The sequence below is a fragment of the Electrona antarctica genome (assembly GCF_951216825.1).
Source record: "Electrona antarctica genome assembly, chromosome: 16".
In the NCBI taxonomy this organism is placed as follows: Eukaryota; Metazoa; Chordata; class Actinopteri; order Myctophiformes; family Myctophidae; genus Electrona; species Electrona antarctica.
Window position 1 is genome coordinate 38,294,782 of NC_136797.1, and position 143,447 is coordinate 38,438,228.

At 41.5% G+C, this 143,447-nt stretch overlaps 6 protein-coding genes and 1 long non-coding RNA gene across 9 annotated transcripts; 1 reads left to right on the forward strand and 6 right to left on the reverse strand.

The window, feature by feature from the left end:
• Positions 1-15,429: 15,429 nt before the first annotated feature.
• bcl7a (BAF chromatin remodeling complex subunit BCL7A) lies at positions 15,430-32,499 on the reverse strand. Its single transcript, XM_079524754.1, has 6 exons — positions 32,285-32,499; positions 30,497-30,578; positions 27,730-27,826; positions 26,031-26,180; positions 24,700-24,809; positions 15,430-17,736 (listed from the first exon to the last, which is right to left on the reverse strand). The coding sequence occupies exons 1-6, from the start codon at positions 32,374-32,376 to the stop codon at positions 17,662-17,664; spliced, it is 606 nt and encodes a 201-aa protein (XP_079380880.1). The 5' UTR covers positions 32,377-32,499; the 3' UTR covers positions 15,430-17,661.
• A 4,508-nt stretch (positions 32,500-37,007) lies between these two features.
• eif2b1 (eukaryotic translation initiation factor 2B, subunit 1 alpha) lies at positions 37,008-44,543 on the forward strand. The gene is made up of 9 exons (XM_079523742.1): positions 37,008-37,379; positions 37,480-37,581; positions 38,000-38,136; positions 41,231-41,347; positions 41,615-41,727; positions 42,335-42,403; positions 42,485-42,560; positions 43,774-43,899; positions 44,346-44,543. The coding sequence occupies exons 1-9, from the start codon at positions 37,367-37,369 to the stop codon at positions 44,499-44,501; spliced, it is 909 nt and encodes a 302-aa protein (XP_079379868.1). The 5' UTR covers positions 37,008-37,366; the 3' UTR covers positions 44,502-44,543.
• Positions 44,544-45,069: 526 nt separating this feature from the next.
• On the reverse strand, positions 45,070-56,401 carry ddx55 (DEAD (Asp-Glu-Ala-Asp) box polypeptide 55; the record flags this gene model as incomplete). Its single annotated transcript, XM_079523741.1, has 14 exons — positions 56,203-56,401; positions 55,996-56,046; positions 54,987-55,073; positions 54,202-54,293; positions 54,048-54,110; positions 53,570-53,719; positions 51,231-51,420; positions 50,657-50,739; positions 50,357-50,488; positions 50,071-50,163; positions 49,765-49,879; positions 48,410-48,578; positions 45,552-45,856; positions 45,070-45,267 (listed from the first exon to the last, which is right to left on the reverse strand). Exons 1-14 carry the CDS (start codon positions 56,305-56,307, stop codon positions 45,070-45,072), a joined length of 1,833 nt encoding a protein of 610 aa, XP_079379867.1. The 5' UTR covers positions 56,308-56,401.
• Positions 56,402-60,838: 4,437 nt separating this feature from the next.
• On the reverse strand, positions 60,839-67,174 carry tmed2 (transmembrane p24 trafficking protein 2). Of its 2 annotated transcripts, XM_079524892.1 has the most exons (5): positions 66,772-67,174; positions 65,508-65,700; positions 65,236-65,253; positions 63,422-63,529; positions 60,839-62,873 (listed from the first exon to the last, which is right to left on the reverse strand). In XM_079524892.1, exons 1-5 carry the CDS (start codon positions 66,949-66,951, stop codon positions 62,749-62,751), a joined length of 624 nt encoding a protein of 207 aa, XP_079381018.1. In that variant the 5' UTR covers positions 66,952-67,174; the 3' UTR covers positions 60,839-62,748. The 2 variants fall into 2 exon arrangements, with proteins under 2 accessions (XP_079381018.1, XP_079381019.1); XM_079524893.1 differs by lacking the exon at positions 65,236-65,253 and having other exon boundaries at positions 66,772-67,166.
• Positions 67,175-71,162: 3,988 nt separating this feature from the next.
• ptpn11a (protein tyrosine phosphatase non-receptor type 11a) lies at positions 71,163-93,945 on the reverse strand. 2 transcript variants are annotated; one of them, XM_079524356.1, is made up of 16 exons: positions 93,542-93,945; positions 90,206-90,328; positions 88,805-88,999; positions 88,009-88,201; positions 87,481-87,600; positions 87,118-87,231; positions 86,429-86,525; positions 85,393-85,490; positions 84,620-84,781; positions 83,811-83,942; positions 82,150-82,304; positions 81,787-81,854; positions 78,062-78,213; positions 76,853-76,971; positions 76,286-76,388; positions 71,163-75,941 (listed from the first exon to the last, which is right to left on the reverse strand). In XM_079524356.1, exons 1-15 carry the CDS (start codon positions 93,553-93,555, stop codon positions 76,319-76,321), a joined length of 1,812 nt encoding a protein of 603 aa, XP_079380482.1. In that variant the 5' UTR covers positions 93,556-93,945; the 3' UTR covers positions 71,163-75,941; positions 76,286-76,318. The 2 variants fall into 2 exon arrangements, with proteins under 2 accessions (XP_079380482.1, XP_079380481.1); XM_079524355.1 differs by having other exon boundaries at positions 84,620-84,784.
• Positions 93,946-102,745: 8,800 nt separating this feature from the next.
• Positions 102,746-111,760, reverse strand: LOC306940105 (uncharacterized protein). Its single transcript, XM_079525088.1, has 5 exons — positions 111,677-111,760; positions 106,917-107,887; positions 105,321-105,537; positions 104,647-104,758; positions 102,746-103,924 (listed from the first exon to the last, which is right to left on the reverse strand). Exons 1-5 carry the CDS (start codon positions 111,685-111,687, stop codon positions 103,730-103,732), a joined length of 1,506 nt encoding a protein of 501 aa, XP_079381214.1. The 5' UTR covers positions 111,688-111,760; the 3' UTR covers positions 102,746-103,729.
• A 4,521-nt stretch (positions 111,761-116,281) lies between these two features.
• On the reverse strand, positions 116,282-123,009 carry LOC306939708. Its single transcript, XR_013791911.1, has 3 exons — positions 122,798-123,009; positions 120,237-120,345; positions 116,282-118,459 (listed from the first exon to the last, which is right to left on the reverse strand). It is a non-coding gene; the product is annotated as an uncharacterized lncRNA (long non-coding RNA).
• Positions 123,010-143,447: the final 20,438 nt, after the last annotated feature.

Sequence of the window (143,447 nt, forward strand, 5' to 3'; positions counted from 1 at the left end):
CTATATTTGTAACTAAGCGTTATTTAATCAATACGTTTAATCAACATTGCGATGTGCATCTGTGCAATACAACGTATTAAATTAAATCTGACATAAATGTATTAATTGGCCATTAGCAATACATTAGATGTGTCAAATATTTCCCCATCCTACAAACATATCACACTGCTCCATACAAAACACTATTGTGTGTTTATGTTTGTTTATTTTCTTTTATTTCAATGTTTAATTACAGTTTAGGCATTTAGACACACTCAATCCAGGTCCATGAATTAGAGGATAAAGCTCACATGTTGCCCAAATAGTTGAATACACAAATGAATCAATCAACTTCAAGTCTTTATTTGTAGAGTACATTCCTTCTAAGATTTCACAACAAAAATCTAATCTGATAATATAGGTTTATTTACTAAAGTTTTGCTGTGTCCTGTAGTAAGTGTTTCACTGTCTTCTACTGCCTAAATTAAATGCAGTCTAGCATTTCGCCAGCAGATGTCACTATTCACTGAAGCTTCAAAGCTTAACACATTTTTGAACCAATTGGTTCAACTGGTTCAGAGGTTCATAAAAGCTTCATTGGCCCATCACTACAGTACAGTACAGTACAGGGCCCACCTGGGGACGGTAACTGTCATTTCTCAACCATTTCGGACACGGGGCGGCTCGCCGGAACCGGGCCGCCCCCCTGGGCACGTTCCTGGGGGTCTGGATGTTTCAGAGACCCCCGGGGGACCCCCACACGGTAACTCTGTCATTTCTCAACCATTTCGGACGCAGGGCGGCTCGTCGGAACCGGGCCGGCACCCTGGCCGCGTTCTTGTGGCTCTGGAACTTTGCCCAGAAGTTCAAACCAGTTGATTCCAAACCAGTTGATTGTGAGTAACAGCTTTATAAAGTGGTTCTATTTTTTCACGTCCGTGTGTATATTTAGAAGATAAGAGCGCATCTGTGGTGTTTAAACAACACATAAGAGCTTCCATTCCTTCCTTGAGCTTACAAAGTGAAGCTGTTCAACAGTTAGCCCTGGTTCATTGCGTCAGGCAGTGAGAGACTCGCTGACTGATTGATTGATTGATTGAAATATTTATTAACAGTTTGCAGAATTACAGTACATTTCAAGCACAAACTCAATACAAAGACTGTTAACTGTGAGTGGACGACCCAATTAAGCATTACACTTGTTTACAAGAGGGTCCACCATGTTCAATTCATCAAAACATTTAGAGACGTAGGCTACAAATAGACACTTCTTGTGGGACCTCACTTCACAAGACACAATAGAAACACAAATCAGGAGGAGGAAATGGACATGGATAGGACACACACTGCGTAGACACAACAGATCAATCACAAAACATGCATTAACATGGAACCCGCAAGGCAAGAGGAAGAGAGGAAGGCCTAGACTCCGCCACCTGGAGAAGAACCACAGAACAGGAGATGAAGGCGCAAGGGCTGTCATGGCAACAACTGGAGCGGAGGGCACAAGACCGAAGGGGATGGATGAGTACTACTCTATGATGAGTACTCATCAATGGCCTATGTTCCTCAGGGAATTTAAAGGCCTAAGTAAGTAAGTAAGTAAATAGACACTTCTATATAGACAAAGAACAGAACAGGAATTCATCATAAAGGAGGCAAAAAGGGAAAAGAAACATATACAGTGAGGGAAAGGGGGGGCGGTGGTCAACAGGGAAAACCTCTTAATAAAATAATCATGTTCATGAAAGTCTCACTGACTCTCATACATAACCGTAATTGGTCTCTGACTTTGAGAAAACGACGGTGTTCAAAGCGTTGACAACAACCTTCCTCCCTCTGTTCTGCTCCTAGCCCATTCTGCTCCTAACCAATCTGAGAATCCCATCGTCAAATATTAGCTCCTAACAAACTGTGTTGTTTACCTTGTTGTAGAAACGGAAATTCTTGTAGATTCGACACTGAGCCTCTTTGTTTCTCACATTAAGTCACCAAAAGCTTTGATATTTTAATAATGGATAATACGTTTTAAAATAAGCTTTAGATGATAATATAAAGCTCACAATGGCACCAAAAATGTCAATAAACCCCCTTCTTCTACTTCCCGCAGTTAGAATAGAGCTGCATTAGCGCCACCTACTGTGTGGGAGTGTCCACTTCACCACATCACTCCTTTTGCAACCAGATCTTATTTTAATGAATTTTGGGAGACAAGAAACACTTTCCTGGGGTTTTTATGTGGGTAATTTGTGTTTTTAGATATGTCAAGTGTCCATGGAAGTACCTTTAACCCCCTAGAGTCAGGAGTCAGGACACCCAGGGGTCAGTGTCTCAGTGAAGCAAAAATGTAAGGACTTTTGCGACATTTTTGATTAAAAAAACAAACATTATCTGCATCAAAAGTAATCAACAAACTATACTACTATACAAACTGGTCAAACATTGGCCAAAATAATTGTGAAAATAGCCAATCTACAAGCTCACAACACCTCGTTGATAGCTTGTAGATATGCTATTTTCACAATACGTATCTGTGGAACCGAGTCAAACAAAATGCAACACAATGTAATGCCTCAACTCCCACTGTGCTTGTCAGGGTGGGGGGTCCCCAGATCCCAGTTCAAATATGTAACGTTTGGGAACCCTTTAGTAGCTCTACTTGACAATGCTGTTTATTAAGTGCGGTGTCGAACAGTTCACTAGCTATAGTATTTGTTAATAAATACAATGATAATGTTTTAATGCTGATCTAAAACACATTTTCCCTAACTGGTGAGTCAGTAGTAGGCCTAGGCCTATTGATCTTTGGGAGGAACTGGAAATTCATGTTCATTAAAAAGAAACGGCTGCTGTTTGCATGTTCTCCCCCTGTCCCCTAGGGTAGATACCCTCACAAAAACATGCGGTGATCCTGGTCTCTAAACTACCTCCCCCTGGCCAGCCGGAGCGCCTGATGGAGGGGAAAGGAACTGGTTGGAATAACGTGTTCCTTCCATGCGCTACGTCCAACCGGGGAAACTCTCCCCTGTCAGGTGAAAAGAAGCAGCTTGGAGCATGAGGTCAGTCCGCTGCCCCTGCAGGTTGGCAGAGGAAGTGTAGCGCCCATGATTACATTAGAAAATTGACACTGGGTGAAGAAATGGGTTACAAAATCGTGGGATTAAAAAAAAGAAAAAGAAACGGCTGCTGTTTGCAAAATAACAGATATTTATTCCTGTATAAAACAAAATGAAGATGCAACAATTGAGTTAGGCACTTTTTGAGTATGTTTAGGCCCTCAAGAGTGTGTTTGTGTGTTTGAAACGTGTTTGTGTTTAGTGTGCGTGCATGTGTTTGTGCGCATACAGTACACACACACACACACACACACACACACACACACACACACACACACACACACACACACACACACACACACAGAGAGAGAGACGTAGAGTTCTTATAATTGTCACGGGGGGGGGGATTTACACAAAACATTAAGCAAGGGATACAGTATATAAAAGGACAAGAATTCAGTAAAACAAGGTTGAATAGTCGAATAATTGTTATTCATAGAACTAGAATAATTCGATTTTTGTCAGCGATGGACATCACTAATACAGAGCAAAAAACATGATATAAAACAGCAAATACAAAACATACAAATGAGAGTAAAATTACTGTGCAGAATAATAAAAAACAAGTATAGGCTGTATGGCTGACCCATGTACTTCAACGCATTGAAGCTTTGTTTAATGCCATAGGATTCCAAATAAATCCCTTTTTTTTTTTTTTTTTACCAAATAGCCAATCTACAAGCCCACAACATCTTGCAGTGATAAGTGATGGTTTCTCCATATGGATATGTAATATAACAAATGTTTACTATGAGTAGCCGTGACAACGTCTCATTGATTGATTGAATACCTTATTAGTCAGAAATGTAGACAGCACATGGTACAGTTTAACATGACAGATTGAAGCTGTGTGATCATTTCAATTTGAGTCTCAAAATATTTTGTCTGAAACTAAACTAAATGTAATCATGAATTATGATGCTTCATATATTGCAATCTATTACCCTAGCACACTATCCAAAATTATATTAAGCACAACCGAATAGTTAAGGTTTAAGACAGGATTTACGCCTACTCATGTGTTTTTTCAGTGAACTCGTCTGAGCAAAGCCTTTACCACAAACTGTACAAGTAAAGGGTTTTTCACCTGTATGGGTCCTCATGTGCCTTGTCAAATCAGATATTTGACAAAAGCCTTTGCTACAAATTGTACAACTAAAAGGCTTTTCTCCTGTATGTGCCATCATGTGGACCACCAGATGTCTGCTTTGGCCAAAGCCTTTACCACAAACTGTGCAAATGAAAGGTTTATCTCCAGCAGGGGTACCTAACGTATGACCCATCATGTGGGCCTTTAGTTTTGTACCATGTTGGAAGCTGTTGCCACAGATTGTACAACTAAAGGGTTTTTCCCCTGTATGAATCCTCATGTGGACCTTTAGATACTTACTCTCTGTGAAGGTTTTGGTACACACTTTACAACTAAAGGGTCTTTCACCTGTACGTGTATGAGTCTTCATGTGGTGCCTAAGTATCCAACCCAGTGTGAAGGTTTTGGCACAGACTGTGCAACTAAAGGGTCTTTCACCTGTATGGATCCTCATATGCTTTTTTAGAGTTCCCTTAGTTGTAAGACTTTTGCCACACAATGTACAACTGAAGGGTTTTGCCCCTGAATGTATCCACATGTGTACTTTGAGTTGGTTATTTTCAAAAAATATTTTGCCACAAACTTCACAAAGGAAGGGTTTTTCCCCTGTATGAGTCTTTAAGTGTCTCTTATAAGAAATGTTACGTACAAAGCTTTTCCCACAAAATTCACAACTGAAGGGTTTATCCTCTGTATGAGTCCTCATGTGATATGCCATACTACCACTTTGACTGAATCTTTTGCCACAAATTGTACAACTGAAGGGTTTGTCCTCTGAATGTATTCTCATGTGTATTTTGAGTTGGCGCTTTAATTTTACTTTACTAGAAAAGTATTTCCCACAAAGTTCATAGGTGAAGGGAGTTTCCCATGTGTGAGTCCTCATATGGATTATTTTTGTAGTTTTTGTAGTAAAACTTTTGTCACAAACTGTACAACTAAAGGGTTTTTCACCTGCATGAGTCTTCATGTGGGCCTTAAGTGTAGAATTCAAATTAAAGGTTTTGGCACAAACTGTACAACGAAAGGTCATTTCCCCTGTGTGAGTCCTCATGTGTACTTCCAGACCATGAGCCTTAAGAAAGTTTTTTTCACAAACTGTACAATGAAAAGGTTTCCCTGTATGAATGCCTGTGTGTAGCACAAGATAACTGTTACAATTGAAACTCTTGCCACAAATTGTACAAGGGAAGGGTCTTTCCTCTGTATGAGCCCTCATATGTTTTACTTTTGAAGACCGTTGAGTAAAACCTTTGCCACAAACCGTACAACTAACAGGTTTTTCACCTGTATGAGTCCTCATGTGTTCTTCCAGAATTTGTCTAGTACTGAAGGTTTTTCCACAATATGTACAACAAAAGGGTTTCCCCTCTGTATGAGTCCTCATGTGTACTTTCAGGGTTGTACGGTCAACAAATGTTTTTTCACAATCTGTACAACAAAAGGGGTTTAGCCCAGGATGGGTTCTCATGTGTACTACCAGACCTTGAGCATTAACAATGGCTTTTTCACAAACTGTACAATTAAAAGGTTTTCCTGTATGAATCCTTGTGTGTAGCACAAGAGTTTTCTTACGATTAAAGCTTTTGTCACAAAAACTACAACTAAAGGGTCTTTCCCCTGTATGAGTCCTCATATGCGGTAGTAATGCATTATTCTGAGTGAAAGTTTCGCCACAAACTGTACAGAGAAAGGGCTTTTCCCCGGTATGAGTCCTCATGTGTACTTCCAGAATTTGACTAGTACAGAAGGTTTTTCCACAATCTGTACAACAAAAGGGTTTTGTCCCTGTATGAGTCGTCATGTGTACGTCCAGGGTTTTACTGTCAACAAATGTTTTTTCACAATCTGTAAAAAGAAAGAGGTTTTCCCCAGTATGGGTTCTCATGTGTTCTACAAGATTTGCCTTTTTACTAAAACTTTTACCACAAACCCCACAACGTTTTTTTTCCTTGCCTGTGTGATTCAAGAATGGAGTGTATTTGGATGATTTCAGGTCCTGGGACAGCTTGTTTCTCAAACACAATTTTGGTCCATCAGGATTTTGTGCCTTGTGTGATTTCAGTGTGGTTAAAGCTGACTGACCTTCACTGGTCATCTCCCAATCACCACTGTCCTCTGTGTCAGATTCAGAACAGTGTGAAGAGAGGAGCTGGTCATCACTAATTGGTTTTGATGGTACCCAGTAATTTATATAAGCTTGTGTTTTCATGTGTTCAGTTGAGGTGCTGGCTAGAGGCTCAGTCTCTCTGTTTTCGTCATCATCTTCACTTTTCACTGCTAGTAATGTCAATGTTGTCCCATCAGCCTCCTCTGGTCTTTGAAGTAGCTCCTCCTGCTCCTCTTTAAACTGCAGAGGTTCTGGTTCCTCCAGGACCAGACTGGGGCTCCTCTCCTGCTTTTCAGGAAACTCTCCCTCTGCACCAGGGAGGTGCAGGAAGTCTAGGCAAAAGATGCAATGAGAGAAATGTAAACAATGTTTGGACCATACATTAATCCATTAAATGTTTTCTCAGTTTTGTAGCTGTGGTAGCTATATGAACCTCTGCTGTCCACAATTGTATTTTTTGGGCAAGGTATTGATTATAATGTGAGACATTACACATTAGTTTTTCTACCCTTTTCCAGTCTCATAACCAATTCAATGCGTCATGAGTTGATGAATTTGAAATTGAAAGTACAAAGTTGATTCTTCTTTTGCAGATTTTTGTTTAGTCGAGATTGTCAGACAGTTTGCCCTTGCTTGCTTGCTTGCTTTTATTTGTTGTCACCATTCATTGATTTTTATTCTTCCCATTACTGTGATTCATAATATTGCTTTATCAGACTTTAATTTGCATGTTGATTTCTTTTTTCAATGAGTTAAGAACCAAAAGTTGTTTCTTAACTCAGGTGTTGACACTAAGGCTTGCCCACCTGCCCCTGGTAGGTAAAATAATCTTTCGGGCAGTTGGAGTTCGCATTCAGGTTGCCCAATGTCAACGATGAAGCAAAGCAACGCTAATGCGGATCAGGGATTCCATTTGCCAATGGGGAAAGTGCCATGTGGCTATGATCGATCGTGTCCCAAGATGAACTGATCTACAAGCTATGGTAGGCACTACACTCCGTCTGCCAACCTGGGGAGTGCAAAGGACTGACCTCTTACTTCCTTCACTGCATGAGGAATCCAAGCCGCTTCTTTTCACCTGACAGGAGGGAGTTTCCCCGGTTGGACGTAACCCGTGGAAGGAACACGTTATTCCAACCAGCTCCAGTATCCCCTCCATCAGGTGCCCCGGCTGGCCAGGGGGAGGCAGTATAGAGACCAGGATTACTGCATGTTGTTTTGTGAGGGTACAACTACATAGTACATACTGGAGAACATGCAAACTTCGCACAGAAAGAGAGCAGCTGCAGTAGTGAGTGGTCACTACATACCTGAGTTTATGACTGGTGTCAGCTTTGCATCTTGCAGTCCACGTCCCTGGTCCATCTCTCGCTGTTCCTCTGACAACGTTGGATATGTTCTGGAGGCCGTTTCTCTTGATACTGTAGACCTCTCCCTGTGGTGCTCTGTGAAAATCACCAGTAGATAAACATTATAACAAAACAAGTTAAAAAGTGTAGTTATCATTCTGCAACATTAATGCAATAGTAATGTGATTTTGTTTGTATTGGTCCTAAAATACCGTCCTAATAATATATTAAGGGGGGGGGGGGGGGGGCAACAACACTGTCTACAAAACTGAAAAACGTTAAGAGAATATGCAAGTATAATCAAAGTATTTATTTTTCAAATAAGTGACTCATTTCAACATTGCAATGCGATTGCAACAGCAATATTAACAGCAAAATCGAATAGTGTATGTAACGATGTCTCAAGGTCAAGGCACTTGAAAATATCTATAACTGAATCATAGTTCAGACCTTCAGTTAAATCTCTCTCAAACGCTAGAAGACAGATTATTTAGGCGATAGGTTGTCAGTCTACTATCTGGTTAACATGCGTAAATCATTGTCACAATTTACTCTTTTTCGCTTTCCCAGGGAAGTAATGACAGTATGACACTGTGCTTAAAAGGTTAGTTTAGATTTTTGGACTTAATACTTTCCATTAATATAGTGGCTAGTTACAACATTAATATAGTGGGAATATAGTGGTTAGAACATTAATATATTGTTTGCAATATTATTAATGTATTAATTGATTGCCTGAGTCCCGTGGTGAGAGTCCACAAAACTAGCGTAATTTGTATTATCCATATAGTGCAACTTTTGTTGACACCTCTGTCACATGTTTTTGTGCTGATCATGCTGGCGTAGTGATACTGGGCACAAAAATAATTTGCTGTATTTCCTACAGCTTTAAGTCCAAATATTCTGTACTAACCCTTTCAATCGAGTGGGAACAAAGCGTTGTCGGGCTGTACTAACTTCCCACTTTTCAATTGTATTTTCTGTACATATGGCACACCCCACGAGAGAAAGGCAGAAATTTGCATTCATTCATGGGCGAGGGTCACGGTACGGAATGGACAAGGCCCTGAATGGGAGAACCCGCTGCCCACTATTTTATCTCTTTGCTTGCAGAGCTGATCATAAATGATCAGGCAGCTCATACTTCAACACTTTATTTCAACACTGTGACACTTCCCTCCACACAATTTCCCATAGCCTGGGAGGACAACAAAAGAAGCTGGAATGTTTGGAATGTTAAGCTCTCTCACTGAAAAGACAGAGCCCCTCTCTGTGTGTGTGTGTGTGTGTGTGTGTGTGTGTGTGTGTGTGTGTGTGTGTGTGTGTGTGTGTGTGTGTGTGTGTGTGTGTGTGTGTGTGTGTGTGTGTGTGTGTGTGTGTTTTAAGCTCTCTCTTACAATCTCGCACGCACGCACGCACTCACTCACTCACTCTCTCTCACAGTGGAAAATGTGTCTTTTTGATTGATTGATTGAAATATTTATTAACAGTTTGCAGAATTACAGTACATTTCAAGCACAAACTCAATACAAAGACTGTTAACTGTGAGTGGACGACACAATTAAGCATTACACTTGTTTACAAGAGGGTCCACCATGTTCAATTCATCAAAACATTTAGAGACGTACAGATAGACACTTCTGTATAGTCAAAGAACAGAACAGGAATTCATCATAAAGGAGGTAAAAAGGGAAAAGAAACATATACAGTGAGGGGGGAAAAGGGGGGGGCGGTAGGGGGGGATTCAGATTTTACGGGGGCCAGTTTCGAATTGCAGCCGTCCGTAGGTGCCCTCCGAGTACCACCATAATAACTGATGTTAAAATACCATTTTAATGCCATTTTTGTTCTATTGCTAAGCCAATAATGCTGCTGCTCTGACAAAACTCTGTCTAATCACTAATCAGCACAACTGATGATATTTCTAATGTAATTAATCCGTTCTCAAATCTTAGCCTATTTCAACCGATTGCTTGGTCAGAAGAACTACCTGTAGTAATATAACTATTTCATTCCACTTTTGTCTTTTTGAGCGGTGCCTCCGCTCCATTACGCATATGTGTGTCCATATGTATGTATGTCTATGCGTCCCAACACGGATGAGCACGGAAAGCTGCAACACGATAACTCTGTAATTTCTCGACCGTTTCGGACATGGGAAAGCTCGCCGGTACCGGGCCAGCCCCCTGGGCGCGTTCCTGGGGGTCTTGATGTTGCCCCCGGGGACACCCAAACACTACAGTTGCACCGCTCACTTCACACAGGTGTGATTTCTGAGTGGTGCCTCCGCTCCATTACGCAGCTATGTGTGTCCGTATCTATGCATGTATATGTATGTATGTATGTATGTACAGTATGTCTACGCGTCCCAGCACGGATGAGCACGGAATGAGCACAGAAAGTTGCAACACGATAACTCTGTGTCTCTGTCATTTCTAGACCTTTTCGGATGCGGGAAGGCTCGCCGGAACCGGGCCGGCCACCTGGCCATGTTCCTGGGGTCCCCTGTGTCCCTACGCGTCCTAGCACGGATGAGTACTAGGACAGACATTCACACATACACATTCATACACCGATTGCAGCAGAAGCCATACAAGGCACCAACCAGCTGCAGAAGCACATCGGGAGCAATTTGTGGTTCAGTGGACACTTCGACATGTAGACAGGAGGAGCCGGGATTCGAACCGCCGACCCACGGATCATTGGATTCCGTTCCATCAAAGCGTGTGACACCGTTCAGCTATGGTTCAGTTTGCCCCACAACACGGCGAGGGGGCGGAGATCAGAGAGAGGGGGCTCTCTATGACGAGACGTTGCTGGAAACTATACAGACGTATGGAGTTGTATGTAGGGTTCCCACTTCCAGTGGCGTGCACAGATAGACACTAGCCTTTTGGCAATGTGCCCTTTTGAAGAAAAAACAACAACATTTTGTTCTCTTTTTTTTTTGATTTTTCAAAAATAGCAGATCTACAAGCTCATAGCGCGCCACTCGGTGGCGCGCTATGAGCTTGTAGATCTGCTATTTTTCAATAGCTAAAGCATAACATAATGCTAACACCAAAAGGGGTTCCCGCCCAAAATGGATTAAGGCAACCGGCCGGTTCCACGCGCTGCACAAGGTGCCCTTTTTTTTTATAACTTGAGTACCTGCCCCTCTAAATGTCTGTGCACGCCACTGCCCACTTCCCACACATTTCCAAAACTTTTCCAGAATGTTTAACCCAATTTCCAGGCCAATCATTCGGCACAATGCAATGCCCAAAGACGTTGCAACAATAAAGCATAGAATATAGAATGCTATAATAACTCTATTACAAATGTTGTGCCAACCTTTTTGCTACACAACCTATCCTGCACTGCATTGCAGCACGTTGTGTTATTTATGTGTTATATGTTATATTATGTAGGTAGGCCCTACATTAGAAAACGTTTTTTTTATTTAACAAAATCAATAGCCAAAAACAATGCATAGTAACAACTATTTTCTCAGGACCCTTGATAAATTCAAACCCTTTCTAATTTCAAACTATTTCCAGGAATTAGTGAGCTGACATTTTTCACTACGGTCTCCTCACCTCATTCAACGACCCCAATAAGCATCTCTTCATCAGCCACAGGGAGTCTCTGGTTCATCAAGGACTTCATTCATTCAGTGTTTGTAGTAAAGTCACAATTCATTTCATTCATCACTTAATTCTATTCCAAGTGCACCAAATCCAAAGCTAACTGAAGCTCTGGTTGTCATAGAGTTCTGGCTCGAATTTTGTTGTTGTTGTTCTTCTTCTTCTTGTCTTGGTATATTGGTTTATTGTTAAACCAATGAACTTCCGTTAGCTGATCTTGGCGGTGTAGTGATGGTCACCGCCCCCTGCTGGCAAAGGTGTGTAGTCACTGTGAGCACTGTAGGCCTACACAGATCATGGGTAGGCAACCTGTGAGAGAGTATTTTTTTTTAGTGGTGCAACCACTCCCATACGGAGCTATGTGTGTGGGTGGCTGGGTAGCTGGCTGGGTATGAGCACGAAAACAACATGGTTGTTTTTCACCTGGGGGCTGAGGGAAGTAGGGGTGCTGGGGGGGCTGTAGCACCCCCTCCCCCCAGGCACAGCCCCCCCTCGAACAGGAGGGGAAGAAAAAAAAAAGAGATAGGCCAGGCCTAATAAATATGCTGTATCACAGTATTGGCACCTTATCCTGGTTAATTGCCTGTGTCAGTTCGTTCATATAACTTGCGTGTGGAGAGGGAAAGTGAAGGCCACGTTTGCGCGTGAAAATGCGCAAAAATGCGCGTGCACGATGCGCGTGTACGCGCATTTTTGCGGCGCACGCTACGCGCGCACCCCCTACTAGACGCTCAGCCCCTGCGAGTGTAAAGTACTTCCCGCGGGACCTGTGCGCAACCTAACGCACACACAAACACACACACGCACATATTAACTGTATGCTTTCGGGTGTGCCAGTACAGTACAGTGACAGTACAGTACAGTAGCCTACAGTACAGTAGAGGGTACAGTAGAGGGACTGCCCCACGGTAACTGTCATTTCTCAACCATTTCAGACGCGAGAAGGCATGCCGGAAACTTAGCCCGTGAGTCGGAGGAACCACTGCTGTACAAATGGTTCTCAATCACATTCATTTGTATTTTAAAATTCATATTTTATTATTACATTATTGCACACATTCTCAAATCCTAAAACCATATGAGTTGCAATATTAAAGATCAAAACAGTAACATAATCAGTTATTCATTCACTGCCATTTATTTTCTTTCTTTTTACATGTACATGTATTATTGTGTTAGTTTTATACTGTATGAATTGCAGATTTAGTTTGAACACCAGTCTCCCACTCGGCAAACCGACGCACAACCTAGCATTCCAAATAGAGCTGGGCCAGATTGGCAGAGTTGTTGTGGCCTAGTCTTGTCTAGACTCTAGTCTAGGTGCACTATCTACCCCCTCAGTTTTTGGAAAGCACCTGCTCACGCTTCACAGATTTAGTTGACATTAAAAATGGTATATATACACATACACCTATAGTATGTATGTTGTTTTTCATGGTGTTCAACGATACAAAATAAAATGAAAATCATGCTTTTAAACGACATACTACGGTATTCCTTTAACGATAAAAGACTTGCTTTTCAATGACCCACTATACTGTCATTTTCCATCGTTTGACGATAATAAAAAAAAAGAAAATCATGCTTTGACAACATTCTTTTCTACAAATATCTTCTAAACAGTTTTCTGAAAAACATGTAGTAGAAGTGCTTCTCAAACCTTTTCATGTCAAGGATCCCCAAAATTATATGCATTTGGCCACAGCCCTTCTCAAACTATTTTGTTCCAGGGACCCCCAGAAGCAAAGACTTTCGAAAATCAAACTAATTTTCAAAAATAGCAGATCTACAAGCTGGCGCTATAAGATTGTATATCTGCCATTTTGAATAGCCAAGTATAAAATATAAATATCGTTAGTGGTTTAAATGAAATCACGAGTGCTTTCCCGGTTTTAAAAGGTTCAATCTAGTTCTGATGAGTCCCATATGAAAACACAGTGACCGGATGAACGTTTTGTGAAGTTTTATTAAGAAAACAAACCATTGTACATGATAAAAACCAAGCACTACTGATGGAATAAATAAGTCAAACCAAACCATAAATCTGTACAAGATCAATCTAAAGTGAAACGACATACATGGTCCCAAGGGAAAAACAAAACAAAAAACATCATACACGTATTCATATCTCACAGATGGTTTTACACACAATTATGAGCAAACTATAAGCAATCGGTTCGATCAGGTGAGACTCACAACACAAGTGAGATTTCTTTTAAACTGAGCGTACATAATAATGCTGTTTGTAACGGTTAATGTCAATACATAGCATTTTAAGTACCAGCACTGCTGGACTGGGAATGAGGTATATGCTAATCCATCCTCTAAACTGAGACAATTCTTTTACTTATTTCATTTTCTCTCCATCCATGATGACTGCTTAAACAAAACAAAAGAAAAGAAAACCCTTTTGATCAAGTAATTCCGTGTCAAAAAATAAAATAAAAAATACTCCCATATAGCCCCCACTGTATGAAGTCATTGTTGGTTCACAGGAATTTAATTGATTTCATGCCTTATTTTTTGCAACTATACATATTACAAGGTTTGAGGTTTTACACTGGATGTCATAGCTCTGAATTCTCCCTCTTAAATTCAAGTAAAAATCGCATATTGACTCAATGAAAAGGCTTTACAAAAAAAAAGAGCTAGATGCCACATGTATGGATTCAGCCGATAAACAGCACCTTGAAGGAGGATTCTAACCGATGCTCATGGTAAAAAAAAGACTGGACCCTCTACAGTGAGCTACAGGAAATGTATGCGTCGTTCAAACAGGGATGTAGTGATGCACAGAACATTTTCCAGAAATGACAACACATCATCCTGGACCAAACAGGACACTAGTACCTGCACTAGTCTATCTCAACTTTAGACCTGAACACACAAACCTATACAAAGAATCAAAGTGTCAACTAAAGCGGAAAAAAGATCAGTAACCAAGGTATAGAGTAAACTGCTGAAATTCATAATTTGACTTCTTGTTGATACTTGGTTGCACAACGTGTCTGGTGGCAACAACAACAAAAAAAAATGGCAGATCGACAAGCTCACAACGCGTCGTGGTCTTGTAGATTATCTACTTTCGGTGTGCAACTACATCTAAAATCAGGCTTTAAAAAATCGTACGTTTAATTTGTCGGAGAAAAAAGGTTACATTTGTGGCTAGTGTTTGAACTAAAGTCTCTAATTGTTACAGCCTATATTAAACTGATACGGTCATAGATGGAAATAAATATCGAGTAACTTCAATTAGTGACACTTGTAAGGCAAACAAGACATGGCACCAAACGAGATGTCTATTAGGAACTATTTGACCTAAGCTAAAGTATGTTTAATCATTGCAACACAAGGCACGCCTTGCTTGTTTTCACCAATTATGGAACAGTTGGAACTTAACCAATGCCATTGTCTTCTTTCTCTACCTATGTGAGAACAAACTCATCAAAAACAACCGATGAAGAACTTTAAAATGGATAGAGAAACAAAAACAAAAAAAGACACATCCACTACAGCAGCAAATCTATCTGTGATCGATTGTGATTATACCATAACAGTGCATTGACCCTCCTGAGAAAAAAACCCTAAACATTTCCTAAATTAAATGTATTAACATTAGTCTAACAGGAGGCGAATTGAGAAGTGATGAAGTGATGTTGTCTACGACAGTGGTTCCCAAACGTTTTAGCCTGTGACCCAAAAGAGATTACCAGATGTTTGCCTGGGACCCAAACTAGTGGAAAATAGCTGATCTACAAGCTCACAACATGTCGCTTTGCACCGCGTTGTGAGCTTGTAGATATATTTACACTGCTTCTTCAACATTTGTTTTCTAATATAAGGAATTTCTTATATTTGAATCTGTTGAATCCGTTTTTAATTCATGAAAATGTTTGCTTTTTTTGGGAATGTTTTTTGAAAATGTTTTGAAATAATAAATAAAAACAATGTAGGAAAAAAAGAAAGGGACCTATACAAATGGGTCCCGACCAAATGTTTTGAACCACTGTCTATGACGGGTCGAGGCTTCCTATATTGTACAGTGATTCTCAAACTTTTTTATTTTTTTATTCCAAGGAGCCCCCCCCCCCCCCCCTCTCTAACTCTGTGAGTGTACAAAACGGGTTCCGTTTGTACGCTCTCGGAGTTAACGACACGTAAGTGCTGGGGGTCTATTTGGAACCCCATCAAGGAACCCTGAGGTTCCCAGGAGCCCCCCCCCCCCCCCCTCTTTGAGAACCACCGGTAAAAGTCACTGATCTAGGACCAAGTTAGCCTATTTTGTATCCTGAGCTAATTTAACCATTAGGATAAAAGAAAAAAAAGAAGAAAAAAAAATCCAAACAGGTTCTCAGACCAGAGTCTAGGATCAAACCTTACCCTTTTTTAAACACACCGACGTGGACATCGGCGCAAAAAAATAAAAACCCAGTGTTAATTATTTTTCTTTCTTTTCTTTCTTTCTTTTTTTTTGTCACAGATGCAGGTCAGTGTATCTCGTCTGGGCTGTGGAACTGGGCTGGGTTTAGCAGCACTTATACTAACTCCTGGTCCTGGAGGCTGGATTTTGCAGCCGGGGTTTCAGAGCTTCTCTTGGCATTTTGTGAAGAGTGTTGGGAGCATAGACATAGAAAGGTAGACAAGACGCCTCATTCGCCGCTGCAGTTCATTGGAGTGACATGTAGGCTAGCTTATGGAGGAGGCCGTCCATATTGAGCTAAAGAAATGGCGGAGGCACATCACGCTGCCACTCAAAAGTGATTATACTGGCCAGCGTGTCTTTCTGGGACTTGGAAGTGATGTCACTGAGGAGGACGTGATGTCACTGAGAAGGAAGTGATGAGTCGGACAAGTCCTGGAAAATACATGCTGTGATTGGCCAGTAGTCAAAATAGATGCCTCATTGGCCACTGCAGTTCATTAAATGGAGCGATGCGTCTCCAGCGAAGGCGGAAGTCAAGCGGAAGTGCTGAAGCCACTCTCCATCGCTGTCACACAAGTGACTACTGGCCAATCACTTCATTGTCTTTTTCGGGACTTATGAATTCAATCCAAGGGAGCTTTATTGGCATGAGAAAACAAATGTGCCTCTGATTGGCCTACCGAATGTCCCCTTCTGTGGCGCACGCGGAACCTTGGCAGGCTTCCACTGGTGCTTCCGCTATGCTTCACAAGGAATCTCGGGAAAGCTTGCCTACTCTCGAGAAGCACACGCCCCAGAGCCGAAGTAGGCGTCTGTCTACCTTTGTATGTAGGCAGCGTGCCATGCCTCCGCCATGTTTTAGCTCAATATGGCGGCCACCATACGATAGTTACAACAGGCCCCAGATCCGGAGGAAGCGTCTACCTTTTTATGTCTATGTTTGGGAGAGCTGTGTGAGGGAGTGCCGAGGAGATGGAGGTCAATGAATAGAGGTAATATCCATTCTCCCTCTGTGGGCCGAGGAGGAGTGTTGGGGAACAGGGTTGGGGTAAAGGCCTGTTCATATTCCAGTTTAAGGTGATGAGGTGACCACCTTTTCGGTGGTCACCTAATCACCTACAACTGGAGTATGAATATAGGCCTTAAATTGGGGAGGGTTCGTTCGGAGGTTAGAGAGGAAGAGGAATAGAGACGTCCGGTCTCCCGTCGGTATTAACCACTTGAACCCTACATATACTTAGTTGACCGGGGTTTCACAGGGCTCTATACTAGGTCCGCTAGTATTTCCCTCTACGCCAAATCTTTCTCGTCACAAAATATAGACCCATGTGTAGGGTTGTCACAATTATTACATAATCGTCTAATCGCATTTATTTTAGATAAGGGCAATGATTTGTCATAATTGCCATAATCATGCCCATGTTGAAAAATGTTCGTCAAAAAATAAAAAATAATAAAAAATAGAAATCTACTAAAGAGATCTACTAGTTTAACGTGTCACTTTGTAAACTCGTAGATTAGCAGTCAATTTCTTGGTATATCTCAGTTATCCGTCATATCTGCCATGTGCACCTTTTCATTACGAAGCCTAAAAAAGGCAAACAGAAATGTAATGTCTATTCTGAATGCCATAAAACACAATTCAATCGTTAATTGAGATTATTTGCATGACAATTAATCATCAACTTAAATGCGTAATCGCGACGGCCCTACCAACACTTGAGCTCTGCAACCTCTTCATGAGCTTGATGCGCATCGGCTATTTTCACCAGACGTTTCGCCCTTAAAATATTAGGGACAGTATAGGTTCACGTGGTTAACATGTATCAGACAGTACGGAGCGAGGGAAAGAGAGGAGAGGGAGGAGAGGCGGCACGGTGTCCATCATCCCCAAATGATCTAGGGGTCAACGACGGAGGGAGGTACGGGAGGTCAGAGGAGACAAAATGACCCAAAAGCACGGAGCATTTAATTCTCCTCAAAGTCCTGAGACGAGGAGTCCAGTTTGCTTTTCTTGCTGGGCGGGGTCTCTTCATCCAGATCCTGACGAAGAAAAAACAAAACGCAAAGATCGCGATCATCATCTTTGTTAAAATGTAGAAGAAAGAAAAACGCATGCTAACAAATAACCCTAACCCTAACCCTCAAATCATTAGTAGTAGTTGTTGTAGCATCATCGTAGCTGTTGAGTGCAGTTGTGGAAAAAGTACTCAAATGTTTTACATTTTTACTAAAGTATCAATACAGCAATATAGAAATACAAGTAAAAGTCAGAACAACGCTGTTGTACATGATGAATAGGGCATTCATTTACAAAAAAAATATGGAGTTACAAGGTTTCTGCCAGACACCGCTGATACATGATAATAAAAAAGGACTAACTGCCTGCAATTATGCAAATTGCATGAACTCCATCGTGGCAGTATTTGTTACTACAATTACTACATAATCGTCTAATCGCAATTATTTGAGATAATCTAAATTATTTTGTCATAACAGTTTCCATGTTGAAAAAATGTCATGATTTGTATTTGTATCAATGAGAATACCCATGTAATGTTCCTACATCATTTTGATTCTGAAGAGGAAGGTGAAGAGACTTTGGACTACGCAAAACTATGATACTCCATAAGTCTTGTTCCTAACAAGTACCCACGGATGTCCAGAACCGCCCCAAAAAGGCTCTGGACAGGGCCCCTGCCCTAGTCCTCGTGCAGGTTTTATTAACACATTTTGTGCCCAAAACGTCTGTGGACGTCCTGGGTATTACCGCACGTGCATAGCCCAAGACGTCTGTGGACGTCTTTGGAAAAAAAAAATATATATATATTTTTATTTTTATTTATTAAAAAAAAATCAGAAAAATCAAAACACCTTTTTTTTTTTTTTTAACACGTGGTGCCAAAGTTTGTGTTTTCGCCATTGAGAATGCATTTGGCGTTTAAATTAAATAACTCAGAAACTATAAAACATTTAAAAGTAAAAAGTTCCAGCATGTGTCTCCACAGTCAGCTGAATTATAAAAAATGTGAATGGATTTTCTAGGTGAAAGTGATTTTGGGCAGTTTTGCGTGGGCTCTCAATGTGTTAAGTGTAATTAATAAAGCTTGTGTGTGCACGTCAGCGGGTGCTGTGTGATGAAGGGGGAGCTGTGTGACAGCCCTTTCTTCCGTTTCTTTTTCTCCTGAACATATTAAAGTGGAAATTCTTGAAAAGTCGTTTCAGGGGTTTTCTGGTGACACACAGGAAGTTCCTTTAAAATAAACACCTCTGCGTCAATGTGTGCGTGTGTGTGTGTACGTATGAGTGTGCGCGTGTAGGGGGATATCCGTGGTGAGCACTTCTACCATGCCCATTTCCCGGGTGAAGCTGCCTGTCATTATATCTGGGTACCTTGATTTTTCTACACTGATTTCCTACATTTTGTTTTTTAATTAATATTATTATTTAAAAAAGGAAAAAAATCCAAGTAATTTCATCAATAAAATTTGAAAACACAAGAAGTAGTGAAAATAGCTGACAACGTGGCTGCAAAGCGACACGTTGCGAGCTTGTAGATCTGCCGTTTTCACTAGTTTGGGTCCCGGGAAAAACTAATTTCTCTTTTCACCGGCTAAAAAGTTTGGGAACCACTGTATAAGGCATCAAACCACTGGTACCACAGCGCTTGTCCCAACAAGTGGTCTAACACAGGGGTTCTCAACCTTTCTGGCCGGGGACCCCCGAAAATGCTTTGGCAACGTCTCGGGACCCCCGCCCCGCCCCCTCCCGACCCCCAATATAAATTGACTGCTACAATAACCTTAAACCATTTTGGGCGGGAACCCCTTTTGGTGTTTTAAGCATTGTTATAATTTAGCTATTGAAAAATAGCAGATCTACAAGCTCATAGCGCGCCACCGAGTGGCGCGCTACGAGCTTGTAGGTCTGCTATTTTTGAAAAATCGCGATTTTTTTTATTTTTTTTAAACAATCTTTTTTTAATTTATTTTTTTAATAATTTGGGGACCCCCTGAAATAATTTGGCGACCCCCCGAGGGGTCGCGACCCACGGGTTGAGAACCCCTGGTATAAGGCATCAAACCACTGGTACCACAGCGTTTGTCCCAACAAGTGGTCTAACGTCATTAAAATGTAACTGTAGGTGAATTTTTGGAATACAAATTCAAATAGTGAAACTAGCAATGTTTTGACATATGATATTTTCACTATTTTTGTATGGGTCTCCCATTGACCTAGAGGCAGCCAATCAGGAAATAGTGTCCACTACAGTTGTCTTTACGGTCATCAGTAGTGGTGGGTGCAAATGTAGTCCAGGCACTTTTCAAGCACCAGGCAAAAAGCAAAATAAAATGACATATTAAGTCATTGATAGTTGCAGCCCTAATGACCAGTCTCACTGTCTGTCCATCTAGGATAGAAGTTGACATAGAATTAGAAGCCAGTGCCAGTTTGACTGGTAAATATTGATGGAAGAATCACCTTTGACGTCACGTGCTTTAAAATGACGTGCGAGTGACAGTGTGCATAGACACACAGGTATCTATTCCACCGAACGATAGTCAGAGCGTAGTAAGGAAGCGTGTGTGTGTGTGTGTGCGCGTGCACGCACGCACGCATATGTGTGGCACGGCTCATCAATTCTGTGAATTTCGTTGATTTAAAGGAAATTCTCCACAACCACAGTTTTCACACCTCTCCCTCTCTCACTAGTATAAGTAGTAGTGTGAGACTTTACTAAACTAGTAAACTCAATCAAACTTCCCTTAGGAACAATCAAAGTCACACTACAGACAGACAGACAGACAGACTAACTGGACCTCAAGCAACCACCGGAACCAAGTGGAGTTCATATTAATTGGACCATACAAAGCATCATATTTGAAAACAAACTAAGTTTTAGGAAGAACTATACTTGAATCTGTAGTGTACAGAAGACACTGGACTTGTTTTCTAGGGCATTGCTGGCCAAGTGGTCATTGGTATGGCATCGGTTGTAATGCGTGTATTGTGTCTCACCGCGTGTCTGTCGGTTGGCCTGGGCAGTGTGAATGACGCGCAAAGCGGGATGAACAAAGCTCTGAAACATCTCTTTCTGCACTACGTGAGTACTTCTGCCACTACTATTACTACTACTGCTAGTACTTGCATGCTTAATGAGTCATCATAAGTCATAGTATAGGGTATGTGAATGCAATTAACAAATCAATATTTTCCCCAGTGACCATTTTCGGGATGAACAATGGATTGAAGTTGGATTTATCTAAAGCAATTTCCACTTGAAGTAGTCCTTACATATACTGTACTAATATACTAATGAATGGTACACTACGGCTTACTCATAAACACAACAAGTGTCTAACAAACAAGTTACATGTTTTTGTTGACTTTGCAGAAAGCTGACAAACGGGGAATTACTGGATCTCCTGTGTTCTCCATTGACTTCCTACTAGACAGCAACATAGAGGTACACCCCCTCCTCCCCACCACCCCTCCTCCCCACCCCCTCCCCACACACACAACATCTATTTACTCTATATCTTTCTCTCTCAGGATAATGAAAAAAAGGTGCTAATGGTGGGACTTTTGGAGGTATACGAGAAGATGATTGGTCAGATGTTGGACCAGAGTCTTGGAGGCCAGAATGAGACCAGGGACTCGCCTGACGGCTCTGTCCAGAAAGGAGAGGCTGAGCAGAACCTGCGCTATGTGCTGGGGGAAGTCAGGGGTCTGCTGGAACATAAATACCATGACTCCAGTCTGTTAAAGAAACAGATGCTGGATCTACAGAATATAACGGTAAAACACAGACAGACAGACACAGACACTGACTACGGCTGTCACGTTTATAAAATATTACTTATTTTATAAAATATTGCGATTAATTGTCACTCAAATAATTGCGATTAAGGATTTAACTGTGTTTCTGTTGTTGAAAAATTGGAACATTACGAATTAGAAATGGTCATATCTGCCACTGCACGTAATAGCCAAATAACATTTAATGGCGACGCAATTTGAACTTGTAGATCTGCTATTTTCACACAAATCTAAACAAAACATGTGAACATTTTTAATATGTCTCTCTCACACTCTCTCTCTCCCTCTCTCTCTCAGACTAACAGTACACTGATCCAGAAGAAGGCTTTAGGGGAGTTTCAGTGGCTGTATCAACAAGCCACCAAGCTGGTTGAGCTAGAGTACTGAAACTCTAATAAGATTTATTCACAGATATTTCTTACTTACATGTAGGTATTCGCCATGTAATTATAATATTTGTGTTGGTGTGTGGACTGTGTAAGGCAGGAGTGGGTAACTTTGAATATGGAGAGGGCCACTCCAAACTCACTCCAGAGGGCCACATTGCATAATACTGTTAGATCTGCTATTTTTGCTATATTTGAATTGAAATCCTATCTCTCTTTTTTTTCTCCTTTTTTTCCTGTTTATTTAATTTCAAATGTATTTAGTTATACGTTACTTATGTTAACTTTATGAACTTAAATGAAAATACATTAGACATAAAAAAGAAAAGTCATTCAGCTACTATTACTGAAGTAATTAAAGCGGGTCATGTTTGGAATTGTAACAGCTGAAATACAAACTATATCAATATTTGGATATTAGGCTGCAGGCCACATTAAGTGAAGGTTTGGGCTGCATGTGGCCCTGGGCACCAGTTGCCCATGTATGGTGTATGGTAACGTTTCATTTGTGAAATTATGTTTAATTTGTAATATTTATTAAATATTTCTTAATTCTCACAAAAACCAAAGGTTTTATTTGTGCCAGCCAGCAGGCCAGAGTTATTTGGCCTGCTGGTAGCGTGCGTGCACATGACATACTGTATGAAGTGTAATATCTGTGCAGTTTGTGATATTAAGAGTGGAGACACGCACGCACACGCACACAGTCACACACAGTGAAAGCAATAATCTGCAGCCTGGGCAGAGATAATCAATCACTCTGTGCTAGTCGATGATGTGCAGACAGACGGATAGCTTTGTGAAAAAGGACGTGCAGAACTGCAGATATTATCGGCTCCCTTCGGACTGGAGACTTGCCTACTCATGTGGTCCTGCTTTACCACAGTCCTACCAGGTCCTGTTTTCTGGAGGTGAAACAATGCCCCGGCTCACATAGATCAACATGTGACAGGCAGACAGTCTGACACAGTAGATAATCTCCATTATACCACAGGTAGTTTTGAGGAAGCAATCTGATATGGTTGAAATAGCCCTCTACCCATGCTTCAAACGAACATCACCGCCTACCTAGTCAAAACATACAAAACAGCTGCGCTGGGCAGTCCCCGCAGGCAGTGGCTACTAGCTAAGCTAGGGGTTTACACAGGACAATTTCGTCATTCATTTCTTAATCAAATATCTTAGTTATAATGAAATTGAGTTGACGTGTTTTTTAGGGAAACTTAACACTTCTGCGCTGCCTACGGAACTCGCCTATCGGCTCGTTCCTGCAGTAACGCAGGCGTGCCGTTAATGACAGTAACGCACAGCCTCTCGTGTAATATTGCTTAATTTTACCCTTCTGATGTCAGTCAGGCCCCTTTTCCCACCGGGGTTGAACCAGTTTGCTTCGGAACTGGAACCCAAAAATGTCAGTTCCTCGAAAGTACCACAGTTCCAAGAATCTAGAACGAAACCAGTTCTAGAACAAAGTTCTTTTGGTGGAAAAGGGGCCACGGTTTGACATGCAGTGTTGATTTCGTCGACTGAAACCATGATGAAAATTGTCTGTTGACTAGCTTTTTAGACTAAAATGTTATGGAGAGTGTGAGGGACTAGTGGGCAAGAGATCCAGTAGAACTAAAAGATCAGTCATTTTATGTTTGGTTGCGCTCTGAAAATAACATCTATTTTCACCATGCCAAGTGTAAAATCAGGCATTGCGACATCAAGTCCCGACAAAATAAAAATGTTTTGACAAAATCATCTGTACATTTATTTGACTAAAACCGTAAGGTATTTAGTTGACTATAACTAGACTAAAACTAAAACTTTGTAGATAGCTAAAATATGACTAAAATTAAAGATAAATGAAATCGTCAAAACTGGTGACCTGTAACGCATGTTTAACCCATTACGACCTGAGACCGATTCTACAAATGCCTTCTAAATGATTAGTTCTTCAGATTTTGTAAAAATAGCAGATGTACAAGCTGTGAGCTTGTCCATCTGCTACTTTTAAATAGCCAACGCAAAAACCTAAAACTATGCAGGAACCTTACACCACTTTACACAGAAGGCTGTCACATAATGTTCACTATTTTCCGCTCCTTGAGCCCACTTTATACTTATACAGCAACAATAGCTACATATTAGCTGTATACTTTGTGAATCCAAATCTACTGTGTAGTGTGTTTATTACGGATACAGGGTATATTTTAACAGGCTTTTAGCACCCTCACCTGGCCAACATTGTAAATGTTTCTTGGGAAGCTAGTGCATGAAATGTGGTCACTCTAGACTGCAAAAACGGAACTTGCAGAGGGCTGTGCAGATATTAAAAGCAGCGCAATCAAATACGAATAATGCCTCAGAGATAAATACTAAGGCATTAAAGAGTAATTCCACAATAGTAACAACTAAAAAGGGACTTCCACTACGCTGAATTGACAATAGTACAGTACGTTAGACTTTTTACTGCTACGTCTGAGGATGCAAAGTCTTTCGAGAGGAGCGCACGCCACTTTCCCCAACTGTTGAGAGGGGGGCGGAGAGGGGGGAATTCAATTGCCTGGCCTTAGTCAGTCATACATTGGACACACCTATTGAATGTTCATATTGTGAACATTCACTCGCAGCTGCTGGTGTGAATTCAACTTAAGTAGTTAGCCACTTGAACCCCAACACACATTCTGGCCCTTGGGGGAACAATGACAGATCTACAAGCCAAGACAAGACATTTGGTGTAGCAGTAAAACCCCCCCTTGACACGTCCGGGGGGGTCCCGCAATACTGAGATATTCATGTTTAAATAATATACCTGAGTGGCTTTGCTCTCTGAAGGAGAGTCCTTCTCCCCTGAGGACAAGCTGTCTCTCTTGGCACACGGTGCTCTGTCTGAGGTCTCTGAGGCTGCTGGGAGGCTCTTGCCTGAGGAAGACAACATATGGCACGCACACACACACACACACACACACACACACACATGAATAACTGCAACACACACACACACAATTATTTGTCAATTATTTTAGAGGACTACATGCAGGCTAAATTAATGTAACCGGTAGAAGCAGACCAGTTTAAAGGGTGTTTTTTATCACTTAATATTTTTGAGGGGCGCCAGCCCCTCCTATACACAGGTTTAATGTTTGTCTTTAGTTCAATGTTTGTTTTGTAAACGCCATTGACAATGACAGGAAAATGTACGTCATAATGTGCCTCATTACGTCATATTGTCTCTTTATTGTTAATAGGGTTTAATGTTTGTGTTGGCACCGTTTGTTTTACATCTCCATTACATCACTAAATCAACATGAGTTGACTTTAATATATTAGTGCCCCTCACTTCACACAGGTGTGATTGTTCAATTATGAATATGTGTAATTGATAAGAAAACAAATCACACCCGTGTGAAGTGAGGGGCACTCTTATCATTGTACATCATGACGTAACATGTCGATTTGCTCATATGACGTAAATTCTCCATTCATTGTCAATGGGAATTGTGTAAGACGAAAACTGAATATAGGAGGGGCTAGCGCCCCTCAATAAAGACTATGTTTAAAACAAGTAATACACCGTCTGGATGTCATCTTGAATGAGGTTAAAAACCGGGTAGTTCTGTAATCAAAACCTGCTGTGTTTGGAGGACACGAAGCGATGAAAATCAGCCAGGTGAATGAAATCAAGATTCATTTTTATTCATGCAGGACTCGACACGTCATCACGCAGCACGTTTTCGTTCAAAGGAAGTAATACTATTTAGATTTTTATGGACTTTTGATAAAAAAATACACAAAGATGGAAATTTCTCATTGTTTTGGCATAGATTGTTAGGTATGCACCTATGATGACCACGGATATGCTCTAAAAATGTGAAAACTTATTTTTCTCGTGTAAAGGGTCAATAAAAATTGAGAACGCAACAGTACTTTGTCGTTTTATCTGGAGATGGTCACCATGTAAAAGAGGCCTTAGTTTCAACAATAGCTAAAGGAGCCAAAAAAAATGTTTCTTTTTTTTCCTTTTCTCTTTCTTTTTTTTTGGGGGGGGTGGGGATTATCTTCAAAATATCAACAAGAGATTTTTTGAGAAATGTGTGTGCGTCTGTGCATGCGTCTGTGTGTGTGTGAGAGCGTGTGTCTGACCCCGCTTGCTGTCAGGACTCTGGTCGTTCTTGGCTTCAGTGTTGTCACGGTGAGAGACGGCGGCGGGCTCAGGGGTGGGGCTGGTGCTGCAGCTGTTTTCCTGCTTCACTGGGGACGAGTCGGCGATGGAGCTCTGGTTGCTGCATTCGTCTGGAATGGACACAGGTGGACCATATTAGTCACTGATCAACATGGCTGTCACGATTTACACATTTAAGTTGGCGATGAATTGTCTTAGAAATAATTGAGATTAACGATTTTTAATTGTGTGCATTGAACATTTGACAACATATACAAAATAATTTCAGATAACCTTTTTTAATGAAAAATTGCACAGGGCAGTAAGAAATTACTGACATATTTAATAATTTTATAATAAAAAATTATAAAAATAGTGGAAATAGCTTGTAATTTCAGCTTTTTTAACTTAATCAATTTTGACGATTTTTATGCAAAAGATATTTAGAATATCTCAAATAATTGTGATTAGACGATTATGCAATAATTGCGACAGCCCTAGATTACCAAATAAGAGTATGCCAGTGATTCTCAAACATTTTAATATCAAGGACCCACACAATCAGCACCGGGATTTTTTTCAAAATAGAAGCTCGGGGTGCCGGGCCACTATGGCCGCTTTTACTCTGTAAAGCCCCCCCCTTCGTTACCATAAAGTCGCTATATAATCCCAATTCATATTTTGAACGAGAGGCAGGTCAGAAGTCAGAAATGAAGAGCTTAGTATATACATCTGGTCAAAACCACAGAGAGCTCCCTAGATTAGGAGATACAAGGGATTCTTTCTGCAGCGGTAAACAGGGAAGTGAACGGGACCGCGCAAGTGCAAAGTGCAAGGAGTATGGTGGCCTTGGAGGCCAACAAAAAAAAGAAAAACAAATCAGAATATTTTTCTCTCGTTTGACATCAATGAAAATGCGCTAGGACGCATGTACACGTGTGTACACACGTCCTAGCAACCCGTCGGTTGGATTAGTTATGGCGTTCCCACACATCGTACGGTCTAAATGGGTTAATCCATTGAGACCTGGAAAGCATCCATGTCACGTTAGCGTTTAACCACATTAACCATTAACCCATTTTGGGCGGGAACCCCTTTTGGTGTTTTAAACATTATGTTATAATTTAGCTATTGAAAAATAGCAGATCTACAAGCTCATAGCGCGCCACCGAGTGGCGCGCTATGAACTTGTAGGTCTGCTATTTTTGAAAAATCGTTAAAATGTGCCTCAAATCTTTCCGAAAATTGTCATGATTTAGAAAACTTTTTTTTTTAAATTTCGACGTCAGGCCTGAATGGGTTAAGTAAGACATACAAGGTTTTCTGCATCACATTGGGATACGTCACATGTTTGGATCACATGACCGGAACAAAACCACTGGCGCTCGCTTCTCAGGGCTGTTGGGAAATTGAGTCTCAATGCAATCCTATTGGCAATGGCAGTGCGCTATACGGGTCGCTGTGTTGTTATCGACGGCGCTTGTGGAATATTACCCGACACTAGGAAAATCGACCACGTTATTTTAAGGGGGACGATCGCGAAATGGAGGTACCTTCACGACCGGGTGATTCTTCAAAGGTTAGTGAAGAACTGCGTCAGTGAAGTTATTTTCATGATAGAAAACTTCTGCACAAAACGTGTTTAAGTTTTAGTGGTTAACCTGAAGTGATTCCACTCACCGTGCATGTCCATCATCCCAGGAGAAGAGCTATTCTCTGGAGTGGTCACCTCAGATCCATACTTTTCATCCTTACCCTTCTTCTTAGTCTTGTTCTTCTAAAACAAATAAGGAAGAAGAAGAATATTTAAGTTATAGAAGAATGTGTGGAGTCAGACATAGGCTAGCCTTTGGAGGGGTTATAGGATACAAAAAAGGGACTCCTGCACATCCAAAAACCCTGTGGGAGGTGCAAGTCTAGTTAGCAGGCATAGATGGCATGTTTTTTTATGAATACACAACACAAATTAAATACATATTATGTTCCAAGTCTCGGCCATGTAGATATAGTACACGTTCCTTTTAACGTACATGTGAAAAACATTTGAATCGTATAGTGTAAATCTCGGGATCCACTCAATGTGGATCTCGGACTTCATGTTCATGTTACTTATCTATGACAGGACTCGACGTTTGGGCAAGGTTTCAGCATGATCAAAGCTGTGTTGACTAGTAGTGAATTTTCTTTGGTTAAATTAAGCGTTATAAAGCTCTATATTGTGATAGTACTCATTGCTATAGTGTTTGTTCAGTAGCAAGCGTCTCCATGATGTCTCTCCAGCTTTTTATTAAACAGAAACTGGGATACCACAGCTTTTTATTAAACAGAAACTGGGATACCACAGCTTTTTATTAAACAGAAACTGGGATACCAATTATATCCAATAGGATAGAGAATGCAGTCAGGATACAGATTAAACAAATGGAATTGTAAGTGATGAATGACACAAAGAAATGAGCAGACAAAATTATAACTGGACACTATAAAAAGTAAGCTCATAAATAGCTACTCTCTCCTGATTGGCTAAAATTGTCACCTACCTGAAAATGTATTTTCTGTTTATTAAAGAGCTGGAGAGACAGGGATACCCATGTTATTGAACAAACACTATAGGAATGATTACTAATTATTAATGATTACTAATTACTAAAAAAATAACAGTTTTGACGTGGCCAGTCTTCTGGTCTGTGAAATGTGAAATAAGAGCACTGTTTGCCGTTTTCACTGTTGCTACACTTAACAATATAAAATAACAAGTGTGAACCCATAGTCAGAAAGTAAAGTAAAATAATATGTGTTAAATTGAACAGTAATTCAATTTTTACCTATCATTTTATAATGGACGATTTACAAATGGGCATGGCGTGTGGGCAAGTAGAACATGAACCTGTACTTGCCTCTGAGACCTGAGTGTCAACCATAGACTGAACCGGAGCGTTAGCCCCCCCCCCCCCATATTAATTTCAGTGGAAGTTGCTCAGTGGCGTTTTGAAGCACCCGGAAGACTGCCGGAAATATAATTATAACTCAATGGCTCGAGCGAGCGGAAGTTTAGCCTAGCCTAGGCCCGGACCTCAATTTTGAGGTCCGGGCTTACGCACGTGACGTCATGAACGTCCGTCCACCTCTATTAAAGTGCTGCAATTCCACATTTCGCCAGTAGGTAGTGGCATCTTCAACGTTGGATAGCCTTACTGGGGGCTTGGTGTCAAAGGAAATGCCTAAAACTAAAACTAACTTTATATCTAATCTTACCCATCTCTAGCCTAATGCCCAAACACAACCATATTAAATCGTGAACCAAATGTAACCATTCCCGAAACACAAAATGTATCTAAAAGACAAAAATCACACCCGTGTGAAGTGAGGGGCGCTTTACCAACCCTTATCATCTTACATCATCGCGATATCATAACATAACATCATATGTCGATTTGCTCAGTGACAAAACAAACATTAAACTCTGTCCATTGTCAATGGCGTTTTTACATTAAACCTGTATATAGGAGGGGCTAGCACCCCTCAAAAATATTAAGTGTATACCAGAAAAGCAAATAACCTAATCCAGTATGGCAGATACTGAAAAATGTTGTGACCATAAAAAATATAACCAAGTAAACCAACATAATTAACCATAACCATACAAATAACAGTGCTTCAGTGCCACTCTAATATCAGTGATTCGGGCCTCATGTGCCTTCCAAATTATGACAGCAGTGGGAAGTCTGGGAACTGGGAGAAAATGCTTTTACTTGGAGACATAATACTGTAATTATGAATGCAGCCAGAACAAGAGCACAATGACACATCAATTTCACATATTAAATAAAATCAGTTTGAATAATAATTCCATAGATACATCAGCACAATGCTTCAGCTAAACTTGTGCCTTGCTTCAGCATGCTCAAACTTCACTTCTTCGTGAAACGCGTTGTCCCTTTTCACCATGTAGCCTACTGCAGGGGTTCTCAACGTTTTTGGCCGGGGACCCCCGGAAATGCTTTGGCAATGTCTCTGGACCCCCGCCCCGCCCCCTCCCGACCCCCAATATAAATTGACTGCTGCAATAACCTTAAACCATTTTGGGCGGGAACCCCTTTTGGTGTTTTAAGCATTGTTATAATTTAGCTATTGAAAAAGCAGATCTACAAGCAGATCTAGCAGATCTACAAGCTCGTAGCGCGCCACTGAGTGGCGCACTACGAGCTTGTAGGTCTGCTATTTTTGAACAATCGTGAAAATATATATATATTTTTTTAAATAATTTGGGGACCCCCTAAAATAATTTGGCGACCCCCCCGAGGGGTCGCGACCCACGGGTTGAGAACCCCTGGCCTACTTATGTGGCATTATAGGCAAATAAATATATGTGCACACATCATGATTCATTTATGTGTACATATATATTTGTATATATGCGACAATGGTAAGGAAGGCTTGAACTCACATCGTCTGATTTGGGTTCTGTCACTGGGACCCACTTGTAGATCCGAAGAGATGTATCTCCTACTGTCACCCATTTCTTCTCCCTGTTTAGCAAAGGGCACAAAAGTGACGTGAGACTCTGTATAATATAAAAGACACCTGCCTGCACACGCAACGTCTTTAAATTAAGCTGTTGTCATTAAGTATGAAACAAAACCATGTTGTCCTGGCAACATACACAAAACACACAAATGTGTTAAATCCTTGCTATTAAAAATGAGAAAGTAGCATATTGCATGCACTTTGCACTGCCTTTAACTAACAAACGTGATTAGATGCCAGTTCACTTGTAAGTTAACTTTTATCTATACCAAGATATTACAGTCATAAATACAAACCAAAATATCATGCCACAACATTATTATATGAATTTGGATCTAGGAATGGATTACCGTTTGAATTACCAAATTATAATTAATCCTTAAAACTGCCTTACAAACATGATCAGATGTGTTTACTTTAAATACCTAGTTATTACAGAAATACAACCCCAAATCTAAGTTGTAGAAACGCTCATTTGGCTCTAGGAATGGATTATACTAGTCTGAATGACCGAATTATATAAAAGCATTGATGCTTTGACTGGCTGTAGCCAGCCCTCCATTTAAGAAGACAACACATCCAAAAAGCAAGTATATTTTTCATTAGCCTTATTACAACTCGAGACCAGGCGGGGGCATATTGGGGATAATTTGTATTTGTTCAATCTTTATACTGAGTCACTACAGTGTTTTCACCATCCATGTATCACCAGTTCTCTCCCCCAACCCCCACCGTTCAGGTACAGTCAGGCAGCATTCATCCTCTCTTGGCCGCCCTTCAGAGCGACTCCAAAGCGCTTAATTTAAAACTCCACACACACTAAACCAGTGAGTGTGGTTTCCAAACTTTTCAGGTCGAGACCCAAAAGACATTAAATAGACGTTTGCCCGGAATCCCAAACAAGTGAAAATAGCACATATACAAGCTTGTAGATTAGATCAGCTATTTTAACTACTTCTCAATTATTATTATTATTATGTGTAGGCCTATTTATGGAATTCGTCAATTCGTTTATTTCGAATGTTATAATTATTTATTATTATTTGTATGTAGGACAAGAAAATGGGATTTATTTTTTCACTCGAGTCGTAACTCGTAAACCATAAAAATGGTCGACAGATGGGTCCCGACCCACTGTTTGGGGAACTGCACTAAACTAAATACTCATAAGAGCAGAGCGCCGCCAGTGAGTCGTCGTATTGTCTCTCCCGGTCGGTCGGTCCTGTCTCGGGGCGAGATATCATATGGACGGTTTTTGTGTCGTCGTCGCCTCGCCTGCCTCTCTGGGTGTCGCACACAACAACAAGTACAACGGCAGGATTTCTCCTGTCGGAATGGAATGGCTTCATGTGACTAGCAGCAACGACATGGCTTCTTCTTTCTCTGTTGGTTGGGTTCAACCCTGTTCCCTCCTCCTCCCTTCCCTTGTGGTGGAGGGAGGAGGGAGCGAGAGAGAGAGATAAAATCTACAAAAAAAAAATATCGAATCGTTATCGAATAAGTCAATCGAATAAAGTCGCGCAAGTGCGCCCCGGTCGGTGCACCTGAAGAAGTTGCATCTAAAAAAAACGTTGAAAATGTCTTTTTTGGTTCTTCTCTCGTTCCCTCTCTCGCTCTCTCTCTCTCTCCTCCCCCAACAAGCCTTTCTCGTGTGTTAGGTAACGAAGGCTGGTTTTTTTTATTCCTTTCTTTACCCCCTTTTTCTTACCATTTTCGTACTTTCTCGATGGCGGCCATAACCCGCTTGATGTCATCTTTCGCCCTGCTCCGGGTCTCCGCTCGGACCGACCTGCCCGACATTGCAGCGGTGCTTGGTGGTAGAGATATTTTTTTAAAGGCTCAGCGACGCCGGCAGTTTCAGTTCTCACCAGACAGACACAATGCAAACACACCACGGGGGCCTGCCGATCCCAACGCGCGTGCGCCGACTTTTTGCGCTTCGTTCTTCGCCCGTACGACGGTAACGTAGAAAGCTAGCGCTTCGGTGTTGCCAGGTTTTGTGAGAGAACAAGCAACCAGGTATGGAAGTCCATAGTTCCAAAAATGTAATAAATACCAAAACTTTAATAATAATAAATACTGCAATGAAATAAATAACAATTTCAATTAAATAGATAAATAATACAATTGTATTTTTTATTTATTTAATTGCAGTATTTATTATTAAAGTTTTGGTATTTATTATTTAAAGATGGAGTGCCGTGATTTTTGTTTTGTATACGTGTCTATGGAGTTAATAGACCCCCAGGTGGTGTGGTTAGGATATTTAAATGTCTTCCCTGTGTACTTTTTGGTTTCTTCCTGAAAGCTGGAAGCCTTTGAGCCCAATCGAAAACGGCACTCTGCACTTCCATATCCATAACCAGGTTATACACATTGCCAAAGCAATACGTGTCAAAGTATAACTAAAACTGTTGAAAATTGGGAAAGTATAGTGGGAACTTGGAGGGGGTACAGAATTGTGTAAACAGAGCTATGTCACAGCCGTACGCCTACATTTTATACAGGGTATATCATTTTTTTATACAAATAGCAGCAATCTTTTGCAGTCACTTTGGGACAAATAGCACTTCTCAGCACTATTTAAATTTAAATAATATACAAAAAAAACCTCGGATTTAAGATGTTTCAAAAGAAGCGAGCCCTTAAGTTCGCCCTTTACATTTAAACATGCATTGCACATAGGCTATTTGATTTGAATAGCCGATCTACAAGCTCACAACCAGGCCCTGCACCACGGGGGTGACAGAGGGAGCCTGGTACCCTCAGTTGCAAATTCTGCCCCCTCGGTTTAAATTGTATGTACATTATTGTTTTACTATATAAAATTATGTATATTTGAATTATATTTCTATATATATTTTTTTAAAATGTGGAATATTTTTTCAACATTTTAACAACACAAATCTGAAATCTTGTTTGAAGGTCCCTGGACTAAATTTTTTTCAGATGGGGGTCTGCAGACTTGAAAATGAAACCCTGGTTTATAAACCACAAGCCAATCTCAGCAAGGCAAATGGCTTCTTGGTTAGAGTGGGTGACAATGTTATCACACTTAAAGATGAAATTACCTACCTAGGTTCCATCGTGGAGGCTAATCTTTCCGGTGATAAAATGGCCACCAACGTAATAAAAAAAGTCAACCAAAGAACAAGATTCCTTTACAGGATCTCCTCACTGGTCAACAAAAACACCTTGAAGACCTTAACAGGAGCCCTCGTACAAGGTTTCTTTGACTATGCATGCACCTCCTGGTACCACAGCACCTCAAAGGCCCTTAAAACTAGGCTCCAGACTTCCCAAAACAAACTGGTCAGGCTCCTACTTGGCCTCACCCCCCGAACCCACCTCACCCCTGCCCACTTTGACAGGCTGGAATGGCTTAGGGTCGACGACAGAGTACAGCATCTATGCAATGGGTCTGGTCCACAAGATTCGATACACCACCAAGATACCCATGTACCTGTCTAGATACTTCCTTAATGTTAACGAAGTCCACACCCACAACACCAGAGGGAGTGCAACGAACCATGTACAACTCAGATTCGGCACAAACAAGGGACTAAATTATTTTCGCTCCTATGCCACCAAAATGTGGAACGCCCTACCAACAGTCATTAAGACATGCAAACCCCTTGACTCCTTCAAAACCGCTCTCAAAGGGCACCTGCGGACGGCTGCAATTCGAAACTGGCCCCCGTAAAATCTGAATCCCCCCCGCCCCCCTTTTCCCCTCACTGTATATGTTTCTTTTCCCTTTTTACCTCCGTTATGATGAATTCCTGTTCTGTTCTTTGACTATATAGAAGTGTCTATTTGTACGTCTCTAAATGTTTTGATGAATTGAACATGATGGACCCTCTTGTAAACAAGTGTAATGCTTAATTGGGTCGTGCACTCACAGTTAACAGTCTTTGTATTGAGTTTGTGCTTGAAATGTACTGTAATTCTACAAACTGTTAATAAATATTTCAATCAATTAAAGCCGCAACTGCAAATATATACAAGCAACTTTACAGAAAGAAAAACAAGCCCAAATTCGCTTATAATAAGCGGACATGGCAACACCGTAGGGCTTCTGTGGCAACATTCGCTTTGCGGATCCGGTCTGCCGCTGGGGGCGGATACGGAAACAGCACGTGCCCTTGTCTATGCCTCTGTGTGGGGAATACTCTATACTCTATGGGAATACTCTGGGGAATATATACTCTAAAGAATTGTACCCATATATATGATTGTACCGGGTACGGTAGGCGGGGCTCTGGCTAGACCGGATCAGGATCGGATCAAGCTGCTTAATTTAAAATGGGGAAACATGCAGTCTTTCCACGGGTGCTGCTGAACGCCATGGTGACGCAATGATTATGATTAGCAATGGTCTACAGTACACACTCCTACTTAACAACACATATTAGTTTATCTGTTAGTTTAATGTGGTTATAAATGAGCAATAGATACAACTTTAGCCTGTATATGAATAAGACAATTATAGAACATTAAATGAGGCATTTAAGTGACACATTTAATTTCCCCAAATAGGTATTGTAATTGTATGGTAATGTATGAAGAAAAATAAAAGTATTCTCTCACAAGAAACAAGGGACTAAATTCTTTTCGCTCCTATGCCACCAAAATGTGGAATGCCCTACCAACAGTCATTAAGACATGCAAATCCCTTGACTCCTTCAAAACCGCTCTCAAAGGGCACCTACGGATGGCTGCAATTTGAAACTGGCCCCCGTAAAATCTGATATAATATTGTAGTGGTGTCTCAAATGCCATAAAAATCAATTAAGCTTTCCATCAATCCAATACAAATTATTACAGAGACATGGATTGCAACAGTTACCTTAACAAATGTGTTTTGTGAACAGTTATTAATTCAGTTGGCAGATGTCACAACCACCTTTATTACATTTTAAAAAATGGTCAAAACCCTCACAAAGTTCAAGCCACAGGATATTTTACAGCACCACCTGTTCCTTTATCCATTTACAAATTATATCCATGCATGCATTCTATTGAAGTGATCTCCAATGTATGACTCATTGCCAATTGGTCCAAGAATCTTTGCTTATTTCAATTTGTTGACACATTTTGTGAGCATGCAGCAGCGGTAAAAAGCAAAACTCGTTTTTATGTTGACGAAACGGCAATGCATGAGCCTAGATAGTGTCTCTGTCTATTGAGGCATGCATTTTTTGCATGAGCAGAGGAGTACCCCTTTTCCACCAGGGTTAAAGTTCAGTTATTTTCCCCTGCATAATATTGAACCAGTTCAGAGTGTTTCCACTAAAAATGAATTGGTTCAGAACCATAAAAGTTGGTTTGGACTGGAAAAAAAAGAAGAAAGAAATGGCCACACCAGTTCCATGAAAGGTTCTAAGAATGTAGAATGGAACCAGTTCTAGTTATTTTGGTCAAGAAACACGCACGCACAACGCGTGCACACACGCGCGCGCGCACACACACACACACACACACACACACACACACACACACACACACACACACACACACACACACACACACACACACACACACACACACACACACACACACACACACACACACACACACACACAGATCAAGTAACAATTAAATCAGATTATTCCAGATGTTTTCAGTGAAGTAATCTGTTTGATATCGCATCATAAAACAAGTTAAACTATATTACCACCTCAGATCCTCAGGCTATATCACTTTTTGTTACACATGTCACTGACAGAATGTAAACTAGCCTACTACTTTACAAATAGTGTAATAAATGTGGGGAAAATTCATTTATAAAGCACTTTTCAAAACAAAGTAGCCTACTTTCCAATAGAAATACAGTGCAGCAATATGAAACCACAATACTTAAATTAAAAAATGTAAACAGGTGAAAACAAAATCCAATGGGCTATAGTCAGGCTGGAAATTGCTGTTTTTAGTACATGATTAATACAAGTTAACATTCTGTCAAGTGAATTGAGAACTAATAGCCTATAGTTTTAATTAACCTACAGTATTACTCATTTGACTCTGGACCCCCTTGGGACATCCTCATGAACCTCTGAGGGTCCCCGGACCCCTGGAGCACAGACAGACATATGCCCCCACACTAATTCAACAAGCTACAAACTCAGTGTTTGTTTTTTGCCAACTGTCTGTAGCCTAGATATATTCACAAACCCACAAACCAGAGTCATAAATTCTTGTGAAAAATCTTCATTGTCTCATTACATAAGGTGATGCTTTTGTAAAAACGACATTATAGGCTAAGGCTATTAGACAGAGGGTTGAACATCAGGTCAACAAACAAACAAAAATAACAGATCTACAAGCTCACAACCCGTCGCCTGGCGACGCGTTGTGAGCTTGTAGATCTGCTATTTTCGGCGGATACGCGTGCACCATAGAGTATGGCGTGCACAGGCGAGACGCGTCATCAATCCGCGACACACACACATCGCAGCTCTGATCGCAGCACCCACCTACTGAAGGGAGAAACAGCAGCGGAATAAGTTAGTGGTAACTGTGATCATCATAATATCACTACACACAGGCTAAATATTATATGATATTATAATATACATATTATATAAAATTGATTTGACGTTCATACGACGTTTGTTTTGTTCAGAAAGACTGCTTTCCCCGATTAAAGCCATCTCACGTGTGTGTGTGTGTGTGCAAAACAACTGTCAAATTCAAAGCATCATCTTTTGAGTGCAAGTCTCTGGGGTGTGATTTAACGTTAGATTACAAGTACAAAGTCAACCGCTGTGGGTGTGTTGCTGCCTTCAATATGAACGAAGAAGGTAAGTTGTCTATGCTCATTTTTTTGATAGTCCACCACCATCCATTCTTTGAATGTGAGTTATAACGGTCGACCAATTTCCTCACTCCATATGCAACCAGAACTGGTGGAGTATTTCAGGAACCAGATAAAGAAAGACCCAGACATGGCGTCCGCGGTGGCCGCAATCCGCACCCTGCTGGAATTCCTCAAGAGGGATAAAGGTTTGAGCAGCATCCACTGTAACCACTGATATTATCATGTTATGCCACTGTGATTGCTTCCATGTAGCAGTGACGATATCGAGGGTTGCCAGCCGTCCCTTGAAATAAGGAATCGTCCCTTAATTGGGAAACTGTCCCACTCCCTGATTGAACTGATAAGGGACACATATTGTTCCTTACCTTTGAATCAATGACAGACATCTTGTGAGTTCAAACAGCTCATATAATGATATACGTATATATAAACTGTCTATAATACAAGTTGTTAGATCTGCAAGCTCACAATGCGTGAGCTGCAGCTCTGCTGCGTTTTTGGCTCATGTTCTGGGGTTGAAATGGTTAATACAAAAACTGTGCATTAATTGGCATCCCTAAAATACTGTCAGACCAGATCAGTTGAAATGTTTTTTTTCTTCAGGAGAGACCATCCTGGGACTGAGAGAGAGCCTGACATGGGCCACAGACTGCCTGACAGGAGTGGACTCTTCTGTGGCCGTGTCCTCTGGAGGAGAGCTGTTCCTGCGCTTCATCAGTCTCACCTCACTGGAGCACCAGGTTAGGTCTAAGGTGGCAATGGCACAGAGCAGTGGTTTTCAACCCTTTTCATATCAAGGTCCATTATTTATTCGGCTTTGGAGCCACGGACCATCATTTGATGAGATTTGGCCTATCGGACCCAAAAGTTAGAATATCTTTGTTGTGTAGGATACGATTTTGGCATTTTGCTTATTGATGCTGTATTGATAGGTTACCATAGTAGTAGTAGTAAGCCTTGCCGAGCCATGAGGCCCATAGGGCAGGAGCCTATCTCCTGTTTCTGTAGCGTGAGTCAGCTTGATATACAAGTACACTGTACACCCCCTGGACATGATGCAGGAGAGATAACAGGCAAAACTAGAAAGGTCGCAATTTTAAAAATTGCAAAGTGTGGTTGCCGCGGTGGCTTACATATGCCCCTCCCACTGATATTGCCAGCCAATTGCAATGTCGTGTCACCCCTGCGATCATGCGTAAGTAATTCGGAGGGGATTTATCCCCCCAAAAATCATTTTTCTGCAAGAAACTGTCATCTCAGCCCTGTGAAAATAACTTTTGAGTGGTGCAACCACTCCTATCTAGCTTTGTGTGTCCCTGGGTCTGTCCCTGGCTGGCTGGCTGGCTGGCTGGGTCTGTCCGAGCACGAAAAATAGCGTTTGGTTGGTTTTCACAATTAACTGTAGCCTATATATGATGATTTGAGGTGTTACAGTACAGTGAAGGTACAGTACAGTAGAGGGACCCCCTGGGGGACCCCCACACTGTAACTCTGTCATTTCTCGACCGTTTCGGACGCGGGCTGGCTCGCCGGAACCGGGCTGGCACCCTGGCCGCGTTCCTGTGGGTCTGGGACTTCTGGGGCCCCCCTGGGGACCCCCACACGGAGTTGCGCCACTAACTTCATACGGGTGTGATTTTCTGCAACAAGCGGTTACATTTCTCGCATTTGCGGCGCCCCCTATGGATGAAAATGGAATCGCTTTTGGCTTTTGGTTGATTAAACCACCCGCGACATCTGATTCAAATTTGGGATGGATTGGACATTCCGTTCGGGATTTTAGGCATTTTTTGTAAAATAGGCCCCTCCCACTAACTTCGGACGACGATTAAGGCCGAACGATACGGACAATTTTTTTTAAAAAAATCTGAAAAAAATGTAAACGCGGTCCGATAGGTCCAGAGATCATGTGTACCGATTTCTATGAGATTCGGGCAGAATCTGTAGAATCCGAAAATTAAAGTGTGTTTTGAAGAAAATTCAAAATGGCGGAAAATCTATCATGACGCAAATGGGCGTGGCCTTTATGGGGAGATGCGTCATGGCCCAAGGAATACAGGGAGAAAGAAATTGTGATTTTACGACCTACGGTTCAAGAGTTATAAGCCAAAACGTAAAGTGGGCTGTTATAGCGCCACCATGAGGCCGACCGAAACAATTATTTTAAAATGAAGTAATGCAGATGTTTAACAATAATTTAACTCTTGAGAGCGTAAAATGAAACAACATTTTAGACTCTCAAGAGTTAAAGATCTATAAGGGTCCATTTGGTTACCAACTCTCCATCATTTAGCTGGGGAGCACCTGGAACCCCCTCAAGGACCACTGGTGGTCCCCGGACGACTGGTTGAAAATCACTGGCATAGAACAGTGGTTCCCAAACGGTGTGCCGTGACACAAGTCCAGGTGTGCCTTGGGATTTCGTGACAACCACACATTATTATTAATGCAATATATGGAACTATTCAAAAAGGTCTCCACCAGGGCAGGTCAGATTGTGGCCTCCTGGTGGCGCTATAATAGGCCAATGTGAAAAGGGTGCCATTTCTTCATACGCCTTTGATGGCAATTGGATGATTTGAGGCATTTTGTTCCAAAAATGTGTTTTGCAAAAATCAACCTGTTGGTGGCGCTATAACAGGCCAATGTGAAAAGGGTGGGATATATTCCTCAGCCTAGTAAGAAAATGTGTGAAAGATTTCACGTAAATTGCATGCTGCGTTCATGATTTGAGGCTTTTGTTCAAAACGGGGCAATCTTGCAAACTGTGAAAGCCAATTATAGCCAATTAGGCTGGAATATGAAATATCGGACAGATCCGACTTGAGCACCTGACCATAGAGATACTGTGTAACGATTTGTGAGATTTTTGGACAGAATCCGGAGGAGTAATATCAAAAAATGTGTTTTACAAAAGTCGGCCTCCTGGTGGCGCTATAAAAGGCAGATGCAGAAAATGCAGGTCAAAGGTTTGTCCTTGGCCTCTAGGGAGTGTGCATACAACGTTTCACGCAGATCGGTGCAGTTTTAGGTAAAAAATGTGAAAAGCTGCCTCATGGTGGCGCTATAACAGGCAGTTCTGGAAAATGTGGGGCAGAGGTTCATCGTTGGCATCCAGGGAGTGTGTGCAAAGTTTGGCATCGACCGGGTTAACGGTGCCGGAGATTATCTGGTAACAGACGGACGGAAGGACGGACACACACACACACACACACACGGACGGAGTGCAAAACATACTCTCTCCCCATGCCTTCGGCCTGGTGGAGACAATAAAAAGTACATGAACCCGTGGCCCTCTACTGATATTGACGTCAGACTTCGGTGCTCTATACCAGTAGAGGAAAATTGACCATGACTATTTTTGTATTTGAGAATTTGTTCTTTGGAAGTAATTATTACTAAAAGGTTTGGGAATGGAGTTGGAGGGGGGTATGTTTATAATGTTTAAACTTATAAATACAAATGCATATTTGATGTCAAGTGTTAATCTGGAAGAGAGTAAATAGTTTTAAGCTTTTGAAAAGTGAAGCAGTGGTCAAGTGGTCTTGAAATCCTTTCTGAAGTACTAGATAAATACTGTGGAGATAGGAAGCATATAATATATGTACTGGCCCGACAATATTGATGTATGTTAAATGTGGATACATCTAGCTATAATATAATGTAAGCAGACCATTCTGACTGCTGTGCTATCTCAATATTATTATCAATATCATTATCAAATGCCAGATTTCATTTCGTTTCATATGAGGATAACATGTGAAAAGTCAAACAATATTGATATATCTCAGCCCTAGCTACTAAGCCTTCATATAATCTACTTCATATTCTCAGGATCTGTCACGCTGTAAGAAAGTGATGGAGGAGAGAGGAGAGTTGTTTCTTCAGAAGATCTCACTGTCCCGAACCAAAGTGGCCAAGCTCTGTCACACCTTCATCAAAGACGGAGCGGTGAGTGGTGCCAGTCTTCATGTAATGGTGGATCGATTGAAAACCCATATCCTTGCTCCCAAGCAGAAATCTTGTATCTCCATATTTCTATGATGCCCTATTAAGTAGAGCCATTCAAGAGTGTCACTTGATGTACAAGCTTAAGGACGTGTTTTGGACATATAAGGTTTCCTCCCAACAGCAACAATATACATACTGTATGTGTTAATCCCTCTTTCCAGATAATGCTCTTGACCTGCAGTGCTCTTCCATCATTTCCTTCCACAGAAGATCCTGACTCACTCCTACTCCAGAGTCGTCCTCAGGGTGCTGGAGAAAGCCGTGACGGAGAAGAAACGCTTCTCTGTCTACGTCACCGAATCCCAGCCTGATGCAGCAGGGTGCGTGAACTGTGCCTGTCACAATTACTACATTATTACATAATCGCAATTATTTGAGATAATCGCAATTATTTTTGCATAATCGTCAATCGTTTCCATGTTGAAAAATGTCCATACATTAAAAACAAAAAATTAAAAATAGCAGAAATACAAATGGTAACGTTCCAATGTTCAATGCAAAAAAATAACATTATTAAATCATTAATCACAATTATTTGTGTGGCAATCGTCAGCCTCTTGACAGCCCTACTAATTGCTGTGCTAGTTTTTCCCTGGAAGGGACACACTAGCCGCTAGAGCTGGCTGGGCAATATATCAATATTGATGTCTTGATTGGGATTTTAGATATTGTGATTGTGATCTGTCTTCATTGTTTTTTTTAACTGGTTTTAATCATTTAAATCCTAAAATAGATATACAAGCTCACATTGTGATGCAAGCTTGTAGATCAGAAATTCTTGCTGCTTTGAAAATTAACAGTACATTGTCACAAAATTGCTATCAAGGTATTTGGTCAAAAGATATTTGTCTTATTAAATTGTGTCCATTTGTCCAAATCGCCACGCCCTGCTATAAAACTAGTTTTAGTCTGAATTTTCTTTTTTAGGAGACAGATGGCAGAAGCCGTCAGGAAACTGAATGTCCCTGTGACAGTAGTTTTGGACGCAGCTGTGGGGTAAATATTCAATTTACAACAAGTATCTATGTAAGAAAAGAAACAAGTTGAACGATTTAATGTGTTCATTCACTTCAACAGATATGTCCTTGAGAAGGTAGACCTCGTAATTGTTGGTGCAGAGGGAGTTGTGGAGAGCGGAGGCATCATTAACAAGGTTTGTTATGGGACAGAGCAGTGGTTTTCAACCTCTTTCACGTCAAGGTCCATTATTTATTCAGCATTTGAGCCACATGAGATTTCGCTTCCCAGACCTAAAATATTTTGTTGGATAAGATGTTGTCCACAATTCCATGCTGTATTGATGTGGTACCATTAGGAGAGATTTTGCAAGAACATTTCTCAAAGAGAAAACCAGCACTCACGGAACTCTCGTTTTAAGGCACTTTTAATGGGGTGCATACTTAGTTTAGACTAGTCATTGGTTAGACATGGGTTAGGTTTAGGTGTGCTGCCCCGTGGGAGGTTAGGGTGAGGGTTTGGGGTGAGATAGGTTGTAGTTGTAGGACTAATGACTGGTCTAACCAAGTACTGTCTAAACTAAGGACTGCACCCCTTTTAATTATTCTTTAATCGGTTGACATAGTATGCCGCAGAGCAGCAGTACAACGAACGCGTTTCGGAGTTCAAGCCTTCATCAGCGTTGTAGATAGACAACGCTGATGAAGGCTTGAACTCCGAAACACGTTCGTTGTACTGCTGCTCTGCGGCATACTATGTCAACCGATTAAAGAATAATTAAAAGTGCCTTAAAACGAGAGTTCCGTGAGTGCTGGTTTTCTCTTGTTCTTGCAAAGACTTACCCGACCGCTCACCCGGTAAAGATGCTCTGAGTGTTTAAAAGCAACTGGAGTCGTGCGAGCTATTACCCTCATACAACCATTAGGAGAGATAACGGGCAACCGATCAGAATAACAATTATTCTACATTCTCCAATTGTGTAGACTTTCTTGTAAATTAACCTATTTAGGCCTGATGTCGAAATTAAAAAAATGTCTTCTAAATCATGACAGTTTTCTGAAATACCTATGTTTCTATATCAGTGGTGCTCAATATTTCATGTGAAGGACCCCAAATATCATATGTAATTGGCCTCGGACCCCCATCTGAAAATATATTCCAGGAACCCCTCGGAAGCAAAGATTTGAGTTGAAAACATTCGCGCTGAAATAATATATATTCAAAGATTTGCGCCACGAGATTTTTGAAAAATAGCAGATCTACAAGCTCGTAGTGCGGCACTCGGTGCCGCGCTATGGGCTTGTAGATAGAGTATATAGAAACCAGCAAACATCTAATAACCCATTCTGCTTCTCTTTACTGCAACATGGAAAAGCTGAACATAAATATGCGTCTCTTTGCCCATACAGATTGGTACCTACCAGATGGCACTGTGTTCCAAAGCTCACAACAAGCCTTTCTATGTAGTGGCAGAAAGTTTTAAGTTTGTTCGGCTTTATCCACTCAACCAGCAGGACGTTCCGGATAAATTTAAGGTATGCAGAACTTTTAAAGTAGTCACTAGTCATACATACCCGAAGTCAGCGGATCCCAACCATTTCTTGTTTAGTTTGTAAGTTATTACATTTGCATTATATTCCATCATCAGTGGCGTGCAGACATTTAGAGGGGCAGGTGCTCAAGTTAAAAAAGGGCACCTTGCAGTGCAGCGCGTGGAACCGGCCGGTTGCCTTAATCCATTTTGGGCGGGAACCCCTTTTGGTGTTAGCATTATGTTATGCTTTAGCTATTGAAAAATAGCAGATCTACAAGCTCATAGCGCGCCACCGAGTGGCGCGCTACGAGCTTGTAGGTCTGCTATTTTTGAAAAATCAAAAAAAGAAAATCAAAAAAAAGGGCAGGGGGGTGCTCTAGCACCCCCTAGTGTCTATCTGTGCACGCCACTGTCCATCATTCAATGTTTGTTTCCCACCCACCACAGTACAAGGCAGACACACTGAAGAGTGCACAGAACCTGTCAGAAGAGCATCCCATGATCGACTACACACCACCTTCACTCATCACCCTCCTCTTCACCGACCTGGGAGTCCTCACGCCGTCCGCCGTCAGCGATGAACTCATTAAACTCTATTTATAATAAACTGTCCCAGAACTTTCAAATAAAAAAAATACTGGAAATTGATAACTTTTATGTTCCTGATTTTTTATTACATCGTCACTGTACATAAACCTGTATCTCCATATTGCTTACAATCCTTTTTTCACAAGTTAATGGCCTATTTTATACTTACTTTGTTGAACGCAAAGGTAGCCAAAAAAACCCCACCGATCTACAAGCTCACGACATGGATTGTAGATTGCAATTTTAGAAACATTGTGAAATTTTGTGCCTGTGGGTTTTACAAATACTTGACCAATGAAAAGTATTATCGAGAGCTTGTGACCAAATGATTACAATGGATTTTATATATGTTTTCCACCCATCGGAGACAATATGCTACTTTGTCACAAAGATGCAAACTATATAGGCCTACTATATATATCTTTTACCACTTAAATGGTATAAAAGATCGGTTTCTCCAGATTGGGTAAATTGTCATCACCGATCGAATCATTTTGAGAGAAAATCGGCCAATCACCGATCAGTGGCCGATCGATCAGAGCACCTCTAAAAGTCAATGCAACTGGGTGGAATATAGCCTGTCTTAGTCTTTGCACTGGCCTTCTGAGCTGAGCACGTGTGGAGCTTCTGGTTCTTCCTGTGTTTCACTTTTCATCTTTTTGCTGCTTGTCGTTAGCTGCTCCTCAAAGTCCTCCTCCGTAATCTGTCTTTTCTTTAGCCTCTTCAGCAGCCAGGTGTCCTTCAACAGCTCCTGCATGTCCTCCTCGTCCACGTCAGACCCCTAGTACCGACAAAACCACCGCGAAGATCGATTCATTCTCATTAGAGATACAACCATTTGATTTAATCGATTATAGATAAATATATAATTTTGTAAAATAATAATGTCGCACAAAAACAAAAAATTATTCCAAAGATGTTAAGAAATTCCAAAATAGTGAAAATATTTGGAACATTAAGTATACAATAATGGTTAATAAATGTTTTGATATATTAAAAAAGCACTTCTAGATCAATCGAAAAACGAATCAATAGAAAAATGGCTTAAACAATACGTTTAAGTACCTCGTCAGTGTTTCCCTTGGCAGCCTTCCTCTTTTGCCGACGGTCCTTCCTGTTCTTCTGTTTGGACCAGGATTTAGTCTGTTGAAACTTCTTTCGGTGCGGCATGTTCCCCTCTTTCTCTTTGAGCAGAGCCAACTCGGCCAACATCTTGCGTCTCTGCTTCTGGCGGGCCTTGTCCCGGTAGCGGATGGTGTTCGTGTCGATTCCGGTCTCCTCAAACTCGGGGAAGGTTTTCCCCCTCAGCTCAGGCATCCTAGGCATGCGGAGAAGGCCGAAGCCACGGGCCAGGCGGGGCCAGTCCAGATCTAATCGATGAAATGCACCACAGAAATATGTTATAGGCATTGTTATAATAGGAAAACATCTAGCAAAAATAGGCCATCTGCACGCTCGGTTGTCAGCTATAAAGTAAAGACCCTTGGTGGTCAATGAAGTATATAAAAGGGATAGTTCACTTTCAAACATGTTTGGCCATCTCAGGCCTTTGCTACATTTTTTTTTTTTAGGAAAATGAAATGTAATGTAATAACAAACACAAACACATATTAGGAGGGAAGTATGAGTCACCTTGTTTTTGATGAATCTATCATGGTTTGCATAGGAGGGGGGCGTGTCTGACAAAATTAATATCAAATATCTAAGTAATGAATCAAGCAATTTAAAAACTGTTTGGGATTAAGCGAAAGAGGCCTTGTCCTCCCAATATTTAAACATTACTTTTGGGCTGCAAATGCAACCTTTTTGGCAGTGGGGCTTTCCTGGTGATGACTGGTCCTCCGACGCCCCCCTCTGGTTAAAGATTGAATCCATGGCAGTCTCAGAAACCTCACTTCCATCTCTGCTTCTCTCCAGAGCACAGCCTTCACGTAAACCGTTAGATCATAATTTTGTTCTTAGGAGAAGATTCTGAACCAGATTAGAAAGGGTTTTGCTCTGCCTAATGTTTCTGTATACACCCCTATAGCACAATCTATTATTTAAACCAGGTATTATGGATGGCATATTTTCAGATTGGAGGAGGACTGAGCTGATTTAGAACAGTGGTTCCCAAACTTGTTCATGTCAAGGACCACCAAATTGGCACTCATTAGCCCGTGGACCCCCATTTGAAAAGACATGCCAGGGACTGTCATAAGAGAAGATGTTTACGGCTCTAGCAGTGATTCTCAACCAGTTTAATTTCAAGGACCCCCAGTTTGACATGCAATAGGCTACGTACCCCCATTTAATGGCATTTCTATCTCTGGAACCCCCAATTTATATTGTAAAATCAATGTTAATTTAACTCTGAGAGTGTACAAATGGACCAGTTAGGGTGCATTTGGTTCCATTTGTATATTTGGTTCCAAACTACCATTTAGCTGGGGACCCCCTGGAACTCCATCAAGGACCCCTTGGGAATCACTGATTTAGAAGACATTTGTAGAATTTGGTCTCAGGTCTTAATGGGTTAAAGTATTGCACAGATTGCATCACTCCAAATCTTAATTTAGTAAAATGTACCTAACAGTCTCCCCCATGTGTGATAGATGTGGTATTGCAGAGGGTTCTGTCACATCATTTCTGGCAGTGTTGTTCAGTAATAACCAGTTTCTGGGGAAATATATTGAATTGGTTCTCCAGACAACTGGAAAGGTATATTAAGCCAGATTGCTGTTTAGCAATATTTGGTTGCTCTGATGAGACAAGGGCCCTTCCTTCCCACCAAAAACAAATGCTTAAAGGGGCATTCCACTCATTTTCAACATTTTACTATGTCATTAATATAGCTTAGAGCTGTTGTGTGGAAATAATACAAAAAAGTTCCCCCATTCTGTGTTTCCTAGAACTGGAGATCTAAAAGAAATCATTAACATGGTGAAACACATCTTGATGATGTCATCAAGATGTGTTTCACCATGTTAATGAATTTCTTCATACTTACAGTTCTAGGAAACACAGAATGGGGGAACTTTTTTATTATTTCCACACAACAGCTCTAAGGTATATTAATGACATAGTAAAATGGTCATTAAAGGCAGGTATGGTTGCTGCCAAAAAATATATATACTGATAAACTGGAACCAACTTCTCCATGTTTCAAGAGATGGCTCAACCAGATGCTCTCCATTGCTGACACAAATCTGTCATAACGGACAGAATACACAAGCTAAGTTCCCAAAAATCTGGATGCCATTCCTGGCAGTACTTGACAATAGTTGAGTTTTCTGTATATCTGGCTGCTATGGTGCAACGTGCATCTTTCACCATTGGACTCATAACTATCCCTGCTTTCTGATGGTCATCAGTCCCAGTTTTTTGTGTGTGTGTGTGTGTGTGTGTGTGTGTGTGTGTGTGTGTCTCTCTCTCAATGGGAATTCAATGTTTGTGTGGACAGACTCCAAAAGCTGGATATAGGGTGGGGCTAGCGCCCCTTCAAAAAGAAAAAAACACTGTCCAGGGTACTCACAAAAGCCATACATTGAAATGACCCCAAACATGTTTGAAAGTGAAATATCCCTTTAAGTGATCAACTAACAAGGACATGATGTATGTACCAGTATGTACTCTTTAGACATTACTTCAGAGCTCTGCTAATAAGTAAATGAGAAAAAGAGGTTGCGCATCAGCAATGGTTTTCAGTGGAGTGCTAGACCCAAACTCCAGTATACATCAAAAGGAAGGAATTTAAAAAAATCCAAAAAGGTAGCACATCTTATCCAAAATTGGAAATAAATGGCAGACAAAGTAATCACATTTTTTTTATTGGCACACACCAAAAAGAAACGCTTATGCATTTCGGCTATGAGCCTTCATCAGAGCGCTGATGGAGGCTCATATATTTAAATTCTTACTTTTTGATCTCCAAGTGTTCTTACCTTTGACTCTGAAGATAAGACTGCATTCGTGCTTGGCGTAGCCCTGAACATAGGAGACAAAGGCCCTCATGCCTCTGTCGAACATGGCACGGTCCTCCAGCGCCAGGGCCTTCACTTTGTGCAGGACATCCACCACATCTTTTATCTTGCGCATCTTTTGAAGTGGACACTGCAGAGGGGAAAAGGAGGAACGCTTTGTTTTAGTCCTTCAGCTCTCAACCAGTGGTCCAGGGCCAATCAGTGGTCCTTGAGGGAGTTCCAGGCGGACCCCAGCTAATTGGTGGAGGGTTGGTTAACCTTTAATCATTTTATGCTCATTATTGTACATCTGCATTAGGCCTACTTCATTTACAAGAAGTCTACACAATTAGAGTTAGAGAATTGTTATTTTTATTTTTTTATTTTGTCTGTCATCTCTCATATGGCACCACACATCAATGCAGCATGGCTCCAATGATAACAAAATATTCTTTAGTTTTGGGTCTGAGAGGCTAAATCTCATCAAATGGTGGTTGTGGTTTAATCCATTGAGACCTGGAACGCATCCATGTCACGTTAGCGTTTAACCATTAAGTGCAGAATAAGTAATGGACCTTGCTATGAAAAGGGTTGAAAACCACTGCGTCAGCTGACTAAGGTAAACAGTCAAAGTCACAGTGCACATTATTAATATTAACCATACAAACCCGTGTCAATTATCTAATGTGATCCTGGGCTCTACACACCCTCCGCCAACCTAGTCCCCATATATGGGGGACATGGGGAGAGCAACGGACTTGAACTCATGCTTCCTTCATGCCCGAGTGTCCAAGTTGCTCCTTTACACCTGACAGGGGGGAGTTTCCCTGGTTGGACGTAGCGTGTAGAAGGAACACGTTATTCCAACCAGTTCCTTTCCCCTCCATCAGGCGCCCCGGCTGGCCAGGGGGAGGCAGTTTAGAGACCAGGATTACTGCATGTTTTTTGTGAGGGTACCTACCCTAACTATTTATAGTTTTATACATATCGCTTTTGTAGTGTGACACACGCTGGATTCACATCCTGTTTGGGTGGCCATCTTAGATGCTAAATAAATAGCATCAATGCTAGCGAGCTAAAATGAAGCCATCCTTGCTCCCATCTAGATCACAAAAATCAGCGATCTGGTTTGATATCAATAATAAAGCTTATCAGACGGAACGTTACGCCAGAAGCAGTTGCCGGTTGGATTCCAACTGGCGGAACCTTCCGTCAGGAGCAGTTCATTTGTTAAGGAGATAAACTACAATCCCAGAATGAGCAAATGTGCCGTTCTAGCAATAAACACTATATGATAATTCACATTTCAATCAAGACGTGTAAACGAAAAAACTCACTTTCTGGTTGATGGACAGGAAGTTGACGTACGATTCCTCCATTGGCAGCAGGAAGACGAGCGCGTTGCCTTGATTACCGATCCGTGCCGTACGTCCACACCTGTGTACGAAGGCACTGAGACGCGGACAAAACCACTCGTTAGCACAGCCGATTCATAAACATCATTATGCAACTTCATAGTTGCGTCACAAAATCTGTATCTGCAAAAATGTAAAAAGCATTGCACTCGGTCTCATTTAAACCTGTGGGAGTCTGGGAAAGAAAAACGGATTTTCCTTCATCAGGAGATCGTCCGTTCTGCCTACCTTGCACTACTCGGAGGGTCATATTGCAGCACCCAGTGGACCTCTGGGATATCTACGCCCCTGGCCATGACATCAGTACACACTAGGATCCCACTGAAACACAAATTATGTTATTCAAATACAATCAACCACTTCAGCCTTATTTTCAGCTGACCTACAAGCTCACAACCAACATTGGGGGGGTGGGTTGCACCGTTTGCCTATGCCCAAAATAGAGATACCATCATACCAGGGTTAAAGTAATTAAAGAAAGTATCTCTTCATTCTTGCCAAGTAGTTCACTCACCTTTTCAGGGGCCGAAATTCTGCGAAGATTTTGTTCCGCTTGTGTTTCATTTTGCCATGAATGCAGCGGATGTCAACGTTCTTCACAAGGGCTTGCAGGACACGGCCAAAATACTCCACACATGCACACGTGCTGAGAGCAAGAAGAAGCCGGTTAAGTCGTGTGCAATGATATATGACACACCTAATGGAGCACCGAAGTCTGACATCAATATCGGTAGAAAAAAAACGAAAAAGAAAATGGCATGAATTGTTTTGTGCCAGTTCGTCTATATAAGCAAACAATAGATTTTTCACCTACCTAAAGAAGATCAGGTGTTTCTCCTGCTTGCGCTGCCTGAGAAACGTAATAAGGGTATTGAACTTGTCCTCGGTCCGACACATCTGAAATAAGAAGACCATGTTTTAATTTTAAAGAAAGACCATTTAACAAATCCTGTTGTATCATATAACATAGTAAAAAAAGATACAGAATAACATAGTAAAAAAAGATACAGAAGGAGACCACTGTATATTCTAATAGTTGAGTGAAACACAACTTGTCTGTCTGTGACACACTCATTCATTCTGCCCCAGATCAAATTTGTGTATTTTAAAATGTATTCAAATATTTTGAATACCTTTAGTCTGGACTCTGGAGAAGGTATTTTAGCGAAACATTGCTGCTAATTGAATACAACTTTCTTTTTAGAGTAACTTTAGACTGTGTGCGGGTAGTTTTATTTTAATGCAGTATACACGTACGTGATACTTCTAAAAGAATTCTAAAGCCCCAAATAGGTGATCCACAAGTTCACAAAGCAGTGTGAGCTTGTAAATCAGCTATTTTCCGGCATTCAAGTAAGTAAAAACAGAGGCATTCTTCTTCTACTCACAGTGTAATAGTTGGACAGCCGTGCAGGGGTCTTCTGGGTACTGGTGGAGGCCACACCCTTCTCCTTGACCGTGATGCGGACGGGGTTCCTGAGGCCCGCTCTGACCAGCTTCTCCAGCTCCTGGGTCTGTGTGGCCGAGAACAAGCCGGTACGCCTCTGCTTCGGCAGGTAGCCCAGGATAGTGTTCAGACTGGACAGAATGCCAAAAAGAAGCAACGCCATTAGAAGTGTGATCATTCCACCATGATGTAAAATTACTACATTTTTAAAACCACTAAAACCCTACATACAGTACATACTTCTCCCAGTCCCAGGGGTCTAAACTAGGCACCCAATTTCCCCCCCTCTATAGCAAATCTCTTCGTCGAAAATAGGCCATCTTACAAGCTCCCAATGCGTCACACACGTGATGCATTGTAATCTTGTAGATCGCCTATTTTTGCCAAATGTTCAACAAAGAATAGGGACACTAGACTAGTGTTCAGGTAGTTTCCATCTGGTGTTCCTATTTTGGCCAAAAAAACGTAAGACAATTACATACTACAAAAATTGTTAAAAAAAGTTAAAAGGTGGTTAAAAACATGCATTTCTTGACTCAAAACATGGTGTGAGGAGGGTCCTCCTGGCTATTCAGTATTTAAGTCCGACGTCATTTTGTAGTGCTACGTTACGTCCGGGTCCAAGTGGCAACAGCTCCCGTCCGCATCTCATTGTAAATAGAATATCTAAACGCGTGAATCTTTTTACAATGACGTTATTTTTCAGAAAGGAAGCCATTGAGGGTTAAAATGGGTCTTAAAGGGATAGTTCAGATTTTTTGAACTTAAGTTGTATGAAATACTTGTCATTAATATAGTGGTTGCAACTGTATTAATTGATTGCCCGAGTCCTGTGGTGGGAGTTCTGCTCTGGTTTTGGTGAAATATCAAGTAGTTCCGGTCATTTTGTGGGGGGCACTGGGGGCCACGCAGTAAAAGTAAATGAATCCACAAAACTAACGTCATTTGTATTGTTGACCTATTTCTAAAATATTAGTGCAACTTCCGTTCTTTTTTTACCCCTCTATCACACAGAACTATGTTTTTTGTGTTCATATCACTACGCCCAAAAAATAGTTCCATGTGATAGAGGGGTCAAAGTTGAACGAAAGTCGCGCTAATATTTTAGAAATAGGTCAACAATACAAATTACGTTCGTTTTGTGGATTAATTTACTTTTACTGCGCGGCCCCAGTGCCCCCCACAAAATGACCGGAACTACTTAATTTTGACCAAAACCAGAGCAGAACTCTCACCATGGGACTCGGGCAATCAATTAATACAGTTGCAACCACTATATTAATGGCAAGTATTTCATACAACTTAAGTTAAAAAAATCTGAACTATCCCTTTAATGCTTCCAACTCGAGTAGAATTATTAATGTTTTGTACAAGTGTCTATGACAAAACAAAATTATGTAAAGACTATTATTATCATTATTATTGAAGGTGGTAACAGTCCATTTGCTCAGTAAAATATTTCGGGGGCATATTTAGAATGTTTGCAGGCTTGAGTATGTTGAATCTAGTTTGCATTAATTAGGATTTAGTTGACACAATGAAATAAAATGGCGATAGTATTCCGTGTGGGGCAGACGGCCTGCCCCACACGGTTGTTGCGAGGAAAGCGGTAAAATTAGACTTTCGTGGTTGTTTTCGTCTCAGATTTAGTCCGACGGAGCGTCACAGTATAACTCTATGGGGACACAAAAGCGACACAAAAGTAGGACCCGGAAGTATCTCAGGAGGGGGCGCTCACGTCACAGCTAAAATACTGAATTCAGACTGAGACACAAATGACTAAAATGGCGCATTTAATTATATAACGCTTTTATCCAAAGTGCTTTACATAGATTGTGCAACACACACACACACACACACACACACACACACACACACACACACACACACACACACACACACACACACACACACACACACACACACACACACACACACACACACACACACACACACACACACACACACACACACACACACACACACACACACACACACACACGTTTTTTGTTTTGTTATGTCTTTGTCTCCTGCCCCATTTCCCAAAAGGAACAGGGTCAGGGCAAAATGCAAAGGTATTTTGTTTTTGTCTGTGTTTTGTTTCTCCCCATGTCCTCTTTCCCCAAAGGGACCACAACGGCTTTCTTGTGTCTGTACCCTTTTTAATTGATTTTAATAAAGTTTTCAATCAATCAATGCGGTTACCATCCTGCCTCTCGACCGGCCACTCTACCCCTGATCCACTTCCGCCCCCATAAACATTTAAACTGCCCCTTATACCTGGCCAAGAAGCCCATGTCTAGTAATCGATCTGCCTCGTCCAGAACCAGCACATCCAGACTCTTGACCGAGCTAGCCAGGTCCACGCCGTCTGCCTTCCTCTTAAACATGTCCTCCAGTCGGCCCGGAGTTGCAATCAAAATGTTGGCCCTGAAATTGAACAGCATAGATGCAGGTGCAACATTATTAATACATAGTAAACTAAATCTAATGATTAATAATGGAAACTAGGACTGAAAAAACATATATAAACTGAAATAAAAATCAAAACGAGGCTTTACGAAAGACGGGAAAAAATATGATGTGCATTGTGGGACCACAATGGATATGAGCCTCTGGGTTTTCTTGTGTGATCTTTTGACAAAAATATGCATCTTTGTTTTTGTACATGCTTGTTGTCAATAAATCAATCAATCAATCTATCCCAAATTGTAAACTGAGACCGATAATATGGATATGAGCATCAAACTATGTTTACCCGTGTTCCTTGAACTTTTCCACATCCTCCATAGGATTACTTCCACCAATCAACAAAATCTGCCTGAAAAACAAATGTCAAGTTGAAAATTAATTATGATCCTGAGTTCCTGAGTTTCAAACAAGCATGTCATCGACCCATTCTCTTTGCCTACCTTAAGTGTGGAAACTTTTGAATGAATGTCTCCATTACTTCACTGATCTGTAGGGCCAGCTCTCTCGTAGGAGTAATGATCAATGCACCAACCTGCAAAGCAAGGGATGACACTTTAGGGTGAAGTGTTACAATTTAGGCATTTAGCAGACACTCTTAATCTAGAGTGAACAACACAATGGTAATACATCGACAAATACATAGAAATAGTCATCAAGGGTCATAAGTAAGCTAATAACCTAACATCCGTCTAACAGTAGAATATCTATACAATGAAACTATTAGGTATACACTATAGAGCGTCGCAGTCCCGCCTCCTACCCTGGACCAGGAAATGAAACCCAATGCATTATCCTCATAGACATTTCTTAAAGTATTTATTTAAAGACGGTTACGCCGCGGACAAAGCCAACTCGAGTCGTGACAACTCATGACAACACAAACAATATTTTGGACCAAACAAATAATTAGAAAGAAGAAAAAAACGGCAGGTTACAACACTTTTTTTGTTGTTTTTCTTCTTTGTAATTATTTGTTTGGTCCAAAATATTGTTTGTGTTGTCATGAGTTGTCACGACTCGAGTTGGCTTTGTCCGCGGCGTAACCGTCTTTAAATAAATACTTTAAGAAATGTCTATGAGGAAAATGCATTGGGTTTCATTTCCTGGTCCAGGGTAGGAGGCGGGACTGCGACGCTCTATAGAATGCTATGTCTACAAAATATGCTATCTGAATTACGTTTTTCTTTGACAGAGGAACCAGCCTGGGAAATAATGAAAATCTCACCTGCATTTTTTTCAGTTTTTCTTCTCGCTTCAGTAGGATTTCTATTACGGGAATGACAAAAGCAAGTGTCTTCCCACTCCCAGTTACCTAAAACATACAATGATTTAGTCATACAAAGCCACTTTGTGCTTTCTATGTACGTTTGTGTCCGGTGGTTCTCAAAGTGGGGTCCGGGACCCCGAGGGGTCCTTGAGGGTGTCCCCAGATGGATAGTCAGGAACCAAATAGACCCTTATATGTTGCTGTAACTCTGAGTGTACAAATATGTACAGATGAACCTAGGGAACTTAGGGTCAATCAGGTTCCATTTGTACACTCTGAGTTATAAATAAGTGAGTACACAATAAATCAGATCTAGTGTTAAACCCAGTTCTCTCAGGGCCTCCAGTTCACAAAGGATTTCTACTACAGAACTACTTGTTATTCTTGTCATCACTGGATTGCCTTATTCACTGCTATTATTTTATGCCTGTGCTTTTCTTTCTAGTTACTTTCTTGTTCTGTAAAGCACTTTGAGCTGCATTTCATGTCATGAAAGTTGCTATACAAATCTGCCCTGTGCAACCTTTGTTTATGAAGCCTAAAAGGCAAACAAAAATGTACTTTTGAATTCATGGGGGGGAGGAGGGGAGGGGTATCCAAATAAACTTTTACAGGTCTCACACTGTAATAAATCTGTGCACGAATGGAACCAAATGGCAGCGGTGGCCGAACGGTTTGCGGAGCGGTCTTGATACCGGAAGGTCGCCAGTTCGTATCCCCGGACCGGCACGTTAAAATTACCACCGCTGAAGTGCCCTTGAGCAAGGCATTGAACCACTACCATGAAATGTTCTATGAGCAGGGCCTGGCTGTAAACAAGTATCTGATGCTTAGTCCAGTTACCCTGGGTAAATATAGTAACTTTGCTTTACTTTGGACCTGTGTGGGTTCTTGAAAAGTTTGAGAAGCTCTTTAGCTAATTTAGTTGCGTTCTAGAATAAAGTTTGAACTGCATACTGACACTTACCGCCTCGGCAGCCACATCTTTGTTCCTCATGAACAGAGGGATGCACGCAGCCTAGAAATAGAACATTTTAACATTATAACTGGGTTGCTACAGTAGCACTAGCACTTGCTACTACTAGCCAGTAGTAGTAGCTAGTACTGGTGGCTAAGTTATACTACTATTACACTGGTGAAATGTAACGGTTACACTAGAAATGGTGAACTATACCTGCACTGGTGTCGTGTGTGTAAACTGCAGTTCCTCGAGTGTTTGCAAAATGCAGTCGTTGAGTTTAACGGGTAAACTATCCCATTTTCCATCTGTGCTCTCCATGTTGGAAAATAGAAAAATAACACACGTTGCTCGTGATCTTTTTTCCGGTAGGTTGATGTTTACAGTCCGAGTAGAAACTAGAAACGGAAGTACTTGTTACAATACATTCCGTTCCCGTTTTTAGTTAAATTATGTTTAAAATGAGAATACTGTGCAGTGAATCTATACAGTCAAAATAGTACACACCACCAGTCATGCCTTACATGTGGCAGCGGTGGCCGAACGGATAGCGGCGCGGTCTAGATACCGGAAGGTTCCCAGTTCGAACCAGCCGTCCGACACGTTAAAATTACCACCGCTGAAATGCCCTTGAACAAGGCATCAACCACTACGATGAAATGTGTTCTATGAGCAGGGCCTGGCTGGAAACAAGTTCTTGAGCTTAGCCCAGATACCCTGGGTAAATATAGATTTCATTTCATTTCATTTCACAAGTTGTAAGGCATGACTGGCGGTGTGGTGTGTACTATTCTGACTGTATTCTGAGGTTGTAAGTTAGTTACAACCTCACACAGGGTTGCGGATGCGGTGGGGCCCGAAAAGATAATTGGCCCAGGCCAGGGGCCGGGTCTTCTTAATCCATCCTATAGACCTAGTGATGGAAAGTAAGTAACTACTGTAATTGAATAATAACCTTATATTACCGTAATGTAAGTTACTTCATTGGTTCTCAAAGTGGGGTCCGGGGATCGCCGTGGGCATGGGGTTCCAGGGGGTCCCCAGCAAAAGCAGTTAATATAGCATCACAATAATTTTATCCACTGTATTAATTTATACGTCTGCTATTTATTCATATCCCCCAAGGCAGAGAGAGCCTCCTGTTAGTTCTGGCATGAGAGAAAGGACAATGGGCGGGTTTGCGGGGGGTGCCCTGGGCGCGGCAGTCACTGGGGTGTGGTCAGCACTGGTTTGCTGCACCTGGCCGGCAGGACATTGCCTTCCCTATGTTGGCCGGGTGTGGCCAGTGCTATATCTGGTGTTGGTTGCGCCTCGGTGATGGCTGCACCAGGGGTGCTCCTTTTTTGTGTCCAGTTCTCCCTGGGCAACCAGTGACTTCTAGGAAAGTCTGCATGGCAGGACGGTGATGCTGGAGAGACAGCTGACCTACAGGAAAGACTGGCAGGGTAACGGGTTAGAAACCTGTTGCAGCACTCGCAAGAGGGCACCAAGCAAGCTACAGAAGGTACACATGAGCAATACCCCCACAGTCTCCAGAGAGGAGGGGAGGAAAAGAGACTAGGACAGATTCAACGACAACAACGACACAGTCGCAGAGAAGGCTTCCTTGACTCAAATACACCAGAGTAAGGCCAAGTGTGGACAAGGACGGACGCATGCACACCACGCAGACGAACAGTCTGGTGAGACGTAGGAGGACACTAGGCAGGAGGCAAACCATAGTCCTAGAGACCTCTCAGTGCCTGCTATCCCCCAAGAACACACAAGGCAGAGAGAGCCTGGGGTGTGGTCAGCACTGGTTTGCTGCACCTGGCCGGCAGGACACTGCCTTCCCTATTGACGGGGGGTGGCCAGTGCTGTATAGCTGGTGCTGGTTGCGCCTGGGGGCGCCCCTCCGCAGATTCGTCTAGAACTGCATGGAAGCCTGGAGGAGAGGGGCAGTGACCTTGCCAATCACTGCTGACCCGCCAACTGGAGAGTGTAGTGGTTAAGGTTGAAACACTCTAAGAAGGTTGGAGACCACCTGATGACCTCTCTTTCAGGCCAAGGCTTCATCCAATAGAAATGGATTATAATCGCATCTTTGATGTATTTACAAAACGATAAAAAAGAGCAGATCTAAGCTTGTACATCTGCTATTTAAAAAACTATATTAAAAAAAGTTTGTAACATTTTGAAAGAATTTGATCATTTTTGTACATAAATCTTCTCTTCTGGGGGGTCCCTGGCAAAACGTTTTCCAACAGGGGTCCGGCGGTCCGCGGCCATTACATTTTGGGGTTCGGTTTGAGAACCACTAGTTAAGTATTGTACATGGGCACAGTTGGAGGTGCGACAGGCCCAAGACCATGCAGCCCTCTGTATGAAATAATAAGTACAATTTTGAGGTGCGTGCATTTATTTTACTTGAATACTTTCGATTTGTACTTTTGATTGACTTTATGCTTCTACCCCACTATATCTCAGAGACAAACTTTTTACTCCACAATCATTTCACAGCTTTAGTTGTTACTAAAGCTTACTAAAATTTGGATTAATAGCTGAATACATGGGGTTAAGCTACCCAGTAGGTCTATAACATACATTTTAAATCAGCCCCACCTTTATCAGCTGCAACATTAAATGATTAACACGTTAATGCATTACTAATTATTACAATCCAATTATATGATTGGGAAATGAACCATTCTGCACAATTACTTTATTTTTTACTTTCAGTAAGTAGGCCTACATTTTGATGCCAATATTCTTTGTACATTTACTTAAGTAACATTTTGAACACAGCAGGACTTTCACTTGTAACAGAATTCTACATTATGGTATTGATACTTTATACTTATTTTCAGTACTTCTCCCACCACAAAGTATACCACACAATGTGTCTCTAATACATTTTATGCTGCGTTTACCTTTCTTACTCTAAGTACCTCTGAGATAAAGATACTCTGCTAAATGCCTGAATTGTAAAATGGTTGCAACTAAATGTCCTGGAGACAAAATAATACATAAATGGTGTTAAAGGTTAATGAGACCTCACTTCCGGATCACTGCAGGGTTTTTTTCTCTCTCTCAAAAGGAAAGTTCTAGTACCAATAATCATTGCTATAATAGTATTTGTTCAATAACAGAGGTCTCCCCCATCTGGTTAATAAACACAAAATACTGTACATTTTCAGGTGGGGTTGCCAATGTCAACCAATCAGTTTTTGTGCGTGTGTGTGTGTGTGTGTCATCACTTCCAATTTCACTAGTTTATCTCGTGTATGAGTTCTCTCTCTCCTGATTGATTAAAACTGCTATCCTGGCCTGGAAATGCATTTTCTGTTTACTTGCAGCCACTGCCAGAGATAAGGACTCCCGTGTTAGTGAACAAACACTGTATATCAATGGTTATTATCAGACTATGGAGGCATTTGACACTTATCGTAACAAAAGAAAATACCTTTAAATAGAATCAAACATTTACCAGCACTTTTTTTTTTTTGTACAAATACACACACATTCCTTCCACACATCATGGTGGCATAATGTAACCTACAAGAACAATCTGTTGGCTCACCACGTCAAAGCCTAAAGGTCATCACTGTTTGACCGCTTTCCAAACCACAGCTGATGAATTCACACCACGCCTCCGAGGGGTGTGCAATGCCACGTTGTAGTCCAGACAGACTGTGGTTCTCAACCAGTGGTCCCCAGAGAGTTGGTAACCAATGGTCCTTTATTAGATCTTTAAAGGACAACTTTGGTTGTTTTCAACCAAGGTTCATGTGTTAAGTATGAGAAAGTAAAAGATGAGTGTTCCATTTTTTTTCATTTGTTGCTTTCTTTCGTTTTAGCGATTTTTGACAGGGGGGCGGGGGCATTCGAACATGGGGCTAAATACGTATTTTTTTTACAACATTTTACGGCGATTTCTTTATTAATATCTACTATAGTCCTACTAGACCCCAGGAAATTACATCTGGCCACTAAAGATCACAGGATCTACTGAATGTGAAGGTAGTGGTGCTAGGGGGATGCCATACTGTGCCGTAGGCTCAATGTAATTTCGTCACCTCCCTTTCACATTCAATAGAACCTGTGATCTTTTGTGGCCAGATGTAATTTCTTGGGGTCTAGTAGGACTAAAAAAAGAAATCACCATATTTAGCCCCATATTCAAATGGCCCCCGCCCACCCTGTCAAAAATAGCAGCAAATGAAAAAATAAAATAAAAATAAAAAAATCTTTTCCTTTCTCTAATAACCTAAAACATGAACCTTGGTTGAAAAAACCCCCCAAGTTGTCTTTTAACTCTTGAGACCGTGGAATTAAACCAAATGGGACCCTTACGGGTCCATTTGGATTTGGTTTCATTTTACACTCTCAAGTTACATTATTGCTAAACAATAAGTGACTCTACACAATAGAGAATGTAGAATAAATATTTTGATCGTTTGCCTGTTATCTCTCCTATGGCACCACACGAATACAGCATGGAATTGTGGACAAAATCTTATCAAACGATACCAAAATATAATTTTGTTTTGGGTCTGCAAGGCTAAATCTCATCAAATGATGGTGGTCCGTGGCTCGAGAACCAAAAGACACTTTTTGTATTTCTGAAATTATTTTCTTATATGCATGGCATATATAGTCTTATATGCATGGCAAATTGTTTTTTTTGTGGCCGATAGATGCGTCCTACCCACACTGTTTGGGAAAACACTGCCATAGATATCAAGGTGACATTTTTCGCGTAACTATGCGGCCCACACATTTTCGTTATGAAAGTTTTATTTCATAATGGACACATACTGTAGCAAGTGCAACTGAGACATTTCAAGAATCCATTAACTGCCCACCACATATGGAAACAAGCCAAACAGAATTTAGGATTTATCATGAACGCTGGGTTATTATTTTCCAGAGACATTCTGAAATCTTTTGACGGTTATTGTCTTAAATTATATTTTGATCACAACAAGGTGCGTGCGTATTGTACTGTAACAATTATCCCTGTACTCTGCAGAAATAAAATACAAAATGGTGGCTTTGCCTCCACAACTATGAAGTTGCAGACATGTGTTGAGTGCAAGATGACAAGATAAAATAAAAACAAAAAGTATTCTAAAATGGTATTTTGTCCAGATGTAGCGTCCCACAGGATAAGCTCAAAAGGGGGAAAAAAACAATACACACTTTTTGTAACCTAACTTAAAATCCAGGAACCAAACAAATTTACAATCAAAGTAGAAGCAATTAAAGCACACCACCAATCATTGGATTTCAGGAGTGACCCTGCCCCTCCCCCCGTTCGGTCCTACAGTGTTGTTCTACCCCAGCTTCAGAGCCACAAATACAGCTTATCAGTTTCCAAACCAGCAACCAAGAGACTCTTCAAGGACTTGCTTATGAGTGCATTGGGAACATTAGTAGGGCAGTGGTTCTCAAACTTCAATTTAAGGACCCAGTTTAATGGTATTCATTAGAGCCATGGACCCTCATAACTCTGAGGCCCCTTTTCCACCCAAATAACTTTGATTCTAGAACTGGTCCAAGATTCTTGGAAACTTTCATGTATCCGGTGACCGTTTTTTTTGGTTCCAGTTCAGAAAGAACTTTTAGGGGTCTGTACCAATTCATTTTGAGTGGAAACACTCTGAACTGGTTCAATATTAGGTGGGGGAAAAATAACCAAACTGGTTCGACCCCAGTGGAAAAAGGGGCCTGAGAGTCTGTGTACAAATGGAACTAAAGGGACCCGTAAGGGTCCATTTGTCCACTGTCTCAGATAAAGACCAGTAAGGGTCCACTTGGTTCCCAACTATCAGTAATTTAGCTGGGGACTCCCATGGACCCCTGGGGGGTCCCCAGATCCCACTTTGAGAACCACTGCCTTAGGGTACGTCACACATGCTCGAGTGAAACAGGCGCATCCCGCTGTGCCGTTCACTTCCACTCTGCGCTGGCGAAGGGGGTGCAGCTTTCAGGTCGAGGTGCATTGGCCCATCACGCAAGTTCGTCGAACTTTACACGTTAATGACGCTCCAACATGTATTGGCTGTCATCGTGCATGTGTGACCGTACACCATTAAAAGCAACCAACATCTGCATTTCTGGGCCGAAGAAGAATTACAAAGGTAGGCAAACAGCCACAAACAGTGTGTTGTGTGGCATGAACTGAATAAACAACAAAAAGGGAACAGTATAGTTAAAACTTCTCCTCCGTGATCAACCATTAGATCCTTCAGATATTTAGAGGCCGATTGTCTGCAAAGACATAGCCACCTGAACATCATTAGCTTGGTTTAGCAGAGTCGAGTACAGGCTCCTGGTACTTTGTGCCTTATTGTGAATTTGTGATGCAGTATATTTTCAAGGTTTGAACTTTTTATCGTTCCACAAATACGGCAGCATTTGGACACATCACAATTCAACTCATTAGCTGTCGCTTATAAGCCTTATTGACACAGACTGAGATAAAACTGTACTAGAAAGTAAACTGTACAAACAAAAAGTGAATAAACTTAACTGACAAAAAAATGCTAATCAAGTGACATCAACCCACAGACCATGGTCTTTAGGTCTTTGCATAACCATAATAATCACGTTGATAAAAGGGCCGAGAACAAAGGACTAGCAGGGGGGGCGGAGGGAATATATCTAAATGTGTTTAGACTGAAAACAGCCAGTCTTATTTTTCCAGGTATAAATGACTGTCTTGGTATTGGAGTAAAATGGCGGCTTCCGCTTCACACGCGAGGGACCACTTAAATCGGGTTACACGACTCGCCGAACTTCGAAGAATCTCTTCAGGTAGTAAATCTGTCCGAGCGTCATGGCCACGAGGACGAGTGCTTCGAAGAAGGACCAGAGGACCACTCTGCTGTTTGTGTTGTCGTTGACTGGATAGAGAAAGAAAGAGGGGACCACGAATTAACACGTGAAATCAAATGACACCAATACAACAAACAATATAAACTGGCTCTGAGGATATATTTCATATTGTCGCTGTCGGGTGGAAACGCAAACCTGTGTTGAAATTGACTCAATGTTTTTATGGACATTAGACGCTAGGGAGGCAATTTAATTTGAAGTCTTACAATGGTTGTGGATATTTCATTTGATTTATTTAGTATTTAATTTTCAGGTTACTTTCTGATTTTAGAGTTTTAGTTAGAATGTGTGTCATGACCCGACTCCTGCGTGCTGCGTGTCATGTGACAGGGCCGATGCGATCTCTGTCTGGCGGAAACCTCATATGTCGAAAACGGTTACTTTTCACGATTCAAAATCAAAAACAGCAAAAGCAGCAGATCCACAAGCTCGAAACGCTTGTGTGCCGCTGTGGTATGATCGAGTAGGGTGTTAATTTACGAAAAAACACAAAATGTTGAAATATGGAGATACAGTTTCCACCCCGACTGCGCTGATATACCGCCAGCTGGCTTACTTGCTCTGTGTATCCTCTCGCGGACCTCCATGTACTCCTGCTCGTGCTTCACGGCCGTCATGGCGACCGCTAGCTCGTTGATCATCTCCTCCAGTTTGTTTTGGTGAGCTGAAATAGAAAAGCAAAAAAAAAATCAGCGATTACAATGAATAGTTCTGTCATTTAACTGCCGATTCATACATGGTCACACACCCATGCACAAGCTCATCTCGTGTCTCGATTAGGGGTTGATGGCGACGTTGTAGTAAAATAATTGTTAAAGATTTCATTGCGTTTTGGGCTCACTGAACATTGGACACTGAACTGCATTAACAAAAAATAAATTTCTGTTTAGGCTAAATAACTAACAATAAATAATAATGTAAATGTACTATGGGCAGCAGTGGCTCAGGGGTAGAGTAGCCAGTAGAAGCGGCAAGATTTCCAGTTCGAACCCCGGCTCCCCCAGAGTTAGTGTCGAAGTGTACTTGAGCAAGACACTGAACGCCTAATTCCTCCCGATGTGCAGGTTGGTGTCTTGCATGGTTTCCTCCACCATCAGTGTGTGAATGGGTGACTGTAATGCACAATCTATGCAAAGGGCTTTGGAGAGCGCTATATAAATGCACCATTTACGGCCAAAAGAGATCAAATGCTTAAATAATGTCTAAACAACAGCTGATGTTTCCACTATTTTTGGAAACTTTTAGAAAACGTAGGAATATTTTTCCAAACATTAATTTATACCGATGAATGGAAGATAGATGATTATGCAAAAAGATGGCGATTGACTCAAACAATTGCACTCACACAATTATGCAATAACTGTGGCAGGCCTAGTCACCATGATGCAACGCATCGTGAGCTTGCAGATCAGATATTTTGTGCGCAACCAAGTACAAATCAGGCTGCTTTAAACACACACACACACACACACAAGGTGCTGCCACACTATCGAAAGAGCTGCGCACGTTCTCGGCTGCGCGCAGCTTAAATTCCGAGTTTTTAGACAGCTGGTGGATGGAAAAGAAGCTCCACCTCCGCGGACTTTTTGCGCGACGGCCAGATTCCCGGAAACGCTCTCCTCCGCGCAAAAAGTCCGCGGAGGTGGAGCTTCTTTTCCATCCACCAGCTGTCTAAAAACTCAGAATTTAAGCTGCGCGCAGCTTAAGAAGTGCGCAGCTTAAGACCGTTTTGCGCTAAGGTGTGGAGACGGTGACACACACACACACACACACACACTGGAACAACACATGCATTACTGTATCAGTGATTTATGCTGAATCCCATGCCTTAAGTAAGAGGCGAGCAGTATACCTACTATCAAGGAATAATAATTGCCCCTGTGGGTTTAACACTTTAAGACCTGAGGACCTGATTCTACAAATGTCTTCTAAATCACGACAGTTTGTCAGTGGTTCTCAAATGTTGTCATGTCAAGGACCACCAGAATGATATTTGGCAGCAGACCCCTATCTCAAAATATGCTGTTTCAGGGACCCCCCCAGAAGCAAAGATTTGAGTTAAAAATGTTCGCTGTGAAAGAGTTTGCACACATTTTCACCGCGCAATGAACTTGTATATCTGCTACATTTCAACAGGTTTAAAATAATGGTTAAAGTGGTTAAAAGCTAAAGTGACACAGATGCAATCCAGGTCTTAATGGGTTTAAATGCTTTCCGAGATGTCTCTAAAGAAATTCCCAGGCAGCATGAGGGCGTGTATTCCCTAAATATACGTTTCAATTCATACTCAAATATTAGTTTACACTTCAGTGAAAACACTTGTTAGATGGCTTTGTGTGCTTTACATGCCAAGTCCACCCTTTGCCCTACCATCCCAGTTGTCACCACCTACGAGGAGGAAAGAAGAGTTCCCAAAAACAAAACGAGAAGGTGAAACGAAAACTCAAGCAAAGACTGAAAGAAAGCCACAGAAGGGCTGCAAATATTGACTTCTTTGGGGCATTATTCTATCAATAACTTTTTCGATTAATTGTATAATCGAGTTGGGCAGATATTTTATACATTTTTTGAACCAAACTTTAATATATTAGTATATCAAGTAATTTAATGAATGTTGCACCCCTACACACACACACACGTACCCTCTGTCTCCATATCTTGTCCTTTGGGTGCCTCTCCGATATCGATGGTGAACATGACAATCTTAGGCGTCATGGTAGACATTTTATTGCTGAAGCAGAACTTGTAGGTTCCGTCCATGTGCGCCGCCACTGAGTACTTCCCACTGGACTCTCTGTCCCCCTTGTAGATCTGCTTACCGTCTGGTCCCGTAATCTGCAAAGCATGGATATATCACATCTATTACAAATGATGGGACAGACATTTATGAATCACCATTGAATTGTATTGTCACGTCGCAGGTTTAGACAGGTGTCAAGACGTGGATGAAATTAGTTTTTGTACGCAAGTTCCATCATTCATAGTTTTCAGGAAAGAAAAGGACACACACACAGAGAGAGAGAGAGAAAAATTACAAATATGTATATATATTTTCGATATACATATCTATTCTATATAGGCTTATATATATATATATAATCTATATGACATTCAGTTGTCAATCACCATAGCCGCATCACTGTAGTAAGGTAAACACAGGACAGATATACAGGTAAAGATGCAGCTATAAAGCTTCAACAATAAAGATATCATATCACCCATAAAAGTGACATAAAAAGGAGTCAATAAAACGCAACATACAACTAGCAACATATGGCAATGACAGATCCCTAAAAAAACAAGTTAAAATGCATCTATATAAATCTTACAAAACAGCATTTGCGCTTAGGACACCTAGACACCTTTGATGTGAGAAATAAAAGCACTAATAGAATTAGAGAACAGATGTGCACTAGAATAGACTTCCTGGTCCATCATCCAAGGGTTTCGACAGTTGCATGAACACATCACTTCTGATCTAAAAAATAAACCTAACGTGTCGTTTTTTGATTGATTGAATACTTTATTAACAAGTTTGCAAGGAAAGAACGCACAGGAAAGTACAGTTCAATACAAGGTCTGCTAAGAGGATTTAAAAACCCAAGAAAGCATTAAAGGCTTGTTTCCATTGGGGTCCTTCATATCGAATTCACCACAATAAACCGCCACAGACATTTTTGATCCACAGACAAGACAGACAAGAGTAAGACATTTCCACTAGTGCCAAGTGACATATTGTCATTCATTATAAGATTTACACTTCCTCGTATGGCTTCTTCTTCTTCGCCGGCCCAAAACAAAATAGCAGATCAATGGCCATTTCCGGCATTCGTAATAGATTATTATTATACAAATATTACAACGCAGCAGGCTCTCATCATCATCATCATCATCATCATCACTGACCTCCACGTCGATGTCCAGGAAGCCCCCCTCGGCCACCTCGAACATGAGGCCCATCTTGGTGCCGGAGTTGACGCGCTCGTAGAAGCACTCTTCGGCATGGGCGTCTATGCTAACGAAGTAGCCGGACGCGGTGGCACACAGAGCGGCGAGCACCACCACGAGCTCCGAGGCGGTGAACATGACGACGGCTGGCTTCTTCTGGTTCTTTTCCCGTCCAAAAGTAACGTAATATGAATGATAGCAGGACTAAATAAATGTTCTGAGGGCTAAACTGTGACAGACAGACAGTTAGCTGCCTGGTTAGTAGTTGTCCTGCGCTCCTGTGCGAATGCCACGTACGGGTTTGGTTCAACAACGTAAACCCTCCTCCAGAACCAGTGTTGCCAGAATGTGCGAGAGAAACAAGCAGTCAGGTCTATGAAAACAGCCACTGACTCCACAAATGATATCTGATATTAATCAGCTGTTTGAAAACAACCACTATTTTACCAAAAATCTAGAGAAAATGTATTATTCATATTCATTCGTATTATGAGTATTATTCGTACTAGAGGTGGCCATGTGTCATGAGGAGCTGCATGACTTAAGGCCTATTCATAGTCTGGTTTTTCGGTGGTGAGGTGACCACCGGAGCTGAAATAACGTTGAGCGGTGGTGAGTAAAAACAGAGAGAAGGGCTGGAGCGGTGGTTTGCTCTTCACCGCGGCTCGTGACGTCATGTTGTAGTCCGGTGGTCACCTAACCACCGAAAATCCAGACTGTATGAGCCTTGAGGCCAAACATTTTTTTTTCTTAAAAAAAGGACTTGGGCCATTAGTTTAAGGCGATTTTAAACTCACTGTTATTTTATCATGATCATTAGTGAGGACATATGAAGATAGGTTGAAAAGTGGTGAAGTGGTCCTTTAATTAATATTTACAAACAACTTCACAGAAAAACAAGCCCAAAGTCGCTTATATTAAGTGGACATGGCAACTGTCCTCCACGGCTCGCGTCACTACTTCCATGCCCCCCATGCCGGAGTTCGACAGCGTCCTCCGGTCCAGAGCCCGCCTACATTCGAAACCGGATCCGGTCATTTCCCCCGAGTAAACATACACGGCGCGCGCGCACCGTTTCCGTATCCGCCGGAGTCTCTCTGGAACCGGATGTGCAAAGCATAGGTTATGGTGCAAACAAAGTGGGCAAAAGCGACCTCAATTCATCCCAGGCTAGTTTATTTACGGCAGGTTAGGAGGACCAAATTTAGTGCTGCTACGTTTGTTAATTTATGTATTATTAATTTATTATCACATCATTCAGTAGCCTAAAATTAGTAAAATAACATGAGTTTTACGCAATCATCATTATTATAATTTATTGTGTCATTATTATTATTATTATTATTATTATTATTATTGCATTAATACATAATAATAATAATAATAATAATAATAATAATAATAATAATAATAATAATAATAATAATAATTATTATTATTATTATTATTATTATTATTATTATTATTATTATTATTATTATTATTATTACGTTTTGGGTGTAAAATAGAACAGGCTATGCTGTTTAAAACGTTTCAACCCCTTTCACTTTGGGAGATATTAGGCAGCAACTTAATTGGTTGGGTGGTCAATAGTGTACAATAAGGGTAACAATGAACAATGACAATTTTCACTATTTTAGAGAGGACCTTCAGTTATTAATAATAATATGTAAGAGGGAGTGTAACGAACCATGTACAACCCAGATTCGGCACAATTAAGTGACTTTTCGCTCCTATGCCACCAAAATGTGGAACGCCCTACCAACAGTCATTAAGACATGCAAATCCCTTGACTCCTTCAAAACCGCTCTCAAAGGGCACCTACGGATGGCTGCAATTCGAAACTGGCCCCCGTAAAATCTGAATCCCCCACCACCCACCCCTTTTCCCCCTCACTGTATGTTTCCTTTCCCTTTTTACCTCCTTTATGATGAATTCCTATTTGTACGTCTCTAAATGTTTTGATGAATTGAATTGAACCTGAAATTGTAAAAAATGGGACACACAGCCCTTATTTATTTCTGTAGAATAATAAGGGACAACAGAAGAATAGATAAAAGCTCATATACAGGTATGTACAGTTTTGTAACCACGCACTTGAAACCAAGCATCCATATTCTGGGGGGAACATTAGCCAAGAATAGCTGATCTACAAGATCCCAAGGGCTCAGGGTTAAGCAGCAAAAAATGGGATTGTATTTAAGATAGTCAAAGGATAGTCAAACCTGACTAACTACTAATTATACTCCAAAGTGAGTACACCTGCAGCCTCAATAATAGAGGGAGCGACAACGATCTGGTACCACCCACTTAAATGGTAAATGGTGCATTTATATAGCGCCTTTATCCAAGGCGCTTTACATAGATTGTGCATTACATTCACCCATTCACACACACATTCATACACGGATTGCGGCGGAAGCCATGCAAGGTACCAACCAGCACATCAGGAGCAATTTGGGGTTCAGTGTCTTGCCCAAGGACACTTCGACATGAAGACAGGAGGAGCCGGGATTTGAACCGCCGACCCATGGATCATTGGACGACCTGCTCTACCTCCTGAGCCACAGTCGCCCCTAGGCTATAGAACAAACATGGGGAATATTCTCATTCTACTAGCTACACTAGCATCAAAATGTGGAATGCCCTGACACCATCCGATACAAAATATATGTATCACACTGAAACAAAACGCCTGTGTCTCCAAGGCTAGGATCACACAGCTAGGATGTAGAGCAGCGTGTTGCGGGTTCGAATCCTGATCCCGGCGACCCAATTGCTGAGTGTCACTCCCCATCTCTCTCTTCTTATTTCCTGTCAGTCTAGTGCCAGGGGTTCTCAACCCGTGGGTCGCGACCCCTCGGGGGGTCGCCAAATTATTTTAGGGGGTCCCCAATTTTTTAAAATTCACGATTTTTCAAAAATAGCAGATCTACAAGTTCATAGCGCGCCACTCGGTGGCGCGCTATGAGCTTGTAGATCTGCTATTTTTCAATAGCTAAATTATAACAATGCTTAAAACACCAAAAGGGGTTCCCGCCCAAAATGGTTTAAGGTTATTGTAGCAGTCAATTTATATTGGGGGTCGGGAGGGGGTCCCGAGACATTGCCAAAGCATTTCCGGGGGTCCCCGGCCAAAAACGTTGAGAACCCCTAGTCTACTGTCTTATAAATAAAGGCATAAAAGTGCCAAAACACATTTTTTAAAATAAAAAAAGTGGATCACTTCTTTCAAAACAGACCACAATAAATCATAATGAAAACAATACAAGGAGGCATCATGAGTGAGCCATTTATTGTTATTGAGGAAGTTAACATGTTCACCTGCATTGAAAGTCACACAATACAACAAACCTTTTTAAGCTTTTTGAACGAGGTCCTTTCTCCAGTGTGACAGAGACAGACCCATAGGAATAATATACATACAGTATATCTTATTGGTAAGTAGATATGTTTAGTTGAGTACATTCTCCTCTACAAGGTATCCATGTACAATATACATGTTAAAAAATATAGTCGTTTGCAATCACTGTTTTTCCTTTTTTCCCGTTCAGGATGACAGAATTCACATTTAACCACTTAAACCCTATACTATAAGTTGTATAATTTGACCGCATCCTTAAGGGCCCTATATTTAGTTGACCTGCATTCTTATAGGGTTACACTAAATATTATCTGCGAATGATCCAAGTGGTTAAGTGTTATGGGTTCTATGTCCTTAGCACTCCCCCGCCCCAAAGAATAGGCTCTATGCACACAGAATAATGCTTCCTACTTCCGGGGCCCCATCCCTACTTTCTTCACAGGTGTTACCCATGATGGAAATGAAGGCTCTGTGTTCCATTGTGGCCAAACAGAGTCAGGGTGCTGCTATTGTTGCATGTCGGCTGACTGGAATCACTCTGCGCTACACCAGTGGGTCTCAAAGTGTCCTTGAGTGGGTTCCAAATGGCCCTGTACGGGTGTGTAACGGCAGAGTGTACAAATGGAACCAAATGGACCCAGGATGGTTTGGGGGTCCTCAAAATTAAAAGGTTTGAGAACCACTGTACACTAAATGGAGCCTTAATTAGTATCATCGGTAAGGAAGGGAAGTAGGAAGAGTTATTCTGTGTGCATAGAGCTGAAGGAGCCCTGATTCTCCCCCCCACCCACAAGAGAATAGCTATATCACATACACATATAGGTATATGCATAGAAGGCACCATCTAAGCATCTACATTTTTTACACAATAAACACAAGTGGGGTTAAAAAAATAAAAAATAAATTGCAAGAAAGCTGTTGCATGGTCTCTGGAAGAAAACAAAACAAAATAAAGTTTAAAACAAGAATAAAGGCTGTCAAAGTATCCATGTGGCTGAACCCCAAAGCCGTTATTTATTTCCCCCAGACTGGAACATCCTCATGATCACTATGGTGTTGTTGCACAAAACACAAGCACTCCATTGGACCTTATACAAGTGGGTGGACACACACACACACACACACACACACACACACACACACACACACACACACACACACACACACACACACACACACACACACACACACACACACACACACACACACACACACACACACACACACACACACACACACACACACAGATAATACTGCATATAGTCCAAACACACTGCAATGGATGTTCTCAACCCGTTAAAGAAAAATACACCTCAGGTCCTAGTCCTACCTTACCCCTTATGCATTAACGTTATTAGCCATATTTGACCATTTTGAAAAACATTTAAAAATAGTTCAACTAGCCAATCTACATGGACACGTGAGATTTGAACCATTTAAAAAATATATTTTTATGGCACAAGATATGGCACCTCATCTAAAACAGTGGTTCTCAACCTGTGGGTCAGGACCCCCACATTATTTTTGGAGGGTCCCCAGATTACAGTGAAGTGTAAAGACTTTTATCACCTTATTAATAGACAAAGAAAAAAGAAACGAAACGAAAGAAAAGAAAAAAGGCCATTAGGCCTACTGCATCAAAAGTAATCAACACACCTTGGCCAAATTGACAAATTTGAAATTATATAAGAAAGGGGCAAACATTATGAAAATAGCCGATATACTAATTATATCTGCTATTTTCATAATGTGTATCTGTGGAACCGAGTCAAATGTAAGGCCTCAACTGCTATGATTCCAAGTGCTTGTCAGGGTGGGCCCGAGGTCAGGTGGGCCCCCAGGTCAAATATGATTATTTTGTGGGGTCGTGGCCTGAAAAGGTTGAGAACCAATGATCTAAAAGAACACTCGCTGACAAAACCAGGTGCCTATAGAGAACTCCCCATACACAGAGCCAAGTACACCAACAGTAGTCTCTCGAGAGTCGAGACACTGTTTTTGCCGATGGGTTCTCAGCTTACAGTAGCGTTGGTACCCAGGCTTTTACTTTCGTTTGCGTTCGGCTCAAAAAATGAAAGGCTGGGGGAACGAGGGACATTTCCTGGTCTAGGAGAGGAGTGGGAGTGAACTACAGTGCAAATGGGGCGGCGCTTTCCTCCGCTGATTTCTACCAGGGAGGGGCGGGGCGGAGCCTCGGAGGGTGGCAGGGGTGGGGGCTCAGATCGGTGAACCAATATTCTGCAGCGGTTGCTCGTTGCGCGCCCGCCCCTCTAGACCAGAAAGCATGCTGGCTAGGCCAGGCTAGTAGGCTACACCAACAGTAACAGTTCACAATGTGGTGCTTTGCTGGCTGTTTTCAAAAGTATATAAATCAAGGAACGGAAGTTGGATGCGTCTGCTCCGCTAGTGAAGCGTATTGCAGAGGATCGAGAGAAGGCGGTTCGATTTTTGGTCGGTGGTTGACGTCGACTTTCCTCAGACTGAGGCAGAGAAGAGGTGCTTTGTCTTATCAATTCTGAGATCATACACACAGTACATTTAAAGATTGCAGTTTCTCAAGGCAAAAGACAGTGAGCAATTGAGAAATCTTTTTTTTCTTTAAAAGAATAATGTAAGAATCTCACTGCTATACATACACAAGATGAGCCCGGAGCATCATCCTTCCAGTTTGATAAGCACTTAATTTCAGTGGTGGAAAGTAATGTAGTACATTAACTTAAGTACTGTACATAAGTCAAGTATTTGTATTGAGTACATCCAATTTCAAATAGGATTTCCAATTTTACTTAAACTTCACTTCATCTTGGATCTAAATATTGTATTTACCCCACTACATTTATTTGAAAACTTTAGCTACTAGTCACTTTGTAGATTTTTATTATTGTCACAAAACATAAATTACCCACTACAGCCGTATATACATTTTGGCCTTTTGAAAATAGCCGATCTACAAGCTTGTAGATCTGCAATTTGAAAACTTGAAATGGGACATTCTGCATAATGAATACTTTTGGTACTTTAAGCGCATTACAATGCCAATAGTTTATAGTATTCTACATTGCAGTATTGTACGTAAGTAAAACATTTGAGTACTTTTCCACCACTGCTTAATTTAGTATGGCAAAGAAAGACTCGACGGCTTAGTGTAGTGGTTCTCAACCTTTTCTCCATCCACTCTGAGATCTCAGAAAGCGTTCGCAGCCCACCTGAACACTTATTGGCTGCAGTGTTAAGTGGTCAGATGGGTGGGCCACGTGCATTTCCAGAGCACGTTCAATAATTTAATGACCAACCAATCGATTGCGTTTCAGCTTGGTATTAATATACAGTAAAACCTTGAATTTTTTTTTGTTGTGATAAATGGGAACTCTTGAAGAAAACGTACAGTACAGTACCAACATCTTTTGGGAGGAACCCACTTAAAATATCCTCGTGGCCCACAGGTTGAGGAACCACTGGCTTAGTGTGAACAAACACGTTTCTGATAAACAAAAAAACATACTTATATCCAATGGAATGGTAAGGTCAAAACGGGTGTGTGCAAGTGTATGTGTGTGTACAATATTATGCAAAGCTTGAAAGGGCAAACTTGAGTCCAGCCAACTATCATATGGCCTTAAGTCTCTATAACAAGCACAAGTCATAGTTATATCGCCGAAGCTCAGAAATGTGTGAGAAATGTATTTCGTTTTAAACAATGACAGTGAAATTAATTACATGTGGTACTCACAATAGGCAATGGTACTTAAAATAGGCATTTGTACTCGCAAATGAACAAGCAAGAAAAAACATTATGCAATAAAAATTAAAAAAAAAACTCTTAAAATGATATCTTTTGGCAGCCATACTTGAGAAAGCCCCAAGGTCTGCTATACACAAGCCCCCCCCCCCCGACATTTTCATAGGTCACCATAGTAACTTTTTTTTTTTTTACATACAAGTGCAGGACTATAATGGGAAGAAATGTTTAAAACATCACCCCTCAGAACACTGGTTCTCAAACTTTTGCTCAATTTCAAGGACGCCCCCCCCCCTCCCATAACTGAATGTGCACAAAACCTGCAAGGGTCCATTTAGAACCCTCCTCAAGGACCCCTCAGGGTCCCTGGACGGTTGGACCCCCACTTTGAGAACCACTGCCCTAGAAAAACCTTTCCTGCCAGTACATAAGCCAAAAAGCAGACTAGAAAAACAAACATTTCTCGCTGCCATGGCTACTTATATGTCGTTCGTTGCCGTCGGGGTGGAGAAACCCTTTATGTCCAAAACCATTACTTTTCAGTAAATGGGGAAAAGAAAAAAAAAACTATATTCCAATGGATCCAATGTATTTTGTATTTTAGTCACAAGCTCTTGTTAATACTTTTCATTGGTTACATATTACCGTATTTATAAAAACATAACCCCACACAGCGAGACTTGGGCCACCTTCAACGTGGCGTTCCTCTTTTGGGCATGATGCCATTATATAGGCGGAAATCTTTGATAATAGCAAGAATAGTCATTCTACAAACTCAGCATGAATTTATGAAAAAACAAAACAAAAACATACAAAGATTAAATATGGAGATACAAGGTTTCTGCCCGACAGCGACCCCTACTGATCAGGTGTATCAAAGGCTTGGATTTGAGCCGTTCTACCGCCGAGGAAGTGCAGAGTTTACACCCGATTCAATCCCGCTCGCACGTCGCGTCTCACACTGAAGATCTACAAGCCCACAGTACGTCACGGCGCGGTGCATTGCAAGCTTGTCGTTGGGTTGTTTTTTCCGGTGCAAGACGCCAGTGCAAGACCGAGTATAAAATCAGGCATTAAGGACATTAGGCTTGAGCTTAGGAATGGTAAACTAATACATACAAAGTATCCCCACCAAAAAGCCACAAAATTAACCCCACATAAAAATAAAAAAAACAACCTAAATTCATACTCCCAAATAGCCTGAATGGGTTAGTTTCTCTTCAAGGCAGTTCATCTGTAAAAGATAAAAAGAAAAAGAAAAGAAAAATAATTCATATCTTCGCGTCAGTGGATTAGAAATTACCTGTGAATACAGAAATACACCACCAAGCCAATAATGCTTTATCCAGTAACAATAATACACTACATAACACAATGAATCCTAGACTTTTGACTTTCACTGAGAAATTAACCCCATTTTTCTCCACAGGCAAAGTCTCGTCTCCCATTCTTTAGAAGGCTTGGTGCGGGGGAAAAGGGGTCTGTTGTTTGGCGAGAGACTGTGGATGAAAAACCATTCGTGATTTTGGCACCGCCTTTTCTCTCTCGACTCCGAGGAGGTCCCAGACGATCTTTGTTTACTTTCAAAAAATGATCTACATAATTTTCCTTTGGTTAATAAACACAAAACACATACAAAAAAAAAAGAGAGAGATGAGCAAAAAGTTAGCTTGAATTTTCCTTCTCAGGAGAGCGCGTCCAATTTGCAGCCCTTGTTGGGTTGAGTTCTTTTTAGACAGGCTGAACCCAAACTTGAGGTTTTTAGTATGGGTTTAAACATGTTAGGCTTCTCAAAAGGCTCTTCTGAAAATCACAGTGGTTTTAGAATAAAACTAGAGGGCAAATGTTCATGTAGAATGAGCAAGAAGTAAGACGTTTAAGTCCTCCATTAGCTGTTGTCTGGTCTCTCTCTCTCTCTCTTCCATCTATTGTTCCATGTTCATCGTCATGGTCGAGTCTCAGGCGTCAAGGTGTAGCTGGTATTTTTTTTATTTTTATTTATTTTTTTAATCAGGTATCAGGTTCCTACGAGAAAGAGACAAAGAGCTGTTCCAATCAACGCAATAGAAGCATTAACACAGTGTCTAAAATATCACCCCAAAAGAACACATTGTGAATGCATTGTGAGCTTGTAGATCTGCTATTTTCAAAATACTTTAAACTTTTGAAAACTTTGAAATGGGACATTCTGCATAATTAGTACTTTTGGTACTTCAAGTACATTTTGACTCCAGTACCTTTGTACTTTTTGTACATTTTGAATTCCGGACTTTCACTTGTAACGGAGTAGTTCCACATTGCAGTATTGATACCTTTACTTAAGTAAGACATTTGAGTACTTTTTGCACCACTGTGGAGTGTGTCGTTACCTGGAACGGAGCGCTAAAGTGGAGAGCTGAATCTCATCTATAGCTCTTCTGCTGTTGCATCAGTCCCACATTCTCATATACCCTAGAGCTGTCGTCTCTCATCCTACACACACACACACACACACACACACACACACACACACACACACACACACACACAGACACACACACACAGACACACGCACACTTAAAACCAACACATAATCCTTCCGACGTCGGAACCAGTGATGCCATGTCCACTTTAGGCTTGTTTTTCTGCAAAGTTGCTTGTAAATAGTGGTTTGCGTTTTGTTTCTAAAGCATATAGTTGCTTATTTTATTTTCATTTTTCCAAATGAAAAGGTTCCGGCATCGGAAGGAATATGTATTGGCTTTGTGTGTCTGTAACTGATAAACATTTTGATTGCCTGACTGTAGTAATTGTACCCCAGGTCACGTTCTTAACATGGGGGTCCGGGGACCCCCAGGGGTCCTCGGAGGGTTTTCTGGGTGTCCCCCAGCTAAATGATAGTTGGAAACCAAATAGACCCTTACTTAAATGAACAGTGTGGCTTAGACAATACTCACTCTGTGCAGGTGGGCGTGGGGATGGGAGTGCAGGGAGGCAGAGGGCTCTGTTCTCCTCCAGTTAAGTCAGACAAAGAGTATTTTATGTTGGTGTATTCACGCCCTTTGATCTTACTTTTCTGTTGGCAGAGAAGAGAAAAGAAAAAAGGTTGCGAGACGTGGCCATGGAAAACATGTAAAGAAATAATAAAGTGCCACAGTGGCACTGTTGCATTGACATTGACATCGTCTAGCATTAGTGGTGCAAAAAATAATCGATTCAGCAATGCATCCCATTATATGTGATGAAGTGAGATTTGGTGGTGGCGATGGGCAGCAGCACCCTAACCTGCTGCCTCCTCGATGTGTCTCCGTAACGTCTCTATGTAGATTAACCTGTACAGACCCGTTAAAACCCGACCGTGTATTCCAAATCCTGACAGTTTTCTGAAAAACCTACCAGTGGTGCTCAAACCTTTTCATATCAAGGTCTCTATGGAGAGCAGGGGTGGCCACACTTTGTAGTCCGGCAGTCGACAGGCTTCTTTTGTTTAAAGTGGGAAATTTGGTATATAGTCTTTTTTATTGGCCTAAAATATTGTCTATATACATACATTCATGAATCCACTTGCTGACCGGCTGTCACTATTGGGCAATTTTTTATAGGGGTTTCTTGTGACCCTACCCATACCACATTTGTCATGATGTCTATGGCCATTTTTAGCCCAAACTAAATTGTGTGCAAAACTAATGCTTGGAATGGATTCAGAATCATGAAAACCCCCTAGTTTGACATGTCACATGCTACTTAAAGCATAAGGAAAGTTTGTCTTTTTTGACATGTTTGCCTGCCATAGGATGTTAATGGTAGGGTCACAACTTAGAAACCCCTATAAAAAAATAGTGACAGCCGGTCAGAAAGTAAAGTGGATTCATGAATGTATATAGACAATATTTTAGGCCAATAAAAAAATACTATATACCAAATTTCCCACCCCATAACCCCGGCTGCCGGACTATTGGGAGCTACTTTCAAAATGACCAGCTCAACAAGATCTACCCACCAAAAAAATGATTATCCCATTGCTTAAAATAGTGTGAAAATGTACATATTAGACAAACATAGTTGGAATGGGAAAAAGGGAGGGGGGATATTATTGTTTTAGTTTAATATAACTTTGTAATGATACCGACGTGTGCAACACTCTTGAACAGCTGGCGTCTACTGACCTGTTCCTCCTCTATGCGTCTCTGTAACGTCTCTATGTAGTGCTGCACGGCCATGTAGATGAAGCGGTACTGGGCTTCGGTCTGCACCATGCCCGAGCGCTGAGAACGCACCATCTGAATGGTCTTAGGCACGTCAATGTCACAGTCCACCCCTGGACAGGACGACACGGACACACACGGACACACACGCACACACAAACTTTTAAATTACTGGCATTTTGATAAATGTTATACTGTCTGACCCGTCTGAAGTGAGTGGTGCTGTACTGTACGTACTGTACAAGCTCTCTTCCCTGGCCTGTGTGTGTGTGTGTGTGTGTGTTAGGCTTCACAACAGTGAGACTTGGTGGTGTGTTAGGCTGCACAACAGTGACACTGAAAATATGCTATTTCTGTGCTCGCACCCAGGGACACATAGCTGTCTATAGGAGTGGTTGCACCACTAAAAAAAATCAAAATCAGACCCATCTGAGTGGTGCTGTACTGTACTGTACTGTACTGTACTGTACTGTACTGTACTGTACTGTACTCTACTGTACTGTACTGTACTGTACAAGCTCTCCTCCATGGCCTCTGTGTATGTGTGGCTGCACAACAGTGACACTTGGTGGTGACAAAATGCTCGGACCCAGGGACACGATTGCGATTACCTCAAATAATTCCGATTATGTAATAATTGTGACAACCCTACACATCGTCTGGAAATTAAAGCATTGGCAGCATTATTAACACAGAGGCCCCTTTTCCAACAGGGGTTCAACCGGTTCTGCTCTTTTCCCCCCACCTAATATTGGACCAGTTCAGAGTGTTTCCACTGAAAATGAATTGGTTCAGAAACCCTAAAAGTTGGTTCAGAACTGGAACCAAAAAAATACTTTCTTGCCCTGAACTGGGAACTAAAATGGGCGTGTCTCTATTCTACAGGTTGGAAGATGCAGATGCAATATAAACAGTGGTAAAAGCAAGTTTAAAGGCAGAGTATCACGCTACCTGGCATCTACTTTGTCTCAGTTGAATTATGACAAAGTTGTGATAATATTTGAAAATGCAACTATAAGGCTCTATACAGCCTGTTCAATGCTGTGTGAAGTCGGAGCGGACTAGTGGCCACTACTCTGAAAAATCCCTCCCACCGTGTCGGAGAGGGCCGAGACAAAACAGCGTGTCATCCTGAGTATCTAACCTACGTCATCACATTGGATCCCATGTTAAAAGCCCATTTGAATTACACTATTTTAGCGTCTTCATAATGAAATAAATAAATAACTTTTTTGATTACCATGACCAATGACTGCTATACACTGCTATACATTTTCGTATCGATACGGAAACAGAGCTTGTACTGGCTTGGGGGCGTGTCCATCGCAACCAGGCTGTGTCAGCCAGCGGACTCAGTTTGCCCACGATGAATGCTGTGTCTTATGGAGTTTTTTTTCTCTCCGTATCTCACCTCTCTATTCTTGCGTTTGTGTGTGGCTGGAACAACAGTGACACTACATTCGATTAATAGTGGACAGGACAGGTAGAGGTAGACTATTGGCCTATATATATATATATGTTTTTCATTTTTTAATGGAATGAGAGTTAGCGAAAGAAAACGACCAGATTAAGGTTGGTGAGGGGTGCGTTAAAAGGACTGGATTAAGGTTGGTGAGGGGTGCGTTAAAACAACCGGATTAAGGTTGGTGAGGTGTGCGTTAAGGGTTAAGGTTAGGTTTAGGTGTGTTGCCCCGTGGGAGGTCAGGGTTAGGGTGAGGGTTTGAGATATCGGACCAATGGTATGTCTGATCCAAGCAGGGAGGATTGTGTGAAGTAAACTGTCACCCCTGCGGCCGGTTGTGTGTTGAAGGGTGATCAACGAACGCTGCTCATCAGTGCGGCCAAAGTGAATCGATCATCGTGGAAGAGGCAGAATTGGGTGTGGGTGAAAAAATGAAACGACATGCTCTGTTTTGTGTGCATACTGTTTAGTTTTTAAGCAGTGTATAGTCGCAAATGGAGTGATATGTTCTGTGATTCTGTCATACGGTAACGGCGCTGCATGGGATAAAAAAAAAAGGGGGGGAAAAACCAAACGAGATTTGATCGTGCCTCCCCCTGCTTTAGGCTATATTTCTTCTACTACACAGCCGCAGCTATCATAGCCTAGAAACAAAACATTTGCAAAGCATTACGCATCAATTTATATGCCTAAACAAGCTTGATGCAACGCTGTCACTTCCGAGGCTAATATAGCAGAAGCAGACGTGTGTTTGTATGGATGGATGGATGGATTGATTATAGTACTCCACCCGTTTCCTGATGAATTGAAAATGGAGAACCCTGATGTAGTATAGTGCTTTTTCTGGTTTTAACCTCAGAGCAGTTTTTGTATTGACCTGTACCTTCTAACTGTACCCATTCTGTGAATAAAAATGTCAATCAATCAATCTTGACCTGAACATTGTCCATAGCAAAGGCGCGATGTGAAAGCGGAGCTGTGTTCACATCTTGACGTCATCGAAATGGTTGCAACTGTGCCTAAATATTTAATCTTTTCTAAATAATTTTGATAGATTATTTTTAAAAGGAAATGTCCCTGCTTCCCACCCTTTAATTAACATTAAAACAAAGAAAAGCATAAAGCATGTGCAGCATAAAGATACATACATTAAATAGATACATGTAGGGGTGTGTGTGAGCAGTAGTGATGCGCGGGCTGGCTTTTTTGCATAACCCGCCCGTTCCGCCACGGGAGCCACCCCGCACCAACCTGCCCCGCAAAACAATATATTAATCAACAACCTGCCCGCCCTGCGGCCCGCAAAAACAAAAAAAACGACCGGCTTTTCAACAGCAAGTTCAGCTGCTTTCGAGAGAAAGAGGGGAGGAGGTACCTTATTTTTCTTTAACATTTCTACCCAGATTTAGAGGAGTATCTCATTTTAAACACTAGTCCCAACCAGTCTGCCCTGCAGCCCAAATGACTGGTTAATATCAAAGTAAAATGAGCAGTTGCTTGCTTTGCTTGTATTAATATTAAGTATCGCATCTGCTTGATTGCCTAGAAGTGACAGAGAGAGAGAGAGAGAGAGAGAGAGAGAGAGAGGTGACAGTCCCTCGAATGAACATATAAAACGTATTATACACATGAGTGAGTGTAGCTCTCCACTCGAAATGAATGAATGTCATGTTCTCATTTTAGTTTCGATTGTTACTTCGACTTCATTGCGCGGCGGTGGTACCACACACCCAAAATAGCCGATCTACAAGCTCACAACGCAGTGAACACGTCACCTGCGAGACGCATTGTGAGCTTGTAAACCCTATAATTCTGTGTGTGCACACTTTCCACGCCTGCACGGCCTCGCGCTCAATTAAGAAAGATTTAATGCAGATGCGCTCATTGCGCTGATGACGGCCAGGTTCAGACTCAGAGCCTCAGAGGGTTGAGAGCCGAATTGTTTTAACATGAAGTTCAGGACGGAGATGACACTTTTCTCCGACGGTCAAAAAGGCAGGGGCTGAGCCCGCTTTCATAAGCATAAGATGAACAACAGAACAAGCTGATGATTTCAGCAGGAGGAGGAGAGCAGGTACCGGAATGCTTTTTTTTCTCCTTTTTTGGGGAAGAGGGGGGTAACCCGCCCCGCCCGCCGCGCGGGCACTAGTGAGCAGCATAAAAATATATAAATTAGCTAGGTATATGTAGGTGTGTGTGTGTGTGTATAAAAAAAAATACCTACCTTTCTCTCTGATCACATCAATGAGGATGTCAATCACTATAAAAGTTCCTGTTCGTCCAATTCCAGCACTGAAATAGAAACAATAAGAATAAACATAAATGGTGTGCTCTTATAATAATAAAACGTTATTTGTATAGCACCTTTCATGACATGAAATGCAGCTCAAAGTGCGTTATAGAGCAATCAAGAAAAAAAAGAAAAGGCAAAGGTACAGTGGGAGTTTGTTCCAGGCCGTCGGCCCCCGTAGAAGCAGAACGCTGCTTCACCGTGTTTTTTAGTTTAGTGGTTATAACATATAGCCTACATGTTGGGTGTGTATGTGTGTGTGTGTGTGTGTGTGTCTGTGTGTGTGTGTGTATGTACCTGCAGTGTACTGCTATAGGCCCAGCTTCCAGTATGCCCTCCTGTTTCAGGTTGACCTCCTCTAAGAAGTCCAACACGCCGCCGGGGTCCGTGGGCACTCCGTGGTCGGGCCACGCCCTGAAGTGGTACTGCCACACCGTTCGCTCCGTATTCCCCTGAAACGTTAGTAAAACATAGATATGCTCACAAGGGGCGTAACCACGTCATCTGTTACAGGCCTGTCACAATTATCTGATCACAATCATTTCAGATAATCGCAATTATCTTTGCATAATCGTTTCCATGTTGGAAAATGTTCATATAGTTTCAAACACTTTCAAAAAACATAGTGGAAATAGCAGATCTACAACCTCACAAGTAATCCTGCCAGGCCAATTCTTATACTATCTTATCTATGCTGCTGCTGCATCGTCTGTAAGGAAGCCTCTTATGTACCTGTACACAAGATGTAACAATAAAGTACAACCTTGAACCCTTGATACTATACCACTATATATTATCCAACACCATTGTTACCAATACCATATTATATTATTATCTTATCTTACAGTATTCTATTTATTACTATTGCTATTACTACTACGTATTTGCCTGTATCTCCCTCTCTGTCTCTCCACCGACACGGTCGAGGCTGATGGCCACCCAACCTAGAGTCTGGGTCTGCTTGACGTTTCTTCCAGTTAAGGGGATGTTTTTCGTTACCACTGTCGCAAAATTGGTAGGGTGGGATCTCTGTTGGGTCTCTGCTCTACATGTAAAGTGTCTTGAGACTTGTTGTGATTCGACACTTAAATAAAATTGAATTACCGGTACAGTGACGACGACTACGTGGGGGCTGCGGGGCTCGAGCCCCCTTGATGATTTTAGGGGATTTCTAGTTTTTCTACATTCGCGCAATTCTCGTCTTGCATTGACTGTGTATACAATCGCGCCGCTCTCTGTTTTCCTCACTGTTGCCTGTCCCTTGTACACATGCAGATCAGGCATTGAAATGCTAATCTGGGTGCTTAACCTGCCAGGTAGGTATGTGTGTGAGGAGCTGATCAGTCACAGTTAGAGGGAAAGTGTTATATTTGGCCTATTATTGACCGCGTCTGTGTCACAGTCACAGACATTGCGCACACGAGAGAGGGAGAGACAGAGAGAGAGAGACAGAGAGAGAGAGGGAGAGGGGTGCTGCGTGTTAAAAAATAAATAGGCTACTCATCTTTGTGTTCTGTTTCACCTTATTGCAGAGTGACCAATAGGGAAAAGAAACAAGGGGTTTAGAAGCGAAAAAGTCCGTTGTGGAGAAAAGGAACTATAGCCTATGCACTCCTCACAGAGTGATTAGACTACTAATGAGTGACAGGTGATGCCACTTTTGGAGCATGGCTGAGGATGTCTGTTGGAGAGAGTGTGAGTGAGACAGAACCTGCCGAGGCGGACAGCACTATAGCCTGCAATCATGGCATTTAAACATGCTATTCTGTTTATAAACTAAACACTGTGACGTTTAAAAAATGTTACAAATAGAAATAAGTGTTTAGAACCTAAACGCTTGAGTTTAGTGTGAAACGAAAAAAGAAAAAACAACAACTTTTTTTTCTCCGGGGGGAGGCGGGGCGGCACGGGCCCCCTTGAGGATTATGAAAACTATTCGTCCCTGTACCGGTACTTACCTGTCCAACCTTGGACAATTTCAGTTCTCTCAGGATGTAGTCGTGCGCGGCCGTCTCTCTGACGTTGCGGACGCGCATCGCCCCATACTCCTTCAGGGCCGACATGTCCGGCCAGTACTTCACACATTTGCTCTGGTCAGGGACACAGAAAACCAGTACTTCACACATTTGCTCTGGTTGGGGACAAGAAGACCAGTGCTTCACACATTTGCTCTGGTTGGGGACACAAGAAACTGTTGGCTGGAAGGTGAGTCATTCTGCGCTGTGATTGGCCGAGCATCGCATAATGGGTGTGCCACAGGGGACACCCGTTGTTATTATTATATATAAAGGGGAGAGAGAAGGGGGCGGAGAGAGAGAGGGAGGGGGGGCGATAGAGGTAGGGATTGGGTATGTCATATCCTTGAATTGGTATGGACTAGTATTATACCAGGGGTGCCCACACTTTTTGACTTGAGAGCTACTTTCAAAATGACCAGCTCGGCAAGATCTACCCACCAAATCAATTATTATACCATTGCTGAAAATAGTTTAAATATGTACCTGAGAGGGCTTCAGAATAGTAGAGTTCGTGTTACATTCTGTACAGTATAAGACAAATGCACTTGGAATGGGAAATAGAGGGGGAGAAATGTTTTTTTTTTTTTATCGTTTTTTTTCTTCAATATATTTAAATGAAATACTCTTTAGGGGCATGTCATGTGATCTACCTGCACAGCATTTGTGATCTACAGGTAGATCGCGATCTACCTTTTGGGCACCCCTGTATTATACAAATGAACACCACCACAATTCATGGCTTTGGTCACCTTTCCTCGCTCCACTTCCTTGGTTGTCATGACGATGACTCTGGAGTTCTCCTGGAAGACCATCCTCCAGAAGTCACTGATGGTGTTCTGTAGGCAGCCCTGCGTGGCGATGTACGACTTCTTCATCTTGGTAGTGCTGTTGCATTTGGACTCCAACTCCGGCTGCTAGCGCACAAACACACACACACACACACACACATAGACACGCGCGCACATTTTCTGTATCATCCTATCCTAGTTGATAACGCCATTCAGGTCGAAATCATGATATAACTTTATGTTGTGAACTTGTGATAATACCGTAAGCAGCAGTAGCCTCAGTCAACTACATGTCTTTATTTTTTTTACTTTACTAGATATAGATATAGATTATTACAAAACATACAATATACACTTCAGCCTTATATACATTTCGGCCATTTGAAAATAGCCAATCTACAAAGAGCTTGGGGACATTCTGCATGAGTACTTGTAAGTACTCCTGCGAGGCAGGAGTCAAACCGGGGACCTTCTGATGGCCTCTGTACAAACCCAGCATTGAGAAGCAGCCCCATTGTGAGGTTTTGTGTGTGACTGCTGCTGCAGTCAGTTGGATATTGGACATGTGGAATGACATGTATGTTACGGCATGATGGAAGGTACAGTACATCCAGAGAATTAAAACATGAAGAATATTTACCATGATTGCAGGTACGACCACCCGACTAAAACACGAAGTATGTTTACCATGATTGCAGGTACGACCACCCGACTAAAACACGAAGTATGTTTACCATGATTGCAGGTACGACCATGATTATGTTGGCGTTGATGTAGTCAGCGCCCTGCTCGTTGGGGTCCCCGTCAGTTAGTACCACCCGTGTGTGGTCGACTGGAGATGGAAACAAACACACACACACACAGTACATCATTTAGCACCACCCATGTGTAGTCAACTGGAGGTAGAAACACACACAGTACAGACATTCATTTGATAGTTGATGTTTTTAAATAGCATGAGCTAGGACAGACAGTAGAAAGGGCATTTTTTTATTTTCTCAATTTCACATCGGTCTGGGTTGTGGGGGGGGTGGAAAGTAAAATATTTTAGTGTTCACTAAAAGCACAACATGTTGTAATAGGGCTAGGCGACGAGATCAAATATTACAATATTTTTGGCCAAATACCACTTCTTCTATATTTGTCATCATACTACAGTGTAACACTGTCACACAAAAGTAGCATAAATAACCGATCTTCAAGCTCCAAACAAAAATCGGCTACTTTTGCTTCTTTTTCTTTTTTGAATCACGAAAAGTAACAGTTTTGGACGTATGAGGTTTCCACCCGACAGAGACATATACAAGCTCACATTTCACAAGCCACGCTGTAAGCTTGAAAGCATAAAATAAGGCTTGAAGCCCAACACACACAGGCTGCGCAGCATAGCAGCACAGTATCGACGCACGTCAAGTGCCGGCCATAAGCACCAACAGGATGTGGCGCTCTGCCGCACGGCTGCCAACTGTACTTTGTACAGTAAACACTTTCACCGCACGGCAACGCCTGGAAATAGAACATTGGCGCATCGGAGCGCCGTGCGATGCGTAAACGCGCGTCTGACGCCGCCGGTGTAGGATAGGTCCATTGAAAATAATGGAGGCGGCTGTTTTGACGCGAGCCGTTTGCAGCCTGTGTGTGTTGGGCGTAAGTGATTCGAACCAGGAAAAGACCAAGCTAATGCCAAACCACAATAATACCATCTCCAAAATCCCTAATGATGTCTAGTCTCATGTTGTCCAGCCCTATGCCGTTCTAGTGATTACTTACAAGGCAGGATGTTCTTGTATCTGTTCTTGTTCTTGTTCTCAGCTCTCTGGCCCTCCTTGCGACTGTAGAGCAGTTTGCATTCCTGTTGTTGCAACGTCTGGGTGAAAAACAAAAGATAGATCATACAAAAGCAATACAAATTACAAAAATATAATTTAAAAAAAGATTAAAAGCAGTCCTCCATCGCCCTCCCCACCTTCCCTCCACCGAACACGGGCCAATTGCACCGTGGTGGATTTGAACCCACAACCTCCGTGGTGGTGGGCAGGGACTTTACCGCTGTGCCACGTAAGCGCTGTAAAGGCCTTTTCACACAGGAAGCGGTTGGCAAGTACAGTAATAAATGTTCAATGTGTGGCGAGCAGGTAGGCAGGGAGGCGTCGATGGCCGGAGTGACCAGACAGGACACTCAAACCGTTAGCACTGTTCATGTTCGTCTCACGCGCACCGCCGCCAGAGTTGAATTTTGTTTAACGCATAGAAACATTGCTGATCCAAGTGAGTACGTAGGCAGTGTTTCTCTCCGTATGATTTATATCAACATTTCTATTGGGCAATTTAGGTATTTATTAGACATACTAGTACGTGTGAATATCTTAATTATCATATCCACTTGTCAGTGGTCAAAAAGTGAGCCATCTTGTAGGAAACTTTACCTATTACACACTAGGTCTTAAACGCCATCTTACCTCAAACTCTTCCCAGAAGCCCTGTTTGACCTTGTCTGTGGCCTCCGCAAGTTTACTCAGCTCCCGTACTCGGCTTTCAATCTCTGCAGCGTTAATTCGAGTTGTGTTTAGAGGCTGAGGACAGAAATCAGTAAAGCTATTACAATCAGGAGATATTACTTTGTCTTTATAGAGATGATTGACTTTCAGATCTGCACAAAGAGCGTAGGGGCAACATAGCAATAATATTGTTATGTAACCATATTATGGTTACTGAAATCAGGCGTGGCGACTGAGAACTTTAATCCATGTAAAACTAATAAACTCCCTGAACATGAATATACAGTATGAATGTGTGAACTGTGAAGGGATGTTGGTGTTTACCTGTTTGAGCTGAAGCACTGTGCCCAGCGTCTCCACCATGGGGTTCTTCTTGTAGTGTTCCACCAGGTCAGTGAGAGAGTCAAACTTCTCCCCTCCACCCACGTCATACTTCAAGTCAGGCTGAACAACAACAACACATACTGTAAGCGACGAGCAAAGGTAATAATAAAAACGGTTGTCTTCGGAATATTTAATACATATATTAAATGAAAAACATCAGCTCTTAATGTGACAAAGTCGACATTAAAGAGAGCATTATGGTATATGTCCCCTATTTTTATATGACTGATTAACAACATTTCAATAAATGTCAAGTCTAAAAATGTCCTCATTGCAATTGAAATGTTTTGAAACAATCGTTACATTAACGATACCCATGTTAATAACATTAGCAGTTAGCACTTTAAGACCATTTTGAATATTCTGGGAGGGGAAAAAAAACAAAGAAAAAAGAAAACATGGAGAAAGGAAAAGACAAAGAGAGGAGAAGAAGACGAGCCTTGGGAGCAGCAGAGCAGGTGTTCTCACCTGGCATCGGATCATGACGTGGGTGACTTTGGGCTTGTTGTCGCTGCTGTCCGTCTTGTCGTCCCCGGTGCGGACGGAAAGGACGAAATCCCCAGGGTGGCTCTGGCTCTCTCTCACCAGGAAGCTCCCGTTCTTCCCTTTCTCCGTCAGGAGCTTCTCGGCCTCCCTGCCCGATAGGTGCCCGTGGAACCATCTGACAAACCAAAACACATGTTATCAGGATTAGGGGTTGGGTTGGAATCCGGAGGAACGGAAGCCAAGCTAACACTGAGGAACCCGGGATCCACATTTTGGAACCGTTTCCGGAAATGTATTATCACACTGTCAGAGCTGGTATGTGGACTTCATGTCTGCTATGTTTAGTATTACAATTTAGAGAATTCCACTGCCACATTCCTTTGTTCACAAATGCAAATGAGCACAATGCAAATTATTTTGTACGTATGTATGTATGTATGTATGTATGTATGTATGTATGTATGTATATACAGTATGTGTGTATGTATGTATGTATGTATGTATGTATGTATGTATGCATGTATGTATGTATGTATGTATGTACAGTATGTACTTCTACTGGGAAAACACAAACTTCACTTTCATTTATGAAGCTGTTACCCAGGTGCCTCTATGGGTGCATTCAGAAAGATATAGCACACAGAGCACACTGTGCAATACAAACTAATATGTAAGCGCACTCCCGCTGCGCATATCCGAACGCACACTTAATGCTAAATGAGAATCATCTCTAACCATAATATTCAAGCAAAGGAAGATTCCACATGTATAAGCTCACCGCTCTGAAGTGGGGTCTGCACAATTTAGGGGATACTTGAGCTCGATGACGTCTCCGTTTTTCTCTTTGAGTTGCCCATGGTGCTCCATGTAATACTGGACCAGTTCGGCCAGTGTGGCAAACTTCTCCCCGCCATAAAGGTCATAGTAGTCTCCCGTGTTCTGGATCTTAATGTGTGTGACTGCTCCATTACGCCTGTAAAACAGTGAAAAGAACACAACCACCATGTAGACGTTTATAACATGGGAATAAGAACCTTGCACACAGCAGCACCTTCAAGGACCTTAAGCCATTAAGACGCATCTGTGTCACTTTAGCTTTTAACTACTTTAACCATTATTTTATACTTTAGCTACTGAGAAATAGCACATATACAAGCTCACAGCGCAGCACCGAGAGCCGTGCTACGAGCTTGTAAATCTGCTATGTTTTGAACTCAAATCTTGGCTTCTGGGGGGTCCCTGGAACGAAATATTTTGAGATGGTTCGCAGCCAAATACATATCATTTTGGGGGTCCTGGTTGGACATGAAAAAGTTTGAGAACCACTAGTCAGGGCCCCTAGAAACATGGTCTCTGGTCATAATGGGTTAAGCGCTAGGACCAATACAAACTGTCCTCTTTCTCTTCATTCTGCTGCTATTCTTTGATTATTCTTTTTTTATACATATAATTTCCTTGTTATTGATAATTTTACTATTATTGCTACTACGTCTGAGGAACCAGAACAAAATAATTAGACTCTCATGCAACCGTACGTCTGTAACAAAGAAACCTTATGAAATGACAGTAGCAGACTATACTGTATGCATAGGCTTCCTGCAAGTGTTGATTTTGTTGACTAAAACCATGGTGAAAAATGTTCATCGACTTCACTGATGAAAACTAACCTATGATGACTAAAACTATGACTAAATATACTGACAATTTCGTCAACGAATACAAACTAGTGGAGATTGGAGAAGAGATCCAATAGAACAAAAATATGTTTTGTTAGGTTTCGCTCCGGTGTTACACTCGCAGATCTACAAGCTAGATCGGCAATTTTCAGCATGCAACCAAGTGTAACATCTGTCATTATGACGCCATTACGCCCACCCAACATACATATTTGTCAACTTTTTGTCGCCTAAACTATTATGACATTCAGTCGACTAAAACTAGACTAAATGGAATTTTATTCAAAGTTTCGTGTTTTTTATCATTATTACTGACAGCTCTAGGATAAACCCGTCTGATTTGCTCCCGGGCAGGTATAGTTTTACTGAGGTTAGGGTTACGCATCGATTAGGTTTTATAGGCATAGTTGCAAAAACCGAGAACTGGCAATAACAGCGACTACATAGTGGGGGTTTGCCTAGTGCTGCGGTGGGATCCACAGAGAGACATTCCAAACACTCACCGTACAGACAAGGTGAAGTCCCCAGGGTTACTCTTACTGGGCCGGGCCAAGAAGCTTCCATCCACTCCACGAGTCAACAACAGGTTCTCCGCTTCCACGCCTGTGATGTTGGGATGGAACCACCTAACAGAGACGAACACCATGTTAGGGTTAGTGGGTCTGACTGGGACATAATGCATAATTAGTACCGGGGCATTGCTGTAATTAGGGCTGCCATCAATTTCTGTAATCAAAACCTTTGCAAGGCAGATATGACAAATAACGGAAATATACAAAGAAATTACTGTCATTCATTATTTTGATCTACAACCAAACACTTTTTCACTGTTGCGACACATAAAAATATAAAACAAGTTCATAGCTATGCAGGTAGTATTTGGCATACAAAATTAGGTATGAAATGTTTTAGGCGCAGAATGTTCAAAAAAAGAAAAAGGGTTAAATTGAACCGTAATTATGAATACATTTTACCTATCATTTCCTCTGGGCAAGTAGAACATGACCTGTACTTGCCTTACAATTCAATTCAATTTGATTAAAGTGTCAAATCACAGCACGTTGCCTCAAGACACTTTACATGTAGACCCGACAGAGATCTCCACCCTCAGTAAGCAATATTGCGAAGGGGGTAATGAAAACCTCCACTTAACTGGAAGAAACGCCAAGCAGACCCAGACTCTAGGGTGGGCGGTCATCTACCTCAACCGTGTGGGGGGATAGAGTGTCAACCCCTGGACCACCAGATATGTGAACAGCTACCATCATCAGACTGTTGAAAAAGGCCCAGCCTGCCAACACTTTAAAAAAAGTGTTGGCCTGCCCTGCAACCAAACAAGGCCACTGGCCATGACAATATCCCCTCCAAATTTCTCAGACTCGGTCATCTCCATTGCTCCAATAATCACCCACATAATAAACCTCTCCATCAAACAGAGACAGGTCCCTCAAGATTTCAAACTTGCCCCCCCTGCACAGCAAATTAGACGCCGGCAACTACCGCTCTATTTCTATTCTTAACTCCATCTCGAAAGTGAAAAATAGTCGACCAGCGACCACATCAAACACGAAGTGGATGCTGGCAAATACTGCGGCATGGTCATGCTGGACCTCCAAAAAAGTCTTTCGACACTACTAAACCACTCCATACTGATTAATAAGCTGAAGGCAATTGGTTTTGATAGCACATCAGTGAGCTGGATGCAATCCTACCTGGAGGGGAGAGAAAAGGTGGTGGAGTTGAACGGAACACCGTCTCCCCCATCCCAGTGAGCTGTGGCGTTCCACAAGGATTGCAGGTTGAAAAGGCCCTTAGCTCTAAACTCGGTAGAATCTGGACTTGGCTCGCTGATAACAAACTCTCATTACACCTGGGAAAAACTGAATCCATTCTCTTTGGATAGAATATAAATCTCAGCATGGCGTCTCAGTTAAAGTGGGTGACATTATCATCACAAGAAAAGAAAAGAAAATCTTTCCTGTGATAAAATGGCTACCAATGTAATCAAAAACGTCAACCAAAGACAAACATTATCTCCTCACTGGTCAGAAAAAATACTTTGAAGACCCTAACAGGAGCCCTCATTCAAGGTTTCTTCGACTATGCATGCACCTCATGGTACCACAGCACCTCAAAGGCCCTTAAAACACGGTTCCAGACATCCAAAACAAACTAGTCAGTAGAGATGCTTTTTTTTTGCATCTTTGTGACAGGCATAAACATTCTCCTTTTCCTCCCCCCACACACACAGGAACAGTTTTGAGGTGGGTTTTTACATATTAGAATTTTGGAAATATTCAGATTTTCCCCATACGCACAAGATCGGTATCAGCCAATCATGAGAAAAACAAATCGGTGATCGGGATCGGTCCCAAAAAAACTTGATCTGAGCATCCCTACTAGTCAGGCTTCCACTTGGCCTAACTCGCAGAACAATTCCTGTTTAATTTCAAGGGCCCGCAGTTTGACATGCATTAGTCTACGATCCCCCATTTAAATCTCTGGGACCCCACATTTTTTTTGTAAAATCAATGTTAATTTTAACTCAGAGTGTACAAACAACGGGTCAATTTGGTTCCATTTGTACACTCTCTGAGTTACAGACCTGTAACGGTCCATTTGGTTCCAAACTATCATTTAGCTGGGGACCCCCTGGAACTGCCTCAGGTACCCTGGCCTGAGGGTCCCCGGACCCCACTTTGGGAACCACTGCTCTACAATTCGCTACACCTCTAAAAGCTACCCATGTACCTGTCAAAATACTTCCTTAATGTCAACAAAGTCCATGATCACAACACCAGGGAGTTACACAAACCACGTACAACCCAGATAAGGCTCCAAGGGGTTAAATTGATTTAGCTCCTATACCACTCAAATGTAGAACACCCTACCAACAGCCGTTAAGAAATGTGAATCCCTAGACTCCTTCAAAACTACTCTCAAAGAGCACTTACAAGCAGATGCAATTCGTAAAGTCCCCCCCCCCCCCCTTTTTTTCCCCTAGTGTACACGTTTTCACCCTTTTTAACTTTTTTTAAACTGTATATATGATGATTTCCTTTGTTTGCATAGAAGTGTATATTGTACGTTTTTAAATGTTCGGATGAATTAAAATGTTAAAATGGAACTTATGGAAGACCCTGATGTAAACAAGTGCTTAGTCTGGTTTTATCCTCGTAGCAGATTTTGTATTGACCTGTACTTTCGTTGAACTGTACTGTACCCATTTTACAAACTGTGAATACAATGTTCGATCAAACAATCAATCAATTTCCAAAGGGGCCGTAAGGTTCAGTAACTACTAACTACACACTACCCTCAGTGTTGTGTTGAATTTATCCATTTGCCTTGTTTTGGCATATTGTGCTACAGTGCTGATCATAACAATACAAAACACATCTGCAATGAGCATCCATTGCATACAAGTGAGTGAAGTGACAGTTAAGACGGGTCAACAGTAGTGGTGGTCACAGACAGTAAACCAACGTTTTGCTGCTGTGTGGATACGCCGACTTGCTTAATTAACCGCACATTAGAGATTGGTGTTATTATCCGTTACACTTACACACCACGTATATTATATAATGAAACACGATCAGAACTCAGTTTCTTCACAAGAAGACTCTTGGTGACGTGTAACGTGTTAGTAATGACCCCGATGTGCTTTCTTTAATTGTGCATAAATAAATAAACCCCAGGAGGCGTTTCTCTTGCACGTTGACCACAATGAAAGAAACCACCAAATCTGACCCGCGTAACGTCAAAGATCCATGCATATGTATGGTTAATGATCATCACACATCGTTTGTTTTCCAGGTTTCCTCTCTCTCCTCTCTTACCTCCGAGATGTCATTTTGTTTTCCTCGGGCTTCCTCGGCACTTCCCTCGGCTAGGAGAGGAGAGATAGCTCGATGCTAACACGGCTAGCTGGCTAGGCTAGTGTTGTTCCCCCCAACCAATACTTGTTTTAAGGGTTATATTATCGCCTCCTTCCTCCACGGAACGGAGAGCTTTCATCGGTCCATGGCGGCCTGGAAGAAAACAGCCACAAAACCCAAGAAGCTTGGACCGTTGACGGTTAAACGTTAACGGTTACCAAAAGAAAAGGTGGAAAACAAAAGTCCCTGGTAGTTTAGTTTGTACTGTGTAAAGGCCTCGGCCCTTGTTGGAGGAGAACAAGTCGATAATTTGGGACGTCACCAAACATGCGACAAAATAAAACACACACACGCACAAAAAAGGGTGCGTTTGTTTTTCTCCGCCGGGAGGAACCGCTGGGCTTTTTGTTTTCTTTGTTTTGTGACTCGGCTCCTCCTCCGGCGAGCCGTGTGGAACGAATTAAACTAACTTAACTGTCCCCCCGCACTGGTTCCCAAATACTGGCTCGAGCCTGGTGACGCGAGGTTACTCGGGACCTAATATGTGGGTGCGTGGTGGACAAAAAGTTTTGGGGGTCAATTTATTTTTATTTTTTTGTTTCCTTTGTTTTTGATTATCATTATTTCATAACATTTTCCAAAAACATACCCCTTGATTACCTTGAATTCACTCCTTCAAAACCGCACTTTAGAGCACCGGCAGACAGCTGCAATTCGAAACTGGCCCGTAAATAAAGTTTATTACTGCCCCCCCCCCCCCCCCCTTTTCCCCATACTTTAGGCTACATGTTTTTTTCCCCCTTTTTTACTTTCTTTATGCTTTCCTGTTTTTCTTTTTATTTATATAGAAGTGTATATTTGTAGGACTTTAAAAGTTCAGATGAATTGAAAATGGTAGTCCCTGATCTAAACGGTAACCGTCTCGTATTCAACAAGTCGTGTGCTTTTCATGGTGTCGTCCACAAAGTTTTTGTATTGACTTGTTCTTTCGTTGAAATGTAGCCACTGTGAAATAAAAAAATCAATCAATAAAGCACCCTCTAGTCTAAATAAAAAGCTGGATAGACATGGAGACTCCTGTCACTGAACAAACACTCTAGTCTCTCCACGCGTGTGTGCACACGAGGGTTGTAATGACCCCTCGATCCTGGAATGCGACCCCAGTCAGCAGCAGCTGCTCGAGAACTTATTTTAACCAAAGAAAATCACTTACCGTAACCCTCCTTTAACCCAAATGAACTGATGTGGGGCAGATTAGGGTGGTTGTAATTGGGTTTGGTAAAGGTTGGTGTAGATTCATAGGAGGCCTTAGCTATATTTCACCAGTTTCAAATAATTGAAACGGGCCTCCACCCTCAGGGGGGCCTCCAAGCTCCAACTGAACGTCAGGCGTCAGTCAACCCCCGCCACTCTTGGCCCTCTCTATCTTGCTCACTCACTGCCTTGCTCTCTCCCACAATGTTAAGTTACACCTATTTTATGTTAATAACCTGGGTAAAATGTGCAGTATTGGGAAGTAAAGGGGAGACACTTTAATTGTGAAGGGACGACAGGATGAGGAGAGGTGTTGTTGTTGCTAATTGTCGAGAGTAATGGTTGTGTGATATTGAACAGTCAATACTATTTGTATCAATACGGCTGTATCAACAAAATAATTATGTCATAGGTATATGGGGGCCTCATATTTGGTCTTGAAACGGGCCTCCAGATTCCTAAGGCCGCCCCTGTGTAGATTGTTGGAAGAGCTGATATCAGACTGAAATCTCAACATGTTCTCCTACTGTCATATAGACTGCTATAGCAGAGGGAGACATGGTTGAAATGATGATTCCAGTCAATGCCAGTTCACCACCCTGCCCTATGGATGTTTCACTTCACGAGGATGACGACACTTTTGCGTTTGTAGAGACCAGGCATCCCAACAGGTTGTTGGAAGGCCTTAAAAGTCTTCGACTCAGTAATACCTTCTGTTATGTGATTCTGTGTTGTGCGGGGCAGGAGTTCCCATGCCATCGTAACGTCCTAGTCTCCTTTAGTCCGTACTTTCAGGTAAATGAAACTTTTATTTTATTTATTGACCTGGTGGTGTAAAGGGAATGACAATCAATTCTGTCTTGGCTTTCACATGAACTGAATATCATGCTATATCCAATCAATGACACAGTGTAAGTAATGAGAAACGCCTGGACAATGAACATTCTAAGCCAGGGGTGGGCAAGCACCTATTTTTGATGATTGATCTACCAATGACTACCGCGTGTGATCAAATCGGGGTTGATCAAAAACAACCATTATATTATTATATTATATTAGTAGTACGCATTGTTGTTAGATATGCATAAAACTTTTCTCCTGCCCAGATAGTCAGAATGTATCTTTAATATTACATTTACTGAGTCATTCTTTGTTACCTAAAAGCAATGTTGGTTCTCACTGTCTGGCGTGACCTCACCATCCTTCGTAAACAGTGATCATGTGCCTGAAAAAGCACTGCTCCCCTGCTCTAAGCCAAACATTCACCTTTTCAACCTGCACAGGCAATGTTTACAACCGAGTGGACAGAGTCTCAACAGAACATCAATGGAGTAGAGCCTCAGATGATTGATTTGTTGGTATGCTATGCCTACACTTCAAAGGTGGCCATTTCGACGGAAAATGTGCAGGTGACGTGTTTTATTATCATAAACCTTATTCGTTGTCAAAAGTTTGACCCATATTGGCTCAGTGTTTTATATTTATGATAGGTATTGTATATATTTTGTGTATTCTAGGCCCTGCTGGCAGCATCAGACTTGCTGAATGTTACAGCTGTTAAAGAGGCCTGCTGTCATTACATGGAGAGTCACATGGATGAGAATAACTGTCCAGGAATCCACCACTTTGCTGAGGTCCACTCCTGTAAGAGGTTGGAGAAACTCAGCATCGGTTATATTCTGGAGCACTTCAGTGTCGTCCACCAGCAGGTCAGACACTGAACGATCTATTCCAAACATTTCCCATAACTTAAAGATGGAGTGCCATGCATTTTGTACCTTTCCCTGTTTTGTCTTTGTCTATGGAGTTGTGGGTGCGTGTCGTTTGGGTGGAGCTTCTTTTCCATCCACCAGCTGTCTAAAAACCCGGAAGAGACGCCTGCTCTGAGCGGAAAACTGCCACGCCTAGACGCCTAAGTGTGGAAACGGCTTATCGCTGCCAGTAGGTCAAGGAAGACACTGCACCCTGTCTGTGTCTGGCCCCCTTTCCAACAAAAATAATGTTCTAGATTCTTAGAACCTTGGTGCTTTCACGGAACCGGCTGCCATTTTTTAATTTCCAGTTCCGAACCAACTTTTAGGGTTCTGAACCAATTCATTTTCAGTGGAAACACTCTGAACTGGTTCAATATTAGGCTGATTTATTTTTAACTGAACCGGTTCAACCCTGGTGGAAAAGGGGCGACAGTGTAGAAACTGCTGTGTAGAAACATTTAGTAAGTGATTGAAGGAATATTAATATTATGGTGAATGTGTCACTTGTCCTTTTCACCAAACAATCAACCAGTGAGCACTTGAGAGCTAGGAGAAGGGGTTACTTAAGGAATCCTTGATAAGGATATATGGGAACAGGGTCATTAGAGATGTTGGCCTCCTTGTTCTTGAAGAGCTGCAGCTCCCCAAGCCGTGTTTTCTGCTCCTCGGTCAGGAGGAGCTCTGTCTTCTCTGTGCACAGTCCTTACCGAACAGCCAACTTAACATGATAAAATATTCTGACATCCAAAACAAATCAGGATTCTTATAATGGACTTTATTTTATTTTTTCAAATGAGAATGTCTTAAATCATTGTACATTGGACAGTAGAATACAAAATAAAACTCATCCTCCACAACTCAAGGTCATAAAGAACACACGGTCACTGTTCCTCAGGAATATTTGTATATCTGCCCACCTCAACTGGCAGTAGTAATGCACCAGATCTTAGTTGGGACGCAGAAGGATGTCTGTCCTCTCTTTAAATTAAATGACAATAAACGGTAAAGAAAAAGATCTGCATATCAAGCCTAGGAATAAACTTGAGTTTTCCAAACACACTTTTTTGTATTTTCATAAATGTGTGAGTCAGATGTTTGTTTCAAATATTGCAATCTATTAGCAAACAATATTTAAAACAAAAAATAATAATTTCAAACTGGATTTATGCCTACGCATGTGCTGCTTCAGTCTTTGTATAGTGGCAAAGCCTTTTTCACTAACTGTGCAAATCAAGGGTTTTTGCCTGTGTGGGTCCTCGTATGGGTTTTCCACAGCATATATATCATAATGGCCTTTGCCCCAAACTGTACAAATAAATGGTTTTACGCCTCTATGGGTCGTCATACGGTACCTCCATACCATATGGCTCCTATTCGAATTGAAGGTTTTGGCACAAACTTTCACCTTCATCTGTATGAGTGTTCATGTGGTTCTCAAGTGTGTACATGTTAAAAAGGTTTTGGCACAAACTTTACAACTTTTCACCTGCATGAGCTCTTCTCATGTGGCGCTTAACACTTTCACTCCGTGTGAAGGTCATGGCACAGACAGTGCAACTAAAGGGTTTTTCACCTGTATGGATCCTCATATGGCTTTTTAGAGTTGACTTAATTGTAAAACTGTTGCCACAAATTGTACAAACATAGGGCTTTTCCCCTGTATGAGTCCTCATGTGTTCTATTTTAGTTTTGTTCATCTGGAATCTTTTACCACAAACTGTGCAAACAAAGGGTTTTTCCCCTGTATGAGTCCTCATGTGCAATGCTACATAATTACTTTTCCGAAATCCTTTGCCACAAATTGTACAACTGAAGGGTTTTTCCCCTGTATGAGTCCTCATGTGCTTTGCTATATATCCACTGTGCTGGAATCTTTTGCCACAAACTGTACAACTGAAGGGTTTTTCCCCCGTATGAATCCTCATGTGTACTTTAAGATTGCCATTTTCGTTAAAACCTTTTCCACATATTGTGCAAAGGAAGGGTTTTTCCCCTGTATGTGTCCTTAGGTGGTTCTTATAAGAACGTATCTGAGTAAAGCCTTTCCCACAAACCTCACATATATATTTTTTCTGTCCTATGTGTGACTGAGTTTTCCCTGTATGAGTTCTCAGGTGTTCATTAAGAGCTGACTTAGTTCTTATGCCCTTGCCACAAAATGTACAACTGAAGGGTTTTTCCCCTGTATGAGTCATCATGTGATTTATTTTATTACTGTTCCTCGGGAATGTTTTACCACAAACTGTGCAAACAAAGGGTCTTTCTCCTGTATGAGTCCTCATGTGCAATGCTACATAATTACTTTTCTGAAATCCTTTGCCACAAATTGTACAAATGAAGGGTTTTTCCCCTGTATGAGTCCTCATGTGCTTTGTTATATATCCACTATGCTGAAATCTTTTGCCACAAACTGTACAACTGAAGGGTTTTTCCCCCGTATGAATCCTCATATGTACTTTGAGATTGCCGTTTTCGGCAAATCCCTTTCCACATATTGGGCAAAGGAAGGGTTTTTCCCCTGTATGAGTCCTTAGGTGGATCTTATGAGTACATAAAAACGTAAAGCCTTTCCCACAAACCTTACATACATATTTTTTCTTTCCTGTGTGACTCATAGATTGAGTTTGTTTTGATAATTTCAGGTCCTGTGACAGCGTGTTTGTCAAACACAATGTTTGTCCATCAGCATTTTGTGCCTTGTGTGATTTCAGTGTGTTTAAAGCCGACTGATCTTCCCTGGTCTCCTCCCAATCATCACTGTCCTCTGTGTCAGATTCAGAACAGTGTGAAGAGAGGAGCTGGTTGTCACTAGTTGGTTGTGATGTTCCACAGTCCTCTACATCAGCTTGTGTTTTCATGTGTTCAGTGAAGGTGCTGGCTAGAGGCTCTGTATCTCTGTTTTCATAATCATCTTCACTTTTCACTGTAAGTAATGTCAATGTTGTCCCATTAGCCTCCTCTGGTCTTTGAAATAGCTCCTCTTGTTCATCTTTAAACTGTGGAGGCTTGAGTTCCCCCAGGACCAGACGGGGCTCCTCTCCTGCTGTTCAGGAAACTCTCCCTCTAGCTCCTCTTGTTCCTCTTTAAACTGTGGAGGCTTGAGTTCCCCCAGGACCAGACGGGGGCTCCTCTCCTGCTGTTCAGGAAACTCTCCCTCTATAGGTGCAGGAAGTCTAGGCAAAAGGTTAAATGAGACAATTACAAAATGTATGAACTTCATGCTTTTCCAATAAATGTTTCCTCCGCTAACTGTGATAGCTGGAAGAACTGATGTTGTCCACATTTTTATGTTTTGGGCACGGCATTGGTTGTAGTCTGGCCTTTAAAATAAATGCACAATTTCTCTTTCTCTTGCCACTATGATGGAGATGTATTGATTGAAAATTTTATTAACAGTTTGCAGAATTACAGTACATTTCAAGCACAAACTCAATACAAAGGCTGTTAACTGTGAGTGGACGACCCAATTAAGCATTACACTTGTTTACAACAGGGTCCACCATGTTCAATTCATCAAAACATTTAGAGACGTACAAATAGACACTTCTATATAGACAAAGAACAGTACAGGAATTCATCATAATGGAGGTAAAAAGGGGAAAAGAAACGTATACAGTGAGGGGAAAAGGGGGGGGGGGGGGGGGGGGGGGGATTCAGATTTTACGGGGGCCAGTTTCGAATTGCAGCCATCCGTAGGTGCCCTTTGAGAGCGGTTTTGAAGGAGTCAAGGGATTCACATGTCTTAATGACTGTTGGTAGGGCGTTCCACATTTTGGTGGCATAGGAGCGAAAATAATTTAGTCCCTTGTTTGTGCCGAATCTGGGTTGAACATGGTTCGTTGCACTCCCTCTGGTGTTGTCGTGGGTGTGGACTTCGTTAACGTTAAGGAAGTATCTACACAGGTACATGGGTATCTTGGTGGAGTATCGAATCTTGTGGACCAGACCCATTGCAAGATGCTGTACTCTGTCGCCGACCCTAAGCCATGCCAGTCTGTCAAAGTGGGCAGGGGTGAGGTGGGTTCGGGGGGTGAGGCCAAGTAGGAGCCTGACCAGTTTGTTTTGGGAGGTCTGGAGCCTAGTTTTAAGGGCCTTTGAGGTGCTGTGGTACCAGGAGGTGCATGCATAGTCAAAGAAGCCTTGTACAAGGGCTCCTGTTAAGGTCTTCAAGGTGTTTTTGTCGACCAGTGAGGAGATCCTGTAAAGGAATCTTGTTCTTTGGTCTACCGAGTTCAGAGCTGAGGGCATTTTCAACCTGCAGTTTGTCCCTGTCCGAGACCAGCAGTGCCGAGTCATCTGCGAACAGGAACAAGTTGCAGTCACAAGCTGAAGTCATGTCGTTTACATATATTAGGAACAGTAGAGGCCCTAGTATGCTTCCTTGTGGAACGCCACAGCTCACTGGGAGGGGGGGCAGTGTTCCGTTCACTTCCACCATCTGTTCTCTCCCCTCCAGGTAGGATTGCATCAAGCTCACTGATGTGCTATCGAAACCAATTGCTTTTAGCTTGTTAACCAGTATGGAGTGGTTCACGGTGTCAAAAGCCTTTTGGAGGTCAAGCATGACCATGCCGCAGTATTTGCCAGCGTCCACCTCTTGTTTGATGTGATCGCTCAAATATAGAAGGCATGTATTGGCAGGTATTGTTGCAATCGACAAATTCAAAACTTGCAGCAGAAACATTATCTACCAAGCACACATTCCAGTAAATTTGTGCCGTTTACATTATTACATACTAATTGTAATTTATATGAATTAACCTTTTTTTGTTCAAATTAAAACAAGTGGAAAAAAAGAGAAAACAAAAGTCAACAGGATAAACAAGTGAAACTGGAAGTGATGACCTGAAAATGTACTTTCAGTTTTAACAGAGCTTATTTTGCAACAGACTAGCATTTTATTTAATCGGCACAAACCAGTTGGCCGACGAAACACATATTTTTCCCCATGCAAATTAGCCTGTAACACTATAGTTTGGGCTAGTTTTCCTATAACACAGCTTAATATTCATAGTTGCGCGTTGCTTTAGTTTGGACTTATTTCTGAAGTGTGGCTGCATATTTGGGCTTGCTTTCACAATTCTTTTTGAAAATAGCTGATGTTATAGGGCTCAAGTGTTGAAACTGGTTGCTTTTTTGGGGTGTTGTCGTAGACCTGATCGCTTGTTTCACTCACAGAATCTGGCAACACAGAGCTTCTGCAAGTCTGCAGCCTCACCAAAACAAAACACACAGATAGCATTTTTTCCCCGCTAGCTTTGCTTTGGACTTTTATTGGTATAGGAAATTAGAGTTGAGATTGATAATATGGGATCTATAGTTCACACTACACCAGTAGACAGCCCTGAAACATGACGAGACTAGACATCCACTCTACAGTGGAGTAATTTACTCCCTCATCACTACAACAATGGATACCATTGGCTCCAGAGTGTCGCCAACCGACCGAACATGCTCAGTTCTTCATCAACAGGTTCATGACTTTTCCTCGGGAGTCTCCTGCCGACAAGCTCCCGATGCTTTCAAACTGGCCGACAGCCAACCATGCTGTCTGGAGGCAGCTTTAGAGATGGGATCAGACTGCTATATCAGAATACAGAGCTTTAACCTTTTTATTATTATTATCTTAAAAAAAGGTTGGTCTGTGGATTTTATGAATATTTAAAGAGAAACCTCAGCCTTTTGGCTCCAACAAACTGCAACGCCCAATGGGGCATCTATTATTTTTAAATATCTATGCCTCCCCCTATCCGCAAGGAGGAGCAGTGCACCAAAGCATTATGGGAATTGTAGTCCAGGAAGGAAGTGAGCCCAGTGTCCATGACATCAGAGACACTGGGCTCACTGCTAAAATCTAAAATATCTAAAACCACATATTACACACATAAAGACCCCCAGGAAAGTGTTCTTAAACTTCTAAATGTCATTAAAATATATTCTTTTAGCAAAAAGGGTGAAGTGTCCCTTTAACCAATGAACGGCATTAACAAGAACATGAATTATTCATTTAGTGGAACACACTACACAGGATCTGTCAGGGACTTGTTTTATTTGCAGTATTCAACACCATTATGCAATGTAGGCCTATCCTGTAGGGATGCACCGACATGGAATTTCTTCGCCAATACAGATGTTTGAAATATCAATTTAGCCGAAAGTCGATACTGATACCGATATCTGTTTATTTCGTTTTTTGGTGCACACATAGCCAGCACAAAATGTATGCTTATCAACAACAGATAAATATCGGCTACTGCCATTGGTTAATGTTAGCTTTATTTGCTGATGTTGATATAGACCGATAACTGCAAACATCGTCCGATACCGATATGTGGCAGATATATCATGCACGGTGCATCCCTAGTATCCTGTATGAATACACACGCTCTCTCACGACATACAGTCAAACAAATAACAAGCAATGAATCCTGAGAACATCAGAGCAAGAACAATGGGCCTGACTTTGATAACTTCTGATATGTTGGGAAACCCAGCACATACGGTCTCAAACAGGGAGAATCGATTTGACTGTGCGAGGTATAGAGTTTTAGACACAAACTAGCTTTTCCGCCCCGGGTGGGCGGGACTTTCGCCCTATAGTCTTGTTTGAATCCACACTCATATAGTCTGCTACTAAATGGGACTACTCACTACCACCCCAGAGCTGCTTGCCGTCCCAGGGAGGTCACTTGCCTCCGTCTAGAGGCCATTGAGGCCATACAAAACAGTAGTCCACACACAGATGAGTTTTCTTAATTAATAGATGCAACAGCCTAGCTATTAGTGCTACACAATTAATCGAGAAAAAATATTGCGCTGTAGATTCAGACACCTATGCAATCTTATTTCTACATTTGAATCGTGGAGCATTGGTTGGCTGTCCAATTCATTTTAGTTACCCTTGTGTTTTTTGCTACAAGAGTGAGACTTTAAGAGAGGTTTAAGTCAAGAACTTTGATGTTGTCTGTTTAAAGCTACAGTAGTGCCACATTTTTAATGCAGTAATGTTCAGCAACTGTCAGACTAAAGATAACAAATATTTTCATGGGAATGGAGAATCATGTGAGAATCATGATCTCAAATCTTGTGGAGGAAAATCGAGATTCACATTTGAGCAAGAATCGGGCAGCACTACTAAACATTATGTAAACCGTGCCGGACAATTGTTTTCCTGCCATGGAAGCCCAAGCCCTTCTGGTGTCAGGAAATACTCTGCGAAGACACCCCTGGTTACACGTGCTGCGTCGTGTGCGGCTGACAGCGTCCCTGGGTCCTGGAGGTCACCCCTGGTCACACATGAGGCTGCGTCGTGTGCGGCTGACAGCGTCCCTGGGTCCTGGAGGTCACCCCTGGTCACACATGAGGCTGCATCGTGTGCGGCTGACAGCGTCCCTGGGTCCTGGAGCAAGGTCATTATAGTTAAGGAAAGCAAACAAAATAACAAACTAAAAATTAAAAACATTTTCGTTAACTGAACTAAAAATATATAATACAAAAATCAAAAACTATAACTATCTGAAACTGTATTGTGTATCTAACACCCAGCGCCCAGGACGGAGGTTATTGATATCAAAAGCGATCGTTCCACAGCCTGGGAGCGCCTGTTCCACTGTTCCACTGTTGCGCAACATTCGATGTTGCGCAACAGTGGAACGTCATCGAAAATGTTCCCCCCGTTTTGCAGACGAGACTGAAAATCTTAAAACGTTAATAACTCTTGATCTAAATCATAACGTCTAATTCTAAGAAATGTCTTAGACGGCCTACCACGGTCCCGTCGCTAGTCGCGGTAGATTTAATCATACCTCCCGTTGTTGTCGATCGCCTCTAGAGTGTTTTGGCTACATTTAGCTGCTACAGCCACAACCGGGATAACATCCAGTCCGTCGGTAAAAGTGCTCCAACTAAAACTAACACTACTAAAACTAATAAAAACTAAACTAAAACTAAGCAAAAACTAGCAATCCCGCTCTAAAAACGAATAAAAACTAACTGATGAAGAATGTGTCAAAACTAACTAAAACTAAACTATAATGAAAAATCCCAAACTATTATAACCTTGTCATGATGGAGGTCGCTCTCTGCTTCCACCTGTCTCCTCCATTCTCCTGGCTGCAGGTCCCCAGCAGAAGCAGTGCTGGTCGTGTCAGTGAAGTGCGCTGGGATGTACCTAGTATAGACAATAACAATAAATTATAGATGGTTGATAATGGTGTGATTATATTCAGAGAAGTAATTACAGTTTCATAATTATATATGCATGTGACATCATTGTACCCGGAACTTAAGTTATGTGGGAATGCCTACTGAGTGGCAAAAAACAATTTCTGGCCTTGACAGGCCATACATCCAACCAGAAAAGTCCCATCTGATTGTATGAAGCGACGTTAAACTCACTTTGCCACTCGACTTGCCACTCACTATATGAATTCGCATACCTCTATACTAGTCTATATGGCTGAATAAAATCACATGCATTTTAGATGTTTCATAATATTTTCACCACACATTTTCACCACACACACACACACACACACACACACACACACACACACACACACACACACACACACACACACACACACACACACACACACACACACACACACACACACACACACACACACACACACACACACACACACACACCAAAAAATGCAGTATCCATATAATAATCATATTATGTTGTTTTATCATGGTTAATAATAGTTACATTGCACAATGTACAATACCTTGATGCCGGTCCATTCAACGCGTCTGTGCTGGTGAGATAGTTGTGGAGAGCGACGCACGCGTTGACAATGTCGCCGGCCTTCTCCGGGGAACATTCCAGCGCCCGCCTGAGGATCCTCCATCTCGCCGTCAAGATGTCGAAGGCATTCTCAACGACGTGACGGGCATGCGAGTGGCGATAGTTATAAACAAGCTGCTTCTCTGTGAGATGGCTGCCTGTACATCAGAGATGTAAAACACAAAACAAATGCCCTGCGTTATTTGGAAGCATCACAGCATGTTCTCGTATGCATTATAATGATGAAGCAGGATTAGATTATAAGATATTTGTGAAATATGTATCCTGGTGTCTGGTGACTACACATCCTCCCAATACAATAAACCTGGAGCAGTGTTACGTTCTCCAAATGGAACCTTACAGCTATCTGTAACTATGACAGTGTACAAATGGAACCAGTTGGAACCGTAGGGGTCCCTTTGGATCCAATTTATACACCCTCACAGTGATGGGGTCGTTCCAATTATTAAGTGTCTGTGAGCACTACTGACCTAGGGTAAACTAGAGTATACACATCAGCCATGTTTAAAAATAGTACTTAAAGGGGAAAACCACCCATTTTCAACATTTTACTATGTCATTAATATACCTTAGAGCTGTTGTGTGGAAATAATAAAAAAGTCCCCCCACTCTGTGTTTCCTAGAACTGGAGAAGTGAAAAAAATCATTAACATGGTGAAACACATCTTGATGATGTCATCAAGATGTGTTTCACCATGTTAATGATTTTTTTCATACTTACAGTTCTAGGAAACACAGCATGGGGGGACTTTTTTATTATTTCCACACAACAGCTCTAAGGTATATTAATGACATAGTAAAATGTTGAAAATGGGTGGTTTTCCCCTTTAAAGTAATAGTAAGTCACAGCAAAGGTATGTGGGCAGCATACGTTTTTTTCATTGATTCAATCAGTCATTTGAAGTCATGAGTAAGTTTTATCTTTTTTTATTATATCTTTACATCATAATGAGACAAATGTTTCAGTATCCAGCCTTTGTCAGTGTGCTGGATAGCCAAAACTTGTCTCATTATGATGTATGGAACTCGCCTATGGGCTCATTCCTGCAGCAACGCAGGCGTGCCATTTATGACAAAAAAGCACACCCTCATGTAATATTGCTAGTTTAATACCCTTAAAAACTAAATTTCTTGTCAACTCAATGTCTTTATAGCTAAGATATTCGCTAAAAAAAAATCTCTTTTTTTTAATGACAGATGTAGCCACTACGACTGAAAATGTACCAAGAAAATCGCTAGTGTAGCAATCCTCTTTGGGAGAGCAGCGAGACTCAACACAGCTGATTTTTGTTTAGGCGTTCCATCATGCTCATTTAAGCACGGCTAGATGGCTACTTCAACGATGGCTACTTCAACCAATCAGATTGCTTCCTCGAAACAGCCTGTCTTATAATAAAAAAGATAAAACTCACTCTTGCTACTGTGTGCGACCTTTTATAAATTATGTTGATCTAAGAGAATATCTCACTAGACCAGAGAAGTCTTCAAGAAGGTTACAAGAAAATAAGTCACATACCTGAATAAGGACTCATCAGGTTTGGCAGTAGAGGGAAGGCAGCGTCGCCCAGAAAAATGTGGTGGGTTTTTATTGTCTGACCAGGTAGTGCTGCGGGTGTGGGTAGCTGGATCTCCCCCCTTCGTAGACCAGACACAAACGCACTCTCCCGGAACACTCCGCCGTCGCTCTCGCTGCCGTACGCTCCCACAACGTCCACCATGGTGAACCTGTAGTGCGCGTCGCATACCGCCGTCAACACAACGGAGTGGCGGCGTCCCTTGCGATCGTAAAAGTCACCTCCCGCATTCGGTGGCGCTTTTATTTCAACGCGCTTCAGGCCGACTGCTCCGACGCAGTTCGGGAAGTTCTGCAGTCTCAAGAAGTCCAGCGCGACTTCGCGCAGCCGCACGGGCGATGGAAAGGACGCAAACTCGTCCTTCAGGCCCAGCCAGATGGCCTTGCTGACTTCCGAGACGATGGAAGACACCGTGGAAAGACCCATCCTGTAGCTGGTGGCGACACGCTGGCGCGAGCTTCCCGAGGCTAGCACGCGCAGCGTGACCGCTAGTCTCTCCGAGGCGGAGATGGGCGTGCTGTGTGTGGGTGCGTGTTGGACCAGCGGCTCGATGTGGCGCAGAAGGTCGTCGAAGCGACCAGCTGACATCCCGAAGTAGGAGAAGTGTTCCTCTTCGTCCATGCTCCGCATCGGATTCACCCGGAGACTGTACTCGCCCTGTTCCCGCCTTGTCGTGTTCATCGGACGCACGCACCACCGACGCCGGCTCCGTCCGCTCATCTCCTCTGCGATCGCACACCGCAAAGCCATGTCCTCCTCTTCCTCCTCTTCCAACATACGTTTCTCCTCCTTTTCCTCCTCCTCCAACAACTCCAGAACCACTGCTGCCATCTTTGCCATGGCTGTGTTGTTGTTTCCCGCTTCTTTCAAGCCTTCAGAACCAGAGGGTGGCACAGAGGCAGGGTCAACCCGCCTGAACAACAAAAGGACAATGAAAGCCTGTGAGAACTTCTTTTCGGACTGGCCATCAGAAGAAAGTGTTGGATGCATTATTTTCGTAGCATCAGTGTGTGTGTGTGTGTGTGTGTGTGCATGCGTTATGTGCGTGCTTACACTGCACGTCCGTTCGTAGCATGAGTTTTGTGCACCGATGCATGGACTAATCAAACGGGTAAAGTCAAGCGGATCTCACTGGGAGAGGTATTGAGTCTGTAAATCAAAGACGTTGGAGAATCTGTGAAGTTGTGGTACAATCGGCAGGGGTCCTTGAGGGGGGGTTCCCTTCCCAGACAAATGATTGATTGTTGGGAAGTGGGAACTAAACGGCTAATGTTACATGTCAAGTCGGCTGTGCTTGAGAATAGGCCTGTCACAATTATCATCATCATCATACTATAATTAACTCAATGTCTGAATGAATGAATGTCGTAGCTCCTCACTGCCTGCACCAATCGCTCCCACTTTTCACACAGGCATTGACCATACTAATATGGATAGAGGTCTTAACGAAGCCCTTTTTTCAATTTTACAAATTATTGATTAATAATTAATTTATTACCGAATTAAAAATTCCCATCGACTTACATGGGACAATGCGAAAACTCACTTAAAGTATTTTTCTCTCAGAAACCGTCGGACCTACAGTTACAACACTAGGCGGGGAGGTTCATAATAATTAATACAATTAATGTAATAAATAATGACATCAGTCTGCCTCATGGTGGCTCTATAACATCCCACTTTACATTTCGCCTTATAACTCTTGAATCATAGGTTCAAGAGTGCTATCCGATGAAAACGCCACAGCCAGAACTTTCATAGTCTGTATCGTTCGGCTGTAATCGACGTCCAAATTAGTGAGAGCTAGAGCCTGTTTTACAACAAATTACACAATGTCCAATCCACCCCAAATTTCATTCACATGTCGTGGGTGGTTTAATCAACGGAGAGCCCAAAGCAATTCCATTTTCAGCCATAGGGGGCGCCGCAAATGCGGAAATTTCAAACGTTTGTTGCAAAAACATGCTTTTGCGGAGAGAAAGCACTAAACGTTTGTTGCAAAAACATGCTTTTGGGGAGATAAAGCGTGCGCTCCGGCGAAAACAGCTAATCTACAAGCTCACAACGTCACAGGTTGCAAAAGCCATGAGTTTTCTCAAGCCAGAGCTAAAAATTGTGCACATTTTGGACCCAAATGCACCTACAATTTGATCTGTGCGACTGTCCATAGTTTATGTGGTGCATGTTAAACTGGGGGGCCTTCATACTTGGGGGGTCTGTGGGCTAATAAGTGTAAATGTTGCGGTCATTGCCATGATCATATTTCCCTACCATTGATTTGTACGAATACTTTCATGTTATAGTGCTGTTTTTATTAATTAAAAAAAACTTAAGTTAAAATGAACGGCAATTAAAGATATTTATGGGGGGGGGGATTAACGGGTAAGGACTAGTTAGTATAATCTTCTAAGCGCAATTATTGGAGTTAATCCCAATGATTTGAGATAATCACAATTATTTTTGCATGATATTTGCATGATAAATCAATGTTGAAAACTGTCCATACATTTTCAAACATTTTTCAAAAATAGCAAATCTACAAGCTACATGTAGCAAGCTTGTAGATCAACTATTTCCACTATTTTGTAAATTATTTGGAAAGATTTTTTTAAATGATTATTAAATGTGTCAATGATTTCTTTATGTGTCATATCTGCCCTGTGTAATTTGTGATTATGAAGCCTAAAAGGAAAACAGGAATATAAATTGTAACGTTCCAATGTTCAATGCAAAAAAAAAATACAATTAAATTGTTAATCACAATTATTTGTGTGACAATTAATCGTCAACTACAATTCTTAATCGTGACAGCCCTACTTGAGAACCACTGCACTAAATGATAACAGTTTTAAGGGCTGTTTGGTCACACAGAGCACCATTCATGAGTTTCAAATGTAGTCATACACCTGCCATGTTGGGGACCAACAGGAGTTGCAAAGAAATTAATTACTTGGGGATGTCAATTATCAATTAATACATTAATTGATAATTGATAACCCTGGTTAGTTGATAAGTGGCGTTTTTTATTATTATCTGAGAATCTTAATTCATCAACATTTGGCTGATATACAGAAAGAATACAAAAGGCATTTAAATTATTATTTGCATTATTTGACCATTTGAGATACAGGGCCAGTCAATGGCATCTTTGGATAAGGAATACATTTAAATGAAAAGTGCACTGTCTTGACTTGTCTGTCACTCTAAGGTCACATCACATGCAAAAGCAGAGACGTTGCTGTGGCTACTAGGGCTGCACAATTCTTGCTCAAATGTGAATCTACATTTTCCTCCGCAAGAATTGAGATCACGATTCTCACACATTCTCATTTCTTCCATGAAAATATGTATTGTCTTTAGTCTGTAGTTACATTCAAAATGTGGCACCTGGTGCCAACTACTGTGGCTTTAAACAGACAACATCAAAGTGCTTGACTTAAACCTCTTAAAGTCTCTCTCTTGTAGAAAATGAATTGCACAGCCAATTGTGCACTTTTACTCAAGTAAATGTTGAATTCCAGACGTTTACTTGTAACAGAGTATTTCTATATTGCAGTATTGATACTTTTAAGTAAAAAAATGTGACTACTTTTTGGACCTATAAATATCACTAACTGTCTGGTGAAAACCTGATATCTCAGAAATTTACTTTTTAGGAAATGGAGAAAAAGAACCTGCCATGTGTGTTCTAATGGATCCAATGTGATTAGTATTTAATCACTAGCTCTAGTTAATAGTATACTTAGTTATAATCGTTCAATATTTATTTATAAAGCCCCCTTGGCCCCACTTGGCCTCACTCCTCAAACCCACCTCACCCCTGCCCATTTTGACAGACTGGAATGGAGACAGTCTCGCGACTGGCGACAACCGACCGTCGGGGCAGTGTGGAGCTGGCTTTAGAGTTAATGACAGAGTACAGCATCTTGCAGTGGGTCTGGTCCACAAGATTCGATACAGCACCAAGATACCCATGTACCTGTCTAAATACTTCCTTAATGTCAACGAAGTCCACACCCATAACACCAGAGGGAGATCAACAAACCATGTGCAACCCAGATTCGGCACAAAGGGACTAAATTATTTTCGCTCCTATGCCACCAAAATGTGTAACGCCCTACCAACAGTCATTAAGACATGTGAATCCCTTGACTCCTTCAAAACTGCTCTCAAAGGGCACCTACGGACGGCTGCAATTCGAAACTGGCTCCCGTAAAACCTGAATCCCCCACCCACCCCTTTTCCCCCTCACTGTATGTGTTTTTTTCCCTTTTTACCTCCTCTATGATGATTTCCTGTTTTAGCTATATAGAAGAGTATATTTGTACGTCTCTAATTGTTATGATGAATTGGACATGGTGGGCCCTATTAAACAAGTGTAATACTTTATGGTGTCGTCCACAGTTAACAGTTTTGTATTGTGCTGGATTCTCACAGTCCAATGTTGGTAGCCCTGACTCTGACTACCAATAGATATACGGTAGTTATATTGTAATAACATACATATTAGTTATATTGTAATAACATACTCTCCATTATATATGTTGTATTAGTTATATTGTAATAATACTCTACCATTAGGGCTACCATTAATAACATATTATATTTCTAAAATACAGATGATCATGTAGGCCTACCATTCATATTGTAGCTGTAGCATAACATATTTTGGACAGTTCTAACTGTGGTCTTTGTTCCTCACCTCAAAGACATCTTCAGTCTCTGTTGTTAGAATTTCATTCGACGACCTCAAACATCTCTTCATCAGCCACAGGGAGTCTCTGGTTCATCAAGGACTTCATTCATTCAGTGTTTGTTGTAAAGTCGCAATTAATTAATTCATTACTGCTATTCGAAGTGGAACAAACTCAAAGCTAAAGCGTTAGCTCTTGTACGTTGTTGTTGTTGAGTATTGCCCAATTTGCCAATCAACATCTTAGGTATATATACCATAGATATATACTCTAAGATCAACATTCAACAATATAATAATGAACTTCCGGGTCAGCTCAAAGTTGAAGTTGTGATCTTTTCTCGGTGGTGATGTGGTGCTTCACTGCTTACCGCCCCCTGCTGGCCAAGGTGTGTACAGCTCCAATGAAGCTTTGATCATTCTCGACCAGTGGTTTTCATCAACCCTTTTCATTTCAAGGCCCATTACCTATTCGGCATTTGATCCATTTGATGCTCAGAACCAAAACTAAGAATATTTCATAGAGTTTGTCCACAATGTAATGCTGAATTGATGTTGGTACCATAGGAGACAATAGGCAAATGTTGATAAAAAAATAACAATTCTTCTACGTTTTCTAATATGTAGACTCCTTGTAAATTAAGTAATGCTGGTGTTTTTAACAATAATTTAACTCAAGAGTTAAAGATCTAATTGAAATCCATTTGGTTACCAACTTTCCATCATTTAGCTGGGGACCACTGGAACCCCCTCAAGGACCACTGGTGGTCCCCGGACCACTGGTTGAATCTCTTCCATGTCAATGGTGACCCCTAATTTAGTAATTGACAATGTGCTGCAGAGCTCCAGTTGAAAACACTTTGTGCCTAAGACCCCCACACAAGGTTTGTGTTTAGGCACTCTCTCACACACTACACATTTCTGATCGAAAATAGCAGATCTGCATGCTCACAATGTGTCACAATGAGACACATTGTGAGCTTGCAGATCTGCTATATTTTGAATAAGGGTTAAAGGGTTTCCTAATAGTATAGGGTAGGCCTACATTATCTAAGTGAAGTGGGTAATGTATGTTTTGCAAGCACAATCTAGTAACATCCTGGGTAAAGCCCACCAGAGGCTTCACTTCCTGCGTCTCCTAAAGAAGTTCGGTGTGACTGGGGAGGCGTTGGTTCACTTCTATAGAGCCACTGTGGAGATCGTGTCCTCGTCTTCTCAGTCACAGTGTGGTATGGAAACACAACTGTCTTAGAGAGACACCATTAAATGATTCCTGTTTAGACACTACTTTCTTAATCTATAATATATTTTAAAGATCATAGTAGGCTGACTTTCTAAAACAAGGTTTTTAGTATGGATTGTGGTTTTAACATGACATAACATTGAAGCTGGGTGCTAATTTTGAATCTGTCTTCCTCAGCTCTAAAAACAAACAAAAACTATTGTCTGAAGCTAAACAATAGGCATTAACACCGTCGCTCCTGAAATGCGCTGCCGGTTACAACAAACCGTGCTGCTGGTTAAAACTCACCCGTGGCTCCCGACAGGTTAAAACTAGCACGTGGTGGGTTAAAACTAACCCGTGGCTTACAACATGCTTGGCAGGTTACAACTAACCTGTGGCAGGTTAAAACTAACCATGCAAGCTTAGGTTTAGGCCAGGTCAGGTTTTGGGTAGGGTGCCGGACTGATGACTGTAAGTATATCGGACCAAACACATGCACCCCAATAAGAATGTAATCATCAGATGTTTATGCTTCATATTGCAATACACTACTCTAGCACACTATCCAAAATGATATTAAACACAACAGAATAGTTAAAGTTTCAGACAGGATTTACGCCTACTCATGTGACTTTTCAGTGTACTTGTCTGAGCAAAGCCTTTACCACAAACAGTACAACTAAAGGGTCTTTCCCCAGTATGAGTCCTCATATGCAACGCATTACTGGTGGCAAAACTTTTGCCACAAATCGAACAAGTAAAGGGTTTTTCACCTGTATGGGTCCTCATGTGCTTTGTCAAAGCCGGTGATGAGGACAGTTCGGTTTTCTCCATTGTAGCAGTTCAGGTGAAAAGTCAGATGAATAACAAAGTTGTGCACACACATGCATTTTTAGATCCTGGGAGTTCCAGTACCTTTTGCACTGTTCACCTGGCAGAGAAACTCGGCCTAAGTGGCAGGCCAGCCAGCATTTTATTACAGACAATGGGTCAAAAGAAGATTGTGAGCACCACCATATTGTCTGACTTGAAAGTGTCTGGCATGGACACAAATGATTTCATTGAACTGCCTAACGTTTTAACTCAACAGACTATGCCAGTGTCGAGGGTGAACATTCCACGGCAAGAGGATGTTGAAAAATGGTCCTACTTGAGGAAAATAAAACTTCATGACGTGGATGCAGATGTTGATTTGCTCATTGGATCAAATGCAGCAAAAGTGATTGAACCTGTGGAGCTGATCAACAGTCAAGGTCAAGGACCCTATGCAGTCCGAACAAGAGTCGGCTGGGTAATTAATGGATCTCTTTGTAGTGGAGACAACGCAGTGAAGACTGGCTGCTCTGTTGTCACAAATAGTAGGGTTTCTGTGGAACATCTGGAAGACATGTGCATTGATGCGCCCTTCATAGAACCTGTACAGCATCCCCAAGGCCAGAAGAGGAAAGTGAAGTTTAAGGAATACTCTAAAAGACACTCCACTGTGTGCACACATCCTAAATAGACCTGCAGAAAAGATCCCTCTGATGTTGGAGGCCACAGTGTAGAGCCATGGACAATTATTTATTTATTTTTTCTTTCTATGCTGTCTTTCTGTCTGTGTCTCTTTCAGTGGCCACAGAGTACAAGATGGAGAAGTTGAATAGCTCCTTTATGAAATTAGTGTAATTGTGACATGTACACTTTTCCCAATTAGGGGCTGGAATGTTGGAGCTATTCACTATTTTGTATTTCACATTTATTTGTTGGATTTGTTTGGTAGAATTATTGTATGCATTATTATTTCAGTTTATTTGTGTTCCAGTTAAAGGCTTTTATTTTGAAGGTATTGGGCAATTGGGTGTGCACAGGTGAATTTATTTAACTGTCATCAGACAGGCACTCATTCAGATTTCAGTTTGGCACTGGGAAGGTGCACAAGTGTTTACCAGGGTGACAGGGTCAAAGCAAACTAGCAAAGCAGTTATTTCCATCATGTTTTCCATATTTGTCTGTGAAGGAAATGGAATAAAATATCACCAACCTGCAAGAGCTGTTTTATCCCGACTCATTTATCCCTGCGTAAGATCCACTATACCCGGTGCCTCAGTGGCCTTTTGAGTTTTATTATTGTTGACAAATAGCCACTACAATTATTATTATCTGGATGTTCTTGTTTATGTACGGTATGTTTACTGTGTTTTAGGCTATAGTATTTATGATCTGCTGTAACATAAATTGCCCAGTTTGGGAATTAACACCTGGGTGATTTTCACCAGGACAATTATGTTGATGTAATTTTTATAATATTTCTCATGTCTGAGGTGGGTGGGTCCTTGGGTAGCTTCATGATTCTCACTTTTTGCTCAGTGACGTCATAGAACAATAGAAGGTAGATTTGTTTCTCTGCCTACATCCGTTTTTTTTTCTCGTTTTTTCACTGGACCATTCTCATTTGTCCCAGGAAAGGGTGGACCAAAGGAGAAGTTCCCAGCTCCATTTGAAAAATGGGGGTGAAATGTCATGTTGAAATATTAAAGTAGAGTACATCAAATTGCCATGTCTTGATTACTTGAATATTTTACATCGGGTAAAATATAACCAGGTTTAGTGATGGTGTGACAAAAGTTGAGTTTAGTGTTCTAAGGTTAAGGTTTGTAGATTAGAAGGAACAGAATGAAAGCAAAAACAGCCAGAAATTATGTCAGTGTTTCATAGCATTTGTATCGAACTATTAGGAGTATAACAATCTATTCCTATTCTATTCCTCATCCTTGAAAATGTAGGATTAGTCACCAGAATCAAGATCATAGGTGGTCTAGAAGTTGAGATATTGTAAAATAACAGGTGGTGGCCATTTTGAAAAAAAGGCTGCCATGGTCACAGGACACATCTAAATAGTAGCACTGTATTTCTCATCCTTGAAAATGTAGGATTAGTCACCAGAATCAAGATCCTAGGTGGTCTACTCTAGAACCTCAAAATGTAAAATAACAGCAGCTCGTGGCCATTTTGGAAAATGGCTGCCATGGTCACCACGGGACAAATCTGCGATGACCTTATATCGCAGATAGCCAAAAACGTTCTTTATGGCATGCTCCAACTGTGTGCCAAATGCCTTGCTTTTATCATAAAGTGCACGATTTTCGCCTGCAGAGGCTCTGCTAGCCAGGCGCGGCTGCACTAATAACTTCAGGGCAGGCCCGTCTAGAGTTTAAATGGACAGGTATCAGTCAAAAGGGAGACATCGAAGAGGAAGGATGGATGGAGAAGGGTCAGAACAGGTCAGCACCATATATAGAGATCTAAGGGTTTGAGGTCAGATGTAGAGTTGCTGGCCAATATTGATGACATCAGGGATCTCAATTTATGGGCTTAATATTGATGACATCATGTGATGTCACGAGGCATGACCATATATGGTGCGTGACCAACCAAACAACTGACGGGAAGTGCACGATTTCATAGTAAATGCGACCTGCAGTCGCAATAAGAACTGGACACAGGTACAATATAAAGTTCTTAGCTTAGCACGGGAGCTTTGTTTATTTCTACCGTCTCTGTCTCAGTAAAGGGTTTAACGAACAGACATCCGGTCTGATGCTTTTCAGAATAAGACTTAGTGATAATAGTAAATCCTTCACAATAAAGGTCTAAGCAGTACCAAACATTACATCTCCCTTTAACGAGAAAATAAGATGTGCCTAACTGCCTATGCAGAGCATCAAATGACAACTAAAATGACCATCTTAAGCCACAATATTCAAGTCACAGTATACTGTAAAATCCTTGGCAGCAGTGGCACCGAACTATGAGCACGCCCAAGGGTGCTGAACCTGAATATAGTCCCGACATGCATGGCAGGTTAAAACTAACCATTCAAGGTTAGGTTTAGGGTTGGGTTTTGGGTAGGGTGTCAGACTCATGACTGTAGGACTGTTAGTACGTCGGACCAAACATATGCACCCCAATAAAACAATCATGTTTATGCTTCATATTGCAATACATTACCCTAGCACACTATCCAAAATTATATTACACAGAGAATAGTTAACGTTTCAGACAGGATTTACGCCTACTCATGTGACCTTTCAGTGTACTTGTCTGAGCAAAACGTTTGCCACAAACTGTACAAGCATAGGGTTTTTCACCTGTATGGGTCCTCATGTGCCTAGTCAAATCAGATATTTGACCAAAGCTTTTGCTACAAATTGTACAACTAAAAGGTTTTTCTCCTGTATGACCCATCATGTGCCTCGTCAAATCAGATATTTGAACAAAGCCTTTGCTACAAATTGTACAACTAAAAGGCTTTTCTCCTGTATGACCCATCATGTGGAGCTTCAGAAAGCTAAAGCTAAAGTCTTTACCACAAACTGTGCAAAGAAAATGTTTATTTCTCGTAGGTGAGTCTACCTTATGAGTCATCATGTGGGCCTTTAGATTCTTATTGTTTCTGAAGGTTTTGGCACAGACTGTGCAACTACAGGGTTTTTCTCCTGTATGAGTCTTCATGTGGACCTTTAGATACTTACTCTCTCTGAAGGTTTTGTCACACACTTTACAACGAAAGGGTCTTTCACCTGTATCACCTGTACATGTATGAGTCTTCATGTGCCACTTTAGATTCTTACTCTTTCTGAAGGTTTTGGCACACACTTTACAACTAAAGGGTCTTTCACCTGTATGAATCCTCATGTGGTCCTTAAGTGTCCAGCCCTGTGTGAAGGTTTTGGCACAGACTGTGCAACTAAAGGGTTTTTCGCCTGTATGGGTCCTCATATGCTTTTTTAGAGTTGCCTTAGTTGTGAGACGTTTGCCACACAATATACAAACATGCTGTTCCTCTGTATGAGTCTGCATGTGCGCTACTTTTGCATCAATCGCCTGGAATTCTTTTTCTTGAATGCACCTTTTTATGTGCACTAACAAATAACTATTATGCATGAATCCTTTGCCACAAATTTGACAACTGACTGGTTTTTCCGCTGTATGAGTCCTCATGTGCACTGTATAACTTCTACGCATGAATATTTTGCCACAAATTGTACAACTGAAGGGTTTTTCTCCTGTATGAGTCTTTATGTGGGCTTGGAATTTGGACTTTTCATTAAATATTTTGCCACAAACTGCACAAAGTAAGGGGCTTTCCTGTGTATGAGTCTTTAAGTGTCTGTTTAAATTTACTTTACTAGCAATGCTTTCCCCACAAAGTTCACAACTGAAGGGAGTTTTCCCTGTACGTGTCCTCATATGCTTTACTTGTGTAGACTGATCTGTGTAAGATTCAGAACAGTGTTTAGAGAGGAGCTGGTCATCAGTTGGTTGTGATGTTCCACAGTCCTCTACATCAGCTTGTGTTTTCATGTGTTCAGTTGAGGTGCTGGCTAGAGGCTCTGTCTCTCTGTTTTCATCATCTACACTTTTCACTGCTAGTAATGTTAATGTTGTCCCATCAGCCTCCTTTGGTCTTTGAAGTAGCTCCTCCTGCTCATCTTTAAACTGCAGAGGTTCTGGTTCCTCCCGACTTGGGCTGCTCTCCTGCTGTTCAGGAAACTCTCCCTCTGCACCAGGGAAGTGCAGGAAGTCTAGGCAAAATATTCAATGAGAGAAACAATTAGGGGTGTCTATAAAAATCGCTTCGAATTAGAATCGCGATTCCCGTTATGGACCCCATGGCCCCATGGCAAATCTGACATGGGTCGCTGCACAGGATAGGACCAGATGGAAGCAGATAGTCGCAGCCTTATGTTCCACCGGGAACAAAGAGGATTAAGTAAGTAAGTAAGTTATGAACGATTCAAAATCAATTCATAATTTTCAGAAATCGATATTTTTTCAGATTTTCTTTTTTCCTGGTTACAGTTACAGAAGTTTTCGCTATATGGTGTCTGTGATATGAAATTTAAGCTTACCCTAATCACAGTAAACATCATGTCTTCAGTCATTTTCAAGTTACTCTAATCTAGTCACTCCAGTTGTCCAGGTGTGTCCGTCAAGTGTCAACGAGGAGCCAGCTGACCCTCGTTGACAGGCAACAGGCATCAAGGCAACTCAGTGTGAGTGTGTTTCTATTCCCTGCGCACTAATACAAGTGATTGAGTTCCACCTGTGCAATAAATTATGGGTTTCTGCATACTTTGCATGTGTGCATTTTTACTACTATACCAGCTAGCCTAAGCCTACCAATTTTAATTATTTACAGCAGTTTTAACTTGAATGTATTGTTCTGGTAACTGAGTGAGAAAAAGTAACTGAGTGTCAGACTCAGTCAGAGTGTGCTAAATGTCAGCCCTCCAGAGCAGGTACGTGGCTACGTCATTTTGTTTTTCTACTCTTTTCCAGTCCCATGACCAATGAAATGCATCATTGCCAGTGCACGTTACGGTTGGGTTTGAGAGGCTGACAATCTTTCTTAATAAAACATATAGGCCTATGTAGCCTTGGTAGTTGGTAGTACTAGGGTCAGGCTGTGTGTGAGCCAATCTGTGCCTACGCTCTTGAGCTGTGCTTGTTAGATAAGACGGCCAAAATACTATTCTGATAAATTCATTCTGTGCATTTTTGAGGGGCACTAGCCCCTCCTATATACAGGTTTAATGTTTGTGTTTAGTTCAATGTTTGTTTTAAAAACGCCATTAACAATAGAGAATTTAATGTTTGTGTTTGTGTTTAGAGCGGACGTAGAACACGCACATCAACAGGTTGGGTGCTGGGCTAAAGAAACTTCAGTAGGATTTGGATGGAGCCCGCACACCATGGGTATAAGAAAGACGTTCTTTATTGAAAAATCTGACAACGTTTCGATCTATCCGATCTTCATCAGGTCATGTGTTTGTGTTTAGTTCAATGTTTGTTTTAAAAATGCCATTAACAATAGAGAGAATGTTTGTTTTGTCACCGTTTGTTTTACATCACCTAATCATAGCAACATGAGTTAGAATTCCCTCCTCGATGTTGTAAGATGATAAGAGCGCCCCTCACTTCACACGGGTGTGATTTTTATTTATTTCGGGTTGGGTATGTAGATCATTACAACTTCAGTCTTAGGCTACGTTGTATAAATGAAAATAATTAAATTAATTAAAAACGGATGGGGAAAAATGCACCAGCATAGGTAATAATAATAACAACAAAAGTAAAAAAACAGACATAAAACCGGATTATTAATTTTTTTCCCTCCACACATGGGGTGCGGTAATTACCACAATACCGTCGGTAAAGGGAAGATGAACAACTAAAATTCCATAACACCCCAGCATGCTCTGAAAATGTACGTGGCCCACACATATGACCACTAAAACGTCAGCCTGGACTTACAAATCGATATAAAAGGTATAAACTAAATAACACTACATAGCCTACCTGTCCTGTACAACTTTACAAACGGTGTCAGTCTTGCGTCTTGCAGTCCACGTCCTTGGTCCATGTCTCGCTGTTCCTCTGACAACGTTGGATATGTTCTGGAGGCCGTCTTATAATATATCATAATAAAGAAGGAAAAATAAATATATTATATATATATATATATATATATATAGAGAGAGAGAGAGAGAGAGATTTTTATTATCGTGTTTTGAAAATAGTTGATCTACAAGTTAACAAGCTTGTAGATCTGCTATTTTCAAATGCCCAAAATATAGGGCTGAAGTGGTTAGTGTGTTTTGTAATAATAATCAAAATCTACAAAGTAACTAAAGTCTTCATATAAATGTAGTGGAGTAAAAGTACAATATTTGCTTCTGAGATGTAGTGGAGTAGAAGTAAAAGTTTTAGAAATTGGAAATACTCAAGTAAAGTAGAAATACCTCAAATCTTTACTTAAGTACAGTACTTGAGTTACTTTACACCACGGCTACAATACAGTGAATGCACTGACTAGCGTATTATGCTCTATTCATTGTATTATTGTAATAACAATAACAACACTACAGTATAGATATAGTCGCTCTTAACTATATTAAAAGGTAGTGAAAATAGCCAATTGTACAGATCTGCTATTTTCACTGAATACTGGACAACTCACCCCGGTGAGTTGTCTTCACTTTCTGACATGGCGGGGTGAGTTGTCTGTAGTTTCAGCTGGGGCAAGTTGGGCGAGTTGGTAAAGGGAAAAGACGGACAGCTCACCCCGAAAGTCCAGACAACTCACCCCGGTGAGTTGTCTTCACTTTCTGACATTGCGGGGTGAGTTGTCTGTACTTTCCGTGGTAGCTATTACAGTAATTCAATTTCGGTTCTAACTATCGGTTTCTACAGACGTCGCTAATTTATTTATTTATTTAATATCCGGTGAAACACTAAGGAGTAGAGCGTCTCTCTCTCTCTCTCTCACTCTCTATGCAGCATTGAGGTAGCCTGGCTTGGCCAGCCTCATAGCGGGGATTCACTGAAGATTCTTCCCCGCATATGAGAAGAATCTTCAGTGAATCCCCGCTATGAGGCTGGCCAAGCCAGGCTAGCATTAAGGGGCGGGGGGGGGGGGGGGGGATCGTGCACTCCCAACACACGCATGATCAATCAATCACAGTTCTAATAGGCCTACTTATACTGACTAGCCAAAAAGTGAACCCGGACATGTTGAGTACACCAACGTTTTATGTTAGAAATGTTTAGTATGGGTCCCCAGCATGTAGAAACTGCCGGATGCTAACTTGCATATGTTGAGCAATTTTCATAATTGGCATAATATGTGACCATACCATTAACAACCTATAGAAGGCAAAATATTCAAAATTTCATCATGCTTTATCTAGCATGTGATGTGTCTTCATGATGCTGAATCCATTCCAAGCATTAGTTTTGCAAAAAAACACTCATTGGGCATAAAACGGCCATGCCCACTTGTGGGCATGGCCTGACATCAATGTGCTGACATCATCAATTTGTGATGACGGCATTGGCCGCTTTTAGCGGCCAATGCCGTATGGTCACATATTATGCCAATTATGAAAATTGCTCAACATATGCAAGTTTGCATCCGGCAGTTTCTACATGCTGGGGACCCATACTAAACATTTCTAACATAAAACCTTGGTGTACTCAACATGTCCGGGTTCACAATGGGGCTCTATGGGCTGGCTACTAGACTATCTGAATAGCAAAGCATTTGCCAACACAGTTTTACACATTTCTTCAGAAGTTTCTCACACACACACACACACACACACACACACACACACACACACACACACACACACACACACACACACACACACACACACACACACACACACACACACACACACACACAAATCAAGAACAGTGCCTATGCCGTAATTCAGGAAGATAAGGTTGAATGAATCTAGATTATACTAAGGATAAATAGGATAAAGAATTCAGCATAATTATTATTGTGAAATATTCAGTAAAGTATATAAAAGAGCTCCCAAAGGGTACATATTCACAGAAACAAACAGCCAAACACTCACAGACAACTCACCCCGAAAGTGAAGACAACTCACCCCGAAAGTGAAGACAGGTGAGATGTCTGGTGAGTTGTCCGGACTTTCGGGGTGAGATGTCCGGACAACTCATGAGTTGTCCGCACTTGGAGGTGCAAAAGGGGTGAGTTGTCTTGTTACCTTTTCGAATAGAATACTTATTGTGTCACTATGTAACACTCTTGTATGAAATAATAAACAAAACCATTGAAAGTTGAAATATATGGAGATATGAGGTGTCTGCCCAACAGTAAGGATATAAGTGCTAATTTAATAACACACTATACACATGTATTAGTTATATTGTAAACTAATAACATACTATAGCTAGGGATAGGCGCTGTCTGTACTACTACTACTAGTTATAATAAACATACTCTACCATACAGATGTAGTTGTGTTGTTTTAATAACATATTTACCATTTATTGTAGTTATATTGTAATAACAGTATGTGGGACATTTTTCACTATACGGACCTCACCTCACAATCTAGAATTCATTCAACGACTCCAAACATCTCCTCATCAGCCACAGGGAGTCTCTGGTTCGTCAAGGACTTCATTCATTCAGTTTTTGTTGTAAAGTAAAATTAATTAATTGATTCATTAGATTCCAAACGTGGAACAAATCCAAATCTAACGTTAGCTCCAGGTTAGCTATATAGAATATCTTTGGTTTAGCTCCATGCTTAGCTCCCGAAATGTGAACAATGGAATATACTTCCGGGTCGGCTCAAACTTGTGATCTTGGTGATGTGATGCTTACCGCACCCTGCTGGCCAATGTGTGTACAGCTCCATTGCTGCTTGATCTCTAGAGTCTAGACCAATGGTTCTTAACCCTTTTCATATGAATACTTAAGGTCTCAGAGGCACTTCCCACTGAGCAATAGTCGATATATTGTCGATTCTATATGGCGAGGTCGCGGGCACACATCCGCCTGGTTGATAAATAAATGGTAAATGGTGCATTTATATAGCGCCTTTATCCAAGGTGCTGAGTGCTGGGCAACCAGGGCGAGTGCTGGCGCTTTGGCATGGGGGGTCAGATCAACATATGGAATGAATTCTGTACTTATCAACATATGGAATGTCAAAACAAGTCAGCTCCATATGGAGATCTAAGTGGCAGAGTAGGGCCGGGCCTTAATTTTCGGTACTCTAGTTTTCGCCGGCTGCGGCTGCACTAATAACTTTGGGGCGGGCCCGTCTAGAGTTTGAATGGACAGGTATCAGTCAAAAGGGAGACATCGAAGAGGAAGGATGGATGGGGAAAGATCAACATATGGAATGTCAGAACAGGTCAGCTCCATATATATATATATATATATATAATCTAAGGGTTTGAGGTCAGATGTAGAGTTGCTGGCCAATATTGATGACATCAGGGATCTCCATATATGGGCATTCCCAATATATGGGCTTAATATTGATGACCCTATATGGAGGTGTGGGGTGGGTGACGGACGGACGGACTGACTGATGGGAAATGCACATTTTCATAGTAAGTGTGACCTGCAGTCACTGTTGAAATTACGTTTCTACTAAGCCTAGACCGCTAAAGAAATGTTGACTTCAGTTATAACCCGGTTTTAGACGGTCATTTAGACGTATTTTCAGATGTCTAATAGCCCGAAAAATGCTCAGTGGGTTGCTTTTGTATTGAGTTGTGCTTGAAATGTACTGTAATTCTGCAAACTGTTAATAAATACTTCAATGGATCAAAAACTTGCCTGGTCAGGTGGGCAACGCTTAGTGTCAACGCCTGATCATATTAAATCCTTAAAGACTTTTTTTTGACTGTGTAATACCTTGGCCGTCACTGTATACCTTTGATATTGTTTCATTTATTTGCGTTTTTCTTTTTCTCTTGTTTTAATTCTGTTCTCTTTTCTTGTTTTTTGTGTATTTCCCTTTGCTCTGTGCAGCACTTAGATTCAACCTTGGTCATTCGAAATGTGCTAGTTTGTTTTGCTCTTTTTTGCACTCTCGATTTGTATAATCATTATTGTTGTGATGACTATACACAGTAGGTCTGTATTATAGCCAATATATATAATAACTGGACACAGTCAGGTACAATATAAAGTTCTTAGCTTAGCACGGGAGCTTTGTTTATTTCCACGGTCTCTGTCTCAGTACAGGTTTTAACTGACATCCGGTCTGGTGCTTTTCAGAATAAGACTTTAGTGTTAATAGTAAATCCTTCATAATAAAGGTGTAGCAGTATCAAACATTACATCACCCTTTAACAAGAAAATAAGATGTGCCTATTCAGAGCATCAAATGACATGCAAAAAAAACAAGGAACTTAAACGACCATCTTAAGCCACAATGTTCAAGTCACAGTATACTGTAAAATCCTTGGCAGCAGTGGCACCGAACTATGAGAACGCCCAAGGGTGCTGAACCTGACACCATTAAATGATTCCTGTTTAGACACTACTTTCTTAATCTATAATATATTTTAAAGATCATAGTAGGCTGACTTTCTAAACCAAGGTTCTTAGTATGGATTGTGGTTTTAACATTACATAACATTGAAGCTGGGTGCTAATTTTGAATCTGTTTTCCTCAACTCTAAAAACAAACTAAACAATAGGCATTAGTTTGACAACACCGTCGCTCCCGAAATGCGCTGCCGGTTACAACAAACCGTGCTGCTGATTAAAACTCACCCGTGGCTCCCGACAGGTTAAAACTAGCCCGTGGTGGGTTAAAACTAACCCGTGGCTTACGACATGCTTGGCAGGTTAGCAAGCTTAGGTTTAGGGTCGGTTTTGGGTAGGGTGCCGGACTGATGACTAAGTATGTCGGACCAAACACATGCACCCCAATAAGAATGTAATCATCAGATGTTTATGCTTCATATTGCAATATATTACTCTAGTCTAGCACACTATCCAAAATTATATTAAACACAACAGAATAGTTAAAGTTTCAGACAGGATTTACGCCTACTCATGTGACTTTTCAGTGTACTTGTCTGAGCAAAGCCTTTACCACAAACAGTACAACTAAAGGGTCTTTCCCCAGTATGAGTCCTCCTATGCACTACAAACGCATTTCTGGTGGCAAAACTTTTGCCACAAACTGAACAAGTAAAGGGTTTTTCACCTGTATGGGTCCTCATGTGCCTTGTCAAATCAGATATCTGACCAAAGCCTTTACTACAAATTGTACAACTAAAAGGCTTTTCTCCTGTATGACCCATCATGTGGAGCTTCAGATGGCTGCTGAAGCTAAAGTCTTTACCACAAACTGTGCAAAGAAAAGGTTTATCTCCCGTAGGCGAGTCTACCTTGTGAGTCATCATGTGGGCCTTTAGTTTTGAATTACATTGGAAGCTGTTGCCACAAATTATGCAACTACAGGGTTTTTCTCCTGTATGAGTCTTCATGTGGACTTTTAGATTCTTACTCTCTCTGAAGGTTTTGGCACACACTTTACAACGAAAGGGTCTTTCACCTGTATGTGTATGAGTCTTCATGTGGCACTTTAGATTCTTGCTATCTGTGAAGGTTTTTGTACAGACTTTACAACTAAAGGGTCTTTCACCTGTACGTGTATGAATCCTCATGTGGTCCTTAAGTGTCCAGTCCTGTGTGAAGGTTTTCGCACAGATTGTGCAACTAAAGGGTTTTTCGCCTGTATGGGTCCTCATATGCTTTTTTAGAGTTGCCTTAGTTGTGAGACTTTTTCCACACAATGTACAAACATAGGGCTGTTCCTCTGTATGAGTCCTCATGTGCACTACTTTTGCACTATTCACCTGGAATCTTTTACCACAAACTGTACAAACAAAGGGTTTTTCACCTGTATGAATCCTCATGTGCACTGCTATATAACCACTATGCATGAATCTTTTGCCACAAATTTGACAACTGAATGGTTTTTCCCCTGTATGAGTCCTCATGTGGACTGCTATAGTAGACCTTTGATAGAATCTTTTGCCACAAATTGAACAACTGAAGGGTTTTTCCCCTGAATGTATCCTCATGTGTGCTTTGAGTGTGGTATTTTCGTAAAATCCTTTGCCACAAACTGTACAAAGTGAGGGTTTTTCCCCTGTATGAGTTTTTAAGTGGCTTTTTAATTTGACTTTACTAGCAAAGCGTTTCCCACAAAGTTCACAACTATAGGGAGTTTCCCCTGTATGGGTCCTCGTATGCATAACTTTTGTAGAGTGATCAGTAAAACGTTTGTCACAAACTGTACAACTAAAGGGTTTTTCACCTGTATGGGTCCTCATGTGTAACTTAAGTGTACAATTCAAATTGAAGGTTTTGGAACAAACTGTACAACGAAAGGGCATTTCTCCTGTGTGATTCCTCATGTGAATTTTTAGACCCTGAGCATAAACAAAGGTTTTTTCACAAACTGTACAGTGAAAAAGTTGTCCTGTATGAATCCTTGTGTGTTGCACAAGAGTTCGTTTACAATTAAAGCTCTTGCCACACACGGTACAACTAAAGGGTCTTTCCCCTGTATGAGACCTCATATGCACTACAAATGCATTTATTTGGGCAAAACTTTTGCCACAAACTGTACAGAGAAAGGGCTTTTCACCTGTATGAGTCCTCATGTGTGCCTTAAGTGTACGATTCAATTTGAAGGTTTTGGAACAAATGGTACAATGAAAGGGCTTTTCCCCTGTGTGATTCCTCATGTGTACTTTCAGACCTTCAGCCTGAACAAAGGCTTTTTCACAAACTGTACAATGAAAAGGTTTTCCTGTATGAATCCTTGTGTGTTGCACAAGATTACTCTTACGAGGAAAGCTCTTGCCACAAAAAGTACAACGAAAGGGTTTTTCCCCAGTATGGGTTCTCATGTGTTCTACAAGATGTGACGTTTTGCTAAAGCTTTTGCCACAAACCTCACAATGTTTTTTTTCCTTGCCTGTATGATTCAAGGATGGAGTATGTTTGGATGATTTCAGGTCCTGGGACAGCTTGTTTCTCAAACACAATTTTGGTCCATCAGTATTTTGTGTCTTGTGTGATTTCAGTGTGTTTAAAGCTGACTGACCTTCCCTGGTCTCCTCCAAATCACCACTGCCCTCTGTGTCAGATTCAGAACAGTGGGAAGAGAGGAGCTGGTCATCATCACTAGTTGGTTGTGATGGTACCCAGTAATTTATATAAGCTTGTGTTTTCATGTGTTCAGTTGAGGTGCTGGCTAGAGGATCTGTCTCTCTGTTTTCGTCATCATCTTCACTTTTCACTGCTAGTAATGACAGTGTTTTCCCATCAGCCTCCTCTGGTCTTTGAAGTAGCTCCTCCTGTTCATCTTTAAACTGCAGAGGTTCTGGTTCCTCCAGGACCAGACTTGGGCTCCTCTCCTGCTCTCCCTCTGCACCAGGGAGGTGCAAGAAGTCTAGACAAAAGATTTAATGAGAGAAAATGAAACAATGTTTGGACCATACATTTTATCCATTAAATGTTTCCTCTGTTTTGTAGCTGTGGTAGCTGGATGGACTTCTGCTGTCCACAATTTTATGTTTTGGGCAAGGTATTGATTGATTTGTGTGAGACTTCAACACCAGTGCTATTCTGTGTGGAGTTTGCATGTTAGGTGTCTAGGTACCCTCACAAAAAACATGCAGTAATCCTGGTCTCTAAACTGCCCCGCCCTGGCCAGCCGGGGCGCCTGATGGAGGTGAAAGGAACTGGTTGGAATAATGTGTTCCTTCCACGCGCTACGTCCAACCAGGGAAACTCCCCCTGTCAGGTGTAAAGGAGAAACTTGGACACTCATGCATGAAGGAAGCATGAGTTCAAGTCCGTTGCTCTCCCCAGGTTGGCGGAGGGTGTGTAGAGCCCAGGATCAAATTAGATAATAGGCCTATCTCACAGCCCGCTTTCCACGCCCACTTCCGGTAAATAGTGGTGTCTTTAACATGAGCATTTACACGTTTTTTTCTCTGGAGAATCTAAGTACATTTTCTAATGTAAAAATGTGACAGACCAATATTATTATGAAGCAAACAAGATGGTAAATCAGCTCGAACAGATAGAACAAACCTTACCTTGAGAAAACAAAAGTTGTAGACTTCTTAAATTACCTCTGTTAACATGTAGCGTCTATGGAGTGACGTCACGCTATCACCACTAACCCCGAAAGGGGGCGTATTAAGGGGGGCGGGGAAATTCTGTGAGATAGGCTTATTGACACAGGGGTGAAAAATGGGTTACAAAATCGTGGGGTAAAAAAGAAAAAAAAAGAAAACACCAGTGCTATTCCAATCTGATACTTCAAAATGATGCACATTTTTGGTAAAATGGCAAATGGTAAATGGTGCATTTATATAGCGCCTTTATCCAAGGCGCTTTACATAGATTGTGCATTACATTCACCCATTTCACACACACATTCATACACCGATTGCGGCGGAAGCCATGCAAGGTACCACCCAGCACATCGGGAGCAATTTGGGGTGCAGTGTCTTGCCCAAGGACACTTCGACATGTAGCCAGGAGGACCGGGATTCGAACCGCCGACCCATGGATCATTGGACGACCTGCTCTACCTCTTGAGCCACAGTCGCCCCAATGCCACGGTGATGGAGCTTTGCCTTAGTTCTGTACTGTAACGCATGTCATTAGCTACAGCTGTGTTGCTTACACCACAGTGTACTAAATGTCACCCCTACAGGGCTACGCAGCTACGTCATTTTGTTTTTCTACCCTTTTCCAGTCCCATGACCAATGAAATGCATGATTTCATCAAGTCGATGACAAAGTTGATTCTTCTTTTGCAGATGTTTGTTTAGTCGAGGAAAAATAGCATGTGTCCCCTGGACTGACTGTCGGACTGTTTGCCCTGACTTGCTTGCTTTTATTTGTTCTTTTCAGCTTTCATTCATAATTTTGCTTTATCTGCTTTTAACGTGCATGTTGATTTATTTTAGCCCCTCAATAGGCCTTGGCTTTTCCCACAATTTTGAGGTATTTTACTGTACTTAAATTAAGATTATATGCCAATAGTAATCAAACCAATTTGAATTGAATAAGCGACAACTGCGTGGTGCAAACTTAAATTAATCTAACTACAGTTAATTAGATAAGCTTGACGTGATGTCCCTTTAAACACACAGACATGCTACGGTTACGTGTGGTCAGGCTGGTTTCACTATCACGATCACAAATGATTTTAACACTTGCCATATGCTTGATCTGCAACACTAAGTCTGCATATACTTCAAGGCATCTCCGCCGTGTGATATCACGGTCCATTCCAAGCAACAACAACAAAAAATATAGCAGCTACAAGCTAACAACATGAAACACTCGACTGATTAATGCTTACGTCGTGGCGAACAGTGTTAATGTATCATGATATGCGTTGAACCTACTAAATATACTTTTGCAGAGTCCTAGACCAGGGGTTCTCAACGTTTTTGGCCGGGGACCCCCGAAAATGCTTTGGCAACGTCTCGGGACCCCCGCCCCGCCCCCTCCCGACCCCCAATATAAATTGACTGCTACAATAACCTTAAACCATTTTGGGCGGGAACCCCTTTTGGTGTTTTAAGCATTGTTATAATTTAGCTATTTAAAAATAGCAGATCTACAAGCTCATAGCGCGCCACCGAGTGGCGCGCTACGAGCTTGTAGGTCTGCTATTTTTGAAAAATCGTGAAAAAAAATATATTATTTATTTATTTTATTTTTTTGAAAATAATTTGGGGACCCCCCAAAATAATTTGGCGACCCCTCGAGGGGTCGCGACCCACGGGTTGAGAACCCCTGTCCTAGACCACCAATTCCTGACGTTTTGACAAAATTATTCTCAGAAATGTTTACGTTTCCAAATTAATTTGAAAAATGTAGTTGATAACATTTAAAAAAGCAAGGAAAAGAATAAAAATATATATATTTTTTAAAGCTGCGTCACAGAGCATTTCCTGTCGTATCGATATACAATACAATTATCGGCAAGGAATATGATACGATTATTCCCATATCGATTAATTGAACCCACCCCTACTCTGTACTCTGTAGAGGTGGACTGTAGAGGTGGGCAGGTTCTCGGCACCACCCAATTAGCTCACGGACCATTTATTATCTAAAAACAATTACCAATGAATCTGTTAACAAATAGCTCAATTTGAAGTAGTAAGTGTAAGTATTAGTAAGTGTCGTGGAAACCACCAGTAAAAGATAATAACACAACATACCTGTCCTGTCCAACTTTACGACAGTTTTCAGCTTTGCGTCTTGCAGTTCACGTCCCTGGTCCATCTCTCGCTGTTCCTGACAACATTGAATAGGCCTTCTCTTTTGATACTGTAGACCTCTCCCTGTGGTGCTCTGTGGAAATCACCAGTAGAAAAACAAAAGATAAATAACAAAACAAGTTAACAAAAAGTTTAGTTATCATTATGCAACCCTAATAGACCAGTCAATCCAAGTTAACATGTCTGATGCCAAAGACGTCTTTATAATTACACCGGTAGGAGGCTGAGAACGTGTGGATACGTCTTTAGGTCCTTTTTAAAGATATAAAACGTGATCGCCAAAATATTTTTTTTGACAGCGGCCATGGTTAGGCAACGCCTTGCTGAGCACCTCCTGGACCTGTTTTGCTGCTTCGACACCCTACCCCAAACCTAACCTCACAGGGAAGCCACTGGTGAGTCTTAACCGGCCATGTATGTCGGGAGCCACGGGTGAGTTTTAAACAGCCACACATGTGTCTTAACCGACAACGCATGTCGGAAGCCACGGGTGAGCCTTATCCGGCCCAAGCATTTGTCAGACTGTTGCATGTCAGACTGTTAGTACGTCGGACCAATATATGTGTTCCCTAGCCCACACTGCTCAGGGTTTAAAATGGCCTAAAACTTGGTATTGTTCTATATACAGACAGTGAAAAAATATATCAAAATAAGTATAAAAATGTGTCTCCCCAGAAGCCAAGTTTGAAAACATGCTCAATAGTTAGAAGTAGGCCTACTAGTTTATTAACATACTCTAGGCTACTGTACAGATTTACTAGTTAAATTGTAGTAACGATCTCTACCGTACAGATGTACTAGTTATATTGTATTAACATAAACTACTTTACAGATGCTCTATTAATTATATTGTAATAATAATACTACAGTATAGATAGTCGCTGCGAATGTCCAAAACGTTCCTTTTTTAGTATTCTTCTGCGAGCGAATAGGGGAAGGGGATCAACGTCACGTGATTCTTTCTTTGATACCGCAAACAAAAGCCTGGATGTTTCTCAAAGAATATGATTCATCTTTTCCTATTTGGATCCGTAGCCACTGGCACTGCCTAGTTTGTCCATCGGACACGCCCCGAAATCATTATAACTCTATGCCCGAAATACCCATGTGTTTCAAAGAATTAGTTATTGTAATAAGAAATGCAGTTCAGAAATGTCATGTGAATCCCTAGATTCCTTCAAACCCGCTCTCTCCCCTACTATACACCCTGGCTCTCTCGCTCTCTCTTTTAACAGTGTATATATGATACGTTTTTGCAAAGAAGTGTATATTTGTCTTTAAAGGTATATTCAGTGATTTCACTTAATTCAAATATCACTTATTTTTTCTTATTTTTTGGATAATCCTCCCTACTATAAAGTGTGCTGACCATATAAGGAGTTCCTCCCTGTCCCCAGTGAGCCCCTGGGGTCAAAAAACCCTAGTTTCAGTTTGGGCTTTGGGTGGCAAAGCCTTCATCCAATCAGGATGAGAGGGGCCTTCCTCCAATCATGATCGAGTGGGGAGGGCATTGGTGCACATGCTGTTGGTCTGTTGTACTTCCCCCACTGTAGAGCGTGTGCATGTGCACATCTTGTTACCGGGTGGACCGGGTTTTTATCCAAATCACTGAATGCTCCTTTAAATGTTCTAATGAATTGAAAATGGAGGACCCTGATGTAAAGAAGTCTTAGTGCTTTTTCTGGTTTTTGTATTGACTTGTGCTTTTCTTGAACTGTACCCATTCTACAAACTGTTACAAAGTTCAACCAATCAATCATAAGTACGGTAATTTATAATCTAACATAGATACGGACCTCACCTCACAGACAAGACATCTAAAATTCATTCAACGAGCCCAAACGTCTCTTCATCAGCCATAGGGAGTCTCTGGTTCGTCAAGGACTTCATTCCGATTCATTTAGTGTTTGTAGTAAAGTCACAATTAAGCATTACATGAATTAATTATATTCCAACGTTAAACAATCCAACATTGGCTCTGGCTCTCGTTAATGTGCCAGTCGTGGTGTGCGCGCGCGCGTGGCCCCATCGTCAAAGGAATAAACTTCCGGGTCAGCTCAAAGTTGTGATCTTGGTGGTGAATGATGGGCTGCTTCCTGCCCCCTGCTGGCTAAGGTGTGTACTTAAATGCTTAAGACATTTTTTTCCTTTAATGTTTTTTGATTATTTATTTTTCCACTGGTTTTAATGTCCTTTCTTGTCGTTAAAAATAATTATTTATCTTTTTTTTAATCTTCGAAAATCATGGAAAAACAATATATATTGTAGGCCTAATGTACATCGAAAAACATGATTTTAAATTTTTTTAATCGTTAAAAACCATGAAAAACGATATAGCCTACTTGTATAGTATGAAGTATGAACAATGAGCGTTTTTGGAACCAAATGGACCCGTGAGGTACACTCTTGGGCAAGGGTCCATTTGGTTCATACTATCAATAATTTAACTGGGGACCCCACACCCTCAACAAGGACCCCTGAGGGTTCCCGGACCACACTTCGAGAACCAGTAGTCTATACGCAGCATCACAGCCTTTGCTTTTCCCCATTGTGCAATATGGTGGTTTCTGCTGTCCACAATGGATGGTTGTTGTTACACTTATATACATGATTATTATTATTATGTGGATGTTCTTGTTTATGTACGGTATGTTTACTGTGTTTTAGGCTATAGTATTTATGATCTGCTGTAGCATAAATTGCCCAGTTTGGGAATTAACACCTGGGTGATTTTCACCAGGACAATTATGTTGATGTAATTTTTATAATATTTCTCATGTCTGAGGTGGGTGGGTCCTTGGGTAGCTTCATGATGCTCACTTTTTGCTCAGTGACGTCATAGAACAATAGAAGGTAGATGTGTTTCTCTGCCTACATTTTTTCTACAGACAGGTGTTATTTTTATTTTTTCCCCTCTTTTTTTTTTCACTGGACCATTCTCATATGTCCCAGGAAAGGGTGGACCAAAGGAGAAGTTCCCAGCTCCATTTGAAAAATGGGGGTGAAATGTCATGTTGAAATATTAAAATAGAGTAGCCTACATCAAATTGCCATGTCTTGATTACTTGAATATTTTACATCGGGTAAAATATAACCAGGTTTAGTGATGGTGTGACAAAAGTTGAGTTTCGTGTTCTAAGGTTAAGGTTTGTAGATTAGAAGGAACAGAATGAAAGCAAAAACAGCCAGAAATGATGTCAGTGTTTCATAGCATTTGTATCGAACTATTAGGAGTATAACAATCTACTGTATTCCTCATCCTTGAAAATGTAGGATTAGTCACCAGAATCAAGATCCTAGGTGGTCTACTTGAGGTGGAACCTCAAAATGTAAAATAACAGCAGCTCGTGGCCATTTTGGAAAATGGCTGCCATGGTCACCACGGGACAAATCTGCGATGACCCTATATCGCAGATAGCCAAAAACGTTCTTTATGGCATGCTCCAACTGTGTGCCAAATGTCATGCTTTTATCATAAAGTGCACGATTTTCGCCTGCAGAGGCTCCGCTAGCCAGGCACGGCTGCACTAATAACTTCAGGGCAGGCCCGTCTAGAGTGTAAATGGACAGGTATCAGTCAAAAGGGAGACATCGAAGAGGAAGGATGGATGGAGAAGGGTCAGAACAGGTCAGCACCATATATAGAGATCTAAGGGTTTGAGGTCAGATGTAGAGTTGCTGGCCAATATTGATGACATCAGGGATCTCAATTTATGGGCTTAATATTGATGACATCATGTGATGTCACGAGGCATGACCATATATGGGGCGTGACCAACCAAACAACTGACGGGAAGTGCACGATTTAATAGTAAATGCGACCTGTGGTCGCAATAAGAACTGGACACAGGTACAATATAAAGTTCTTAGCTTAGCACGGGAGCTTTGTTTATTTCTACCGTCTCTGTCTCAGTAAAGGGTTTAACGAACAGACATCCGGTCTGGTGCTTTTCAGAATAAGACTTAGTGATAATAGTAAATCCTTCACAATAAAGGTCTAAGCAGTACCAAACATTACATCTCCCTTTAACGAGAAAATAAGATGTGCCTAACTGCCTATGCAGAGCATCAAATGACAACTAAAATGACCATCTTAAGCCACAATATTCAAGTCACAGTATACTGTAAAATCCTTGGCAGCAGTGGCACCGAACTATGAGCACGCCCAAGGGTGCTGAACCTGAATATAGTCCCGACATGCATGGCAGGTTAAAACTAACCATTCAAGGTTAGGTTTAGGGTTGGGTTTTGGGTAGGGTGTCAGACTCATGACTGTAGGACTGTTAGTACGTCGGACCAAACATATGCACCCCAATAAAACAATCATGTTTATGCTTCATATTGCAATACATTACCCTAGCACACTATCCAAAATTATATTACACAGAGAATAGTTAACGTTTCAGACAGGATTTACGCCTACTCATGTGACCTTTCAGTGTACTTGTCTGAGCAAAACGTTTGCCACAAACTGTACAAGCATAGGGTTTTTCACCTGTATGGGTCCTCATGTGCCTAGTCAAATCAGATATTTGACCAAAGCTTTTGCTACAAATTGTACAACTAAAAGGTTTTTCTCCTGTATGACCCATCATGTGCCTCGTCAAATCAGATATTTGAACAAAGCCTTTGCTACAAATTGTACAACTAAAAGGTTTTTCTCCTGTATGACCCATCATGTGGAGCTTCAGATTTCTGCTGAAGCTACCACAAACTGTGCAAAGAAAACATTTATCTCCCGTAGGCGAGTCTACCTTATGAGTCATCATGTGGGCCTTTAGTGTTGTACTACATTGGAAGCTGTTGCCACAAATTATGCAACTACAGGGTTTTTCTCCTGTATGAGTCTTCATGTGGGCCCTTAGATTCTTACTCTGTGTGAAGGTTTTGGTACACACTTTACAACTAAAGGGTTTTTCACCTGTACGTGTATGAATCCTCATGTGGTCCTTAAGTGTCCAGCCCTGTGTGAAGGTTTTGGCACAGATTGTGCAACTAAAGGGTTTTTCACCTGTATGGGTCCTCATATGCTTTTTTAGAGTTCCCTTAGTTGTGAGACTTTTGCCACACAATGTACAAACATAGGGCTGTTCCTCTGTATGAGTCCTCATGTGCACTACTTTTGCACCAATCACCTGGAATCTTTTACCACAAACTGTACAACCAAAGGGTTTTTCTCCTGTATGAATCCTCATGTGCACTGCTATATAACTACTATGCATGAATCTTTTGCCACAAATTTGACAACTGACTGGTTTTTCCCCTGTATGAGTCCTCATGTGCACTGCTATATAACTACTATGCATGAATCTTTTGCCACAAATTGAACAACTGAAGGGCTTTTCCCCTGAATGTATCCTCATGTGTGCTTTGAGTGTGGTATTTTCGTAAAATCCTTTGCCACAAACTGTACAAAGTGAGGGTCTTTCCCCTGTATGAGTCTTTAAGTGGCAATTTAATCTTTCTTTACTAGCAAAACGTTTGTCACAAACTGTACAACTAAAGGGTTTTTGACCTGAATGGGTCCTCATGTGTACTTTCAGACCTTCAGCCCGAACAAAGTCTTTTTCACAAACTATACAATGAAAAGGTTTTCCTGTATGAATCCTTGTGTGTTTCACAAGATAACTCTTACGAGGAAAGCTCTTGCCACAAAAAGTACAACGAAAGGGTTTTTCCCCAGTATGGGTTCTCATGTGTTCTACAAGATGTGACGTTTTGCTAAAGCTTTTGCCACAAACCTCACAATGGTTTTTTTCCTTGCCTGTGTGACTCAAGGATGGAGTGTATTTGGATGATTTCATGTCCTGCGACAGCTTGTTTCTCAAACACAATTTTGGTCCATCAGTATTTTGTGTCTTGTGTGATTTCAGTGTGTTTAAAGCTGACTGAACTTCCCTGGTCTCCTCCAAATCACCACTGTCCTCTGTGTCAGATTCAGAACAGTGTGAAGAGAGGAGCTGGTCATCATCACTAGTTGGTTGTGATGGTACCCAGTAATTTATATAAGCTTGTGTTTTCATGTGTTCAGTTGAGGTGCTGGCTAGAGGCTCTGTCTCTCTGTTTTCATCATCATCTTCACTTTTCACTGCTAGTAATGACAGTGTTGTCCCATCAGCCTCCTCTGGTCTTTGAAGTAGCTCCTCCTGTTCGTCTTTAAACTGCAAAGGTTCTGGTTCCTCCAGGACCAGACTTGGGCTCCTCTCCTGCTGTTCAGGAAACTCTCCCTCTGCACCAGAAAATTAAACAAGGTTTGGACCATACATTTATCCATAAAATGTTTCCTCTATTTTGCAGCTGTGGTAGCTGGATGGACTTCTGCTGTCCACCATGTTATGTTTTGGACAAGGTGACAAGGTATTGATTACTAGGTATTGAGTACTATTCCAATCTGATACTTAGATAGATTAGTATTGCCACTGTGATGGAACTTTGTCTCAGTTCTGTACTGTAATGAAATGTAATGTATTGACTATAATAGAAAATAACACAAAACTCATCCATTATTGAAACCATGTCATTAGCTACAGCTGTGTTGCCTAAAAAAATGGCAACAAAATAACATGGTGAAGCAGCTTTTTGCTTCTATGGGCCGACGGCGTGTATTCTTCCTGTGACTGATTCATAATATTGCTTTATCTGCTTTTAACTTGCATGTTGATTTATTTTAGCCCCTCTCCCTCAAGAGGCCTTGGCTTTTAACACTAGCCATTACGGGTGCAAGATTATGAAATTATACTTCTAGGTATCTCTGCCTTGTTTAGACTCAAACAACATGGCACATAAACACTCAACTGTTGCCTGATTAATGCTTCCGTCCTGTAGCAAACAGTGTCAATGTGTATCACGATATGCGTTGATTTTGAATAATGACCTAATAAATGTACTTTTGCAGAGTCCTAGACCACCGATTACCAATGTTTTGACAAATATATAGAAAATAAAAAAATATAAAAAAATATAGAATTTCCAAATCAATTTGAAAAATGTAGTTGATAACATTTAAACAAAAAGCAAGGAAAAGAATACAAATACAAATAAATAATGTTTTGAAGGATAAATGCAAAAGATTTAATCATATGTAATATCGTAAATGAGCATTTCCTGCCGTATCGATATGGTACGATACGATTTTTCGATTAATTGAACCCACGTGTACTCCGTAGAGGTGGGCTGGTAACTTCACCACCCAAGTGGCTCAAGGACCACTTATTATCTAAAAACAATTACCAATCAGTCTGTCTGGTAACACAGACCTCAAATTGTAGTAGTAAATGGAAACCACCAGTAACAAATAAAACTACATACCTGTCCTGTCCAACTTTACGACAGTTGTCAGCTCTGCATCTTGCAGCCCATGTCCCTGGTCCATCTCTCACTGTTTCTCTGACAACGTTGGATATGTTCTGGAGGCCGTTTCTCTTGATACTGTAGACCTCTCCCTGTGGTGCTCTGTGGAAATCACCAGTAGGAAAAAATATATAACAAAACAAGTTAAATAGTTTGAAGTTGAACTATACCTAGCCGTTGCTTGATTGATTGATTATTTGTATTAGACAATATAAAAAATGCAAACAGCACAATGTTAAGTCAAGCATTTTGGTCCAAAGGATTACACCGAAGAAAGACCTTGGGGTCTTGTTTCCAATCGGGTCCTATGCACTCACACATCATGTCATGAACAATAATCTAAAACAACAACAACGATTAAACATCTCAAAACAATGGAATTTGTGTACAGGTTGGGGGCGAAGTAGGTCAGAGGGATAAAGATGAAAGGTGGGGGCGATCAATAGCCTGGCTTATTGCCAGTCGTGCCGAAGGCAATTTTGTTTTGCCTCCGGCAGATTCGTGTCTGGCCACTGCAAGGCTAGGCGATCACCTCCTCTCCATCTAACCTGCTGACTGATTTTTAGGCCTGTTTTAAAGGAAGCCAGTGATTGTTTTGTTGTTTTAAGGGAAGGGGGCAGGGCATTCCACACCTGAATAGCAGTGCTGTGGAAGGTGAATTTATGCATATTTGTTTTATTCATGGAGGGCAGAGTTGCATGTTGACCCATTTCAATTGTTTGTCTTCTACCCGGAGCCAGCCTATGCTATCAAGATGCTCTGCATATAGGTGGGTCATTGGTCCCAGGCCTAGAAGAAGTCGAATTAGTTTGTTTTGGGAGGTTTGGAGCTTAGTTTTCTGTGCCATTGAGATGTTAGAGAACCAGGACGTGCAATCATAGTCAAAATGGGCAGTATGAGGGCTCTAGCTATCGTCAAGAGAGCCCTTTTGAAAGGAGGAAATTCTGCCCAAGAATCTTGTCCTTAGTTTTTTCTCTTTTGATCGCCCTTGTTGCCATGCTTTCACTGTTTATTGTCAAGGATACAGCCTATATGTAACCTCTTCTTTGCTAGAGATTACTATGACCTTAAAATCATGTACATTTACCCTACTATGGGAATGGATGGACCCAAAAATAATTGATTCCGTTTTACCAAGATGCAATGAGAGTTTGTTATCGGTATTAAAGCCAAGTTCGGATTTTGGTGAGTTCAGTACTGACCCTGAGAACCTTTGATTGATTGATTGATTTGATTGAAATATTTATTAACAGTTTGCATCACAATTACTGTACAATTACAGTACATTTCAAGCACAAACTCAATACAACCTCCTCCTCAACCTGCGTTTTGTTTTTTCTCCCGATATCAGGAGTGCTGAATCGTCGGCAAACAGGAACAATTTGCAATTACAGGCGGCACTCATGTCGTTAATGTATAGTAAGATTTAGACTCTTGTAGATGTATTTTATCGATTCTGACCTTTTCAATCTGATAAAATACATCTACGAGAGTCTAATCTTAGGCTAAATTCTACAAACTGTTAATACAAATTCCAATCAATCAATCAGTCATAACATACTACGCAGCGTAGATAGAGGTTCCAAACCTACATAACTAAGGCACAAAGACGGAGCCCATAACTAACATCGGACCTCACCTCACAGACGTCTATAATTAATTTAACGACCCCAAGCATCTCTTCATCAGCCACATGGAGTCTCTGGTTCACTAAGGACTTCATTCATTCAGTGTTTGTAAGTCACACTTAAGCATTAATTAATTCATTATTAATTATATTCCAAACGTGGAACAAATCCAAAGTTAGCTGAGCTCCATAGAGCCGTTATAAAGGAGGTTAGCTCTCGTAGTGTCAACAATGGAATGAACTTCCGGGTCATCTCTTCTTCTTCTTCTTCTTCTTCCTCTTCTTCTTCTTCTTCTTCTTCTCTCGTGTTTAATGGCGGTTGGCAAACCTAGTGGTGCATTGGTGTCCAACCCGGGCCATCTCAAAGTTGTGATCTTGGTGGCATAGAGGTGTGAGCTTACCGCCCCCTGCTGGCCAAGGTGTGTACTGTGTACATCTCGTGCCGTGGTCCCCCCCCCACCCCTAAGACATCAGGTACTATGATTATACTAGGTGGAAGATTTATTTCAAAAAAGTGTACAGAAAGTTTTAAAAATGTTTTTATGTGGTCACACCCACCAGTTCATTACGTATAGGCTACCTGGTTTTCACCTTAAGCCTCACCCACACCTGTTGTTGTATGATAATGTGGGAGGGGTTAGGGTTATGATGTCACTAAAATTGTGTTATTTCGATTGGGCCTTTTGACTCAAAGGCTTTCAGCTTTCAGGAAGACACCAAAAATACACAGGGAAGACATATTTGAATATTATAACCAATAATGTCAATTAGCCATAGCCGCGGTTGAAGATGGATGGATGGATGGATCCATATGGAAAAAAAAGTAGAATAAATATATATATTTTATATATGTCATTTACATGTATGTCATGTAAAGTATACTACATTTTATATGTATGTCATATATGTGAACTCTTGAAAGTGGCACCTTTCATACAATCCTAAGAGAATAAAGTGAATTATGTATGAAACAAGTAAACATGTATGTGATGTATGAGGTAAGTACATTCTTCTTCAAACTGTATTATCCTGTATGTTCCATGCAATGTCTGTAGTTTGTAATTATATGAGATGTAGGCTATCCTTTTCTTATATGAATAAATACCATTACATATGTACTTTATCCTGGGTCTGGACATCGATGTCCATGTAGCCTCGGAAACCCAGACGTTTTTAATGTGAGTCTTTCTTTTTCTCGGGTTTTAATTCGGTTCTCTTTTCTTGTAGTCAAAAAGCTAGCCCTGAAACATGACTGTCATGATGAGCGTCATGTGAACCATGGCTATCAAAAAGCATGATTTTCATAATTATTTTAATAGTCGACTCGAAAATCATGGAAAATTGACATACTATAGTGTGAACAATTACCGTTTAACTGCTGTATGTCCTTGCAAATGGAACCAAATGGACCTGTGAGGTACTCAGGCAAGGCCGCAAGGGTCCATTAATTTGGCTCATAACTATCAATGATTTAGCTGGAGACCACACACCCTCAACTTCCTCAAGGACCCCTGAGGGTCCCCGGACCACACTTTGAGAACCAGTATAGTCTACAGCAGCATCACAGCCTTTGCTTTTGTTTCCCCATTGTGGAATATGGTGGTTTCTGCTGTCCACAATGGATGGACAAGTAGTAACGCAGCACCATATAGCCTACAGTCGCCCCCCCACCTGGAAGCGCGTCCGTGCTCGACTGACTGGGGGGAACTCTGCCCCAGGGAGACTGACGGAGCTGTCGACTACCTAGGTTAAGGTACAACCAGGCAGGTATAGTCTGGTGACCACCGGAGAGACGGGTGACAGCCGGAATGTAGACGGCATCCCGGGAGCAGTATGGGTTAGCGCCGCAGCCTGCATCCTCCGTGAGGAATTTTGATGAATTGAACATGGTGGACCCTCTTGTAAACAAGTGTAATGCTTAATTGGGTCGTCCACTCACAGTTAACAGTCTTTGTATTGAGTTTGTGCTTGAAATGTATTGTAATTCTGCAAACTGTTAAATAAATATTTCAATCAATCAATCAGGAGGAAGCCCAAAAACCTTCGATGAGGCCTTTAGGAGGGCCATTCGAGCCGCAAGTGGAGCCTGCAGTGCTACCGTTGCCCAGGTGGAGCCTGCAGAACCATTGCGGCTCAAGAATCCACCACTCCTGAAATAAGTGTCTGGTGCTGGGAGTCTGGTGCAACGCACAGGTCCTCGCTGTACTCCTGGTGAGAGCCGGAGTGGACCTGGTGAGACGTAGGAGGGGCCCGGACAGGAGGCAACCCACAGAGCCTAGTCCCTCCACATGCCAGAATTGTACCTCTCAGTCCCAGCATAGTAGTTCCGGAGTGGTTCCAATCGATACCAGTCGACTAAAGCAGGGGTTCTCAACGTTTTTGGCCGGGGACCCCCGAAAATGCTTTGGCAACGTCTCGGGACCCCCGCCCCGCCCCCTCCCGACCCCCAATATAAATTGACTGCTACAATAACCTTAAACCATTTTGGGCGGGAACCCCTTTTGGTGTTTTAAGCATTGTTATAATTTAGCTATTTAAAAATAGCAGATCTACAAGCTCATAGCGCGCCACCGAGTGGCGCGCTACGAGCTTTTAGATCTGCTATTTTCTTTAAATCGTGAATTTTTTTTTTAAAAACAAAATCTTTTTTTTTTTTTGAAAATAATTTGGGGACCCCCTAAAATAATTTGGCGACCCCCCGAGGGGTCGCGACCCACGGGTTGAGAACCCCTGGACTAAAGAGCCATGGCCCGAGCAGCACCGTATAGCAGCACCGTATAGCCTACAGTTGTTGTTACACTATTATTATTATCTGTATGTACGGTATGTTTACTGTGTTTTATAGTATTTATGATCTGCTGTATTAACCCTAGAACACTAGCTTTGGTCCATAGCTATGCAACGGCATTAGAGCTACTAGAACACTGAACCTGGGTGATTTTCACCGGGACAATTATGTTGATGTGATTTTCATAAATCATAATATTGCTCATGTCTGAGGTGGGTGGGTCCTTGGGTAGCTTCATGATGCTCAGTGACGTCATAGAAGGTAGGTTTGTTTCTCTGCCCACAGCTGTTCTTTTCTACAGGCAGGTGTTTGGGTGAATTTCACTATTTTCTTTTCACTGGACCATTCTCACATGTCCCAGGAATGGGTGGACCAAAGGAGAAGTTCACTGGACCATTCTCACATGTCCCAGGAATGCGTGGACCAAAGGAGAAGTTCCCAGCTCCATTTTTTGGGGTGAAATTTCATGTTGAAATATTAAAGGTATATTCAGTGATTTCGCTTCATTCAAATATCACTTATTTTTTCTTTTTATTTGGATAATCCTCCCTACTATAGAGTGTGCTGAACATATAAGGAGTTCCTCCCTGTCCCCAGTGAGCCCCTGGGGTCAAAAAACCCTAGTTTCAGTTTTGGTGGCGGGTGGCAAAGCCTTCATCCAATCAGGAGGAGAGGGGCCTTCCTCCAATCATGTGTGGGGGCGGGCCTTGGTGCACATGCTGTTGCACTTCCCCCCACTGTAGAGCGTGTGCATGTGCACATTTTGTTACCGGAGCGGACTGGGTGGTTTTCTAAATCACCCGAATCACTGAATGCTCCTTTAAAGAAAATCAAATTGTCATGTATTGCTGTACTTTAATTTAATATATTTTGATGGGAAATATTTTTTATGGAATATATTACATCGGGTAAAATATACCCGGGTTTAGTGATGCTGTGACAAAAGTTGGTTTTAGTGTTCTAAGGTTAAGCCGTATTCTCTTGTTGATTAGTAGAAACATAATGAAAACAAAAACAGCCAGAAATGATGTGTTTCATAGCATTTGTAATGAACTATTAGGAGTATAACAATACATAGAAAACAAACATAATACAACACTTCAACATCTGTAAAGGCTTTGCAACA

Coding starts and splice junctions, on each gene's coding strand:
- ptpn11a (XM_079524355.1), bottom strand. Junction 84,785..85,392: donor TGGTCGTACCTGCAATCATG/GTAAACATACTT, acceptor TTTGTGCGCTAG/CAGCCGGAGTTGGAGTCCAA. Junction 76,389..76,852: donor CCCACGCCCACCTGCACAGA/GTGAGTATTGTC, acceptor GTGTGTGTGTAG/GATGAGAGACGACAGCTCTA.
- tmed2 (XM_079524892.1), bottom strand. CDS start 66,951: ATGTTCACCGCCTCGGAGCTCGTGGTGGTGCTCGCCGCTCTGTGTGCC. Junction 65,701..66,771: donor TCCTGGACATCGACGTGGAG/GTCAGTGATGAT, acceptor CATGCTTTGCAG/ATTACGGGACCAGACGGTAA. Junction 62,874..63,421: donor CGAGAGGATACACAGAGCAA/GTAAGCCAGCTG, acceptor TTCTCTATCCAG/TCAACGACAACACAAACAGC.
- LOC306940105 (XM_079525088.1), bottom strand. Junction 105,538..106,916: donor CCTGATGAGTCCTTATTCAG/GTATGTGACTTA, acceptor TCTGATGTACAG/GCAGCCATCTCACAGAGAAG. Junction 104,759..105,320: donor TTGAATGGACCGGCATCAAG/GTATTGTACATT, acceptor TGTCTATACTAG/GTACATCCCAGCGCACTTCA.
- bcl7a (XM_079524754.1), bottom strand. CDS start 32,376: ATGTCGGGCAGGTCGGTCCGAGCGGAGACCCGGAGCAGGGCGAAAGAT. Junction 30,579..32,284: donor ATCGAGAAAGTACGAAAATG/GTAAGAAAAAGG, acceptor TTTGCTAAACAG/GGAGAAGAAATGGGTGACAG. Junction 17,737..24,699: donor CAGAGAGCAAAGCCACTCAG/GTATATTATTTA, acceptor TTTCTTCGTCAG/GATCTGGATGAAGAGACCCC.
- eif2b1 (XM_079523742.1), top strand. Junction 38,137..41,230: donor TCACCTCACTGGAGCACCAG/GTTAGGTCTAAG, acceptor TCATATTCTCAG/GATCTGTCACGCTGTAAGAA. Junction 41,348..41,614: donor CCTTCATCAAAGACGGAGCG/GTGAGTGGTGCC, acceptor TTCCTTCCACAG/AAGATCCTGACTCACTCCTA.